Consider the following 140,124-nt stretch of genomic DNA (forward strand, 5'->3'; position numbering starts at 1 on the left):
GGAGGCCACAGGCAGGAACACTCCGTCCCCCATGTACTTGATGGGGTTTTGGGACAGCTTCAGCTCACTCAGGGCAGGCAGGCCCTGCAGGGCTGCCGTGGGCACCTCTGCCAGCTGGTTTCCCTCTAGGTGCAGCTTCTCCAGCATCACGGTGGGAGCCAGGGCGGTGGGAGTGATGTGCTTGATGGTGTTCCCAGCAAGGTAGAGCCAGCGCAGCCCCCCTGCCCCGGCCAGGTCACCCTCTGCCAGCTCCTCAATGGCGTTGTGCTGCAGATGGAGGGAGATGAGGTTGGGCAGGAGCTGGAAGGCCCCTGTGGGCAGGCGGGTGAAGGCGTTACGGTCCAGGTCCAGGTAGGCCAGCTGTGGGGCACCCTCGAAGGCGGTGGCTGCCAGGGTGGAGAGGCGGTTGTTGGTGAGGTAGAGGTAGACCAGGCTCTCCAGTCCCCGCAGCGCCCCAGGGTGCAGCACCCTGATGCTGCAGCTCTGTAGGTGGAGGGACACCAGCTCCTTCAGGCCAGGGAAGGCACCCGGTGGCACAATCCCAAAGGCGTTTCGGCGCAGGTCGAGCAGGCGGGTGTCCCTGGGGAAGCCCTGGGGGATCTCCTGCAGGCCCCTGTTCTCACAGGATCCGTGGTGGACATCGGGGGAGCAGGAGCACCCGCGGGGGCACTGCCTGCTGCCGCCTGCCCTCGGCTGCTCTGACGGCGTGGCAGGGGTGGGGGGCAGCTCGTGGTGGCCGCATCTCATCTCGGGGGGCCTCAGCGAGTCCAGGGTCCGGCCGCGGAGGGCAGCAGGTGCCGCACAGGTCCCCTCCACCTGTACCCGCTCCCTCACCAGCCAGTCGTGGAAGGGGCGCAGGAGGCAGGAGCAGAGCAGGGGGTTGCTGGCCAGGTTGACCCTCACCAGTGCCCCAGGCCCATCCAGGGCCGGCAGCCCCTGCAGCTGGTTAGCGTGCAGGTCCAGCGTGCGCAGCTGGGGGCTGCGGGTGAAGGCTTCGGCTGCCACGTCCTGCAGGGCTGCGTGGTCCAGGAAGAGGTGCTTCAGGGAGGCCATGGCCAGCGCCTCCTCGGCCAGGCAGGTGATGGGGTTATGGCCCATGTCCAGCCGGGTCACCCCGTCCAGCCTGGCCAGGGCCTCGCCGGGCAATGCCTGCAGCTCATTGTGGTCCAGGCTCAGCCTGTGCAGTGCGGGCAGGGCAGCGAAGGCCTCGCTGCCCAGCACGTGGAGGGTGTTGTGGGACAGCCGGAGCCACCTGAGGACCGCCAGGCCCTGGAAGACCATGTCTGGGAGGTAGACCAAGGCATTTGCCCTCAGGTCGAGCACAGTGAGGGACCCCAGATGGCCAAAAGCACCCGGCTGGATCTCCTCAATGCGATTCCCCTCCAGAATGAGCTGCTGGAGGGAGGACAGCCCATCTAGGGACTCCTGGTAGAGGATGGCTATGTCGTTGGAGGCCAGGTTGAGGTAGACCAGCCTCCCCAGCCCTCGGAAAGCCCCTTCCTCCAGCTTCTCCACCTTGCAGCGCTGCAGGTCCAAGTGCGTGAGGTAAGGGGTACCAAGGAAGGCTCCCGCTGGGAGGGCCGTGAAGCTGTTGCCCCGAAGGTCCAGTTTCTTGGTGAGCTGTCGGTCACACAAATAAAACATTGAGTTACCGCAGGGCTGCCACCACCCCCTGCTCCCTGTCCCCTTCCCACCTGCGGGATGGCAGTGGGGACGGCCGTCAGGCTCCCGTTGAGGCACAGGACATGGGCACGAAGGTTGTCGCAGACACAGGGTGTGGGGCAGCGGGCAGCAGCTGTCTCCCCCAGTGCCACCATGAGCAGGAAGAGCCCCCAGGACAGCCTCATGATGGAGGGCACCTGTGGCTGTGGAGACAGGGTGGTGAAACCAGGAGTGTCCCCAAACAGCCGTGTCTACCAGCACCGGCTGCCAAGGGGGCTGTTGCTGTGACCTAGTGGGGCAGGTCTCACTGCCTCTTGCTCTCACACAGTGATTTTACAGGTCATAAACAAGGAAGAGAGTGGAAGAAGGAGAAAAGAAACATTCAGAATGAAGAGTGAAGGGCACAAACAGCAGGGCTCCACTTGGAGACCTGAAGCCTAAATTCCTGAGGGACATTTGGGAGCACCTACAAGGGGCCTGGCAGGAGCATTGGTGTCACCTGTGGGGACCTGGCTTGGAGCAGATACACCCCTACCCCATTTTCTTTGTATAGCTCTAGCATAAAATGGTCTTGATCTGTACAAGGTAACAACATGCCCCCTATGAGAGGCTTGGGTTTTGTGTGAGGCAAGCAGGTATAGCCATTCACAGGATGTGATCACGCTGGCTTTCTGAGCTGCCACCTCTTGACTGCAAACGTCCCCTCTCTTGTCACCCTGGCCACTTCCCAGCCCACAGCTCTGTGCCTCCCCGAGCTGTTCATAGCAGGGTTTGCAATAAATCGCCACTGTTCAGCAGCCGGAAGGAGGGGTTGGGTTTGGCCAGACAGAGGTGAACCCCTGGGGTGGAGGTGCCAGAGAGAGGCCAAGGCTGGGGGGAACACAGAGGGGTGGTGGGGCTGCAGCTATGGTCAATGCACTCCCCCCCCCCCCAAGCTCTGGGGAGCAGAAGCAGTGGGGTCTGCAAGGCTGTAACTCATAGAGCCACATGGTGCCCATCCCCTCGCCCACCTTGGCTCCTCATCCCTCATGGTTCCACCCCCGGTCTGCCCTCCACCCGCCACCACAGCCAGACCCTCCTCAGCCACACACACACACTGGGGCCACCATGCCCCCCGTGCAGCCACCGGCCAGTGTCACCAACGCGATGTCCCCGTGTCAGCCCCCATCCACATGCCAGGCGTCACCTCCCACCCCGTCCCACACACCTTGGGGGTCAACCCACCTGGGGCCTGGGGGTACCTGGACCTCAAGGAGTGGTAAGGAAAGGGAGGAGAGCAGCCGGCTGCCCCGTGCAGCAGCAGCCGAGCGCCTGTGCCAGTGTTTGCTCTCCCTGCAGAAGCGAGAGCTGAAAGGGGCCCGTTGTGTTGCTTTCCCAGCAGCGCTCGCCGCACCGAGCCAGAAACGCAGGAGGAGGAGAAGGAGGAGGAGGGGGGGAAGAAGGGGAGGCCGATCTTGGAGAGAAGGCAGAGAGCCAGCCATCACCTCCCGCCCTGTATCACGGGGGTCCGGGAGCACCAGCACCGGGGAGCCCAAGCCCAGAGCGCTCCAGCACCAGCCCAGCCAGAGCCCACATGGGGTTTGCTCTTGCTGCTGCTCAGGCTTTGCCTTTTCTTTTCCTGCTGCCTAAGTCACAGGAGCTACAGAGCTGCAGGGCAGAAAGGTGACATCCAGCCAAAATGGCAACAGCAGCGGTAAGCCTGAGCTGGCAGGGCTGGCTACAGGGCTGTGTGTGCCTCGTTTACAGCCCTCCCGTCTCCTCATCTTGCTTCTCTGCCTGCTTCCAAGAGGCCAGGGGTGGCAGTGCCTGTGTGAAACACACGTTTGTTGCAGAAGGGCAGGGGGGCCTTCGTTCTCCTCCTTGACTCTCATTTCCCCTGTTTGGCTCTGGGCTTCGTTCCCCCAGGGAACACGAGCAGATCTGCAGCCTGGCAAAAATCTCATAAAAGGGAGAGAAACCTGAGTAAGCCCTTCCCTTGTTCACCAATCACCTCAGCTGCCAGAACCAGTACATCCCATCCTGGTGCCACCTGTGGGTGATGGACATGCTGGATGGCACCTGCCAACCTCCCCACTGCCAGATGGCCAAAGCCTTCCTAGCTGTGGCCTTGGGCTGGCATCCCCTTCATCCCTGCAGCTCCCAGGGTGCTTACTGCTCCCTTGACACAAGGTGACCCAACTGCATCTTTGTGGCACCGCTTTTGTGCTCATCTCCACTCTGCTCTGCAGGGAGGACCACTGGGGATGTAGATCTAGAGGGGATGAATCTGCCTCGGGCTGGCGGCAGTCACCCTGCGCAGCTCAGAGCTTGCACTGAACCACCAAGACCCATCCTGAAGTGGTGGTGGCCTTGGGGAGCGCCACCTGAAGGGAGCAGTGTCTGTTCTGGGTGCTCTGCCTGGTGTTCTTCACCCTGCGCCTACCTGCATGCATGGCTGGCCCTTATGCCCCTCTGAGCTGTTACTAATAAGTTCTGTGCCCTGTGCCCCAGCACTATCCCTGGCAGTGTTCAAGGTCAGGTTGGACGGGGCTTGGAGCAATCTGGTCTTGTGGAAGGTGTCCCTGCCCGTGGCAGGGGGTTGGAACTGAGTGAGATTTAAAGGCCATTTCAAACCTAACAATTCTATGATCCCAGTGCCACCACCTTGCAACACTGCCTCTTCCCCATGCTGGAGGCTGGTTTCTTCCCAGACCTGATGAGCATCACTACGCTCTGCCTAAGGGACAGCGGGGTGGAGCAGCTCTCGCTGGGCACTTGGAGGGGTCTGGGGAGCCTCAACCAGATCCTCTGCTGTGACCACCCTGCACCTCAGTGGAACACCATCTGCCAGCTGATGTGGAGCTACCTGCGCAGCCACCATCGCTGCCCAGCACACCCAGCTCCCCGCCCTGTGGCCCCTCCACCCGTTATCCTGGCCAGGTCCTCCCACCCCTGCATGGCTGACTGAAGGCACCAACACCTCCCTGGCTCTGCTGGAGGACCATGGGGAGGTCGAGGTGTGGAACCAAGTACCCTGGCAGCGAGAACCACGCCTGCCCTTTCCCTAGCCTCCCCCAGGGCTTTTAGGCTGTTCACTTACCCAGCAGTGATTGAAAGCAGAGCTTTAGCTTCTGCCAAGGCTGGAGGGAGGCAGCCAGCCTTTCCTCTCTCTGATGGGGCATGGCAGCAGGCTTGAACTTCCACTTGATGGGGCTTAACCCACCTTTACCAGGCCAGACACTTTTGCTTTCCATGAAAGAAAATGTTTTACCTTTGCTGGTAAGGAGCACAGTCCTATTGTTACCGGTACAGGGTTTCACTGCTCACGCATCATAGAATCAACTAGGATGGAAAAGACCTTTAGGATCATCAAGTTCGACACCCCAAGGTGCTCCATGCAGAGAGCTCTGCACCACCGCTGCCTGGCCGGGCTATGTTCAAATTAAAAATGCTACTGACAACAGCAGTGCTTTTGGGGTCAGATAGTTGCACAAGACAGGCTGAAGCAGTACTGGAATGACCCTGTCTTCCTTCACGGTACTGCTGGGAATCAGTCCTCCTCTGGGATCAACTTCTGCTGGAAATAACAGTTAACAATTCCCACCCTCTTTTTTCCTAATCTTGAGGCATAAACCAATTTTGAGGGACTTCTGAGTCCATGGGCTACCCAGAAGCTACCTGGTTTCTGCAGAGCCTGTAACTTCTATCCTCACACATCCCTTTTTCCTATAAACATCTGACCTTGACACTGAATACCAGGACCAGGAAAATCCTGCTATACTAAGTATTGCTTGCTTTTGAAAAACACTTCGGGATCAGCATCTCAAACTTGTTCTGCTACTATGGCTACTCAAAGCTTCCCGCACACATTCGCCCCACAACCTGGCCCACAGGTCTGTCTGGGAGCAGCAGCACCCCTCTGATCTTCTTTAGCAGGCTCTGTGTATGCACACACTGTGCTCCACCAGACCCACTGCAGATGACCTCCTGTACAGTGTAACACTTTGGCTTGGTCTCTGCATCATGTTCCTTTTCTCCATGACCCTCCTCTGGGGCAGAGGGACATGAAGAGCAGCAAGACACCAAGGAGCCTCAAGAAAAGCTGTGTTCAAGACTTACAGAAAACACAGATTCTTTTATGTCCCAGGTTTGCCCTGAAGCTGATGGCAAAACTTTACAGATTTGCTTGTGCATCAGGCAGGTGAAGGAACGAGCCAGGAATGAGGTGAAAGAGGCAGGGCTCGGCCTGCAGTGACTGAAGCTCCTTCTGTAGGCACAGGTACCTTCACTTCAGTTGGTTTTCACCCATTTGGACACAGAGGAGTTCCCAGCTTCTGTCACAGAAATGGCAAGAAGATGCATTTTGCTCTTACGGCAGCCCTGTTTTAACAAGGGACACTGCTCTCACATGAAGAGCAGCACCTCTTACACCTCAGACTAGACACTGCTTTCCTGAGCCCGATGGGATCACAGACACAAAAACCCTCCCACAGCCATCCCCGTTACATCAGTGGTTGCCCTGAACAGGCTCACAACCTGGAAGAGTTTAAGTAGTGCTTGCAAGCAGGTCTTGCACATACCACATACTGTATTTCAGTGCAGTACCCCAAGCCCTTGTTATTATCCATGCATACCCTAGAGTTGACATCAGCTTTTCCTGCATTTAGGGCAGCTGCAGAACGTATCTCTCACAAGGAAGGGGCACCTAACTCCATTTCCTTGCCTCCTTTCCTGGCACTGGCCCCATTTATACTGCACATTGACTGCAAGGCCAGTTAAGGGAGGTGAATAGTCTTCTCCAAATGAAAACAAGAGAGGGAAGGAACAAGAGGGACTGTAGCAAGAGGACAAGGGGTGATGGGCTTAAAATGAAGCCAAGGAAGTTCAGGTTAGCTAGAAGGAAGAAATTCTTCACTATGCATGTGTCGCGGTTTATACCCAGCCAGACAGCTTGTTCACTCACTCCCCCCTTCTTGCCCTCCCCCTACTCCTGGAGGGATGGAGAGGAGAACTGGAAAGAATGCAACTCCCACGAGTTGAGATAAGAACTAAGTCCAGTAACTAAGGTGTAACACAAATCACTACTGCTACCACCAATAATAATGACAAGGGAAACAACAAGGGAAGAGAATACAACATCTCACCACCTGCTGACCAATAACTTGCCCCCTCCGGCCTCACCAGGCACCAACCGATACCTCCTCCAACCCCACGGTCTTCCAGCCCTTCCAGGTAACTCCCAGTTACCTCCTGGGCATGACGTGCTGTGGTATGGAATACCTCTTTGGCTAGCTTGGGTCAGGTGTCCTGCCTCTGCTTCCTCCCGGCTTCCCTTCCTCCCTGGCAGGGCACGAGGCTTGCAAAGTCCTTGGCCGGAGCAAAACATCAGTGTTATCAGCTCTGTTCCCAGGCCAAAAGTCAAAACACTGCACTGCACCAGCTACCAAGAAGGAGAAAAATGACTGCTACTGCTGAACCCAGGACAGCATGTGGTGAGGCACTGGAATAGGCTGCCCAAGGAAATTGTGAATGTTCCATCCCTGGCAAGGTTCAAGGCCAGGTTGGACAGAGCCTTGGGTGACATGGTTTAGTGTGAGGTGTCCCTGCCCATGGCAGGGGGGTGGAACTGGATGATCTTAAGGTCCTTTCCAACCGAAACCATTCTAGGATTCTAACTCTTTGCTACCTGAAGCGAGAGCTGAGTTGATTCTCAGAGGCTTGAATGAAGAGGGAGCAGGATGAGCCTGGGTGCTCAGGAATTGTACAGGTAGATGCCACAAGACACGCGCAGACCCATGGACAACCCTCCACGCAGACTGAGGGGCATCTGCTGCTACTCCATTCCAAGAAGAACAGCCCAACCCAAGAATGATCAGCACAGCCCTAATTCTTCATACTCTTGCATGTGCTCCGTTTTCAAACACACATACAGAACACACAGTCCCACTGTTTTGTCAAAGGCAGGAGAAAGGGAACACGTATTCCACAAGGATTTTTGTATTAATTTCCAAGCCAAGCCTATCTAATTAGGAAGAGAAGGGAAAGGAACAGGGAAAGGGCAGGAAGAAGGAAGAACACAGGCAATAGCAAAAAAAATTTACAATAAAAATACACTTGCTCCCTAAGCAATGGCCACCAGGGTTAGCCACACCACACAGATACTCCAAGCCACAGCAGCAGGGGAGCAGTATATTAAAATACAAACCAGTCACACACTGCCGTCAACAAATGGGCTTGAAAGAAGTAGCAAAGGGGAGCACAGCTTACCCCTCTGACCTGGCAGCAGCAGAAGGGAGTCAAGCACTCCCCTGGCCTGAAGAAGCAGGAACATAATCGCCTCCCTCCTGCACCGTGCTGAATGCTACCACACAGTTTTCACAGTCCAATAAAATAAAATGCACAACTGGGTTGATCCTGACGAGAGCACTTCTGGGCCCTGTCTTAGTCTTGACAGACCCTTGCCAACACGAGCAAAGTGGAGAACTCCTCTTTTCAATTCATGCAGAGCTCAGAGCAGCACTGACATACTCTAGCATAAGCACCTGCCCTGCAGACCAGGGAGTCACTTCATGAAGAGTAGGAAGAAAAAAAAAAAAAAAAAAAAATCAGCATGATTTGTCCATGTTTATGAAAGCAGAAGGAAGGACAGAGCTACAGGGGGTGGGAGGAGGAGAAAAAGAAAGGGAAAAGAAAGAGGCATGGACAGTGTGTCTGTATGGGCTCTGGGATCCTCTCCCACCATGCAGCTCTTCGTTCTCTGCTGATGACAGTCCTACGAGGAGGGAAGGGCACAGCAGCATGTCTCTTTTCTCCTACAGCTGGTGGAGGGTTTGTAAGAGCATGTGGCGAGCAAACGAGCAGGAGTCAAGAGCACGGTTTGGTCTGTGGAAAGAGGAGAGACACAGATTTAAAATACTAAATTTAAGAACTGCTTTGTATTTGAGTATTTCAAATGCACTGGGCTTGCACATCCAAAAGCCTACATCTTTTCCCTTTGGTTCTCTCTTCTGAAACAATTCCCTCACTGCTGCACAGATCAGTGCTTCCCGCTCAGAGCTTGCTGCGGAAAACACTCTCCTGTTGCTGCATCCAAGTCATGAAGACAACAACCAAGAATCAGATCATTTATTTCCACAGGTAGACAAACCAGCAACAGACTGTTGGCTTCTGCATGCTAGTGTCACATTTTTGGTAGAACACAGCAGGTGAGGGTGGAAGCACTTCTGGCAATAGGTTTTTCATCTAGATCCACTGTTCAGGCCCCAGAACACAAGCCTGTTCCTACTCAAAACTTTACTCATCAAGTTATCTGCTATTTATGACCCAATTTTATCTCTCCCACCATAGCAAAATAACCTTTAATAAGTACTAGTAGTGAGGCCTATTCAATCTGAGAAAGAAGGGTGAGCTGAAATAAAGATTGAAATATCTAGGTAAAAACAAGAAGCAATAGCTGCAGTGCTTGGTTAGGATAGGGCTCCATGTCTGCTGCAATAAAAGCATTGGCAAGGAGAATTAACCCCTTTTATTTCAAGAGCCATTCAATGCCCCACACTGAACAGACACAATTACAACTCATAGTTTATCTTCAAAGTGGCTGGGCAAGGTATTTGAGTCATCATCTTCGGAAGATGCAGCCCTGTTTGCAATGGACAGGTTGATTCTGTCTGGGCAGCTCCCCATTTTTGGAAACAGGGAATCTAAACTGCTGCTGCTGATCACAGCCAAGCTCCCTCAACCTTCACTCCTAATCCCTCTTCTAACACCAAAAGCTTCCTCACTTGCTGTGAAGTTCAACTGCTGACACTCCATGCTACAGACTGTTGAAAGAGGCCAGTGATGGGATCCAATCCCACTGCAAAGAGCAGCAGAACAGCCCCCAAAACCCCTACCACCTCCTCCACTGGGCAGGCAGACATCCACACCCTTTCAGTGTTTCCACCTAAAAGATTATATAAAAGCACATGTGGATTCACAGCACCCTCTTGTGTCCAAAAAAATAGGAAATAAGGCTTGACAGCAGCAGAGTTAAGATGGATGCTGCTCACAATCCATAGCCGTAATTCTTCTTTTTGGATGGAAAACATAACCCACATTACCAAAAATTGTCACAAAAGAAAGGAGAATTACTCCTCCAGCACTAAGCCCTTTACAGCACAAGGCAGCAGAGCTCCAGTCTAGGCAGCTACAAAAAGTTTACAGCTCTAGAAGCCCAAAGGAACCACAATCCTGAAAGAAAAACCTAGGAAGTATATATTAAAAAAAAAAAAACCATCCCTGTTTGCTATAAATGAAGCATGGGATTGACAGTGGAGCAATTTAAGATTAGGATGTGGTTTTACTATGACTGAATTCCAAGGAAAGACAAGGGGTGTAGGTTAATTGAGAAGCTGTGTGCTGGTTTTGGCTGGGGGTAGTTCATTTTCTCCACAGTAGCTTGTAAAAAGCTACATTTTGCATTTGTGCTGAAACCAGTGTTGAGAATACAGGGACATTTTCCTTAGTTCTAGGCAGGCAGAGTCAAGGTTTTTTACTGCTCCGCACCCCACCAGGGAGTGGGCTGGGAGTGCACAAGGCTTTGGGAGGGAATACAGCTGGGACAGCTCATCCCAACTGCCCAAAGGGATATTCCATACCATAATGCAGTGTCATGCTCACCATATAAAGCTGGGGGAAGAGGAAAGGGGCTGGGGGGGGCATTCAGAGTTACAGCAGTCATCAGAGCAATGTGTGACTGAGCCCTGTTTTCCTGAAGATGGCTGAACACCTGCCCAGTGATGGGAACAAGTGAATGAATTCCTTATTTTGCTTTGCTTGCATACACAACTTCTCCATTACTTATTAAACTGCCTTTATCTCAGCCTACATTTTCTCACTTTTACTCTTCTGATTCTCTCTCCCATCCCACTATCAAGCAGCTGTATGGTGCTTAGTTGCTAGCTGGGGTAAAATTACAACATGCTGTTTTAACTGGACTTTATGTTTCTTGAACTGCTGTTGTTCTCTCCAGACAACTGTAAAGAACACAACAGCCACTCTCCTTGTTCCCTTAAGGAAAGGATTTTAAGAAATACATGTATTTATAAAACACAAGTATACTGCTTATATGCAGCACTGACTTCACTATGCTGCACAGGACCTACAGAAAGTTACGATATTACCAGACCATGCAGCAGAAGGGTTTGCAAATCAGAATGCTTCAGCTTCAAGAATTTCATAACACCAGGGACACTGCAGACTTGGTACTAGCACCCTTGCATACCAAAGGCAGGCAGACAGATCTGCTTTCTACTGTGAGAGGCTCTTGACTCACAGAGCTTTTACAGAAGCTTTGAACAATCTCACTTTTCCCTTCTTGTGCTTCCTTCTAGTGAAATACTGCTTCTACATTCAATGGAATCAACTCAACAAAAAATGAGGCCAGACTCCTACTCTTATTTTGTATGTACAGTACAATCTAGAGATAAACATTTACTGAAGCCTGAGAGAGGCCTACATATACACAGGGAAAGGGAGACAAGTCTCTTTTGTAAGCAAATTTATTTAGAAGGACATGTAAAGTTGAGTTATAAGGTTACTCTGGGAACTAGAACCCAACACAAGCAATTAGAATGGTTAAACACACTGAACCAAAGTCCCCTTTCTGTATTCTCAGCTTCAAGTGATTTAAATCCTGTTTGGAGGGCTGAGGTGTGATAAGTGGAACTTGTCATGATCAGTCTGGGTCTCCACATAAACTAACGCCTTATGAAGTCAGTCATTTTCTTCACCTTTTTATTTTAGGGCTGGTATTGGATCCTTATACTGCACATATTTACTTGATCAACACGCAAGTGCACAGGCAGCAGTGTAGGAAACAGCAGAAATAACTGCGATCCATCTGGACAACTTCACAGGGCAAGTTCTGATACTTCCTGCTTAAACCTACAGAGTTGGAGGTAGAGTTGTTCAGCTGGTAAAGCATATGATCCTTGGCCTGTAATTGCCTAATTCCTAGCCTAATGAAGCTAAAGAGATAGAGAGCAAAACTGTTCTACCAGAAGGGCCTCTAGGTTAGGATTCACACCACTAAACAAGCTAGTTACGTGGCTTTATTTTCCAAAACTGACCTTAGCACAGCTGGTTGCTGAACACATACCACCATTACACATCAGCTTTAACAGCTTCAGTCACATCAACACCTTATCACAACTGGCCTGCTTCCAATCCCAGCAGAACTAAGAAAAGACTACCAATATTTAACTGCATCCTTAATCACCCACAGTTCGTGCGGATCACAAGTATTCAATGCCTCTGCCTTTTATCAGCAAGAGATTCTAAGCATCTGCATGCTACCCATACCATGAAAATCAAGAAGGCTTAAGGCTCATCCTTTAACCAGTTAAAAAGCTCCTCTCACCCTACATGGCACAAGGTTCACATCAAAGCACTACTAAGCTCCAAATGGATCTGGGGCTTCAGCTGTTTTGTCTTAGGTAACAATCTCAGACTGTTTCTCCTGTTGACTTCTGAACAGTAATTTTTAATCCTTCCTCTCTTGAGGAAAGGCCTATTTGGTGTGTTTTTTCCAAGTCTCATCAATGCTGAAGTTCACACCAATTTAATCCAGAACAGATACAGCTTCCACAGCTATTGCACTTAATATGCATTAGTACATTAAAAACTCTAGAGCTAGTGGGACATTTATTCTACACCTATACTACAAAAAAACATTAGAGGCAGGCAGTAGAAGCAGCTTCTTCAGCACACATGCTCCCAATTTAGCTCTCAAAAATTGCTAACCTTGGTGCATCACAGCAGGAAGCTTAATTTAGGAACAAATTCAGCCTTTGTGTTTTGCAATGTTTTGATCTGCTGGCATTCAGTGTTACACAGCATGATGACCCAGGCAGAGCTCTGCTGACCCTCAAACTCAGAAGGATGATTTGGAGGGCACAGTTAGATCCAGTGTACTCATAGTTCACTCAAGATTAGTGGCTAGAAACCCAGCAGGTTTCCTTTAGCTCAAAACCAACTGTTCTGTGAATAGCATTAGTAGTCTCTGTTTCAGAGCCAGCTGGTTGCAAAGCCAGCTTTCCATTAGTTCTTCTTTAAGATCAAGAAGATTTTTTTTTTACTCTAAAGCTAGCATACTGCAGTAAACAAGATAAAAGTAGAGGCCTATTATACTATTAATCCTTAATTTCAGAACAGGTATTTCTTAGGCTTTAACAGAACATCTTGCATGTAACTATTAACCCTCAGTTTCACGAGCTCCTGTGGAGAAGATTGCATGGCAAGTACAATACTCACTTTGTCACAAAAGCAGAAAGAACTGGGGCCAGAGACTTCGGGAAATAATCTTGCTGGACCATATGATTCAGGGTCATAAGAATACCATAGAGGCTTGGGGCAACTTTGACCTTCTCTTCACTCTGAGAAAAGGACAAGAAGATGAAGTCAGACATCAGAAAAATCACTATTTTATCTAATCCACTGTAGTTCACAGAGGCAATAAATTTTGTTGAAAGTGCTTTTCTTTCTGCAGGAAAGAAAAGATTGTCACTAAATCGTGCAGTGTTTCTCAAGACAAAGAGAATTCCACAGCCTCCTAGCACCATCATCTGAAATAAAGCAGCATCAAGAACATTATATTACTTATCAAGGGGCAGCAGCCATAATTGCAAAAGGAAAGTAGTGACCTTGCAAGTGAAACTACAAAAACCTTCTGAGGCCCCGAGTGTTCGCTTAAGCAATTCCAGACTTAAAGAATTCAGCTGCCTTCACTAAAATAATTTCTTTTGTATTATTCTGTAGCTCCTTTTTATACCATCTACTGTTCTTTGTCAGGCTTCCTCCAGAACTCCATGCAGTATTCCCAGAACTGGTCTCACAGTCACATACAAGATAAAGCTAATCCCACTGTTTACATGATAGACAAGTTACTCCTGCTCCTAATGTGATGCTAACCTACATGTCCCATCTCTTACATTGTTTGCATTTATTTCTCCACTGCCATTTCAACTAAAGTCCTTCAATCTACAGACATTCTATAGGCCTAACTAAACCTGTATTCCTACATGTATGATCATGAGTTCATTCCAGAATAACCACTGCTCAAGTGCTTCCAGCTATATGGGACAAAATTATGGAAGATGCTTCCCCTCCACATATGCTTAATCCATGAGGAGTCTTCTATATTAGAAGGCAATCGGTTGGCTAACCCTCAAGGGCTTCATCAATGCCTCTTCCTGGCCTGAAAGCTCTTCAGGAGCACAAGTCTATGCTTTGTGCCTTATACATATTTGCTATTTTCTGTAAGAGGGAGTTGGTAGTCCCCAAGACAGGCACTGAGCAAAAAAAGCTCTCTGGTTCTATTTACCCCTCTGAGAAACGGGAAGCTTCAGCACTGATCCATTCTCAGCTTCTAGGTCTGAAGGCAGTGAGAAACACTAGCCCTTGCAGCACAAATAGGCAGAAGTGCTTAAGTTTGCAGACAGAACCTCTCCCCAGTCATCTCACTGAAAGTGAAGATGCAGGTATTCTAATTTCCATTAATTCAACTTTCCTGATGCCCATCTTTTCTCACAAGAAAGTTATTCCCTGTAATTACACATTTAACACTAGTATTTGGCAATATACTCCAAAGCATGAAGTTGAATGCTGCTGATCTAGCATGAGTAGTTGGGATACATGTTTTTGAGTCATGCTACTAAGAGATGTCCTAAAGTCACATTAGTAACATAATAGATTAACTCCTGGATATGGCTTTTTATAGACACTGTAGTCCACAACAGCACTATTTCCTTACCTGACCCTTCCTTCCTCTAAGGGAAGACTAAGGATGCACAGGACATTAAGCAGAAGAGGTACAAAGAGTTAGCATCATCATAATGTAACCTTGCAATCTGCAATTTCTGTTGGACCTGCAGACTTCCATTGTCCCTGGGCATCAGGCATGCATAGGTACCCAGCTGCTTCCACGGCAATGTAACTACCCAAAACCCAACCAGCCTGGTCTTCAACAGCCTAAACATATCATAACTTAACTCTTTGCTGCTTCCTCACCTTAAGTAATCCCATGTGGACCAAGAGGCTTGTGACAAATGCATCTGAATTAAATGTGACAGAAGTGAAGGCTTTTTTCATCAAGGCATCTAAAATGAAACAAGCATATTAAGCAATAGAAAAAGGGATGCTGTAACAGATTTTAAGATTGAGATTGATCATACAGGATCTCAGGGAGCATCATCTGTTTTGGGATGCAGTACCCATTAACATACAGTTGTCTCTCAGGGAGCAGGTATAATCTTTGAAACACTGAGATAAGTAAAACCCAGCCTTTTAAGTATAAGGTCCAATACAAAGGAAGAACAACCCAAACACCCCCCCAAAAAAAGCACAACAAAACCCCCAAAATTCCCACACTGCCAAGCTTCAAATGCTATTCGACCTCAGTCTTCTGCACCATAACATGCTCTCCTCAATGCATTTGAACATGCATGCTATGTGCAGGCATATAAATATGATCAGATGAAATAGAGCATCAAATTAGAAGTGTGACATTTTAAAGGCCAGCAAGAATTCACCTTTCATTTGAAACCAAAGGGAATGAGAACACAATGAGAAAAGTTTCTTTAGCTGTTCTCTGGGCTCCCTCAGGACCAATATTCTGCCACAAGCTATGGGCAAACCAGTGCTTTAGCCTCTCATGTCTACAAGGTAGGCAAGGCACTTCTTTTGACCTATGACTGTTCTGGTTTCTTGGAACAGGCAGAACCTATTAGAGCAGCTGTAGAACAGTGTCAGACATTAACCAGGGACCTCAAGGTCAGCTTATGCTTACTTTCCTGGAAGGAAAGTAATTCCCAGGTTCTACATTTCCCTAAGGGGTAAGAGTAGTAAGGAACAGCTATTGAAATAAATGCATTTACAAGCACAATTCAGACAACAGGAATATGCTGTGCTCCATTTTTTGGGACAACTCAATGAGCATGAGCCAAGGCCAGCACTGGCTTAATGACATGCCAACTGACTATTTCTGGCTGATTGGAACCATAGCCAACTGTAGAAAACACATTGTGACAGACAACAGCTAACAGTTTCACAATGACTATATACTCCAAATTAGAGAAGTGCACATTTGTTAGCATTAAATCACTAAATAGTCTTGAAAGTAGTTGATCCAGTTCTTTTGCACAGTATCATCACATAGCTCATGTATGAGAGAACTGCCAGGGGATTTGAAAAAGATGAAAGTCAATGGTCAGGTGCCTAGGAGCACTTGGAAATTCCCATTTCCAAGTGAAAACATAAAGGGGATACTGTTAGCATACGGGGAAATGACCTAAGCCAAATCACTGCTCCACAATATACAGTCCTTTGTCTGTACATTAGCTTCTGTGCCTTGTTTCATGTTGCAAGTATCTGCTTCCTGAAGAAACTAAAAATGTTTCAGACTGATAAAAAGACTTAAGAGGCCTCTCTTCACAGTCTCTTGATACTACATTGGTGAGGCTACTCTGTATAAAATACTCCAAGTAAGCAGCCTTGAAAAAGTAACTCCCTTTGGAACACAGAATGACTGTCTATTGACAGCCTAGCATCAAGGAGATGAAGGGCAACACAGGTACAATAACAGCAACTACAACAGACACTGATCAAGTTTTAGAAGCACAAGATATGCTAAGTTCAGAATTAACCTCTACTTTCACTCCACACAATGGCATGGCACAGCTTGGTACTTTGTTATCTGGGTTTCTTGCTGCCAGGGACAAAACAGCCCAATGGCCTGGCCCACAGGGCCCTGTTAATCACACTGGTGTCCTTGACACTGAAGCAGATCACACCATGAAATGAAGAAATGCCCAGTCACCTGTTGTTTCATGCACTGCTGTTTTCACTGGGGCTTCATCTTTGAAAACTGATGATATCCTTAGGAGAGTTGTAACTACTTTTTCTACATCAGATGTATCTGTCTGAAAGACAAAAAACCAGACCATTCAGTACACTGCTCACCAGCTACAGAAAACAGGTCTCCAATAAGGCTGTGACAAGAATTACAGCCTTCAGCTGATTGACATCAGTTTTGCCTTTGCCATATCACAAGGCATAAAACACAACAAAATTACTCTAGGTAGAAGCTCTGGTGCCATTATAAGCATTAACTGCATCCTGTGCTTCCATTAGCTTCCTTGGGATCACTGGGGAGAACATGCAAATCGCCTACCTGCTGAGCTATCAGCACAGAGCACTTTGGTCCTAGTCGCAGCAACTTCTCTGGTGATGGGAAAGCAAGGAATGTGGCAACATCCACAGGAGGAGATGGCACTGGAGTTGGATCCTGGAACAGGCAGAGTCCATCAATTTACTCTTCAAAGTAAATAAATTAGTTCAGCAGCAAAGGCACATAGGACAGGTCAGGACACAGGTACACCAGGTCAGGATTTGTTCTATTTGAAAATTATTCGAGGCTGGAATGAGCCCAGAGTTGAAAGAGCCAAAATATGCTAGACCAACTGCATGGCATTGCACATACAAGGTACCCACTGTTTTCTGAACATGGGAAGACTTCTTCTACCCATGTTTGTTATGACCACTACCCAGCCTTTCCCTCCATGCACGGGTGCACATGTTCACTTTAACAAAGCATGTTTCCAATTCACCTACTGCCTTTATGTTATCTCCCTGTTACTACATTGGCAGTCCACACAGGAACACTAACACCTCCCAGCACTCCAAGTTCAGATTCACTCCAGATCACATTTCCTCCTTTAATTTCCTCCAGCTGAAGAAACAGGAATGCATTTGGAAGCAAGCTTACCTGTGAATCAATTATCTTCTTAGGAGTGAGTGACTCCTGTTCTCCCTGTCCTCTCTCCTTCAGCTGTTGCTGTTCTTCTTCCTCTTCCTCTTCATCTTCCTCCTCCTCCTCCTCTTCATCATCTTCCTCCTCCCCTTCATCATCACTAAGGTTTGAGAGTTACATGTTACATTACACACTTGCAATTCCTGTACACTGGAACTCAAAGCATCTTTTCAAGAGCAAAAAAAAAAGCAGCCTCCCCTGCAAGATATACTGCAGGTGGTACATATCCAGCTACAGACTGAGAAGACTCGGGCTTCAGTCACCCAGTTGACAATGGCAAGCAAAGAGCAAGAAATGCAGTCAATACCAAGTCCATCAACTAAAACAAGACACAAGGTTTAGCCTACTTATGGAATCCCTTGATTGTGCTCCACACTTCATGCTCAGTCCAACATCCACCTGGAATGTTACAGTTTTTGTCTTAAAACTGATAGGTGAATGAAAGTGTTTATAGCAATTTACATAAAATTTCCAATTTAAACTCTGGTATCTTGCCTACCTCAAAGATCCCAGCACAGTTCCCATATTGAAGCCTTCAAGAATCTCATGGAGTTGCTCACATCCCTCTTCTCCCAGGCAGTTACCTAGGTTGATAGAAGAGAGTAGACTTAACAGACGCACATAAGTTTGTCCTTGAGGACTTGCTGTGTATTCTTGTCTCTCTCATTTCTGAAATTGAGCCATTATCCTACACAATACCTTACAGGCAGCAAGGCAGACTTCTGTTATGAGAATCAAAGATGTTAAACCCATTTCAGCAGCATTACACAACAGTTGGAGACAAGCCAAGCCCCTAATTTTTACTTCCTGTAAAGTCATCCAAGTTCAGCAACTCTCAGATTTCCATTTCTTAAATGCTGACAATTGTAAGGCTAGATTGTGTGATACTGTCAATATTCTTCCTAGTAGTGTCTCATTAGGATCAGACTAGACATACTTTGATCCAGCAAACTTGCATACCATTGAGATCCAATTTCTCCAACTCTGTCTTATCTTCAACAGCCTCAGCAACTGTCAGAGCAGCATCTCGTTTGATCTCACAGAAGGACAAATTCAGTTCCTATGAAGCAGAAGAACATTGATAAGAAAATTGATAAGAGAATCAGTAATAGCTTTAAACTGAAAGGGGTATATTTAGTTATTAGGAAGAAGCTTTGTACTATGAGGGTGATGAGACTGCAACAGGTTGCCCAGAGAAGCTGTGGCTGCTCTATCCCTGGACTTGTTTAAAGTCAGGCTGGATAGGGCTTTGTGTAACCTGGTCTAGTGGAAGGTGTCCCTGCCCATAAGCGGGGGCGGGGTGGAACTAGATGAGCTTTAAGGTCCCTTCCAACCCACTGTTTTATGATGTTTGCAGAATTCTTAACATCTATCATCCCCATAAGCTTCATGCACTCACAAGAGCTCTGGAAAGACTTATTTGAACACAATCTTAGTAAAAAAAGTATTTTTAATTGGAAATAATACGTGACATACCCCCTACTTCATATACCTAAAAGGGGCATTTTGATACAGACTATTGTTAAAAGTAGCACTACTGAAGGTAACTACTCCACTAAAATAGCCACAGAGACTACACTATTCTGACTGATCACCTAAAAGGTAGACATTTCAGTCCTTAGCAACTAGCTGACTGGCAATCTTCACTTATTCAAGGGCCATGAGAGCATTCCAAAACTCGCACATCAGTAAGTCTTACTGAAGAAAGGTAAATACCATACAAAGTGGAATGCACATTTGCTTTTGGACACAGGTTAAACTTCAAAAGAAACTGTAAGTGGTACTACTACTGATAAACACAGCCAGAAGAGAAACAGTATGCACAGACTAATAAGAATAAAGTTATCCAGCAGCTAGACACCATCCCCCACCATTCCACACTGCACTTGATCCTTCGCTGAGAGGGCATTTAATATTAACAGCAAAAGGAAGCAGTCCTTGAACAGAATGAATCAGCTATGATTGCTTCATGCTGCCCTCCCTTAACCACTTCTCCTCTGGAAAACATGATTTAACTTCTAGCAGTTCATCGCAATACTCCCAGTAGAATCCTTAGTTAAGTTTTCCTGGGAGATTCAGACCAGTTCCAGTATAACCAAGAGAAGCCTGCGCAAGTGATGTAACACAAAGTACCTACTTCTTTCTGTACCACATTCATATATGTAAATATTAGCACTGAGCTGAAATTTTGTCTTTGACTAAGCCTGCAAGATAAGGCATTGTGTGTTCAGCATCTGTCCTGGTGCAGTTGTGACCCATGGCAGGTGTTTCTAGAGATCCTGGCTTACTTACATTACTGAATGGATTTAGGCTTGTTTAGAATGTTGTCAAATGAAAATACTGATGTAGGAGGCTCTGGTATTGCCAAAAAAGCTAAAAAAATTTGGACCTTTGATACATGTCCTAACAAAGAAAAAGGATTAACTGTGTGAGCTTTGAAATGCTGAAGCTGTTCATGAAGAGTAACATCTCAATCCTCACTCAAGACCTTCTGAGAGGTTCTAAAAAAAGCAGATACTTCCTTATTAGATTTCTTGAACAGCAACTTTGAGTTGAATCAAGAGCTTTAAAAACATCAAGCCGAGTCACTGGTACAACTCCATGTAGAATAGGCTTATCTGGATGAGATGATGCCACTGATTTACACTACAGCTTATGGCTTTTGAGTTGTAAGCACAGAGCCTGCACTGAAGTAAATCTCACTTTAAAATAATCAGTAGTGGTAGGAAAATGGACAGTAAGACACAGAAAGAGGCATTTTCTGAAGAGATTCAAAGCTGAACAGCAAGACTATAATACCTTTAATTTATGAAGCCCTTCTTTAACAGCATCAGCAATAGCAACAGCACCCTTCGAACGCACCAGGCAGTCTCCAAAGTTGATCGCTTCAATCTGCCGAAGTAGCTTCAGAGTCTGCATGACAGCACAAATTTGAAAGTACAGACACGCAAGTAAGTAAATGTCCTATCACTCCTGGAAGGTCATCTTTCCCAACACAGCACAGCATCAGGCTCCACCACCCAGAGGTGCTAAGGCTAGCCATATTTGGAGAAACAAACCCAAAGCCACTGCTTAGGACAACTCACCTCTGCCATGGCCACAGCTCCTTTCTCTGTGAAGGTGTTGTCATTCAAGTTTATAACCTTAAGCAGTGGGTTGATGGCAAAGGCCTGGGCCAGTGCTGTGATGCCAGGATGGTTAATTCCATTCTGTGGCATATGGACCTCTTCTAGGGTCCCAATGATCTGGGAAAGGATTGTGCATGAAAAAACTTGTCAGGAGACATATTTCAACTCAGGAGTAGAGCTCCACTCTTTAGGATTTGCTGAAAATTGTTTTCTTCCAACTCAGAACTCAGTTCTTCTACACAGTATTATTTACCAGCAATTGTGTCACAAATTTAAGTGAAACTGCAAGCTCGTAACAAGTGTCATATTAACACAAAGCCTTGATTTTAAGATTCACAAGTGGCATCCTCCTGGCACGCCTGCTCTAGATACCTTAAGACAGGAGCTCTTCACCCTTTGTTCAATAATACTGAACAGACCAAGCAGCACCACTGGATACAGTATTTTTCTAATTAAGATCTACATTTTACCTTGACTGCAGAAGCAAACCCATAAAAAAAAAAATCAGTATGAACACTGTTCATGGTCTAAACAGCACGTCACAAAACACAATAATGAATTCCTTACAAATCACTTATGCATATGTATCTAGGTAATCTTCTTTTTGCCATGATTACTGGGTAGTCAGTCACATCCAGACAGCTCTTTACAAAAAAAAAAAAACCAACCTATAACTTGCAATATCATTAATATATCTGACAATATGCATTACAATTCAGAAATCACTTTTAGCACCAATGGAGGAAAGAAGGAATCAGGTGCCCACAACTACAATGACTTCTCTTCCCCCAATAACAGGCAAATTGGCCAGTGACACCTAGAAAAAGCTAAGGAAGCATTTAGAGCCCTTAAAGGAGGATGCTAGTGAAAATACTAGGTTAATTCTGCCAGATGATTGAGCAACTAGGCAAAAAAAGCACTCAAGAGGTCAGCTGGTTCACCTAACCCCAGATAAACTCCATTAGCACAGAGTGAGAAGGAATAGGGCTATTATTAAATTACTCAGGAGATACCTATTTCTCCCTCAAGTAACTGCTTTACACAGCCACTAATTGTGTGTTTGGAAACTTGGGTCACAGAAACATTCAGCCATCAATTCTACCAGCACTTGTTGAAGACTCCAGTTTCAGCAAGCAACATTGCTACTTTAGTGAAACAACCAGCCACTGCGTCAAAGCTGAAGCAAGCTTTGTGTACATTACCTTTAACATTAGCCCTTAAGCACACCTTGCTCCTATTTGCTGTTAAGAAGCTCTGGTTTGGTACTTACCCCAAAAGCTTCAGCCAGAGCAGTGGCACCATCATTCTCCAGACGATTTCTGCCAGCCACAAATATTTTCAAAGCAAGAGGCTTGCCCTGGGTACTTGATTTCCTGTGACACTCCTTCAGAGCACCTGCCAGTATCTAAAGGTAAAACAAGCAGTTTATACTACCTCAGCATCCCATTCTGAAGGAATCCAAACGTGTTTTGAGGACTCAGCTCTCAAGAAGCACTTTTGTCACCACTGATATGTACCTGATCTACATATAATAGGGTATACAATAAAACTGTCTAACTACAACACTTTCACAGTACAGTCTTCAGTAAGATGCAATAACTTTGCAAAACTAGAAGACAGTGACCCCACTAAGAACATTTGATTCTTAAACAGGTAAACATATAGATCTTAATGATAGCAGTCCCAGTTTTCTGGGTCTTCCAACAGGCATCCCTTCAGCGCTAGGGTTGGTAACACTGTATTCTCAAATCCAAGTCTACTAGCCCCCTTGACAGGGAAACTAATTTTTAGGATAAAAAAAACACAAACCACTTTTTCCTATGGTCGATAAAAATAGATGAGCTTTCCATAGTTCAGAAATTTATCCAGGAAAGCACAGAGAAGGAAGAGATCTGGAGACTGAAGAAAGGGGCAAACCACAATCTTGAGTTTAAAAGGAAATGGGAAGTCCTGCAAATGGGGAGGAATAACACCATAAACCAGCATAAGCTGGGGGTAAAACAACTTGACAGAGAAGAACTTAAGGGTCCTAGTAGATAAGAAGTTGACTGCAGGCTAGCAAGATACGCTTGCAGAGGAGAAAATCTACTGGGCCTTAAGGAAGAATATTGTCATCAGGTCAAGGGAAGTCTCTGCTCTGCCCTCTGAAATGCATCCAAGTACTCCTTGCATCAGGCTCCTACAGGAACATACTTGGGTGAGTGCAGCAAAGGGTCCTGAGGATGATTAAGAAATTGAAGAATTTTACATACTGGGAGAGTGCTGAGAGATGGAATTAAAACTGGAGAAGAGAAGGCTCTGGGGGAGATCTTATCCATGTGTAAGAACATGGCAGAGTAACAGGATGTTATTCACAAGATAAGGTGGCCTAAAGGGAAAGCCAGACAAATGTACACAAACTGATGCAGAGAAAATTCCATTCAAAACCCACAAAAAAGTGGTTTGGGGTTTTTTAAACCCTGGGATAGACTATCCACAGAGCTTATCAAAATTCTCCATCCTTTGAGATAATCAAAACCTGACTAGACATTCCTCAGCAACCTGGTCAAGTTGCCCTGAGCAGGGGAGTTGAACTAGACAATTACCAAAGATCCCTTCCAACCTCAAGCATTCTGTGATTCTGTGCAGGGCAGTATGAAGCCAAGTCCTGGCTCCAACCTCATTCCCAAAAAGTAGGGAATCCTTACCTTGCCACCACCAATGCCCATGCCACAGTTGTTGAGCTTGAGCTCCCGTAAGGTGTAGCATGCAGGGCTTTTCAGCAGTGCCTCAAAGCCACGCACTCCATCTGGCCCAAAGGCATTGTCACTCAGGTCCAGCTCCACCAGCTGGGCTCCAGCAGCAATGAGTGCATCCCCCAAAGCAATCTGCAAGGAAACAGATGGCAGTGGGTGGGAGTGGATCGACTCTTAGTGATAGCATCACTGCAGTGGCTAGGTATGACAGGGATGCTGCAAAAAATTTCCACTGTGACGTCTTTCGGCAAAACTGCACAGGGAAATAAAACTTTACAGCTAAAGCCAGAGAAGAAGTTGTGCAAATTAAGCTGAAGATAATCATAAGGAAGTTACCAAGAAGTTCTCCCACTCCTTTAGGTCAAACACATCTTTCAAAGTGATTTTCCCCCTCTACACTGCTAGAAGAAATACTGTTTCCATTCTGTTGAGTTTATCATTTTTTGTTTCACAGGACTCAAGGAGGCAGGGAGCTCCGTAATGCTCTTGGAAGAAATGGCCACATGCTTTAGAAAGCTTAACTCCTGTTCTATCACAAGGATATTTTCCCAAGTGACAAGCTCCTTCACCAGCATGGACTTGCATTTGACCTTTCATTAACACTTTTCCACCTTATACAGAGGGAGCAAAAAATAGGAATAATTCATCTAGTGAGACACTCAGTGTTATCAGCATAAAGATCAGCTCTGCTGAAAAAAATATACTCCCACAAAAAGCATTACAGGTGAAAAAAGTTATTAGGCAGCAGTCTCAGATCTAGTTTTTACTTACCAAAGCAGGAGGGATCTCAGACCTTAGTCTCCCTGTGAACATGTCACTCCAATGGCACCTCTAAAATAATAAACATACAGGTAGAAACGATTAAAATATTTAGGACAATCACTAGTTATACAGAGGTTTACACATACAAGCTGCATTACATCACTGGGACATCTTAACACTGTATATGCCTTCCCTTGGGCTTGTCATTTGTTTGTATTAAAGAGCTACAACAACCAATGTTACAATTACTTCACCTGTAAGGACATAAACCCACTGAAAAGCACATTATAAATTAACACTATATAAGAATTCTTGCTTTTAATTCAAGCTGGAATGCTTTTCTGCTGAGATGATTACCACAGGAAAAAAAAAAAGCAGCAGGAAACTGAAGGATACATTAAGAATGCAGATTTTGCTAAGGTATGAAGCTCAAAAATCTGAATTTGCTTGAAAAGCCACACTTGGATGATTAATGTGAATCAGTGCTTCCTACTCCTCTCCTGCAAAGGACAGTGCCTCTAGCAGCACAGCATTATAGAATCAGAATAGTAGGGGTTGGAAAGGACCTTAAGATCACCTAGTTCCAACCTCCCTGCCATAGGCAGGGACACTACACTCTAAGACTCAGTCCTACCTGGCTTTTAACACTGCCAGGGATGGAGCATTCAATGCTTTTTTGGACAAATTGTTCCAGCGCCTAGCATTAGGCTAGAACACAGCAGAGAAACTGTATCTTGAACACAAAAACCTCATGGCGCACTTCATTATATTTTCCCAATTCAGGCATTCCCTGAAGACTTATGTTTCAGACAATCTGATCATTCCTAAGATTATATGACCCAGCTTTTCCATTAGAACTTCAGTTTTGTTGTCAGTCATTTGTTCACAGATCCTGCCTCTGCAGTGAGGCTCTTCCTTGCACAGCCTTCCAGTTTTAAAATTGGAAGCCCACCGAATAGGAACAGTTAGGAATGCAGAAAGCGTTCCCATTATCCTGAAGTCCCCGTGTTCTGCCATATTTTCATCTGGTTGTTCTTCCTAATGGAAGAACCACCAAGCAAGTTCTGGGCCTTACTCAAGACAGGCTACTGGAGGGAAAGCATAGCTAGGCCTTCAGTATTTCTACATTACTTCCCCTTCAATTAGCCCCCACTTGAGGATCTCACCTTGAGCTCCGATTTCTTCTCCAAGGCTTTGGCAATGACCTTTGCTGCCTCCACACCCACTGTGTTGCCTTCCAGGCGCAACGCCTCGAGGCCATCAAACTCCTCAATTTGCTTGATAACTCCTTCAGCTGCAAAAAGCAGATAGTCTAGTAGGCCTTTCAGCTATCACCTTGGGTACCACAGTAACACTTTGATGCAGAAATACTCACTCAACTCTACCCTTATGGAAAACAGCTGAACAGTATTTAAAAGAATCCTGAAACAGCAATGGGAACAGACCTAAAGCATCAGGTCACTAAAGAGAACATTCTCCATTCCTCATCCTGCCTTTTCATACTTTATTTCTAGTTTTATTCTCAGACAGTCATCCTCCTATTTGCAAGAGTAAGTTTCCTGACTTCCTAAGAAAGATTCCTCTGCTGTTCAGTAGATGGTTTAGGAGGTAGAGTGCATGTGACTACAAGGATATAAGGACTAAGATAAAAGCTGATGGGAACTGGTGCCACATCACGGGGAAGAAGTTCCCACTGACTGGTAAAAGTAGATGCCTGTTTAGCAAACATGTCAGGGTGGAGCAATTTACCTTCACAGGAATCCTATGCAAGACACAGGAGCAGGCTACAGACCCTTTCTTGTCAGTTATTCTGACGTTCCAAAGCCTTTACCCATAGTTCAGTGGCTTTGCACTACTAAAATAGCATACAAAAAAAAGCATCACCTCTGGAATCAGTAGAAGTATGCACTACACAAAACTTTTCTGAAGAACATGCTGTTTCTTGGTGTGGCAGAAATGTTGATCTAAATATATACATATTCTCCAGGCATTTGCTACATTAGCAGCTACTGGAAGACATTTTTAATTGAGAAATATATACCAGCAAGACAGAATCCAGGAAAAAAGTGTCAGGAGTCTAACAAATTAATCACAATTTGGGAAGACACTGGACCATTGCAATAGACTGTCAGCCATTCCCTCTGTGCAGGTCTTTAAGGCATATACTTGTCAGTAAGTAAGCTGTCATTCACTTGCATATTGTTTTTGAAAGTAGTGACTTCTAATGCCCAGTGACTGCCAAAAGGACTTGGAGAGAACACCAAGGAAACAAGAATTATACACCAGGGAGGTAAAACCACAGTTCTACCATCTGTAGCACTACCAGGGCACAAGGGAAGGAAGCATCTCTATCAGAAGCAGCTGTAGCTGAATGACCCCTGCATCACAGCTAATACAACAACTTGTCCCTGCAGAATTAGCAGGCAGTTTCCCACAAGACTTTAGAATTTCAGGGAGACACTTCCCAGACACAAGGGTATTTTCTCTTACCATCTTCAGCTGTATTGAGTTTAAGGCTCTGGCCTTTGAAGCTCAACTGTCCACCACCCACTTTTGTTTTGGCAAGTGACTCCACAAGCTTAGTGATGTCTTCTGATGCCATTTTTCTGCTTTTCCAAGTGTTGAGCTGTCAATTCAAACAAACTGTCAACATCAGAAAGCAAACTACAATCCATAATCATTAGCATTTTCCCCATAGCTTGCTTATTACAGCTAGGTAGGCTAGATTAATATTCCAAAGCCAGTCAGATGGTGTTGATTCTTCCAGTACTGACAGGACTTGGTTTGTGATGGAGTTGTAATACTTCATAAATAATCAGTAGCTAAAACTATGAGTTAAGGCCACATTAAGACATTCCTCTGGGCAATACTTTTGCCATTATACTATTCCTCCCTCCCCAAATCCCAATCTTTAGTTACACCTGCTGCACATCTGCCCTGTCCTCCAAAGCAAGCCAGAGTAAAAACAACTGTTTGTACTGTCCAGTGACTTTCCAGTACTGCCCTTGTCAGCACAGTTCTAGAACTGCTGTGTTGCTGAAAGCATTATGTGTTGCATCCAAAACTCTTCCAGGTTTGTGGGCTCTCTTTCTTTGCCGATATCCCATACATGAATCATCACACATTAAGCAGAATGGTCTTACAATGATGAAGGATAAGCAAATATTTTGCCTTGAAGCAAGTTTTGCTAGCCTTGCCTAGTAGAATCTGCATACCATTATTTGATGAATATCAATCACTGCATAAAGTAACCAGCCTCCATTCATTCAGCAGGATAAACACAGCATGTTTCTTATCCCAGCACCTCTGCTGGGATAAAAGATTACACACTAGTGCTTAGAAGCAACACATTTATAAAACAGATTTCAGGCATCAGAAGGGATGCTCATTCCTACGACAGAAAACTGGTTCCTGTCCATTCTGTCTGACTTATAAATGGCCCCACACCCTTGCAGCTCTTTGAGCTCAACAGTGCTGATTTTAAAACACCCCCTAAACAGAAGCTGCATATTCATGCTCTCCTCCTGATACCTAGTTGTGAAGCCTTCAGCTTCACAGAGCACAACTTCCCTCCAGCTTTCATTAACTCCAGTTTTGCTTTTGAAGCTGGGAAAAAGATCTCTAAGGTTATCAACATCACTTTTCTAGGATGACTGTCACATCAGGTAAGTGCTGCCAGTAGAAAGATGCTCACACAACTTACTCCACTCTTACCACACAGACACCAGACTGATGGACATTTCCAACATCTGCCAATCCAACACCAAGAAGGAATAAAGAGGACATCCTGTCACCCATGAAGGCTTTACCAAACAGGAACAAAAGCTAGGATCCAAAGAATTCAGACTATTCACCTAGCTCAATTATTAACTTTACTTTTAAATACCTCATCACTCTACTGTTTAAAAAATTAGTTCTGTTCTACTTTGATGCTCTTCAATACTCTACAGGTGTACTCAAACCCTTCGCTTCTCTTTCTCTTAAATCCCCTTTTACTTTCTTCAACTTACACACAGGCTACTGCCCAATTTCAACATACAAATTCATCATCACATCCTGAAGCACGTTTTACTGCAAGCACACCAACCAAACCCAATTGTCAACCTACCAGAAGTCTCTTGAACTGCTACGTCTTCCAGAGAAAAAGCTTTAAAGAGATCATAATAAAAACTGAAGAGTTAGTACATTTAGCAACTACACCCACAGCCTGGAAACACCTGGAGAGAGGTTTTCTTGTTACTTAAAGAATCTATGAAACTGTATGTTGCCCGGTGATCTAAAAAAAATAAACCAAAACGGGAACTGCTTTAATTACAACGCTTTATCCACGCCATCAGACCACACAGCGGCAACCTGCTGCGCTACCCTAGGCGGAGGCCTGCCCTGCTCCCGGGCCACCCAGGAGCGCTAGGTGACAGCCCAAGGTTACCCTCCAGCCGGCCTTGGACCGGTCTCCAGCGCAGCGAGCCCCGGTGACGGCTGAGGGTTCCCCATTTCCGCCGAGAACGCTGCCGAGTGCCAGCCACGCTGCCCCACCCCGACACCCTCCATTAACGGGCCCCGCCGCCCCGGGCCGCGGCACCGATGCCCCCCATCCCCGCGGCGGCAGGCGGCTGCCGCCTCACCTAGCGATGCGGCTGCCGCCCAGCCGGGAAGGGCGGTAGAGTGTCGCCGGCACAAGCGCTCACGCCGCCGCTGCCGCCGGGGACGATGGGTGAGGGGCGGGTGGCGGAGCTGCTGGAGGAGCCCTCCCCCGGCCCCGCGCTGGGTGCTGACGGCCGGCGTGCCGCAGCCGGCTGGCCGGCTACGTGTGGGCGGGGCTACGCGGCCTGCGCGGCGGCGTCAGCCGTGGGGCACGCTCTCCGGCAGCTGCTGGATTGGCTGGGAGGATGTGGCTAGAGGAGCGCTGAGTTGCTCTGTAGGCTTACAAGATACCCACAGATGAGATACGAGTGCCTTTTCCTGTGAAGCCTTATTTAGATACTGTCTCTGCAGATCTCATACTTAGGTGTTACTGTCGAGCCTTTTCGCTAAGGAAAGCGTTTCATCCAGCAGTGCGCAGTCATTCCTACTTCAGGATGCAAAAAGCACCGGTTTGCTTGACCGCTTAGTGTGTATGTTGTGTGTGACATTTTCTTCTTGAGTGTAGAGATAAAAGTACATCTGGTGGGACAAGGTGAGCTGTGTATAAACCTTCCTACTGCAGTGTGATTGCACAGGTCCTCTTGATGCGCGGATTGACTCCACAACTCGTTAAAAGTTGTAAAGTAGGTATGCTTTTTATTCAGCGCTGAGACGCACGGGGATAATTCCTCAAAGTCATGCGTACCTCAGTGTTGTTTCCCTCTACATTTATTCTCTAAAGTTATATATATTCATAAGGTTGCACAATACGCCTATACATATTCATGTCCTATCCCCGCTTAGTATTATGATGAGCCAGAAGGTCCTCTGCGCCTGCGCAGTGCCCCCTCTGGTCATGGGCAGGGGTCTCAAGATGAAGTAAATGAGTCTTCCTTCTCTGGGTAGGGGTCTTCAAGATGAAGTAAATGAGTCTTCCTCTTCTTGCACTTTTCACCTTTTTAGTCTTTATGTGTGGCCTTAGAATTTGGTCAGTGTCCCAGCCGTAAATCCTCTACTTCTCCCCTTTATCAGTAGAGTTTGATCAGTGTCCCAGCCGTAAATCCTCTGCTTCTCCCCTTTATCAGTAGATTCAGGTGTCTGCTTATTAACAGGACCGGAGGTCTCTGTTCTGCTTAGCAGGCATTTACAACAGATAGTCCTTTTGTTTAAACAAATTCCTCTAACCCCCTTGTACAACCCCCCTGTACTACCCCCCTGTACAATGGTCAACCCTCTGTATCACTCTTGAGGCAATCCCTTCTCTGAGTTCCAATCTACAGGCACTGATACAGGTACATTTCATGTGACAAGTACAGATACCTGGTGAGATCGGTATTGAGGTCAGTAATAGCCTGGAATTATTCTGCCATTTAGTCCCAAGACATTACAAGAGGCATTTTTATTCTCTCACAATTCTCCAAACTGTAGTTTTAAGAAATGATATCAAATGCTTATATGGACCCAACACAAGATTGTCAGTAATTGGCAATGCTGAGTGATGTGGGAGACAGCATTAGGTTGAATGGCATGACAGACCACCTTTGTTCAAGGGGAATACAAAAAGCAATGAAGTTTCTTTATGGAGCATGACAGCTGAGAGAATAAAAGCCATAAGTTGGTACAGCAACCAGATGGAAAACCTGAACAAAATTTAGCTCAGAAATAATAAGAGGAGTTTCTCTTGCAACTGAAGAAAACCAAGAAGATGAGGACTAGATTATGACTGTATGTGAGAAGCATAAAGCTGCGAGAAAACTCAGAGCAGATGAGGGAATAAATGACTGTAACCTCAAGAAGGAGCTTGAACTTTGAAAATATAAGCAAGGAATTTGGCATTTGTTATTAGCTCTTCACAATATTTATCAATAAACAGAATCATATAAAATATATCTGATTCCCTTCTCTGTTGTCCTCCCAAATACTAATACTAGCATGGGCTGGAGGGGCGAGAATAAAGTCTTTAACTGTGGATGCAGTTGGAATTTGAATGAATTTGTGCTGTGCTAGTGTAGCATAGATCCATACATTTATTCTCCTTACAGGAATAGCTTTACAAATCGAAGTAATTTTTATGATAGAGTATTTTGTAGCAGGGATTGGTGGTGTTCTGGCTCTGCTGACTTCCCACACACAAGACCTCAATAACCACTCTTGCAAATGGTGAAAATCTTTGTGCTAACCACTGAGGAAAGATGTTTCATGAGAGGAGCTGTATGTGCTGGACCATGACCTTGCAGGACATCTCTCAGTCTTACAGGGCAAAGGATATAGGACTGGTGGGAAGCATAACATGACATTGAATTAGGAAATGCAGTCTTGTAAATGAATGCTCTTGAATTAAACACTACTGCTTTTTCCAGTATAACTCTTAATTGTGTGTAGACTTTTGGCTTGCTCCTCTTTTTCCCAGCAACTCCTAAGCCCTCTTCTTTCCCCCAGCTGTGATGTCTCACCTTTCAGAGGTGTGCAGAGTTGTAGGTGTCTTGGGCTCTGTGAATCATTTGGTACATAAGGGCTCTGTGAGGCTGCCCTCCCCATGTGGTCTGGGGTATATCAGGTCTCACCCATGTTTACCTGGTCCAAAGACACCCCTTGACAGGGCCCACCATTTCATGTATATTTTGCTCAGCAGCTTCTACAGCAGAGGCCCAGCTTGCTTAGACTCTACTCATTGTTCAGCTTGTTCAGCCTGGAGAAGGGAGGGCTCAGGGGAGACCTAACAGCAGCCTTCCAGTAGCTAAAGGGCACCTGCAAGAAATCTGGAGAGGGACTTTTTACAAGGGCAGGTAGTGACAGGACAAGTGGGAATGGCTTTTAGCTGAAACAGGGGAGACTGAGATTGAATATTAGGAAGAAATTCTTTACTATGAGGGTGGTGAGGCACTGGCACAGCTTGCCCCGAGAAGCTGTGGCTGCCCCATCCCTGGCAGTGTTCAAGGCCAGGTTGGATGGGGTTTGGAGCAACCTGGTCTAGAAGAAGGTGTCCCTGTCTGTGGCAGGGGGTGGAACTGGGTGAGCTTTAAGGTCCCTTCCAAACAAAGCCATTCTATGATTTTATTCATTATATATAATTCATGTCACAGGGTGTGTCTTGGTAGGCAGATCTTTATTGCCTAAATTGGAATTTAGCGCAATCTGAAAAACATGTACTGTCAGTTTTTAATGAACAAAAGTTTTCTGTGTTTTTTCTCATGTCAGAACAAGGTTATTGTAACACAACGGTTGCTTGTGTCAATCAATCTTTGGATCATAATATCTAAAAAATAAAAGCAATGTGATTATATATTGTGAAGAGCATAAGACAGTGCTCTCCAGTGTCATATGGTACATTATGCAATAATGTATATTCATAATTCATAAATTATCTTTTAATTGTGTTGACAGAGCTGACAGGAGCCAATCCTACTCAGTATAATAGCCTTCTCTTTTCTGATCAACTTTTAAAATATTAAACAAGTTTAGTACGCTTTCAGATGATATCTTCTACCTGCCTCTGAATCTTGTTGGCATTGCTTAGCTGCATAGCACAAAGCAACACTCTCTTGGGTCACTGTAAATACAAGAAGCAGGATGCCGAGGAGTAAACATGTCACTGATTACATTGGAAAAGGGGTAATAATTTAAACCAGTGTCAGTTTGGAGATGACAGACCTAACAGTAGACAGAACCCTTTAGGGAGAGAATAACCTATCCTACCAGGGAAGCTAAAACCCCCATGAAACTCGTTTCAGAGGTTTTTTTGAAGTTAATGGTAGTGCAGCTGGGCAGGGATGGATGAATCCTGGTCTAAGGCCATCAGTGGATGTCTGTCTTCACTACCATACCCCATGACACAACAATGTGCTGCTGGGTCCCCACTTCCCATCAGCAACTCATTCCTGGGGCTCTGCTGGCATGGGCTGCTGTGGGGATTCAGTGCACTTTCTGCAAATATTGAGGGATTTGGGATGAAAACAAGGTAAAAATCTGGTTCAAAGAAGTGCCTAAACTCATATATGTAAACATAGATATAAAAATCCATATGCATATACATATATATCATATACGTGTATTGTATAATACACAGTGGTATGTAATAAAAATGTTATATGCACACACACACGCTGCATATTCCTTTCCACCTAAAGATTTATGTTTGCAGAAGATCTTATTTACAGGGAACCCCTCAGCAGTGTGGGGTGGAATACATAAGGTCTGGCTGGAACAGATAATTGCTCTGCCATAAGTGATAGCTCTGGCCACCTTCCAGCAAACATATATGGGTGGGCAGCAGGGTCACTGCTTCACGTATGTTATAATCCCTTGGGGAGGGGGGTGTCTTGTAATTCAGTTCATTGCTGCGCTTCACATGCATGCAATCCCTCTGCAGAGGCAGCTTTGCTTTTTTCTGGGGTGTATATTGTACATCAGCAAAGACAACAGGAAGAAGAAAAATGTCGCATTAAAATTAAGAACGGAGCCTCGACTGCTTAAACACTTTCATTTTTGTATTTTTATTTTTTTTTAATATACCTTTTTAAAGCCTAATTCACCTTAAAGAATCTCAAAACCAACCACAAGGGCTGAATCTGTGAATTTTTGTAATGAAAGCGGGAGCCTCTAGGGCCCAGAGGATATGCAGGGAGGCATTTTCTCTTGCTGGTGCAGCTGAGAGCGAGCGAGCGAGAGCGAGACCTGGAAATGAAAGTAAAGAGATCAGGAGGCACATGGAGGGAGCTGCAGGGGCAGCCGATCCAGAAGCAGAATGCTGCCTTCTGTAATTAAATAGCACTTACTATTATTATTACTTCTAGTAATAATACATTAATAATATCTCTAGTAATACAATACCATTTATCACGGAAAGTTTATACATAGTGTGGGGGGGAAAACCCAAGGAGAGGTGAGTCCTTTATTATTATTTTGGGGGGATTATTTTTGTCTTAAACCAGTTCTCTTGTGTGTGGATGTGTTTGTGTATGTAGAAAGGGGTGGACTTGAGAAACGAGAAAATCTGGATGTTGCTTCATTGGAAAGTAAAGGTTTCAAATAGCTGCATGGATGAAACGTTGTGTAATTGCAAATTCGAAAAAAAAAAAAAAAAGAAAAATAATATGGGTGAGATTTTGAAGCAAACCCTCTCTTCCGCCAAAAATGTGGGGTTTGCAAAAAAATAACTGTCAGAGATCTTAATCTCACCCCCTGGAAAAAAATGTGGCACTAGTCTAAAAGTGGATAGCTGGGGGAAAAGCCCCTGGGTTTATATGAAAAACTTGGTATTAATTGCGTCTGTGCCTGTTTGTGGTTTGTAGGTTTGAGTGCTGTGTTCACGTCTTTATTTAGGCTGCAGTTTCCCCCTCTTGTTTGGTATAAACCCCATGAAGCAGCAGAGAAGCTCTTGTGAAATAGCTTTTCAGATGCAACCCTTCCTTTGGGGCTTGTAAAGTTTATCAAATAAGGTTGTGGGATATTTTATTTTCCTTCTCCCCCCCCAGTTCTTTAATGCTTTATTCAGTTTCCGGGTGGCATGGGAGGTTATCTTTGGATTTTTTTAATCTTAAAGCCACCTCCCAGGCTCCTGGAAATGTGTGATTTTTATTTAAGCGGATGGGGGGTGGGGAAGGAGGAAGAGTACGTTTCGGTTTGTTTTCCTTTTCCTGGGGAAGCCTGTGTATCTCCTGCCGCGGGAGACCCCTCCCAGCAGAGCCGGGGTGGTGGGGATGCCGGGGTGCCGGCGCCTGGCCGAGTCGCGGTGGGTGCGGGAGGGCGCCGCCGGACCCTCTCCGCCCCGGCCGGGCGAGGTGGTGCGTTTGGTGGCGGCGGCCGCTAGGCAAGGCCGGGGATCGGCGGCCTAGTGCTGGGGGTGGGGGGAGGAGGCGAGCGGGTTTTCCCGCTACACCCGTGTGGGAACCAGCGCCGGGATTTAATTTTCAAACGAGGTGGGCACGAAACCAAGATCAAGGGGCCGAGGGGTGGGCAGCGTCACTCCACCACGCTCTCCTCCTCACGCTGCAGGGCCCAGTGGGCTGGGGCAGGAGGAAGGGTGGCCTGCAGTACTTTCGGTATTATTTTCAGCTGGGGGTGAGGGGTTTGTCACCACCTCACCCTGCATTCACTGGAAGTATCGCTGGGTGAAGCTGGTGGCACCTGGATCAGCTGCCCTGAGAGTGCTGTGGAGCAGGAGTGGGGTGCTGCGGTGTGGGAGAGTGGCCACGGAGGTGCTTTGGGGTGGCCTGTGTGTGGCGGGCAGGGTTGTCGGACCCAGTGGGGACACTGTGGTGGTGGGGACTCAGAGCTGATGGCTGTGAGAAGTGTTCAAGGCCAGGCAGTGGGGCTTGGCAGAGAACAGCTGCAGGAGCAAGTAGAGCTCATGTTTGTAGTGGGCTGTGTGGTTTGTCCCCTGCTTGATGTGAGTCTGCAGACCCATTCTGCTGCACCGCTGAGGTGGCCGAACTGCAGCCAGTGAAAGACTCTCATGTTGTAGACTAGTACATCCTGGAGTCTTTTGCCTGGAGGAGAGCACACACAGCCTGGGGCTGAGCTCCTGTCTCAGCTCTACAACCTGCCACTTGCATCTTGGTGCGCTTATTTCTGGCTGAAATGTTATACTCAAAGCCTGGAAGAACATCAAGTGTGAACTCGTTGCCATCCCAGAAATAATAGTGTGAAAAACTTTGCACAAATTCAGCTCTGGCAGGGTTGGGAATAACACCCAGGTCCTTGATAAGGTAAATTCTAGACTTTCGGTTCATCTCATAGTGTCTCGTAGAGCGTATCAGTTTGTGCTTGAGTCACCCTATTTACTGGCTTGTGCTTCCTTCTCAAGGCAAGAAAGCCATTTTGCCTGTCTGCAGCACTTCTGTCTGGCAAGTAGTTTGTAACTCATTGACAAACTCTGAATAAAGTCCTTTCTAGATGCTGGACCAAAGAGGACAAACATCTCTGGACTGAAAGGATAGGAACTTTGTAGTGTGGATATAAATACTCTGGATTAAAACTCTGCTGGTGGTTTGAGCAGACAAGTCTGGACAGACAGATTTTGGGGGGGGGGTGGGGTGGAGGGCGCTTAGATGTACTGCTTCATTTAACGTTTTCCACTGTGTTTCTGAAAATATTCAGAAGACTGAGAAAACAAAAGCTAAACAGGCTCTGTGCTTAAAATTAATTATGCTGTACCTGTGGAATGGTGTGCAGCAGAAGTGTTGCATGTACGGGGGGTTGGCGGTGTGTTGGGTTTGCTGGTGTAACCAGTGTGTGGCTTGGTCTGCGGGTCAAATGAGACATAGTGAGGAGGCTGGAGCAATGAGGGGAGACAGAAGTTTGCTGGTGGGGTGGCAGGGAAGAGGTGTGAGGAGCAAATGGAGGGGTGCAAATGGTAGGCTCCAGCAGTGGTGGGGCAGGCAGAGCAGGGGACAGGTCTGCTGCTTGAGGAGAGGTGAAGGATGTTGTTAGGGCAGCAGCATGTGGTGTGCATTTTGAGGGTGTTGTCATGAAGAGATGAGCCTTATGTGCAAAGTCGTGACATAAGCTTGAAGGTGTGACAGAGCTTCAGCAGAGAAAGCTGGTCACCCGTTTGAAAGGGGAAGGGAATTCAGGGCCGTATCAGGGAGCAACAGTCTAGAGGGGTGATTAAGCTTCTGGTTTATGTTTAAAGAAGGCAGTGGAGGGTCTTCAGTTGCAGAATGCTCACTGTGGAAGATGAGGGTAGGACTGCAGAGAGTAAACGGCATGCATAGCACAGAGGGCTTTTTTAATGGGGGGTATTGTTGTGGGACTTAACAGAGATAGAGCAGCTTGGTCAGCCATCCACATGAAGCAAGGATAGAGATACGCATGTTGGTTGCGGTGGCAATGGTGGTGAGGAGAACAAAAGCAGAAGGGAGCTCCAGCAGGAAAGAAGAATTGGGTAACTCTAGGAAAGAGACATTCTGGAGCCTTTCCCTGTAGTCCTTTGGCTCCACTCCAGGTTTTAGTCAGTAAGGTTTGAATGCCCTTCTCCATGGGCAAGCAACAGTAACCAGCTCTGGTTGTAACCCATGCCCAGGTCCTGCTGTGTGTTAGCAGTGGGGTGAGGGTAGCATTGGGGTGAGAACAGGTACTGATCTCCCCTCCCTGCAGTAGTGTTTTAAAAGTTGAGCTCAGAAGCAGAGGTTGAGGTAGGCTGTGCATATGAGAAGCTTTTCAAGGTGATCTGTTGTGTGGACATACAGAATTGTGAAGGTGTGCCACAGGATTTTTGGAGTGCAGCCATCATCTTTGTGGTGACTAGCCAGTGTTAACTCTTGTCCCCACAGTCACCAACAGTCTTCCCATTTCAGCAGATCTGTGGGCTGCCGCTTTGCTTCCCTGACTTCTGTTCTCTCTGGCTTGGCTTATGTCAGGGAGCAGCAAGAGCAGGGCTGCTCCTCCAGGGAAGACAGGCTAGGAGCTGAAGGTGCTGATGGCCACCAGCAGTGCCCTCAGTAACTGGGGTACAGTCCTACCACATCTGAAGAGTGCAGGCAGAGCAAGATGCTGATAGCAGGGGTCCCTCAACATTCCCAAAGAAGATGAGATGGTGAATTGGGTCCACCCAGCGAATCCAGCAGTAGGAGATGATGTCAGAGACAGGACTGGAGGCGAGCTGCCTACAGTGTAGGTCCAAGGTTTGTCCAGGAGATAGGACTGAGGACATGTCCACGTACAGTATAGCTCAGACAAGGCAGTATGCCTGGACCAGAGCTGCAATGGAGCTCATGGACCATGGGCAGAGGGTATATGGATGGGGTTCAAGGGGAGGCTGTTTGAGATATTTCAAGCCTGTTAGTGCACCCAAGAACCAGACAGCTTTACTCTTTTGCCCTCTCCCCTTCCAACCCAGTTTATCTTTTGTAATTTCTTATGGTAGCTTTTTTCCCCACCATTGCCTCTGATAGCCCTCAGTTCTCCTGGAGTGCTTGTGGTTGCTCTGTCCTCTGTTGTGCCTTTCAGTGCTGTCTATGTGGAAATGATTCCTATTGCTCCTTTCACCTTGTCTGTTTTCTCTTACTTCTTCTGTCTTTGCAGAGTTTCATACAAGGAGAAATACCAAATGATTTATCTCTGTCTCTTTTTCTACCCCTCAAGCCTGTCTGCCTGTAGTGTTAGTGATCATATTAACCTCACAGTCTCCTTGCTAAATTTCCTTCTTTCTTCCTGATTGCTCATTATCCAGGCTATTTATAAATCATTCCAGGCCTTCTGTTGGTGTTGTACTGAAGTCTACCTGCTCTTCTCCATTGCTTCTGTTAAAAGCCCTTGTAGAGGTGCTGATCATCACTCACCTTGTCTGTTGGCTTTCACTTTCTTGCTGCACTGCCCATCCTGTTCCAAATGCAGCCGCTTAAAATGTTCTGCCTGCTGCTTGGACCAGATTGCTCTCAGATTTAATGTCTGATGACTTACAAACGGCACAGTGTCACTTTCAAGCTGTTGCTTCATTGTGCTACCACTTCTTTCTGGTCTTTTGCTTGCTCCTAACTTTCCCCCTTCCCCCAACTCTCCTTCTTGGTAAAGGTCAGGTAACAATTCTGCATTTTGCATGGCACAGAGCACGATCAATAAGGGCTTGCTGAGTTGTCAGGATTGATTTTCATGTACTTTAAAGGTCCCTTCACCCTATTCCAGACTGAATGTGCCATAGGTAACTGTAAGATACTTTAAAATGACAGGGATGGTCTTAATGTAAAAAGGAGCCAGGCCATAATGCTCTCAAAGCTGTTGTAGTATAGAGTTAGAGAAATTACTTTTGTTTTTCTCATGGTCTCTTCAGAGGTGGTCCCAGGCTGGGAAGGCACAGTGTTGTTAGCTCCATCTTATCTCAGTGCTTGTGTGCTTGCTACCTTTGTCCACAAGTTACCATCCCTCAAATGCTGAGTATTGCTTGTGATCACAGCTGGTTGGTGGCAAGACTGGGAAATTTGCTGTTGCCAGCGACTGTATTTTGCCTCAAAGTGCGATGCCATTTACCATTCTTTATCCTTTTCTTGTGTGGCAGGCCTGGGGGAGACGTCTAGGGGAGCCATTCCAAGATGTGCTTCCATACTGCAGGGGATGAAGCTCATGTATCTAGTGGTATAATTCAAACCCATTTTAGTTGAGAAAAGGGATATTATTCCAAAATGGCTCAATCATTCTACTTATTTGTCTGTGCTTACAGAGACCCAGACTGGATTTGGTCAAACGCAGACAAGTTATTATGCCCATTTGTGTCCCTGGCTAAGTGAGGATAACTATCTCTTGAGCCATCCTCAGGCACTGCCCACTCCAATTTCAAACACTGTAGGATGGGGCTGTGTTCCCTCTGGGTAGGAACATTCCCGAGTCTGTGCTGCTCTTGCCTGTTGATTTTCATCATGGAACTCCCATTACATAGATTCATGGCTGCCCTTTTATGTGGCCCACGGCAAGCAGTTCCATCTCCTTCCTTCACATGTTTCTTTGTGATATGTCTCTGTATACAGTATATAGATGACTTGTTTCATATGTCCTGCAGTAAACCAGTTTAAATCTGGCCCAGATAAATAGTGGTCAGAATTCCTTATCATGGGAGGGGCCTAGCACAAATTCCTGAAATGCCTGCCAGTGCAGAGGAAATGCTGATTTTTTTTCTTTCCCTTTTCCTAGAAGGCAGCCATGATAACAGTTGGTTCACATTGCTTTGTTTACTGACAGCCTAAGTAGAGAGCTCAATCTGAAGTAATTCCTCTTTGCCCATGTATCTTCATGGTGGCATGTGAGAAAAAGCAGACACTTGGTACTGAGCTGCTTGCTGTTCTGTATCTGCAGTGTGGATAAATCATGGACTTCGGTGTTCAGGGCATCTGGTCTGGAACATTTTGTTAGTAGTAAATTCAGGCACACACAAAATGCTGTGCTGCTTAATTGCCAGCAAGACCTAAAATGACTCATTTTGTGTTGTTTCTTTTTCTTCTTCCTCTGCAGCAACTATAATGGAGAGACAGAAGAGGAAGCAAGAAATAGAGAAAGGACTTCAGTTCATTCAGTAAGTGGACAACCTCATTGTTTCCTGTGGCTTTGCAAGCAGTTTTCTTTGTACCAAAGATTTCAGGGAGTGCATCCTATTTACTGATTTTGAGTCTGCTGCGTAGGAAAGAGATATTTTTCCTAAGGATTTTCACTGTCATTCTTCAGGGTGTTTCTTGTCCTGCCAGCTCTCTAAACTTGAAATTCTGTCATTTTAATTTCTTTTGGTTTTGCTCTTCACTGCAGTTCCAGGATGATCTTTATAGTCAGCATAGCACCAGTAGTACTCAGACCTTCATCTTCAGCATGAAGATCTCAAAGTGCTTTCAACAAGGTCATCCCACCTTTCTTGGGAAGGGAGATACTGTCTCTATTTTGTAGGTGGGGAAAGCAAGGTAAATGACTTGCCAGGTACCCCATATGGTGCCTATAGGAGAAATAGATGACCTGGGCTCTTTTGCAGTTGCCAGCCTGATAGGTGCTCAGGTCAGTCTTCCGTGAATATCTTATGGCCTTCTAGAGCTTGAAGTGATTGCTTAAGTAATAGTTGTAAGTCCACGTACTTCCTTATAAAGTACAATAGTTTTTTTCCCTCCAGTATTTGAGTTTGCAAAGGCCTCAGACTCAGGTCCAGGTTGCATGATGAGTAACAAACCAACAAGATTGTAATCAGATTGGTTTGGGATATTTTTTAAGGTCTGCTTTGAGTCTGCAGTTACTGTAGCTGAAATCTGTGCCTCAACAATATGGGAAAAAAAGAAAAATAGCCAACTCTTCCATGTTACATATTTATATCTTGTAGCATGGCAATGATATTTTCCCCCAGTCTGAGATTGAATGGGGCTGACAACCCAGTTTCAGAGAGGCATTTGTGAGGTTTATTTTGGTAACATTTATAAAAATGCTCAATATTCCTGGAAAGATGATAATTCAGAAATACAGGGTGTTGCTCATGCTTCTATAGTGTATGTTGAACTCTGAACCAGGGGCAGTGTCATTTGTTGGCTTGTTTTGATGTGAAAGAGGTAGTCCAATTTTATGAGCAGCGTGAATGTTTCTTGCAAAGCCATGGCATTTCCTGTACTTCATTTTAAGGAGTAGATGGTGATTAGATGAGATATATTTCAGAAGTGAGGAGGGCTATGAAAGGTGTGAAGGATTTCTCTAAAGCCTGTTGTTTTCTTCTTGAAGAGGAAAATTAAATATATGTGGACCAAGCCTGGATGACTTGTCTGGTCTAATCTGAAGAATGGTCCATTCTTCTGAGTCTCAGTGTTGTTGTGGGGTAGATGTTATCCACACAGCACTGCCAGTTCTGTGGTATAGCCTAGCAGCCTTGGCTAAGACAGTTGGAGTTAAGTGGCCTCCCTTCCTTTTGTGGTGTAAACCTAAAGGTATGTGGTTAAATTAACGTGGGGGAAAGTGATTGCATTTGTCACTGTATGTCTTTAGTCTCACAAAGTATTTGAGGAGGTCTTGGAGTGGCAGTCTGTCTCTCATTAGAGCCAGATGTACTTAAAATACTTTTGTATTCACAACAGTCTCTCATGGGACTTCCTCGAAGATGTTTTTTTTCAGTTGTCTCTCTGAAGGCATGTTACAGATGATCATGTGTGTGCAGGAAATAGCTGAGAATATGATTCCTCTAGTCCCAAATCCCTTTGGGACCTGACCATCTCTTGACACTACTGTGGCCATCACCGAGCGTAATACTCCCTAATTGCGTTCTCTTTGCTCCAGCTGTCTTTGAAGTGATGAAATGTTCAGTACCTCACTGACGTCAACAACACAGGACCAGAAAGATGATTTCATCACTAGACAAAAGCCCTTGTTTGCATGGATGCCTGTTTTATGAGCATTTCCTTTCTTTTTCAGGTCCACATTACCCCTAAGCCAAGAAGATTATGAGGTAATGAAGAACTTGTTTTCTAAAGTTGGTAACCCACTGGTTAGCAAGATTTGTTCTGTTGTACAGCTATTAGTTTACATACCAAAAGTGGAGAGTGTGGAATGGTCTTTCACAATTTGTCTGTAATGTAAAGTTCTAAGGTTCTGACAATGACAACTGTCAGGAAAAGGAGAAGACACTTGAATATTCAAGAAGAAAGGAGATTTGACTGCGTTATTCTCCTCTAACTAGGAGACTAATGTTTTAGAGGAGGATGGGGAGGCAGGATAATCTTAATGGAAAAGAAGTTTGCTAAAACATATGGAAACGAATGGTAAGCCTCTCCTGTCTCTGAATAGCCGCTCCACTTTCGTCTGTTTGCTCTCTCCCTGCTGCCCAGGCCTTTTTGCAGAAGCTGGTGAGAAACCTGTTTGCAGAGGGCAATGATTTGTTTAAAGAGAAGGATTTCAAGCTTTCGCTCGTGCAGTATGTAGAAGGTCTGACTGTGGCGGATTATGCAGCCTCCGACGAGGTGACCATCCCAAAGGAGCTCCTGTGCAAGCTGCATGTCAACAGAGCTGCCTGCTACTTTGCCATGGTGAGTGCCTTCCCAAAACAGGACAGGGAGAATGTTGTGATTGCATTGCCATGCAATTAGAAAAGATGTCAAGAGGGGTTTCAACTGGTTTTGTCTGCTCCGTGTTCCAACACTGGAGAAGATGGTGACAGAGAATCTTCCCAGTATTGCACTGTGTCTTATGAGACCTGAGGAAGGATGTGAAGGAGAGGGGGCCAGGCCTAAGGTATTGGTCCTTGTTGGTGATGAGTTAGTATGATCCAGTGCCTTCTGGTACTGCCTGAGTATTTCTCTGGAATACTGTTTGAGCATTGCTCTGGAAGCTCCTGCCTCCTCAGGTGAGGCACTGGAAGATGGTGAGAAGGCTTTGGGTCTCGCTGGAACTTTCGGCACACACACGGAGAAGCATTCTGAAATACTTTGGCTATAAACGGCTGTGAGCTTCCATTGTCTTAAGGAATATAACAGCTTTCCTTTATGCACAACCCCAGAGCAGGTCCATCCTGTTCATAATGAGGCTGAGTCCCATGAAAAAAAAAATTAACAAGCAGTCACATAATTAAAGACTGTCAAATGTGACATGCCTAAGGTGGAGGGGGAGTCAAGATAAAGTTGCTCAAGCAGCCTCAATTCTGGCATTTACTGACTTCGAAGTGTTTTTAGTCTTGCACAACTTAACAAAGGTTTTGTGTATTCGTATTCTGGTCTTGTATGAGGTAATACACCTCTTTCCAACTGCCTTTTATATTCCCATTTTCTGTTGAGAGATAAGACGTTAGCACTCACACAGAAGGAGGGTTTAGTCTGCTGTGCCTCAGCTGATTCAAGGTGGTCTCTTCCATGCAGGGCTTGTATGAGAAGGCACTGGAAGACAGTGAGAAGGCTTTAAGTCTTGACAAGGAGAACATCCGAGCACTCTTCCGGAAAGCCCGCTCCTTAAATGAACTTGGAAGACACAAAGAAGCATATGAGTGCAATAGCCGATGCTTGCTGTCCCTCCCACATGTAAGTTTCTGACATACAACTCATCTTGCTTTCTGTGGCTCACCACCTTCCTCCTTCATAACATGCTTAGAATGAGGCCAGAGGATAGTGAAAAAGGAAGCTTGGCTGTTCCTGGGAACATGTTATACCTAGAAATTTTGTCTCTCTGACTCGAAGAAGATATTTGACCTCTCTTGTTTTTTCAGTCCAAGTCACCCTCTATGGATAGTGCCAGCCAGAGATAAACAACAGGTTTGGTGACCTGTTTGTGAAGAGCAAAACCCTATGCTAACAAAATGTGAACTAAGGCCATGAAAATATTTTAATTAGCTGGGTTTATATGCCTAATGGGAGTGACTAGGAGCATGGGACAAATGGGAACTGGAGCACTGGAAGGAAAACATGCATACTTTTAATGTTTTTACTTGCTGATTGCTAAGGCAAGCTGATAAAGCTTTTAATTTCTGAGGGACACGCAAAGGTGTCCTTGAGATCACATGTCATACTTATTTTTGTACTCACAGGTGTGTAAACTTTTGCATTCAGAGGGGACTATCTGCATATATGAGGCTGTAATATTTTCCTGACAATGCTTTTGTTGCATGTCCTTTTAGGCCAAGTATTGAGCATGAAAACAGACTATGATTAGACAGATTCTAGTGAGCACTGGTTGCCTTTGCTAAATTTGGTTCTGATCAATCACAGTAATACAATAAAAATACATCTACTTCAGCAGGAGAAGTTAATTTGCCTTTACTATTGGTGTTACAGAAGCAGTCGTTGGAAGCCTTGTTAGCAACTAATTATTGTTTTTGTAAAGCTTGTAAATTCTGGTTTCTTTGACTTGGCAGAATAGGGTGACTGAAACATGTTAAAGGTGTCATGTTAGGAGAATTCAAAAAATTGTTTTTTTTTTTTTAAACAAACACTTTTAAAACCAAAACCATCTAGTATATGTGTTCATGTAAAGCCATGTCTGGCTATATTTCACATTGCAGTTGAGCCACTTAAAACTTCAGGTGATAAAGGACTTGCCACTCAGTTGACTCACTGTCTAGCAGAGTTAACTTAGTTTCCAGAGGCTTCCAGTGTGGTGAAGTTGATACTCCTTGGTAGTATGCTTTTTTTGGCATGGCACATTATTTTTCAGGGTGTTGGAGGAGAGCATATTGCACGCCCTTGTTGAGCATTCCCTCATTTAGGTGGGAGGTAGTAAGCACCCGAGGGTGGCATTTGTCTGAGGGAAGGGAAAGCTAAAGGAAGATCTTGGGGATGGCAAAGAGCAAATAAACCCCCTCCACAAATCTCAGGCATCCTGACAAAAAGGACAGTGATTAAGCATGTGTTTTTGGGAAGGGAAGTGGAGGCAGTCTAGAGAGAAATACATTCTTAATCTTGTCCAGGCATCTGAGAAGACATCTCAGAGTTATGTTAGCATCTGGGAGTTGGATAGGGTAAGCCTGGTAGGCATGAGTATGAGATCAATTTAAAGAAATTACATCGGAGGTCATTCTGGTGAGTTTTTCACAGGGAGCAAGAAAATGGTTGACTACAGAAGACGCCTGAGAGTGTTTGGAAAGGCAGAATAACCAAGGGCAACAGAGCAATGAAAGCATGATTGGTGTTAGAAAGATCTGAGAGGTGGAAGAAAGAGTGACCATGAGGTTTGACCAAGAAGTCTCTGGAGGGTGTGAGGACAGTTTCAGAAGGTGGTACAGTGCTGAAGGGGTGTCAGATGGGGAGAGGAGAAGAAATGGACAAGATTCTGTCTTCAGTGAGTTCAGAGAAGATGGTGACAAGACCAGTGTTGACAGTGTGTGGGAGCAAGTACAGTCAGAAAGTGGCACTCCAAATTGAAGTGACAAGTTCCTGATACTGTGGGCTAGAAGAACCAGAGGCTAGTGAGGGGTTGAAAGGCAAAGGATGATGAACCTGCAGGGAGAAGGAGGTTGGAAAGACCAGCACAGCAAGTAGAGAGAAGAGAGCAAGCTTCAATGTAGGAGATGTTGGGACATGAAGGAGGGATATCAGAAGAGGTTGGGCAGATATTTTATTCTGCTTTGAAGGAACTGTTAAGGTACTCTAGCATTTTTGCAAACAGGGAGAGAGAGAAAGCGGAAGGAAAGAGTTGCTGGTGGTAAATAAGTGAAGAAGGTTATGGCAGGTTGTTAGTCCAGACAGAACTGGAGAGGTGGAGAAGGGGAATGGAGCGTGGCCTAGAACTTTGTTTAAAGCCCGCAGTGGTGCACACACGATCTGTTGTGGCAATTTAACCAGAGCCAGAGCCAGTGCAAATGCCTTGTAGCTGGTAAGTTGGAAACTGAGACTTGATTTCAGCTTTAAAAACAAACAAACAAACAAGCAAAACAGGCTAGTGAATACTGTCTTCATGTCAGAACTGATTGTTAACTGTGGCTGGCAGAGAGGAAAGGCATGTAGGCTCCTTCCCAGACCTGGGAACCTTGTGGAAATTGTATCAGCCCCCAGCAGCCAGCCATGGCAGCCCCTCCATCTGTCTTGCCAGCAAGACTCAAGAACCCTGTTTGTGGAGAGTGGGTGCTTTCTTGGAAGCAGGCACTTGATTCTGATTTTCTGCAGCATTGAAAGAGTGTTGGGAGAGCTCCTGGTGCAACCTCAAAAACTCAGTGGGACTGAATGACAAGAACTCTTTAGGTCTGCATTTAACTCTCCTAGGGCTGCTCTGGCAATTGTCCACCTGCTTCTGCCTGCAAGTGAGGCTTCCTGGTGCAGCCCAGTGTGCATAACTGCATTCCTGTTTATTTCATTGTGAGTGCCACAGAGGCAAAACTGAAAGTGTCCTGCCAATGGTTTTGTCCCCAGGATGAAAGCGTCACGCAACTGGGGCAGGAGCTTGCCCAGAAGCTGGGACTGAGAGTTCGCAAAGCATACAAAAGACCTCAGGTATGACTTCTTTTTTCTCATAGGCTATTCTTTGGCTTTTTCAGATTTGCTTTTGGAAATGTGATAGGTACTGCTCTGCAGTTACAGACATATGTACCGTGCAGTCCCTCTAGCATGCTGCTGGCTACCCTACTTGTCCCGACCCTCTGACTCACTTTGCCTTGATCCTTTTCTAACCCCATTTCTGTCTATTGCTAGGATGTTCCCCAAGTCCCTAGCTAAACCAGGCAGAGCTGAGGTGGTGCTGCAGAAGAGGCCTCCAGTCTACTGGAAGCCTGTGTTTTTTTGGGGGAGAGGGACATATAGCCTAATCCCAAAGGAGGTTTTGCATCACAGTCCTTTTCCTGTTACGGGATGAGAAGGGTGGGAGCCTCTGCTGCGTTGTAGTGCCACGGGTCATGAAGGGTTCCCGCCCCATATCTAGGCATAAACATTTTTTATGGTGGGAGAAAGGCCTCCACTTTGGGAGAACAGGTGCGCATCTGGTCAGAAGGCAGGAAATACCAAGTCGTGGGTCCAATTAATTTATGCCAGTGGCTTTACCTGTAACTTGGCTCTGCCAGAAAGTGCTGCTGTAACTGGAGTGCTGTCGGTGTTTGAATATATACCCTGGAATGGAGCTAGAGGGCGTTAGGCCTCTTGGATATCCACTCATGGACAAGGCTGCCTTGGTCTCATAAAATCCCAGGATACGTTTTCAGGAGTAGGGAGTATTAAATAGTAGTCGAGGCTTATATTTGTGTTTGCATTTGCATCCTCAGCCACATGTGCAGTGGTGTGTTAAACAGGCAGCATGTTCCATCTCAAGAGGGGAAACTTTGCAGTATGTTGTGATCAATCACTTGGGCATCCAGTGTGCAGAGAGCTTTTGGATTAAATTTGGCTGTAGCATCTTATTTCTCTCCCTGACCGACCACACCTGTGGTTCACCAACCCCCAAAAATTCCTTGTCATTGTAGCAGCTCTCACACTTCAGAATGATTCTGTCTCACAGAAAGGGCAGTTTTATGCAGAAATACTTTTTGTAGCTGCTCACTGTGTTGGCCTTGCTACCTTTTTGCTGCTGTCATGTTACTCAGTTGTGATGGGCTTAAACCACCTGTATGTTAGAAAAATAAAAATTAAAAACTTAAAAATGTTTTTTGTTATTTGAAATGTAGTGATTGGTATTTTGATGACACCTTGCTGTCTCTTGTCTTGACTTCCAGCTTTCATTCCAGTGCTGTAATGCCTTCCCAAAGTAGTAATTTCTTGGTAAAAAGACAAAAACTTCTGTTTCTCAGGGAAGTTGTTTTGCCTCCTGATTGTGTGTTGGATATTGGGTGTTTTGCATTGAGGTGTCCAGAGCTAATATATGGCCCTTTCAGTGTTCAGAAAACTGTACCCTTGTGTCACAGTGGTATGCCTTTTGGGGTGGCTGTTATTTAAGGGCAGTGCCTGGAAGGAAAACCTTATTGTAACCCAGCTTTACCTCATTTATGAGCATTCATAGGCTGTCTCTGTTCTAAGATCTCTCTCTTCCTTGCAGCAGGAATTGGAAACATTCTCGTTACTCAGTAACGGCACGTCAATCAATTTACCAAACCAGGTAGAGTATGCATTGTGTGGTTGTCACCGTTCATGTCACTGTTACTAGAATGCTTCACAGATTTGTTTTACCTCCAAATTTATAACTGTCATTTAGGATTTAAATGTGTTAATTAGTGTGTTCCACTTTTAAGGAATATTGCAAAGGAAATTAATTTCTTTGAAAGTACTTCTCATGGCAACATTTTTTATGTTGGTAATTAGGTTGCTGAAGATGGTATTTTCCTTAGTTATTGTGAAGGTTTGCTTTCGCTTGCATTTTAAACAAGTTTTAGTTTTCAAGATTTTACGTAGTTAGGGCAATGCTAAGTATAAGTCAGAAAGCGCACGTGCACCATGTACCAAGCCAAGGTGCATACACGGTTTATGTAGTCTTTGTGTTGTACTTCACACTACTCTTTGAAGCAAACAAACTATAAAACTGTAAAAATTGTCAGTTTGTACAAGGTGGGATACTAAAGAATTAGCTTAGCTCCCACCGTTCAGTGACTTGCCTTCACATCTTTCTAGGAAGGACAGTCAGTTTGCTTTAATAGCTGAGCCAAGTTTTTAATTTGCAAATATTCCCTTTTGCAATAAATGAAAACAGTGCAAAAACTAGAAGTTGCAAAAACTATTGCAGTAGATGCAGCATCTCAAGATTAATGCTGTACTTGTGTCTTTTAAGCTTAAGTTGAAGGTACGCATACTTATCTCTGTTTATATTTCTGTAAAATATGGGCTCATTTTATTCCTTGCCTGGAGCTCCGAGTCAGCAGTTGTCTTGGCGGAAACCTTTTCCTGTTTTGAGTTTGCTATAAATTGCAAATTGTTAAATTGCAAAATATGTGAACTGAGAAAAGGAACGTTTTGTAAGATCAGGCTGTCAGATCTTACGCAGCATGGGGCTGACTGGTTGATGTGTCTTAGGACTCGGGGCACAGCATTCTCATCCACACATAAAAAACCTTATTCTGTGTACAGATTTGCTCACATGGTTGGGTATTGTGCAGGGCTGGTATTGCTTTGCAGCAACAGGGTTTGACCACTGCTGGAGGTAGAAATGAACAGGGTCCTAGGATTAATGGCCTCTTAAAGTTTGTTGGGTTTAATGCTCTTGCACTGAAAGAGGCCATAAAGGAAAAGAAGGGGCCAGATGCCTTTAGGAGTAGTAAAGAGTCTCATCTGTGAAGTGTAAACATTTTTTTAAAGATTAATATCTGGTAATATTTTTCTCTCTCCTTTCCTACACCCTTTTTGCAGACCACTTCCAATGGATTGGGTTCAATAGATGACATTGAAACAGGTAAAGACATCTCTCTCTGATTTTTGTGGCTTTGGTAAGGCACCTCACCAGGCTGGCAGGCCTGAGGGGTTCATTGCCATTATTTGTGTCTCTTCTGTGCACTCCTGACTTTAGTAACTAGGAGGAGGAAAAGGTGGTGTGAAGCAGGAGTGTTTTACCTGCAGAAAAGCTTTTTGTCCAGGCCGAGTGAGAGACACATCTGGGAATTAAAAAGGTCTGCTGAGGCACACAGCTCTCTCCAGCTGTGCTTTCTTAAAGCTGGGCTTGGCAAAGCTCCTGAAAGTCTGCTCCTAGGCAGAACAGTCCAGATAAAGTGAAGTTAAGGTTGCAGGCAGCTGTCAGTGCTCTGAGCACAAATCGTCCTCCAAGATGCTGGGGTGGAGGAGAACCAAGGGAGTTTGGAGAGACCCAGGAAGAGCTGTGTTCAAAGTTAGGCACTCAGAAGGAGAAGAAGGAGGGCTACAGGCTTGCTTTCCTCATGCTGGGAAACAAGTGACCTTAACTCTGCCCCTGTAGAAAGGCTTCTTATGTGCTTTGCCCTTTCTTACGTGCTGGAACATTGAACTCGTGCCTCTGAGCACATCAGTCTTTGCTTCTTTGAAAGACAGCTCTGTGTTGAAGGTAAGTGTGGAGACTTAATCACTGAAAGTAGCAATTGCTCTTATAGAACAAAAATAATTCCATTATTAGGATGCTTTGAAAAACATGTTAGTTCTCTGTTGAATATCAGCTCAGTAACTAAATGCTGTGTGCAATCATGAGTCCCAGTTCTGTGAATCAGGGAGAGTTTTTCACATTATCTTGTAGTGCTAAAATGACTGGACTCCTACTGCAGAGTTAAGAGAGACTGCATCCAGTAAGCTCTTTATGTAATCAGGATTTGGTGTAAGAGCAACATGCCACCTTTGTTCAGGCAGAGAGAGCCTTTACTGCTTGGAAATCTTTTCAAAAGCACTGAAATTATATGGTATTCCGTTGCCCTGAGAGCAGTGTGCCACCAGGAGGGCTGTGCGTGCTGAGTACCTTGAGAGTTTCATATTCAAAACTTTTTTAGCAAGGGCTTTTTGTGGTTGGTTTGGTGGTTTGTTTTTTAAGATTCAGACTCCTGAAGCCCTTTCCCCCATGCTCTGCTTGGAGTCATCTGATTAAGTTAGCCTGGCGCTGCACACAGATCATGGCTCAGATGGCCTTTGGCCAGATAACGCACTTAGGGAACCGCTGCTGGTTTGGGAAGCAGAGCTAGAAACAGGGCTTTTAAAAGTACTGTACTTGGCCCTCTGGGACAAACAGGTGTATGCCAGAGAAGCTACCAAGTGGGGGGCATGGAACGAGAGGTGGAGGAGCAGATGGGCAAGACTCTCATTGAGCTTATAATAATACATGGGGCTTAGTGTTATGGCAGTGGCAGAAATCAAGGGGACTCAGGTGCGTGCTTGTGATCTGCCCATCAAAGAAGGCTGGTGTATTTTTTTAAGATGGAGCAAACCTTAGGTGAATGCAGGAAGTGCATGAGCTTTCTGGAAGGAGAATACATGAGATGTGGGTATGGTGGCTGGTAAGGTCAGCAGATGGGGTATCCCAAGGAAAGCAGGAATGGGAAAGGAGGGAGAGGTGTAAAGATTGGACAGTGGGGAATGGGTGGAAGTGACTGAAGGAATGACAGCGTTTGTGGTCAGGGAGAAGGGAGCAGACATCTCCCCTCTGCTCCTTAGAAGTAGTGGAACCTGTTGGTCCCTGTTCTTCTCACCCTTCACATGCACTGAGCTGTGTGTGTGGGTCCCATATCATTCTTTGCCTTTTTGTTGTGCATTCAGCTTTTTCAGGATTTGGGGCCTCTTAGGGTTTGTAAGGGCCTCTTTCCTCTGCTCCCCAGTGTGAGTGGAACTGGAGGGCCTCTTTCATTCTTCAAAGAAGGTCTGAACTTCTGGATCCTTTAGGGCCCTGTCATTGTGAACCCTTTTGCTCCCCCGTGCACATGTCCCTGTCCTTTCCAGTGTGTTCGGAACTTCTTGTTTGCCCCTGGAGGGATCTTGACAGTACTGCAGGTTTAAACATCTGAAAAACGGAAAGGCACAAGCCATCCCGTTATACTGAGAGAAATCCGGCTGAGCTACCAGTGATGAGGCCATCACCAAGGAAAGCTCAATGGCTGGCTCCTGAGCACAAAGGGAGGTGAGCTGAGAGAAGCCAATGCAAAGAGGGCTTGGGGTTGGAGCTGAGCTTGGTCTGAGGGGCAGCTGCAAAACTAAGGACATTTACAGGCTTCCTTTGAACTGCTGCTGCCTGTGGGGAATGTTTCTAGCTGCAGCACTGAAAACCTGTGTTGGATCCCATAAGGTACAACACGCACTTTCCTTCAGTTGCATGCATGAGGTTGTGGGGAGGGCCCTGTGTCTATCCCTTGCTGCCTCCCCCTGCTTTCCCTGTCTTTTGTCATGTCTCTGCCTCCAGCGCCTTGCATAGCGACCTTGGCTGTGGTTCATCCATGTGGACCACTCACAACAAAAGGCAGAGGAAAGGTGCCAGGGGGTGGTGGTGTGTTCCTGGTGAGGTTAGAGATAAGGGGGCTGTATGTGTGTGTTGTCTCTGCTGTTGTTCTGTTCAGGACTTGGGGGGTTGCAGGAACTGCTGATCCTCTGAGCTAAGAAGGTCACCAACACACTCTGCACTTTGTGAACATGCAGTGTAGAGGACAGCAACACAGTGCACTCATCCAGTCCCAGTTAGAAAGGGATGGCTTGGTTCTTGTGGGGGCTGAGTGAGCAGATCTTATATAGACAGGATGCAGCATTTCTCTCTGGATCAGGATTTGTGTCTTGGAAGCTTGTCTAGTTTCTTTCCCATTCTTACCAGTCTTTCCAATAAAAGCTATTGTCTCTACTTCCAAACTTTGCCTTGCTTACAGCCTTAGACCATCATAGCTATGGTGCAGACACTGCTGTGTGGATTGAGAAAGCAGCATCTTTGTCTTACTTCTTTTCTTTTATTCCAGGACATCTGCACAGGGGCAGAATTAAGGTAGTTTGGGTGCTTGGTTTGAGAGCTGCAAGTGTAACACTGCATTTTCCGAATTTCTAACATTTGAACTTCTTTTGGTTTTTTAACCTTTATTTTATTTGAGAATAAAATGCTCTTCTATGGCGAATATGTGTTTTAACCTTAACTTCAGTTAACAGAGGTTTATATTGCATGGTGGGAACATCTTACCATTTCAGTAATGTATTGGAGAGGCAAGGAAGCCTTAGGGAAAATCACTGCCTCTCTCCTGCCCTGACCCTGGTTCACACAAGCTCCCAGGAGGATGTTTGTTGTTGAGGCGTTGCGAGGGAGTGTGGGCAGCACCCTTCCACCTGCAGACATCAGGAAGCACTCGAGCAGGGAATTTACTTGGGTAAAGACAGCTGAGTGAGTCTGATGGGTGTTTTGGGGGACCCACTGTTAGCACAACCTGGTCTGAGCACCTCATCTCTGACTCCTTCCCAGCAAGGCTTTGTGGTTTTTATCTTTTGCCATTTAGGATGCCTGAGGTTTTAGAGAGGGAACGAGTAAGCAAGCTTTCAGCTGGGGTATCGAAGCTTCAAGGAGTAGAGAAGGGAGTCATCTTTGCCAAATCCATTAGTGAGGAACATTAAAGAAAACACCAGGTGGTGGGTTATAGAGAAATTGGATTATATGCCCCTGGCCTTTAGTCCTAGACCCAGTGAACTCAGTAGCTGATCAACCACGGGTTTTGTGTTCTTCCTAGATACTGTACAAGCTTTTGGTCATGTTTGCCAAATCCTGATAGTCAGTCTGGGCACTGCCCTTAGAGTGTGTTTCAGCTATCAGTGAGCTATGAGAGACTGGGAACAAAAATGAAAAGGCAAGAACTCTTCAGACCAGAGCTTCTCCTCTCAGAAAACTGTCATACTTGTTTTTTTGTGATTTGAGGGAATTGTACAATATTATTTTTGTCAGGCTGTGTTCTGCTTGCCCCCTGCAAGAGGCTCTCCTGGGTGACTGGCTCTGTTTCTCCCTCATCATAGACTGCTCTATGGACCTGCAGTGCCTCCCAGCTCCTGTGGCCACCTCCATCCCTGTGAGTGAGGGGCTGGCCTCTTTGCCCTCTGACTCAGATGCAAAGGGCTTGCCTACCTCGCTCCCTGCTGCCAGCCTGCTCCCATCTCCAGACTGCATGTCCTTGCCAGCGCCTGAGAGCATGGAGGACTTCACAGATGGGGACATCATTGGGGAAGAACTGGACTCCCTCCTGGACTCCCTCGCCGAAGGGTCACCATACCCTCTAGTAAGAGTGGGTGCTGTGTGGGTCCCCTGCTTCTTGTTCCAAATAGGTCCTTGGAGCATGTGAATATGTGTGCTGCTGTTCTCTCTCTCTTTCCATCACTCTCCCCTCCTTGCTTTTCCTCTGGTAAAACTCATTCATTCCTTCCTTCTGTAATTGGCTTGGAGTATCTAAAGAGCCTGCCTTTAAGCCTGCTTTTCTGTGTGCAACATCATGGAGCTGTCCCTCAAAAGGTACCCAAGATAGCCATCCCACCCCATCACCTCTCTCCTGGACTCTGGTGGTCATGGAGTTGAAGCAGGCCTGAGCGTAGAAATGAGTGGGCTGAAGCAGGAATGATGGGTGTATTTTATACAGTGGGCATGCTCTAATGTCCTTGTATTTTGTGCAGGCTGCATTCAGCCTAAGATATTTGAGCATGTCTGAGAGCTGTAGAGATAATCTGTATTCATACTTATGTTGGATTTTGGTTGCTGGTGTTGCTGATGTTATGTGAGTGAGCTTGAGCCTAGAAGCAATATACTCATATTCATGCAGGACACCTCTTGAGCCAAAAAGCTCAGATGAGAGGTGCCATGAATAGCATACTCATATTCATGCAGGACACCTCTTGAGCCAGAAAGCTCAGATGAGAGGTGCCATGAATAGCAGTTGTCAACCTGGCCTCAGCACTGCGTGTGCTCAGCTGCACTGTTTCTTGACCCGAGCTGGTTTAAATGCCCAGCACATGGCTCTGCCTTGCAGACTGATGAGCTCAGGTAGCCCAACACCTCCACAGGGACCTCTGTCCAGTCCATGTGCAGTGTAGATTGGAAGGTCTGCAGGCAGATGGAGCTGCTGGGTGTCCTTTTGTTTCACGCACTTGAGTGGGAGCCTGTTGCTGTCTGTGTTCACTCATTCTCTACTCCTTGTTCCTAATTTCTGTTTATCCTCTCCCTTCCTGATTCCCCAAAGTCTCTGGTCCAGGGCACCATTCCTACCAACCTGCCAACAGAGATGCCCCAGCTCATCCCTGTGTTTCCCGGGGGAACTCCGCTGCTGCCCCCAGTTGTGACAGCCAGCATTCCTGTCTCCACCCCGCTGCCACCTGCTTCCTTCGGGCTGGTGATGGATCCCACTAAGCAGCTTTCCTCCTCCTCTGTCCTGGATGCCTTTGAGGCTCCACCAGGAGGAAGTGGCGGCTCCACCTTAGATTCGCTGGATTCCCTGGATCTGCTCCCCTATACAGACTCACGGCTTGATGCCCTAGACTCCTTTGGGACAAGCAGAGGGTCACTGGATGCCTTGGATTCCTTTGCCATTGGTAAGTGCGGGACTGATGGGGTTTTATGCTGCTTTAGCTGTGAATGCGTGCCAAAATTATTTCCTTCAGCGATGAGGATATCTGTCTATAGCTTTGTCTGCTGGTGCTGCAGAACGGGAGTGTAAATGTAAGGCAGGAAGTTGTCTTGGACAGAGCAACTGAGTATGTCTAGCTCAGGAGTAATGAGAAAGGCTATAGGTGTGTAATCCCAGATAAACAGCATGTCCATGGTGTGAAATCTCAAGAGGAGAAAGGAACGCAAAGGTGCATAATGATGAGTGATGAGGTTTAAACTCGGCTTGGTGTCCAGGACACCTCCCTTGGTACAGTTTGCTAGACTATAACATGATCCCTCCAACAACTCTGACATTTTGGACCAAATGAGCAAACACCTGGTGACTGTTCTAGATGATACAGGACCTTGTAGCACTGGGCAGAATGGTAGAGGCTAAGGTGGGTCTCTCACATCTCTTTTTTTCAGGGCAGTGAGTGTCCTGTTGCTTGTGTCACTGCACTCTCATGCCGCAGGGAGCAAAGTTTTGGAGGGCTGTGGCCAAAAAGTTTGTCCCCTCCTGTCCCAAGAGGGAAGGCAGGCTTCTTGACCTACTTGACCCCAGTATTGCAGTATGTTGTCAGCAGAAGTATTTTGAGAAGAGTAGACATTGGCCAGTCAGCACTTCAATATTTAGATTTGCCTCAGCACTGGGCTACCTTGGAGTTGCAGCATTGGGAATGCCAATGCTCAGCAGTCTAGAATTGGGTTCAGTAGGGTTTGGGGAACAAGAAGGCCTTTCCTGGAGTTTTTCAGACTTAGACTGGTTGTTTTGGAAAAAAAATACTAAAATGTTATAAAAGACATAAAGCAGATGGCTTTAATAAGCTTTTTTTGTGTGTGTCTTTTTGTGAGCAAAACTGCCTCTCAAAGTGAAATGATTGTTTTGTGGAGCTTTTTCTCCCTTCTTTTTTCCAGAAGAAACTAGTCCTCAGGAACTGCGACACCCACCTGGCAGCCAAAAACCATCCCCCGTGGTGAGTGAGCCGCTCCCTCGTGCTGATGTCCCAAGGTGCTCTGGAGCCAAGGTAGTAGTGACTTGAGTGATGTAGGTAATTTGGGCCCCTCCTCTTAACCTGCCCCAGTGAGTGTTGTCTCCCATGTTATGGCAAGGAAGGTAAAGATTTCCCTAGCGTCAGTAGGAAGACATCAGTTCCATCTTCATTTTCATCTGCTACTTTGCCTGTTGCCAAGGTAAACATGGTGTGACCTAGGTTGTAGGGTCGACAGGGGATCATGGAGGCCAGTGCCTCACTCTGTCTGGCAGCCACATAACACTGAAGGATGAGGCAGAGTAAGCCAACTTTGTCTTCAGGCTACTGAGGTTCTTTGCACCTCTCAGGAGGCTCTTCCATACACACTTTTCTGTCTCTCTCCCATGTCTTCAGTCTTGGAGAAAAGGGGGAGGGATATCTATGGCTGGCAAGCTTGAAACAAGAATTATATTCATAAGTTCCTGTGATCTGCTAGTCCTGTTAACATCAATGTGAAGCAAAGTCTCTGTCCTCAAATTAATCTGCTCCCTGAAGACTCACTGATAAGAGGTTTGGCTTTTTCCCAGCTTGGGATAGGGTTGATACGAGAGTCTTCCAATGTGGAGCTGGTTGTGACGGAAGGTATGAGAGGGAGTGAATGGGATGTTTTGTTGTGTGACTCACAATAGAAAACTGAGGTCCCTTACCAAAAGAGAAAGATCTTTGAAGTGAACATACCACACTGTTTATCGTCTTTAAAAGAGTTGCATGCTGCTCTTTTGAAAATGCTACTTCAGATAGAAACATTTTGATAAGAGAGAAAACAAGAAGGGTTTTTGAGAGACTGGCATGGGGCAGGGGGTTGGAGAGATTTCTTCCATGTGGTTGCAAAGCTGAAAACAGAGGTATGTGTGCTTTTGCTCAGGTCAGCCTTGGTGGAGTGAGTCACCCAGCCGTGCCCAAAGTCACTGAGCACTTACTGTCCCAGCCAGAACCAGTAATGCCCAACACAGCCCTCCTGGTGAAGAACCCTCTGGCATCTACTCATGTCTTCAAACAAGCCTGTCATATCTGCTACCCCAAAACAGGTGATATGTGTGCTCTGCCAGAGCACTGCCCCAAGCTAGGGTTTGCCTTTGCCTGGGCTGATAGGGTTATTCTGCCCTGCAGGACCCAAGGCTGGTGATTACACCTACCGGGAAGGCTTGGAGCACAAGTGCAAGCGGGACATTCTGCTGGGCAGGCTGAAGAGCTCAGAAGATAAGACCTGGAAGAGGATCCGTCCTCGCCCAACCAAAACCAACTTTGTAGGATCCTATTACCTGTGCAAAGGTGATCTGGAGGGGATAGGGCACTCAGTGGCTGGGAAGGGACTGTTTGGCATGTGCCAGGGGAGGTTGGGAGGGGACTTCAGTTGGTATCATGTGCTTTCTTTGGGGTCTTCCTGCCCCATCAGTAGCTCATGGACCAGGAGGCTGAGTACAATGAAAGGCAATGAGCTCCCATGCTGTGGAGAACGAGCAGCTTTTAAAGTGGTGGAGCAGAAATGTTGCAAAGGCATAGTGAGGTGCTGTGCAGAGCCAGGCACTCAGAGCTGCACTGTTGACATGGGCTTTGCTGAGAACCTGCCTCCTGTACATGTGCCTGCATTAGTCCTGCTCCACCCAGCAGCCCCATGGCAGAGCTGTGGTTCTGCCTAGGTAAAAGTTTGCTCTGCTTGCTGCTTTGCTCCAGCCTATCACTCTGTATGGGTGGGCAATGTGACCAGATTGGTCACTAAGGCAGTGTCTTTACAAAGTACCTAATGAAGTAGGGAGATTGCAAGAGCCAAGATAACAGAGCTCCTCCGTGCTGGGCCGCTAGGAGAGCTTAATCTGAATTGGCTTTAAAAGGGGTTGGTTAAACTCTGGTCTGTCCCTGGCCAGGCACTGCATTAAAGCAGGCCTCCAACTTGAGACAGTTTCTACAGCAGATGTCATTACTTGAGATTGTCACCATTCAGTAGTTTGCATTAACATTCCTGAATGTCCTGGGTATAGGCAAACTCAGGGGGAGATGTCTCTTCTTTTTTCTTTAACTCTGTGTTTTCTTGCTTTCAGCTCCTTGTGAGGTGTGGGCAGTGGGAGGAGACAAGAGAGAGTTTAGTTTCTGACTGGGCCGCCCTCCCTGTGTGGTGGTGTGTGCTGTTTGTTGCTTTGTAGATATGCTAAACAAGCAGGACTGTAAGTACGGGGATAACTGCACCTTCGCGTACCACCAGGAAGAGATCGACGTGTGGACGGAGGAGAGGAAGGGGACCCTCAACCGTGACCTCCTCTTTGACCCACTAGGTGGGATCAAGCAAAGCAGCCTCACCATTGCCAAGCTCCTCAAGGAACATCAAGGAATCTTCACCTTCCTCTGTGAGGTACAGAGCTGGCAGGAGGGAGCTGGCACCTTTCAGCATCTCCTCAGTATGTGTCTGAACCATTGATACGTTGATAGTTGCCATCGCAGAAATATAGTGGGATGACTTGCACAACTGGAGTGCTGCAGTGAATGGCTATAAACCCTTCAGAAGAGATAGGCAAGGAAGAAGAGGTGGTGGGGTAGCCCTGTATGTTAGGGAGTATTTTGACTGTCTAGACCTAATGATGGTGATGATAGGGTTGAGTGTTTATGGCTAAGAGTCAGGGGAAAGGCCAACAAGGCAGGAATCATGGTGGGAGGCTGTTATAGACTACCCAACCAGGATGAAGAGGCAGATGAAACATTTTGTAAGCAGCTGGGAGAAGTCCTTGTTCTCATGGGGGACTTCAACATACCAGATGTCCACTGGAAATACAATGCAGAAGAGAGGAAACAGCCTAGGAGGTTCCTGGAGTGTATGGCAGGTAACTTCCTGGCACAGCTGGTGAGACACAGCTAGGGAAGGTGCCTGCTGGACCTGTTGTTCCTGAACAGAGAAGGACTTGTAGGTGATGTGGTGGTTGGAGCCTGTCTTGGGCACAGCAATCACAGAATGACAGAGAAGTAAGGAGAGGACAGAACTGCCACCTTGGGCTTCTGGAGGGCAGACTTTGGCCTGTACAGGAGCCTGGATGAGAGAGTCCCTTGGGAAGCAGTCCTGAAGGGAAAAGGAGTCCAGGAAGGCTGGGCCTTCCTCAACAAGAAAATCTTTAAGGTGCAGGAGCAGGACATCCCCGTGTGCCAAAAGCTGAGCTGGTGGGGAAGAAACCAGTCTGACTGAACAGAACTCTGGCTGGAACTTGGGTAAATAAGGAGAGTTTATGACCTTTGGAAGAATCTCCATCGTTTATTGAGGGCGGGAGGAAACATAGTGACAAAGAATGAGGTACTTAATGCCCCAGTCTTTTAATAGCAAGACCAGTTGTTCTTTGGGTACCCAGAACTCTGAGCTGGAAGACAGGGATGGGAAGCAGAACAAAGCCCATTTAATCCAAGGGGAAATGATCGACAACCTGCTACACCACGTAGACACACACAGGTCTATGGGGCCAGGTGGGATCCAAACCCAGGAGTTCTGAAGGAGCTGGTGAAAGTGCTCATTGAGCCACTTTCCATTATTTCTCAGCAGTCCTGGCTAACCTGGCAGGTCCCAGTTGACTGAAGGTTAGCAAATGGGATGCCCATCTACAAGAAAGGCTGGATGGAGGATCTGGGGAACTACAGGCCTGTCAACCTGACCTCGTGCCAGGGAAGGTTACGGAGCAGATCATCTTGGGTGCCATCATGTGGCACATGGCACAACCAGGCTGTCGGGTCCAGTCAGCATGGGTTTATGAAAGTCAGGTCCTGCTTGACCAACCTGGTCTCTTCCTGTGACAAAGTGACCCACTGAGTGGATGAGGGAAAGGCTGTGGTTGTTGTCTGCTGAGACTTGGGTAAAAGCTTTGACACCACTTTCCCCAGGATTGTCCTGGAGAAGCCACTCGTGGCTTGGCTGGGTGCAGTCTTTGCTGGGTAAAAAACCGGCTGGATGGCCAGGCCCAAAGAGTGGTGCTGAATGGAGTTAACTCCAGTTGGTGGCTGGTCACAAGTGGTGGTCCCTGGGCTCGGTACTGGGGCCAGCTCTGTTTGATATCTTGACCAATGGTCTGGATGAGAGGATCAAGAGCACCCTCAGTAAATTTGCAGACAGCACCAATTTGGCATCTGAACAGGCTGTACCACTGGGCCAAGGCCAATTGTATGAGATTCAGAAAGGCCAAGTGTTGAGTCGTGCACTTCAGTCACAACAACCCCATGCAATGCTACTTGGAGAAGAGTGTCTGGAAAGCTGCCCATCAGAAAAAGATGGGGGGGATGTGGGGTGTGTTTCTCAACAGGCAGCTTAACATAAGCAGCTTGGGCCCATGCAGCTGAGGACAACAGCATCCTGGCCTGTATCAGCACCAGTGTGGCCAGCAGGGCCAGAGCAGTGACCATCCCACTGTGCTTGGCACTGGTGAGGCCACACCTCAAATCCTGTGTTCAGTTCTGGGCCCTTCATTATAAGAGAGACTCTGAGGTGCTGGAGCAGGTCCAGAAAAGGGGAATGAAGCTGGTGAAGGGTCTGGAGCACAAGTGTGATGAGGAGCAGCTGTGGGAACTAGAGGTGTTTAGTCTGGAGCAGAGGAGGCTCAGGGGGTACCTTATCGCTTTCTACAGCTACTTGAAAGGAGGTTGTAGTGAGGTGGGGTCCATCTCTTCTGAAAGTAGCATGCAATAAGACAAGAGAAAGTGGCCTCAGGTTGTGCCAGGGTAGGTTTAGACTGGATATTAGGGAACAATTTCTTCACCTAAAGGATTATTAAGCATTGGAACAGGCTGCCTAGGGAAGTGGTTGAGTCACCATCCATGGAGGTGTTTAGAAGGTGTAGATGCATTTAGAAGTTGTAGATGCGGTGGTTAGGGACATGGTTTAGTGGTTGACTTGGCAGTGCTAGGGTAGCAGTTGGACTCAATGATCTTAAAGGCCTTTTTCAACCTAATAAATTCTATGATTTTATATGTCCCAGCCATTGTCCTGCTCCCAGAAGGGCAGTGAGTAATGGGTACAGCTGTGTAGAAGAAAGGAGAGGTAGTTTTCCTCCTGCAGCTGAACCAGGTGCACACAGCCTCATGGGATCACCCGTCTCTTTCTCTGTCTTGAGATATTGCTTTGAATGGTAATTTATCCCCATCTACTTTAGAAACCAGAACTCTGTGAATCAACAAATTCCAATTTGATGTCTGTGCTGAGCCACCAAGACAGGCAGTTAAGGATTGGCTTGTACCATCTTGATGTTCTGCAGCAGAAAGTGCCCCACATTAGCAATGGTACATGTAGAGACACGTTCTTTGCTGTGAACTGGCTGTTCTTTTATTCCTCCCCATCGTTTCCCCCTTGTTCTTGCTGTGTTGGCTAACAGGGAAAGAATATGTGGCTCTGACCAAAAGTTTTCCAACCACAATGGAAAATACTGTTGAGAATAAGCCAAAAAATGTTGCCTGGAAGCTCTTCCAAAAGTTTGCTTGCTTTATTTTAAAGCCCCACCACAAAGTTTTCACCAGGCTGCTTCTGACTTTGAACATTAGAATAGGCTGGTTCTGGCTCTTCTTCTCCTTCCAAGTGAAGTGGCTCTGGTTCACTGCTCTCTAAGATTTTCCCAGCATGCTATTTCTTCTCTTCTCAGATTTGCTTTGACAGCAAACCCCGGATTATCAGCAAAGGGACCAAGGACACACCATCTGTCTGCTCCAACCTTTCTGCCAAACACAGTTTCCATGACAACAAGTGAGTGAATGTTTTTGTGTTGATGGGAGTAATCTCTCACAAGTCCAGCCAGTTTAACTCCAGGGCACTGGTCTCTTTCTTTATTTCCTCCCCATGGGTTCCAATCATAGGGCAGCTCAAAGCATGATAAATAGCACTGTGTGCTTCACCCTCCCTGTTTCTTCCTGGTACTAAGGGATTTCAGGCATTGGCAATGCCCTTTGAAGTCAGCCTTTGACTTTCAATTTGCCTTTCAGTTTGGCCTTTACATAAAGGTCAAACCAAAGATCCTCTAGCTCAGGATCCTGCCTCTGGCTAGTGATGAATGTTTAGGAAAACAAGTGTAAGAAACACATCAAGTACACAGTAATACAACCTTCTGGTTCCTGGCAACCTGAGACTTAGGGACTTGCTGAGCCAGAGGTGTTGGTATCTTTGCTGCATACTTTGAAATGTGTCTGATCTGCGAACTTAAGCAGAGCATCACCCATGGGCTGAGAAGATCGGAAGTACTTACCTAGGGTAGATAGGGTAGCAGGGCAGGGATTTGGTTTTCCCAGTGGAGTCTGTCTCACCCAGAGGATCTTTGTCTGCCCAGTCAAGTGTCTGAAAGTCACATGCAAGGAGGAGGGAGTGAAGAGTTTTTTCCTCAGGTGCTTCATATTTCTCTGGCATGGGCAGGTGTCTGGTCCACATCGTACGTTCCACCTCCCTGAAGTACTCCAAAATCCGACAGTTCCAGGAGCACTTCCAGTTTGATGTGTGCCGGCATGAGGTGCGGTACGGCTGCCTGCGCGAGGACAGCTGCCACTTCGCTCATAGTTTCATCGAGCTCAAGGTCTGGCTGCTGCAGCAGTATTCAGGTGAGTGTGACTTGGTGCAGGGCTGGTGATGTGTGCATTTGAGTTTCCTCCAGTGTGTACCCCACGCCATTTGAGAGGGGAAAAGAGTGATTTGGGAGTACTGAGAAGTCGTCACTCAACTTGTGCATGTACTTTTTATCCTCGGGAGCACAGAAAAGAGAACCAAGGTGTTCTGTGAGATGTTTTGGAGAGGGGCTTTTTACAAGGTCATGTAATGATAGGACAAGGAGAATGGCTTTAAACTAGAAGAGGGTAGATTTAGATTATATATTAGGGTTAATTCTTCATTATGAGGGTGGCGAGGCCCTAGCACCAGAAGCTGTGCCTGAGAAGTTGTGGCTGCCCCATCCATGAAGTGTTCAAGGTCAGGTTGGACAGGGCTTTGAGCAACCTGGTCTAGTGGAAGGTGTCCCTGCTGATGGCAGGGGAATTGTAAGTAGATGATCTTTAAGGTCCCTTCCAAACCATTTTGTGATTCTCATCTGGCCCTTTGTCCCTTTACGTGTGCTGTTGTAGTTTGCAGACCAGGAAGCCTTTCCCTTGGGACCAGCTGCATAAGTTGAAACGATTATTAGGTAGGGCTGAATCCCCAGAGGTGTTTTGGTGTGTAAATCCTGTGCAAGACCCTAAATAGCAGTTGAATCCCTGAGTGGGCATCTGGTGCAGTGAAAATGGCAGCATGCATAGGTTACAAAGCAGTTATACAAACAAAGACTGTGCATCTCCAGTTTCAAATTCACCACCAGTGGAAAATGAGAGGATACTCGGTGTTTCCCAGAGAGGCTTTGATGATGTGGCTCTGAAGAGGTTATTGCAGAAATTATATTCCGGTCACTCATATGATGACAATCCCACATCTGGCACTTTCAGTCCTTTCTCTCTTTTTTCTCTCTCTCTTTCTGACATGTTGGAGGGTTTCATTTGCTGCTCTCCTGTTAACTGGGTAGATGCTGGTCCACCCACAATGCTGCCTACATCTTTTTTAACCACAGGGTCCTGTTTAGTGCAGGACCCAGCCCAGAGTATTTCAGAGAGGAAACATGTTATGGATGTTTCTCACCACTCTTTGATACAGTTGAGGGCAACTTCTTCAGTTTATTGTGAAGTGCCTGTCACTGTTGTTCAGCGCAGTCATTGTCCTTGGCTTGACTCACTGGGGGATACAGATGAACAAATAGCACGCTGTGGCAAATGCTGTCTTCTGTTCTTCTTGCTTGTGGCCACAAGAAATTAAAAATGACACCACCAGAGTTTCTAAGACTCTTGCCTGTGAGCCATAAGCCACCATTGCTGCCCTACGTGCTTACGATACTGCCTGTAGTAATCTGGGCACTAACATTCAAGCACCTTGCTCTTTTCCTCACCCCATGTTTGGTTTATTTTTGTAATATTTTGCTTATTTTTTTTTTTTTAGAAAAAGTGTTTTTGCTCCCTACTCCCCTGTTCCTTCCCTATCAGACTGTGGAAGAAATTGGTTAGATTGATTTTTGCTTCTTGCCTTCTTTGCTTGAAGAATGCTTTCCCGACAGGAGGCTGAAGAGATGAAATAAGCCATGAGTTTAGCTGCAGAGGTGGTCAGTAAGCCTTGTACTTATTCCCACCTTTTCCAACAATGGGCGAGCCATCATATTTTTTGTTTTGTTTGTTGTATGAATTTGTTTGTGTGTTCGTGCAGGGCTGTATATATGAACCTGCTTTCCTTGTGAGTTTTACTTCTTGGAGTGGTAGTTTATTACTTCTCTTAAGTGTATCCCTCATGATGGAAACAGAGATGAAAGGTAGTTGTTACTATTTTCTGTGAATGCTTTAGCTTTGGAGCAGAGAGTTTGATTTGGGCTCCATTGCTTGGTAAGATTAGGAAGGAGGCGTCATTCATTGCAGCTTGAATTTAAAACCTCTGGTCTGTTGTATTTCACAGCCATTTGAGTTTTTACAGAGCTTGTGGCTTTGTTCATGGGGATAAAGAATTGTATTAGTGGAATAAAGGTTCCCAAGATATGAAAATGTGGGCAGGCAGGACTGTTTTCTTGTTCACTGTGGCTTTTCACAGACATATCTTACTATCTTCTTCCATCAGTGGAAATCACAGGGTCTTTGTCCTCACTAATGGTGTTGCAAAAGAAGCTGAAATATAAGTAATCACCGCATGGGTCTTTTGGTTCCCAGATCTCTCTTCAGGGACAGTTCATGCTATTGAGAGCTGGTATATTGAAAAACATCCTTTCATATTTGGGAGGGTTGTTTTTTTCCCCAGCCACCACATTTCTAGACTGTATTGTTGAGTTAATTCAGATTTCTGGGACTGGAAGAAGGCAGTCACTTGCTAAGAACTTGACCTAAAATTCAGTCTTCTGACAAGGGCTGTATATGCTTCTCCTGTTGGTTCTGCACCCCTGGGGTCACAGTGCAGGTGTATGGAATGGAGAAGATGGCAGCTGCTTTGGCCCTTTCTGTGCCAGGTCCAGCGCAGTTAACATTTTACTGTGCCTTTTCTCAGCTTTATAGTTTTTGTCACCAAAAAATGTACAGATAAGTGTTGTGTCCAGCTCTGGAATATTTGGACACAAAAGAGGGATTTGCAGTTTTCCTAACTTTGCACAGTTTCTTCTGGGATTAATGGTTAAGAAGAAGAAAATCCACAAACAGCTCTGATCTGGGAGTAGTACTGGCTCTGCAGCAGCTGCCATTTTGGAGGCCAGAGCAAATGTTCTTGAAGAATGGTAAAGTTCCCTGAATGCTTTTCATTCTGTCCAAGCCCTGTACAAACAGCAGTATTGTTGCCTGGCAGGGACCTGGACAGCTGAAATCACAGGTGAGGAAACTGAGGTCAGGAATGCTGTGACTTACCCAAGTTACACACAGCCTAAGCTGAGATGAAAACTTGTGTTTGCTGGCCTTTAAGTTCTGGAACGTGCTGCCTCTCAGATCAAAGATCGTGTCCATGTGGCATTTCTGGGGAACACTTCAATAATAAAAGCTACAGGCAAAAGCAAAACAAGCAATTTTGCAACCTCTCTGTGCTGGGGATGCTGCATCAAGGTCACCCTCAGCACCCCACTTGTTGCAGTCAGCTGGCTGTTCTAAGATACCTGCTTCAGTTTATTTTGGCAGCTACCTCAGGTCTTTATAGCACTTAAATAACATGGCTTTTTTGTAACAGAGACCTCACATTGACCAGACAGTTCCTACTCTTACATACTTTTCTCTTGCTGTTTAGCACTGTGAGATTCATACTGCCCATCTAGCTGGTTGGTGCTGACAGGGGCTTTTCCCTCACCACTTGAGTTGGTCAGGAGCTAATTCCTTAGCTAAGGTCTGAACAACCCTTTTTCTTGCTGTCTGATACTGCATTTCTGATTTCTGAAACATTGCAGATCTTTACTTGCTGACTATGTACTCGTAGCTGTTCCTTGGTTGGTTTTGTGCTGTTGGTCTTTCCTTGCTACCTTGGTTGCACTTGGTGTTTGTCTGTGTTGAATTTCAACTTTCCTCTTCACCTATTGATTAAAGAAGTAACAGGTTAATTAACGCCAGCAGGGATTAGGTGAGACTTCTGGGGTCTTGGAGATGCTAGATGTCTCGGTGGAATATCTGTGGTCTTCCAAGCTAGTGCCCAAAACTCCAATATACAGTAGGTCAGCAGTAATAAAGCATTGTTTTGAAGGTCTTGGGAGGATCTGTTGATACAGTGTTGAGGGATGGCCTCTTGACCCTGTGCCAAAAATCATCATTTTGGAGGCAACATCTGGGTCCTTTGCTGACAGTGTGTGCAGAACATCAGGTCTGAGTGAGCCCAGGAGACCTTTTTTTTTATTTGCCTTGTGTGGAGAGAGGAGCTTCCTTAGCCTGTGCTTAAACACATTCTGTGGTAGGTCCTCTTACAACCCTGACATTACCAGTAGGTACATTGGGAGCTGTCAGTCACACAGGGGTTAGTAAGCCTCAACATAGGAAGTCCTGAAACCTCTCCCTCCCTCTCTTGACCAAGACAGGGTAGCTCAGTTCTGTCCCATTTTGTTCCCAGGAATGACCCACGAAGATATCGTGCAAGAATCAAAGAAGTACTGGCAGCAGATGGAGGCGCATGCCAGCAAACCAGCCAACAGCATGGTAAGTAAGGTGCATCTATTGCTTGCAGCCTAGTTTTACTCCCAACTGTTCCAGCACTTTCTCTTTTTAACTTCCAGTGAAGTGCGTGACAGGTCCCAGGCAGACCAGGCTGGCCATTGAGGAGCAGGACACCTGAGAGCTTTCCTGGTTGCAGTGCTAGTGATGTGCTTTGTGGCTTGTCTTGCAGCGCTGTTATCTGGTCTGTTCAGTGGTGGGGTGAAGCCTCCAGAGGATGGAGGGCAATGTGCAGAGCACGGTGTTTCCTGTGACACCTTGCTACTGAAATCAAGAGACTTTGGAGACTGTGGCCACACAGAGAGGGCACCAAAGGTGTCCTGCTGCCCTTCAGTGGCCAAGGGATGATACGACAGTTTGAAGGGTTCTAAGAAATGACCCTCAGGACTGCTCTGAATGCAGGAGTGGATGGAACTTCCAGCTCAAGTGCTGTTGGGGCTGGGCAGAGATCTTAGCAGCGCCTTGCCAGGATGAGGCTGTGAGCTTTGCCTCTCTTTGTGCTGCCAGTCTCTCAGTGTGGGAGAAGGTGCCTCTGCCTGTACCCGCCAGCACTGCCAACAGCTTTCTCTGGGGAGGTGTGTGACAAGCAAAGGGCACCTCTTTGTTTGCTTTCTTCCAGCCTGTTGGCTGTGGGTGGCACTGCCTTATCCCTCTTTTTTTACAGAAGGTGTTCTGTAGTTTAGGAACAGAGCCCACCTAGTGAGGATGATTTCCAACCCAGCCCTGAGATTGAGCTAAAGCAGTTCTGCCATTAGAGCAGGAAGTTTGTTGTTCTTTCATTACTTTCAGAAAATCTGTCTGATGAGATGAGAAAGTTCATGCCTCCCAGCAAGCTCTCAGGCATAGGAGCAATTCTGTCCCCTGCAAAATGTTGGGGAGGATGTTGCGAATCCTTTTTGTTCCCACCTGACAGCTTTCTTTCCCCCTGTGGATGCTTGATCTGCCACCCCTTGGCCTGTGCCTCGCTGTCAGAGCAAGGGTGCATCACCTTTGTCTGGGACCCCTCACCCAGGAGTCCCTCTGCAGAGACCAGCACTGAATGCAGCCTGTGAGCACCCTGCAGAGGAGGTGTTTTATAGGAAAGGTATATGAGTCACTCAGCGTGGCAGGTAGCAACTTTTTTTTTTGCTGGTTATGGACCAGCAGAAGTGTTCAGAAGGCTCCAGGGCACTGATGCTGAGGAAAAGCAGATCTGATGGGCATGGGCAAGTGCAGCAGGAAAAGTTTGGGTGACTGCACTGATGCTTGCAGTGGGCTTTGTGTCTGCATCATGCTGAATGGAGTCATCTTTGAGGAGATGCTCAGCAACGTACCTGTGCATCTTGTTCTGCTGTTGTGGTCTGACATGGTTGGAGGAGAGGAATGTGAAGCAGCAGTCCAGAGTAACCAAGGTTTCTAGTTCTCAAAGTTGTCCGACTTGCTGGAGGAATATGTTCTAGCCTCTCAGGAAGCTGAGAGGATGAGTTTCTGCAGCCTGTATTGTATGAGAAGTGAGCCTGGATGACCTGAATGGCCCCTGAAGACAGAGCTGGCTATGATCTCTTTCTGCCTAATGTGAATACAGAGGCAGCTGCCTGCATCCTCATAGTGGAGGAAACAAAGTGTGAATTTGCAGCAGCTTGTGACAGTAGTTGGATATATATTGGCAATCCCTGCCGCATGGAGAGAGAAGTCTAGAGACTGGTTCTGTCCTGCCTGCTGTGGATCTGCATTTTCCAGAGAGCTCTGTCTTGCCATTCTCTGTGTATAATCAGGGGATAAAAGAAGATGGGTGAGCAGCTGTTGTCCTGCAACCCTTGCAGCTTCAAATTCACCTTTGTCTGGAGGTGCTGCTGTTGGAAGAACAGGTTGTTCAGCAGCCACAGTCAGAGCATATCCTCTGAAGCACTTGGGATCTGGATGCTGAGCAAGGGTTTAGTTTTGGCTTTTGGGACTTCCAGGGGGCAGTGGATCAGGAAAAGAAATGCCAGTGCCTGCTACATCAGCTGTCGGGGATGAGCAATGAGCTACAGCTTCTGAACCCTGTGGGCAGTAGTAAGGCTGATGGCCAGTGACGAAGTCTAGTTGTGCCTGTCACAGACCCGGACTGCACCCTCCATCCCTTCCAGGTTGTTATGTTGTGTGGAGGCAAAGCAGCAGCCTTGTTGCTACAGTCAGAAATTGCCTACCAGCAGCACCATCAATGGTCTGTAGGGGCTGGCAGCCTGGCACTGACACTGTGCAGGGAGACAGAATCAGATTGGTCAGATGCATGCATCTGCAATAGCAAACAAGCTTTGGCATCAGCACGTACTCAGCTAGAGGGCTGTGCTATGGGATGAGACATTGGCTTGCTGCCACAGACCTCAGGGGTAGGACTAACATATCTGCTGAGAGAAGTTTACTTTTGCCATTATTTTCTCCCATCCAAGCAGGCTGATGTGACTCAGAGTTTTCTCAGCGTCCTCCCAGCTTTCGAAGTTGGCTGCCTGGCAAAGACAACTTCCCAGGAGTGCTGTAAAAGCAGACCCCTCCTTCCCACCATCCCGTGTGATCTATGCTCACCCCAGCGCCCTCTGGTCACCGGAAGCAAAGTCGCTCCCAGGGATTTTGCTGCACTTTTGTCACAGCTGCCAGTTGGACTCAGTTATCGGCTGGGGCTATCCAGTTCTGGAAAAAAGAGGCAGGCAGCATGCAGGGACCCAGCAGCTGTGATGCGGCAGGTCAGGAGAGTGGAAGTTAGCAAGAAGTGGGAAACGAGCACTGCTGCTAAAGACCTGTCAGGGATCTTGCATTTGGCCCCATAAAGGCTGCTGCTGGAGTAAAACCAGTGGCTGCAGATTGAAGAGGCAGTGAGCAGAAGAGACTGTTGCAAGTAGCTGGGTGTCCTCCCATCACCTCCTTAGGAATTGAGGGGACTTAGTGCTCATTTTTCTCTGATTTCTGAGGACTGTCCTGGTTTTACTCCTCTTGTTGGAGTAAAAAAAAGGCGGCCTCAAAATTAGCAATTTCAGCATGGAGCAGAAAGTGTCTAGTAAGGGGTGTTTGCACCTAAGTACTGCTCAGTGGGTCAGGTGGCTGAGTAACCTGGGCCCCTCTTGTAGTCCCCTCGAGACATGCGGCTCCTCCAGAGAGCATTTCAAGTATTGCTGAGTGGGGTTCCTGAAGCTAGGAGACACGAGTGGCCACGCTGGGGCTGTTGCTTTCTGCAAAGCCTGAAGTGGAGAGCTGTCGTGCTAAAGACCTTTATTTATTTGGTTGCCATGGTGCATAGCTAACACTATATTGTCTGGCTCCATAGCAAGGGGTGGTGCCACAGCCTGAGGCAGTTTTGCCTGGCTTCCTCTGCTAGAGCCTCATGTGATATAGTTTCCACACTGTTGGTTATCAGCAGCCTGCCAGGTATGTGTCTTGCCTTTACAAAACAGTCATGTAACAGCAACAGCAGCAGCAGCTTTGATTTTTCACTTGTCTCTTAATCCCCTGGGAGCATACATGCCCACTGGATTGACCAGCAATTTGCATGACTGATGAAGAAATGCACACAGAAAGGCTTCTTTTGGTTAAGAATTTGTGGGAAAAGCAGCCAGGATCACCAGAATTACCTGGGAAACGTTCTCTTTATCTCTGATCTATTGTGCCTTCTGGAGCCACTCAGTTTCTGGTTTTGTTGTGTCAGTAGGTTTGAGCCAAGCTTCCTGACTGTGCTGAGAGATCTGTTGCCTGGAGGAGTACATGGCAGATAGCATGGGGCTGATAAAAGGGAATATGACAGCAGTGCCATTTTATTACCTTAAGCCTATCTATAAGTTTGGTGGGTGAGAGGCAAGCTGTAGTGTAATTTCCTTTGGACACCAAGTGGAGATTAAAACTAGTGTTCAGAGGCCATGCATCTGGGAGGGAGGTACCCTGCTGCCTTCTTGATACCCCAGGTCTCAACCCTGCTCATCCCACAGCCAGACAGTTTGATGTGTTCTTTGTGGTCACCAGCACTGGTGAAAGCTGACAGATGCACAAGTCATGTGGCAGATGCCACCGGAAAGGCCATCTTGGAGGCAGGTAGGACAGAATTGCTGCTGCTTTTTGTGAGAGATGATGGTTCTCTGGAAAGGTCCTTTTCCTGGGACATCCCAGGCAGTGATGGCCTCCTGTAGTCAGCATAGCTCTCTAGTCAGCTTTTCACAGCAGTTGAGTACCTTTCAGGCATCAGGTCTGGAGCAATGCAGAGTGGTAGTCAATAGCTTATGTGGCATTTCCTGGGAGATGCTTTGATTCTGCACTGCCTGTGCTTGTTTTCCCTGTGCCAAAGGAATGCACATAGGGTGCATGCTGCAGCTAATCAATTGCTGACAGAAGCCTGCTCCTGGGAGATGTGATTTTCCTGTCATCTCCTTGTTAGATGCTCAGGGTTAGAAGTCAAGGCATGGCAGCTGGGATGGGCAGTGTTAGCAATCAGAGAGCTGTTTCATCCATACACAACTTCTGTACTTTATGGTCAGCCTGATGACTGGGGTTTTCTCTTGTACCCTCACATATTCTCATGCCCAGGACCACTGGCGTCCATCCAGGTCTGCTCTTTGGTTTGGAAATGAACTGGAGGCACCAGTCACGTGTTTTCCAGTGGGGATACAGAATGCAAACAGCTTTCCAGAGATTGGTTCAGAAAACATGAGGCAGCAGTGATATGGGGTGGGCAGACTGGCTCCTTTTTAATCCTCAGCCAGTTAGTTGTAATCCCAAACCAGCTTTTTCATGGGGACAAGTAGAAGGCCAATCAAATGGCTGAGAGGATTTGGAATATGTGCATTGTATATTTCTGCCCAGTGATCACAATTAACTGCCTGTGAAACCTGGTGCAAAGGGACTGTGAGAGATGGAAACCTGCCCAGAAATTGATTGGAAGGGGATCCAGTTCTGACTTCATGGTGTCAAATGTGCCCCTTAGTTCAGCAGCAGGAGTGGTGGGTCCTCTGCTGTGGCACGGCCTGATTGTCTCCTGAGGGAGCTCTCTGAGCTGTGTGATTGAGCTCTGGCCACGGTAGCAGTAGCAAGGGGGTGTGGATTGCCCTTCCCGCACAGAGCTGGGGATTAGGCGCTGGTGCAGGTCTCACAGAGTTTATCTGTACATGGAGATGTGCTGCAGGGGTTTAAACAGGCCTGGCTGTGAGTGCTTGAATCTGCCAGGGTGGCCGTGTTTTGGCCATTTGTAAAAGCTCAAGAAATGCTGAAGCAAGCAGTGGTTTTGCTCCTGTCCAGTATATCAGTGGGCCAGCAGCTAACACTGGCAGAGGAGAACTGGGCTGTCTCTGATTTAACCTGAGTTGTTGCTGACATGCAGCTTGAGGGGTGCATTTTGGATCAGGTTGCCTGAGGTTGTGGTTCTCTTCCTCAGGCTTCTCCCCGGGCTCCTGCATCAAGCACCTTCGACCTCCAGATGAAATTTGTGTGTGGCCAGTGCTGGAGGAACGGGCAGCTGGTGGAGCCAGACAAAGACCTCAAGTACTGTAGTGCCAAAGCCCGCCACTGGTGAGCAATGCTGCCTTCTCTTCCCCCACCCCTCCCCAGGGGCAGAAATTTCTCCTCTTACCCTCTCCAGGGCTTCATTTGGCCTCTGGAAGAGGCTGCTAGGAAACCTTGCAGCCTCTCTGCTCAGGGTGTTTGTCACTACAGCAAGCGTTGCAGACAGCTGTTTTCCAGTTTCCAGCTCTCTTACTGTTTGTATTTGCTTCCAGCATTGTGCAGGCTATTACTCCTGGTGCATGCAGTCCAGCTCCCACAGATCCCTTTTCTCCCAGTTGCTATCATTTCTTCTTAGAAAATTCACTAATATAGTTCTCCTCTGCACTTGTTTATACTCCTACCTGTTTGCAGATGTCTGTCATGTCACTGTTAACAATGATTCAAAGTATTCTGCTTCCTTTTACATTGATTTCCTTGGCTCTTTCATTGCTTTGATTGCTCTTTTCTGAGGCATGTCTTGTCCTTTTGCAGCTCCTAGCTCCCTGGGGCCCGTGAGGATGATTGGTGTGATAGTATCATAGAATCATAGAATAGTTTGGGTTGGAAGGGACCTTTAAAGGTCATCTTGTCCAAACCCCACACTGCAATGAGCAGGGACATCTTCAACTAGATCAGGTTGCTCAGAGCCCCATCCAGCCTCACCTTGAATGTTTCCAGGGATGGAGTGTTACAACCTCTGTTGGTTGTTCCAGTGTTTCAACACCCTTATTGTAAAAAGTTTCTTCCTTATCTAGTCTGGAACTCCCTTCTTTTAGTTACCCCTTGTTCTCCTGCTACAGGCTCTTTAGAAAAGACAGGCCCAGCAGACGGGGAGGGGGGGTTGCCCTTTATGTTAGCGATAGGCTAGAGAGTATGGAACTCTGACTGGGGACAGGTGATCAGTTAACAGAGACTTTGTGGGTCAGAGTTAAAGGGAGAACAGCTTTGGGGGCCATTACTGTGGGGATCTGTTACAGACCGCCTGATCAAGGAGAACCTGCGGATGAAGCGCTTTATAGACAGATAGCAACAGCCTCATGCTTACAGGCCCTTGTTCTCATGGGGGACTTCAACCACCCTGATATCTGTTGGAGGGACGGCACAAGCAATCCAGGAGGTTCCTCAGTTATGTGGAAGACAGCTTCCTTCTGCAAGTAATAGGAGCCGACAAGGAGAGGTGCCATGCTTGACCTCGTGCTCACCAACAGGGAAGGGCTCGTTGGAAATGTGATGCTCCAGGGCAGCCTTGGATGCAGCGATCATGAGATGGTCTTGTTTGAGATTCTCAGGACAGTGAGAAGAGTGTGCAGCAAGCTCACTGCCCTGGACTTCAAGAGAGCAGACTTTGGCCTCTTCAGGAACCTGCTTAGTAAAGTTCCATGGGATATAGCCCTAGAGGGCAGGGGGGCCCAAGACTCTTGGTTGATATTCAAGGATCACCTGCTATAAGCTCAGGAGTGTTGCATCCCAACTAGAAGGAAGTGCAGCAGGAGGGCCAGGAGACCTCCTTGGATGGATAAGGAGCTTCTGAGGAAAATTCAAATGAAAAAAGAGGCTTATAAAAGGGGGAAGCAAGGACAGGTGGCCTGGGAAGAGTACAGGGATGTTGTCTGGGAAGCTAGGGACCAGGTTAGGAAAGCTAAGGCCCAGTTAGAATTAAACTTGGCTAGGGATGTGAAAGATAACAGGAAGGTAGGGGACCACGCAGGTGCTCTCTGGAAGCTATCAAGAGACCTGGCTACCCTGGATTTGGAGAAGGCTGAGGTTCTTAATGACTTCTTTGTCTCAGTCTTCACTGGCAAGTGCTCTGACCACACCACCCAAGGCTTGGAAGGCAGATGCAGGGACTGTGAGAATGAAGACCTTGGGCCCACTGTAGGCCCACTGTGATGGTTTGAGACCATTTTAAGAACCTGAACATGCACAAGTCCATGGGACCTGATGAAATCCATCCGCGAGTCCTGAAGGAGCTGGCAAATGAAGTTGCTAAGCCACTGGCCACCATATTTGAGAAATCGTGGCAGTCAGTTGGAGTTCCCAACAACTGGAAAAAGGGAAATATAACCCCCATTTTCAATAAGGGGAAAATGGATGACCCGGGGAACTACAGACCAGTCAGTCTCACCTCTGTGCCTGGCAAAATCTTGGAGCAGATTCTCCTGGAAGGCATGCTAAGGCACATGAAAATCAACAAGTTGCTTGGTGACAGCCAGCATGGCTTCACTAAGGGGAAATCCTGCCTGACCAATTTGGTGGCCTTCTATGATGGGGCTACAGAACTGATGGACAGGGCTAGAGCAGTTGACGTCATCTACCTGGACTTGAGCAAAGTGTTTGACATTGTCCCACACGACATCCTTGTCTCTAAATTGGAGAGACATCAATTTGATGGATGGACCACTTGGTGGATAAAGAACTGGCTGGATGGCCGCACACAAAGAGATGTGGTCAATGGCTCAGTGTCCAGCTGGAGACCAGTAACGAGTGGTGTCCCTCAGGGATCGGTGTTGGGACCGGTCTTGTTCAACATCTTCATCGCTGACATGGACAGTGGGATTGAGCGTGCCCTCAGCAAGTTTGCCGATGACACCAAGCTGTGTGGTTCGGTTGATACGCTGGAGGGAAGGAATGCCATCCAGAGGGACCTCAACACGCTTGTGAGGTGGGCTGATGCCAACCTCATGAAGTTTAACCATGCCAAGTGCAAGGTCCTACACCTGGGTGGGAGCAATCCCAGGCACAGCTACAGGTTGGGCAGAGAAGAGATTCAGAGCAGCCCTGTGGAGAAGGACTTGGAGGTGTTGGTTGATGAGAAACTGAACATGAGCCGGCTGCAGTGTGCGCTCACAGTCCAGAAAGCCAACTGTATCCTGGGCTGCATCAAAAGGAGTGTGACCAGCAGGTTGAATAAGGGGGTGATCCTGCCCCTCTACTCTGCTCTTGTGAGACCTCACTTGGAGTATTGTGTGCAGTTCTGGTGTCCTCAACATAAAAAGGACATGGAACTGTTGGAACAAGTCCAGAGAAGGGCCACGAGGATGATCAGGGGACTGGAGCACCTCCCGTATGAAGACAGGCTGAGAGAGTTGGGGCTGTTCAGCCTGGAGAAGAGAAGGCTGTGTGGAGACCTCATAGCAGCCTTCCAGTATCTGAAGGGGGCCTATAAGGATGCTGGGGAGGGACTCTTCATTAGGGACTGTAGTGATAGGACAAGGGGTAACAGGTTAAAACTTAAACAGGGGAAGTTTAGATTGGATATAAGGAGGAAGCTCTTTACTGTAAGGGTGGTGAGGCACTGGAATGTGTTGCCCAAGGAAGTTGTGAATGCTCAATCCCTGGAGGTGTTCAAGGCCAGGTTGGACAGAGCCTTGGGTGACATGGTTTAGTGTGAGGTGTCCCTGCCCATGGCAGGGGGGCTGGAACTGGGTGATCTTGAGGTCCTTTCCAACCCTAACTATTCTATGATTCTATGCCCTACTACAAAGTTTGTCCCCATCTATCTTACAAGCTGCCTAGAAGAGGAATATCACCTGGGAAATCACCACTGGGTCATGGGAACTGTGGCCCATCTCACCTAGGCAGCCTGGCATGATAGGATAGAAGGGTTTATAGGACTTCACATGCCATAACACAAGCCACACAGTCCAGCATCCTGTTGCAAATGTAAGCGCTTTGTTGAACAAGAGACAGAAGCAGCAGTTGCTGGAAGAGGTGAGCAGGTGAGGATCGCTTCCTGGAATGGGAAGGACAACATCTCTTTGTGCAGCTGCTGAGTTGAGCTTGAAGTTTTGCCCAGGGTATCTCCTGGTGATCATGTGCTGGAGCTGCAGGAGAATTAGTACTTCCTGGCACCTGTTCATAAAACAGTGCTTGTAATGACTTGCATTTCTGCTACACCTTTCAAGCATAAAATACTCCTAATTTTTTTTCATGGATCTGATTGCACAAGAATTGGCTGTGTAGAAGGGTGGAAAGCAGCTGTTTAGTAGTCCTTGGAGATTCCCTGTGAGACTTGGGGGAGACTTCAGTGACTTCAAGAGAAGAGATACCCCAGGAAATATGTGGCATGTACAAGGCGAAATCCTCCTAAACACCCTTCTTGAGGCTTCTCTATCACAGATGTGCATGTCTAGGAATAGCTCCGTTGTGCAGGGGCGACCTGGACAGGAGGATCTGGTCATCTCTCAGTATTTAAGAGTCCCTGAGGAAAACAAAACTTTGTTCTGCTCTTCCTTTGCCTCTCTTGATTTATTCTCTGGTTTTCAGTTGGACAAAGGAACGTCGCGTCCTGCTGGTGATGTCCAAAGCAAAGAAGAAGTGGGTGTCTGTCCGACCACTGCCTTCCATCCGCAACTTCCCACAGCAGTATGATGTAAGCCCCATGCCTGGCACAGCCAGGTGCCCCTTCCTCTTCCCTCGCACCATGGTGCAGTGCTTTGGGGGCTGGTCCCTTGGAGACCTGGTAGGGATGCAAGCACGTGTTGGCTGAGGTGGAAAGCAAGGACAGACTGATGGCATCAAGATTTCAAACACATCCAGAAAAAGGGTGGAGCAGAAAGGGGAGCAGCACCTGTTTAAACCACTCTACACACACACGGGAGTTTCTGACATTGCTATTAACACAGTCACCATCTCAAGAAGTGGATGGCATGGGGTTTGGGAATGAGACTTGATTCTCGCTTTAGGTCAGGGTTTCCCAGTGTGGGTGAGAGGCGAAACGGAGCACTTGAGAGGGCTTGTCCCTATGGCTGTGCTGCTGTAGACTGTGAAACTGCCTCATAATGTGTTTTGACAGCAGAACTAAGAAGTCGGCCAAAAAGCCACGTTCTCTGAGAACTACAGATATTCAACCTCCAACCCCAGCCCCAAATACAGCAATTGATAGTTCTCTCTTCCTCTCGTTTCCTTTCTCCCTGAAAGTAGAAGGCATCTCTCCCCCTGTCCTATGGGACCTGCTGCTCCCTAGTCCATGGGCAGGCATAAAGCTTTGAGCACTCTCCAGTTGCAGGGCAGTTGCTAGAAGCTGGTGTGGGGGAACAGGAGTTATTTATAGCTGCTACAGTAGGCAACAAGCCAGCAGGTGAGTCACAGATCATGCAGCAAAGCAGTTCGAGTGTGCGTTGCCTGAGCTCCCACTCAGCCCCAGCCAGAGAGAAGCAGTGTTGTCTCTTTTTCCCCAGTTTGAATGGGCAAGCTGGTGTCCACACTGGTGACAGGACTGGGGGAGAAGGAACCATCAGTAAACATGATGCTCAGAAAGCTGCTAATTTTCCCTGTCAATGATGCTGTTGGTAGCTGTGAGGTAGAGTTGTGTGCGCCATAGTGTGGTCTAAGCAACCCGTAAGGCCACATTTCATCCACTTGGAAGCTGGTGGAGAATGGAGCACCTTTTGGGAACAGCAGCTTGACCAGCAGGAGACAACATTGGGTCCATCCAGGTTGTTCCCTGCTGCCTCACCCAGGGCCAGCACTAGGTGTACCTGCACCCGGTCACCTGTGGAAATGGCAACAAGAGAGAGGCCAGGGGCTGAACTGAGCTGCCCTCATGTTTATAGGGAAAACTTACCGTTCATGTCATCACTGAGGAAAAGAAGCATGAGTTAACGACATATGGAGGGTCCAGTTTGCAACCTCTCCTATGTGCAGTTTAATGCCCCAACTGTTTTTGTGAGCCCACTTTCCCCTTTAGCAAGGAGTGTTTATGCAGATGCTAACTTTTGCTCTCTTTCACCAGTTGTGTATCCATGCACAAAATGGCAGGAAATGCCAATACGTGGGCAACTGCTCCTTCGCCCACAGCCCCGAGGAGAGAGACATGTGGACCTTCATGAAGGAAAATAAAAGTGAGTGGGGGAAACATGGACAAGAGAGTCTGGGGAGAGGGAAGAGGGCATTTGGGCAATGGATGCAGGGTTTGTTAAGATGTACTCTTGACAGCAGAGACAGAGCTGGTACCATGAGCTTTGGTGGGATTATGGGTCGGGTCTGTCTATAGTAATTTAGAGCTTCTCTTAAACATACATGCATATCTTGAGTCCCTCACTCTGGGACTAGTGCACACTGGTCCTATGTCTTGCACTGCTCCATTGCTGCCCTCCCTTTCTGCAGCTTGTTGAATCCATGCTGTGCTGACCCTCCAGTTGCCTGTACCGCCCCAGGCCTGGCTCCGTATGGAGCTCTGCCAAAGCACCAGTCCTGACCTGTAGCTGCTCCTGTATCTTTCTCATCTGTCTTGTATCTGCCTTAGCTTTCTTGCTCATTTCTGCCCCTATCCCTTGCTCCTGGGCTGTGTCACTCCCTGCTCATGGTATTGTATTCATTGGAGTGGATTTGAGATCCCAAATGAGAGCGTCGTTGGGTGGTGCCTTTGTGGAGTGGATTGTCTGGAATTAATTACGGAGACTCCCAGCTTACCTTCTGTGGGATAGCTGGGGGGGGTTACCCATGTTCTGGACAGCCAGCTCCCTTGCAGCAATCCTTGTTTATTCAGACCAACAGTGGGGTGGGAAAAGAGACTCTGTGCAAGGCCCAGTTGTCCAGGTACTCACCTGTTTCTGTTGGGAGATGCTGGAAAGCTTGGAGGGTTTCAGGCATGCTCTGAGTTTCTTCAGTCTTCACATTTGGATGGAGAGTCTTTGCCAGCCAGATGCTGTTACTTGTTGCAGTCCAAGTTAGTTTTGTTGTTGAGGCCTTTAGAGCACATCAGACTAGTCTGGGTGTGTTTGCTCAAGCAGGAAGGTGAATCTTCAAATGACAAGAGTTGTTTCAGTTTGGGGGAATTTGCATTCATTATCCCAAATTGCCACGAGTTCCTCAATTACCCATTTAGAGAGGACTAAATCACTACCAACACGCTTACAGCATCACTTTGGTACTGCAAACATTTGGTTCCATAGCCTCTCTCAGGAGAAAATAGGAGAAAAAGGAGATGTGCACTCAAAGCTTCCACCCAAAATTTCCCTTCCCACTAGTGTGCTGAGTGGGTTTTAAAACAAAAGCAGCAAGAGACATCTACTGCCGTCCTCTGGGCAGGTTTTGAACTTGGGGCAAGCTGTCATTAGGTCTTCTTCCCCTCCCCAGTCCTTCCTGTGGCCAGCTGGCTTAAGGGCTCTCCTCCGTCTTGAGTGCTGAGGATGAAGGACTTAGAGGGAAGGGACCAGTCTGAATCCAGCCCCTGCCTTTGGTCCCTGGCTGGAGTGAGATGTCTGCTGAGTCAAGCAGAATCAGGCTTGATGGAGAACCACCTGGTGGGGGAAATCCATGGAGATCTTGGGACACTTCCCCTCCTTCCTGAACACTCTGGGTAGCTGCTGTCAAGGTTGCCACTTGACTCACAGAAGACACCTACCCCACGTGGTCGTGGTGTGAACTTGGTTCTTTTCCCCAGGGGTCTGATTTGAGGAGGTGACATGGGGCCTCCCAAACCTTCAGTGTGGTGGCTGGTGCTGCTGCAGAGGACAGGGGAGGGGAGGGAAGGGAAGGGAAGGGCTGCCCCAACGTTTGTCCTGTAGTTTGTGCATGGTGCGGGATGTTGAGTGACCTCATGGGTCGCCTTTGTGCAGTACTGGATATGCAGCAGACCTACGACATGTGGCTGAAGAAACACAATCCTGGGAAGCCTGGAGAGGGGACACCACTCACCTCGAGAGAAGGGGAGAAACAGATCCAGATGCCCACCGACTATGCTGACATCATGGTAATCAGCTCATCTCTTGTCTTTTATCCCTCCTCCTCCGTGCTGACAGCCTGCCCCTCTCCTGTACTCCAGGTGTGAGCCAGCAGGGACTGCACTGCTTTTGTGGGAAAGAGCTTGTGCTAATGTAGGTTAGATGGGCAGCTTGGAGCAGCACAGCAAGGGCAGCATAGATGAGATGGAAAGAGATTGACCTGTCATCAGTAAGGCTCTGCAATGGCTTTTCTGTTAATCCTCCAGTCAGTCGGAGTCTACCTTAGGTTCCCTTTTGTGTGGGCTCAGCCTCTCCACAAGGTTCCTACTGGCTCCTGGGAAAGCTGGCAAAGTCATTGCTGGCCTGCTGGAAAAGGTGTAGAAGCTTGAAGAAGAACTGGGTTGGGAGCGTAAAGGCCTGGGAAAACTAGAGGCAGATGTATCTCCTCAGGCCAGGAGTTGTGAATGGTGTATGAAGAGTCCTGCATTGTCTGTGCTCCTGGGTGCCATCAGCAGAGGCATGGGGACCATGTCAGTGAACTGTTCTCTAAGCCTGTTTGAGGTGTAGGGTAGATGTTGACAGAGCATCTCCTCTGCTCCCCCTTAGCAGCAGCATGATGTCCTAAAGATGGCATGGAAGGGAAGTGTGGGAGGTCTTAGACTGAGTGGAGCTTCCAGGATGCTCTGGAAAGAGAGGAGGAGAGGCAGTGCCAGCATGGGGAAGGCTGATGGGTGTGACTGTTCATGCACTGACTGGCCCTTTGCCCTGTCTGCACCGGTTAGATGGGCTACCACTGCTGGCTCTGTGGGAAGAACAGCAACAGCAAAAAGCAATGGCAGCAGCACATCCAGTCAGAGAAGCACAAGGAGAAGGTCTTCACCTCAGACAGTGACTCCAGCTGCTGGAACTACCGCTTCCCCATGGGTGAATTCCGGCTCTGTGAAAGGTACCGTTGTCTCATCTCCCCTCTGTGCTGCTGCTGCAGGGATGGGGCAACAGGCCCAGGGACCTTCACTCCCTCCTCCTCCTCTCACAGAGTCCCCAGGGAATTCTGCTTGGAGGAGGAGTGAGACTGGCAGGTTTGGGTGACAGTGAGGCTGCAGTTGGATCCCAGGGATGCTCAGCCACACTGCTGAGTGTAAAAATACATTCCCAAGGACATGTCTTTAGAAAAGGAGAAGGGGTTTCACATCTGCACCTGTGCCCTCCATAGCCAGGATGCTCTTGGCTCTGGCTGCTGAACAGTCTGCTTGGCCTGATGCTTGGGGGAATCCCAGGTGCTTTATTAAGTGGTTTGAATGCTTTGCATCCTCCAAATCAGTGCCTTGAGGTGACTTCAGAAGGCTTGTGATGGTTAGAAGTGCCATTTTGATTCAAGGGAAGGCTCTGTCTCTCATGGCTACCACGTGGCATTGTGTGGTGGTTTCTCCTCATCCCTGCTGGTCCAGTTCCAGCTCACACTGTTTTGTTCTGTTGACTAAATCCTCTCGTAGACATTGCTCTGTTTGCTGCTCTGTTGCTCTGCACAGCCTCCCTGTTGCCTTCACTGGCTGCGCATGGGAAGGATCTAGGAGGATCACTTCACCCTTAGAAAGCAGAGTTGGCAGCATGTTTCAGTGGGCTCCAAGCGGGTATTCCAGATGGGGAGCAAAAACCCCTGTCCCAGGGATGCCCTCTTGATCGTGCTCTTTGTGCCGGCAGGTTCCAGAAGAGCAAGACCTGCCCTGAAGGAGAGGAATGCCGCTTTGCCCACGGCCAGGATGAGCTGACAGAATGGCTAGACCGGAGAGAGGTGCTCAAGCAGAAACTGGCCAAAGCCCGCAAGGACATGCTGCTGTGCCCCAGGGATGACGACTTTGGGAAATACAACTTCCTATTGCGGGATGGCGTATAGTAAGGGATGAGAGGGGAGCCTGTCAGCTGGAGAAACACAGGGCGGGTTTTCCATGGGTGGCAGTAGCAGGGAGAGCGAGGCCTGTGTCTCGCAAAGAGAACTTTTTCTTTTCTTTTGTTTTAAGATTATGAGATGATGATTTATTAGTGGTGAATGAAATCGTGAATTTGATTCTCCTTGGCCAGCGAACACCATGCTCACCGAGTTTGTGATCCATTTCCTCTTTCTTCTTTCCCTCCAAATTCTCCTTCCTCTTCATCTTCTTGTTTTCACTGTCCTTCATTCAAAGGAATGAATCCAGTCTGGACTGGGCTGTGGATTGGGGAGCTTCTCCTTGTATCATTCTTCTGCCCCTCAGCTCAGAATGTGGCTGTGGAGGTCTGGAGGACAAAGCTGAGAGGAAGGGCCAGACATCTGGTGAAAAGGTGACCCTGAAGTTCATGTGCTCCTTTTCTCAGTGCTGCAGAGCAAGCCCCGCTTAACACTGCTGCGGCTGGCCTGCTCTCCTGGGAGTTCTGTACCAGAAAAATTAGGAATTGAGATGCAAAGAGGGAAAACCACTAGATCTGGCTTAAAACATGTAGGCTTAAGCTTCTGCTGTCTGTATTGCCCTGAGGCATCAACTGGTGCTGAAGTAACAGCCATGTTGTATAACAACTATAGCTAAGAGCAGCAAAGTAATAAAACTACTTGCAGCAGCAGGAACTGGATTGTAGGTGACTTAAGACTGTTTCAGCTGACTGTACTCGGAAAGCAAATTGGTGACTTCTCATTAGGTATCTTTCTCAGTGTGCAGCAGGTTTTGGTTTGTTTTTTTGGCTGTGACTGGTGGCAGTAAGACTGAAGGCATCTATAAGATGTAGTGGCGGCTGTGGCACACCCTGTGTCACTGCAGTCTGTGAGCAGTATTAGTGAGGAGGAAGGCTGTAACCAAAAGGAGCTTGTGTTTCTGTGTTGCCTTGTCTCCTGAAGGGAGGTAGGGAGGTAATGGGGTTCCCTTCTTGCTCTTGGTGACTTAGAGCTGCATTTTAACCTGCACTGCCAGAAGAACTGGGGACCTGTTCAAAAGGACAGCACTGAGCAGCGCAGGCAGAGCTTTGCTGATGGGAATCCAGCTGGAAGGATGCTTACCAGCACCAGAGGTCTATCCCCCTCCTCCTCGGAGCTGAGGCAGGGAGCTTGCAGACACACAGTGCAGGCAGGGTGTGACCCAGGGCAGGGGCTGTGGTGGAGTGCAAGTGGCACAATGGGATCCAGCCATGCACCCACTCCTGTCCCACCTGGTGTGTGCCACCATGGAAAACAGTGATGCTGAGATCTGGGACAGGAGTTTTGGCTTTTATAGTGGCAGCAGTAAGAGGCAGCACTGCTTTGCGTGCCAGCCTTGTCCTTTCTGGTGGTCTCACCCCATAGGGTAAAAAGCGTGTCCTGTCCTGAGCTTCCCTCTCCTCTCTTCCGCAGCCCAGCTGCACTCTGCAGTTTTGCATGCATGGATGGCACCATCCACTCAAACACAAACACGTCTCCTTCCCAGCATTTGTAGGGGATGTATTTTTCATACAGAGTCTCCCAGGACAGCAGGCTCAAAGCCCTTGGGGCTGGCAGTGCTGTATCCATGGTAAATACAATCTGGCCATGAACTGCTTTGTGCTTTGGCATTGCTGGGTCCCCCTTTTCCCTTGCTGCTCCCATATCCCTGGGGCTCCCAGCTTCAGGAGAGATGTGGAAATGCAGGAGGTGCTGTGGGGGCAGCTGCAAGTTTTTAGACCAGCCTCCAGGTGGGCGCATCAGCTCCACTGGGATAGTTACGACCCAGGAGCAGAGTGCGCTGCATGCTGATTTTGGGTCTTTTCAGAGATACTCCATGCTCTAAGTAAGCTGAATGTGCCCCTGGGCTTAGAACTGTGTAGATTAGAAAAGACCTTGAAGATCATCAAGTCCAGTTGTTTACCCTAGGACTGCCAAGTCCACCACTAAACCGTGTCACTAAGCACATCTGCATGTCTTTAAAATACCTCCAGGGATGGCAACTCGACCACTGCCCTGCAGAGCTTATTTCCTCGCCTTTAAAATGTGGATGGTGGTTGCTGGTTTGGTGTGAGCTTCCTTTCCCAGCTGTTCAGCACCTTGAGATCTGGTTTGGAAGGGGCCAGGACCATAACATCTGATGATAAGCAGGCAGCTCACTGGGAGAGGTGGGGAGGGAAGTGGCTATTTCCACCTCTGCCCACATGTGGGGAGGACAAGATGGGGAAGGATCTGTAGTGCTATGAGGAGAGAGAGTGGCGCAGCACCAAACATGGCAGTTTGAGTGGTCAGGCGGTGTATTTTCTCCTCTGCCCTTCCCTGTAGCTGTCTGGGTCATACCTTCTCCTGGTGCTCCTTGTGCTTAAGTGGTCAGCTTCATAGACAGAGACAGGGGAGGAGGTTGGCATCAGCTCCCAGGTTGTCTTGTTCTGCTCTTCTCAGGCAGAGAGGCCAAGGAATCTGATCTGGATCGTGGAACATTGGGATGTGTTTTTATTTTAAACCAAACCTGCATCTCTTAGTGTGACTCTAGTGTTCACTGCGCCATGAATTCTCATACAGTAACTTTGTAGGGTACAAAGTGGGTTGCTGTCCCCTCTCCCTGTCGCTCTGGGGCTGAGGCAGGGAGAGGTGTGTGAGGTGAGGTGATGTGAGGGAGGCCCACAGTCATGGGGGTTGCGTCCAGTATCTCTTTATGTTTTCCCTGGTATGATAACCTGGTCTGTGGTGTTGCAGTACTTTGTCACCAGACTTGTTTTAGTGTGTATATATGTGACCCCTCCCATGAAGCATATATACACAGGTATTAAATATATCGCTCTATATAATATTATATGTGTGTGGTATCGAAGGAATCTTTTAAATGATGGTAAAGGAAAAGGACTCGGGCCAGGAAACGCAGCATCTCCATTTTAAATATGAAGACTTTTATTTTGGTTAGGGAAAGGGAAATAACAAAGAGGGGAGGGTTTATATAGATAGGTATAAACGTTGAGATGGGACAGGTTTCCCTGTTCACATTCTGAAACCCCCTAGGATGTCCTCGCAGTCATATCTCGATGGCAGAGGATTATACTGCTAACTAGCAAGTAAAGTTTTAATGGTAAAGGCTTTGCTTATATTTAATTTAAAGGGCAGGAAGCTTCACACTTGACTTCCCAGGCTGGCTTTACCAAGCCCAGACAGTTTTCTTCAGCACATTATGTACTCTTAGCAGAGCTGCAGACAAACCACGTGTGGTAGGGCTGCTGAACCTGTGACACCTCTCTCTTTTCTTCATTCACGTGAGAGAAGATGATTTTGCAGCACAGAACCAAAGTTGAGGGTTATTAACAAAACAAGCTATGGTTTAATTTTATAACATTAGAAGAAAATCTCATATCCTGTAAAATAACCCCAGACGCACACACTTGCACAGAGCAGGGGCTTGTCAAATGCTGAAGGACTTAGTGAAAATCTTTTCCCAAATCCTTTGGTAGGGGCAGGGATTTCAGTGACACTGGTGTTGGAGCTGACCTGACCTTTACAGGGGGAAGTATAAAACCAAAAAATACCCTACTTAGCTTGTATGAAACTGTATGTCAAAAATGGAAGGGTTTTAGCAAGTGAGAGGAAAAGACAGCAAGGGGATGCTGCAGTTCTGAGCTGGGTAGTAATGACTTCGAGTCCTTTAATATGTCTTTGTATTAATATAATTTAAGAATACCACGCTTTACTATTAAAAAAGAACTTAGTATCTTTCATAAGGTCTAGTATCAAGATAATAATGTAGATGTTTTAACAACATTTTTGGTTTTGTTCTTAAATAAATAAATAAATAAAACCCAACAACCAAACTTGCTTCTTTTAGCCTTTGTAATAGAAAATAAAAGTGTGCACTTTAAACCCTCTCCTGATCCAGTGTGTGTTTGCGTTTTTCAAATGCCCTGCAAAGGCTTTTTGTCCTGGTTTCAGGTTTCCCTGCTGTAAGGAGGGAAGCAAAAGGAGCACTTCAGGCACTGGATCGCTTTTGCTTTCTCCCATCTTTTAAGTATAAGCTACTGCTGTTTCTTGCCGAGTGGAAAATTGCCTCTGTGTGTATTAAGAGATTCGGCAGTTCTCCATCAGGTGCACAGTTCTTGTGAACTTTAGGTGTATTTAAGACTTTTTCTGTTTTTCATTCCCCCAAGGATCAAGAATCTACACGCTCTGCATTAACACACAGTTTCAGGTGTTTGGGTAACCCGTGTTTTGAAACCTCCAGTAATCGTGTGTTGTCATCACCTTCACTTAGAGGTTGTTCCACTGTGTAGGCTGCTCTGTTTGACTGGGTCAGCCGGTTCTTTTGCCCACCAGTGTGCTCCCTGCTTTGCCCTACCCACCGAGTCGCGGGCAGTGTCTGTGCAGACCCCCTGCAGAGGATGCTGTGCAGTGATGGTCACATCTGGGGGGAACAGGTTAAGGTGGAAACATTTATTAATAAAACTATTTTCTTAATTTTTCACATCCATCTTGATACAGATTGATCTGGATTCCCAATGAAGCCAAAACTGGAAATGTGGCAAAGACAAGGGGGTCCCATGGAGACACCCTGCTACCACTGCATAAACTGATGATGTGACCAGAAAGTGATCTGCAGCCAGACCTGAGGAGAGGAGATTTATGATGCATCTCCCCCATGTGCCTAGCTACAGATCCGAGGACTGGTGTCCTGGTCGAAAGAGGAGAGGCCTGAATACAAGCTTGTAGTGCAGAGGGAATGAGGACCCAGTGCACTTCTAAGGTGCATCTCCACAATGTGAGAGGCATTAGTTCTACACTCCAAAGATGATTGAGGTCATGCTGGCAAGAGCAAGGGTAGTTTTCCAGTACAATAGAGAGCAAACTGAGAGGCAGACAAAGCATGAAGAGAAAAACGACAGTGTTTTCCTTGCAGGTTTGATGTAAACCCTTCCTCACTGGTGGTTCTTCATTGAAGAAAATAAACTTGTATTTTGGAGAGGCAGGGAAAGGAGTGGTGATTTCAGTACTCAGATCCTCACAGGAATTTCAGCAGATACAAAGTCAAGGGGACGAGCTCCAGCTCGCCCTGGAAGGAACCAGGTGCAGTGGGGCATTGGGAGGAGCAGGGTAAAGACTCATGAGAGATAGGAGGATGGCTTTATCCTAAAGACCTTTAATGGCATCACACAGCAGTGTGGCAGAGGGTTTGCCTTGCCAAGCATGCAAGCTGCAGATAAGATTCCCAAGCATTTCTGTGACTGAGTCTGTCTGCCCACATTGCAGGGAAACGTTTCTGGGCAGTGACAGCAGGTGGTGCAAATGCTGTCATCACTTTTAATTGTGTTGCTGCAGCTGTTGCAACCAACAACAGCATCATGATGTGTTGTGTCTTGTGCATGGAGAGCAGCAGAGCTCCTGTCCTGCGGGAGCTGTAACCTGGGGAGCAGCACTGGCCACTGGCTGGGGTGGAGGGCACAGAGGAGGTAACAGTGTGGAGCACTTTGGGCTCCCTGGAAAGCCATGGGCACTGCTGAGAGCTCTGCACCATGTGTCATCCAGCCTCAACCCTTTCTCCTCAGGATGGAAGAGGATGGGGCCCATCCATTCCCAATAACCTCCTTCTCTCCCCAGCTTGATTGTCTCTTCCTGCTTCTCTGCGGGTCCCTCTCCAGGCAGGAGCAGGAGGTTCTGGTGTTTCCTGAAAGCAAATCCAGACGCAGCAAGGAGTAGAGATCAGGAGAGATGACAGCTCTGTCTGACTCCTTCCCCACTGTAACAGTCCTGGTGCTGGCAGCTCCCAAGACTGCCCCTTTCAGGGGTTCTCCTCTCTGCAGTTTAGCCTATGGATGGCAGCACCCCATGAAATTCTTACTTTCTCCTGAGAGCCTCGGGAGGCACAGAAACTGGACAGAGTCCCAGGAAATAGATTTATTCATTACCAGCTGGATTAATCCTTCCAAAAATGACACTTACCCAGGGCTAGAATGGAAATCTCTAAACCCAGATGCCAGAGTAGATTTGGCTTGCTTGGAACTGGAGAAATACTGGAGGTGCTCTTTGGTGTATTTCCCTTGTTCTCTGGATTTCCTCTGTCTGCCTTAGCTGTGGGCTTTGGGTAGTGCTGGGGCCCTCCAGCAGACGTTTGGGAAGGGTGAAGAGCTGCATAGCTTCTCTAATTGAATACCAACACATGCTCCCCCGTCTGTACCTCAGCAAAGCTCAGAGGCAGTGAGGGAGAGTCCTGCTTCCACGGGAGTGAGATGGCCTCAGCTTTCCTCAGCCAAATGGCTCGAGTATAACTGCAGCACAATCGGAAGTTGCTGTGGTGGCGGTTCAGTAGAAGCAGTGTTTCAAAAGAAGCTCTTGGCAGCCTGGATCTTCTCTTGTTTGAGACCATTCATATCTTGGCTTTGGGGGATCAGCAGCAGCCAAACTGCCCATGCTTCTTGGAGGGCAGGTTGTTTTCTTCCATCCTACATGTATTCCCCAGGCTCAGCTGATTCCCTGTATCAATCCATCAAGCTCTGACCTCTTGGACTGTGATGCTGCAGGATCCCTGCTCCTGCCGGGAGCCACGTCATTCCCTGGGGAGGTGAGTGAGCCTGGGAAGGGAGAGCCGAGGGACAGCCGAGGTCTTTACATCCAACTTCTCCGTTTTGAGAAGGAAGCAGCCAAAGGAACATGTATCTTCCTTGGTGTCCCACCCAACAGTCTCCCACAAGCCCTGGCAGAGGCCCAGCAATCACTGTCCTTGGATTTCCCCATCCTGCTTTAAACACCCTGGTTTATTGCCACTCTTGGCACCTCCTGGGCCCTGCTTCCTGCCAAGGCTTGTTCAGAGATCTCCCAAAGCCAGCTCTGCCCAGGCTTTCAGTGTTTCCAGAGCAGGGAAATGCACACAGGCAGCTCTAGGTATCCTTCCTGCCGAGGGCAGCACAACTCCTGGTGATCCCAAGAGCCTTTCTCACTTTTCTCCCAGCCTAGCACCTAGTTTTCCAGAAAATGGCACCTCACAAGGGAAGGCCACGTGCAGAGAAGCAGAGCTGCCACATGAGCATTCTTGAGAAGGGGGAGATGTCTTGGCAGGGGGTGGGGAAGCAAAGCTCATTAGCTTTTTGGCACTCCTTTGGGGGAATTAGTTTTTAGAAATCCTTTCACCTCAGGTGGGAGGTGCAGGTGCCTCCATCCACCCAACTGCGCCGCACACTCGGGAGTCCAAGTACTGCTGCTCCATGTAGGGAGAAGGGCACAGACAGACACATACACAGGTGTATGCATGTGGTACCTTGCCTTGGGAAGGGGCAGCTCCTTCAGAGGTGGGGCCTGCTGCTGCCATTCTGGGTATTCTTGCTGCTCTGTAGATGTCTGTTGCCACCAGCAGCAGCATCTCAACCCTGTAGAAGACAAAGTGGTGGGATGCAGGGCAAGCGTCCTTTGAGAAAGGCCATGGTGAAACTCAGCCTGCTGGGCCCTGCACAGGTGAAAAAAATCCCTATCAAACCAAACGCACTACACAAACAAAGAGTTAAACCTGGAAGCTGTCAGTGGAGTGTGCATTTGTCCTCAGACCTAGTACAAGAACAAAAACCAGTGACGGACGTCTGCAAAGAGGCAGAGAAGGAGGGATAATATTGTTGTGTAAGCTTTGTGTCCTTAGAAAAGCAGACAAAAAATGGGTTTTTCTTTCCATTAGATAATCAAGCCAAGCTTTCATCGCATTGGAGGAAGCTAACAGCAATTAGTAACAGTAACCAGTAATGTCTTTCTTTGGTCAAGTGTCACTGCTGCTGGTGGATTCCCCACGGGCTGTGCTTTCCGAAACAACCAAGTTCCCTTCTGTAATGGTGGTCTCAGAAGCTGGTGTGCAGCCAAGTGCCACCACCAAGTACAAGATCCACAGCAACAACCTGCAGGAGTTCTGACCAAGGAGGCACCCGGGTGTGCCACCGTCTCTTGTTTTGGGTCTGAGGGTCCTGCCAAGACACCAGTAGGGGAGGAGGTAGTGCAAAGACAGCTCCAGAAACTTCGGGTGTGGCTCTGTGAAGGAGTTGAGGGAGCACTCCTGAGGCTGAGGGAAAGATGGCAACTTGGATTGACGCACAGGCTAATAATCCAAAATGCTAAGTGACTGGGTGATCTGTAAGGTCCCTTCTAACACATTCCATGATTCTGTAAATTTCCACTCAGTGAACTTAATCTTCTGAAGCCATGTGTCAGTCAATTGCTGCAGCAGCTGCTGTGAAGCCCTTGGGTTCCTCCAGACATGTAGTCATATGTTTTTCCAGCTCTCAGGAGAAGTTTGAGCCTGGGACAAAACCAGGAGGTCCAGCTGCACCTGGCGTTGGGCAGCTACCACATCCCAATCACTTTACCTAGGCATATATAATGGTAGCTGTCCCAAATGTTAGTGATACCAGCCAGTATGGACCAGAAGATTACAGGAGAGGACGTGGACCTCCAGGCTGCAGGCAGTTCTTTCAGGAGGGAGACATGCAATGATTTCTCTTGCTGCCAGCAGCCAGGATGCACTGACTGTCTGCTGGCTCCAGCTTTGGGTGGCTGGAGAACCCCTAGAGTTAGTAGGGGACTATTCTCTCTGAATGGCCTCACCACTGATGATTATCACTGGCTGTATTCTTATGTTCTCCCTGGGGAACAGGGAGGAGCAAACAACAAGGAAAATCCCAAGAGTTTGTACTATGGTTCTATCATAATTAAGAATTCTGCCAAAGCATCTACTGTGTGATTTCTGAGCCTGATTAGATTGGGATCTAGATCATGAAACTACCCCAGCTAATCTGAAATTCCCAACACCCAACCTGGCTAGGTAATTCTTTCTTTTTGTTTTCTGTTGGATTGAATCGAATGCATTCCTGAGTGAGCAAAACCCTATCACTTTTTAAAACCTCAAATGCTGGGCCAGTGAAATGCTTCACTTCAAGCACAAGAAAATACCTAATGACTTTGCTCAGGCCACTTCCATGCTTAGAGCCATGCAAGGTTTTGCTGGGCTGTCCCCAGTAGCTGGGGCTCACAGAGTGATGTAGGAGTACCTGGTTGCTATTGACTCACACTGGTGCTGTAAGGCTGAGCCTGGCAAAATGGACAGGAGCAGACTGAGAAATAAAGGCACTTTCTTCTAATTACCACACCCAGCAAAAGAGAACTCACACCCCCCACACCCCCCCCCCCCAGCATGTGTAAGATGCTTCTTCCCAAGCCAGACACTGATAAAGAAGACCAGGCCTTTATTCTCCTATTTCCAATCCCTCCCTCCATACTAAAAGTGACACTAATGGGAGAGGAGGAGCTTTGCATGCTCAAGATCTTATTTAACCAGGTGTTAGAATATCTGCAGGGTGCATGAACTATCTTGCCTTACATCACTGCTCTGAGAGGAGTCTGTTGGCTTTCGGATGAAACTCTGTGCCATTTACAGAAAGAAATTCTGCATTTTGCAGATGATCCACACTGATGAGAAAAATGCCTTATGCTGTTATCAATGTTGTCTTAGGAAGGACACACACTAACTGTTGCACGATGTACAAATACTGTCACTATCTGCATCTCAGATGAAGTTAGCAGACAGATGCAGACAGCATATGCATTTCCACAGGGGCAGCCTGCACAGCTCAGAGCTCCTCAGAGCTTTCCAAGAGCCACGCTGAGGATCCTTTGCTGTTGCGTTTGCAGCTGACGTGTGTACTGACAGTGCTTGCTTGCTTCCTTCCCCCACCCCATCGTGTACATTTGTTATAACACCTTAGGAAGGAAAAGGGTGCTGCCTTCGCAAAGTTAGATAACTGGCCCAGTTCTTCGCTGCCGGATTGGCTGGGAGAGGCCCAGTAAAACCAGCTGGCCAGCAGCCCGGCCCAGCCCTGTGAGCCTGGAGCCATTTCCACAATTGGCCACTTCAGACTGGGAGAGGGGAAGGTGGAGACAGCTGGGCACACTGCTGCTTCCTTTCCTCCTCGCTTGCTCTCAGAGTAGTTTGGGAAGCCTGCTCGCGGTGCCCCCCAGCCCTCCTTGCCACACTCAGGGTTGGCAGCCAGGCGTCTGGCCCTGCTTCAGCAGTGCTGGCACAGCCTCAGCACAGGACATGTCAAGCTGCAACAGCACCGGGGGCCCTGCTGCCCTGGACTTCCCGGAAGTCCTGAAGTCCCTGCTGGAGTACTCCTTACCCTGGACCAACAAGATGACAGGTAGGGTTGAGGGAATGCATTGCAGGGTTTCTGGTTGATTTCTCTTTCTCCTCCTTAAGTTGCAAAGAAGGGGGTAGATGATCTTGTCTGCTGCAAGCCCTTCAAGGGTGTGTTTCTCCCAAGTGTCCAAGTCAGACATGGGATTCTGGCTTGGAGTGTGTTGTGCAACTAGGAGTAAAAACAGCAGCAATGGATTGATTAGAAAATCAATCAAGAGTGCTGAGCTCCTGATCCCTTTAATCTCCAGGTTCAGCTAGTTCTTGGAAACACTCAAAGCTTTGTGCGCAGAGGCAGCTTGGGCACAAATCTCCATGCTCACAATAGGAGTGACTTCCAAGCTTGCCATTCGGGTTGTCCCATGGTTAATAACTGCTGAGCCTCCAGACATTGCCTCTTCCCAGACGCAGAATGTCCAGGGAGCCCAGCCTACAGACTCTGTGCAAACTTTGTGTTTGATGCTGCAGTTGTTTATCAGTGAGAAGCTGGAGTAGGGAACATAGCAAACGTGGTGTTTTCTTTGCAAGAGCACTTTTGTACTCCGGGGCTGTCCTGCTTTCCGTGCAGCATCCTAGAAAACAAATGGAAAGGAGCCATGAGGTTATTTAGTCTGGGCTTCTGCTGTGCTGAACATTTCACCCTTGCTGAACTGACCACTTCTCCATTGCTGGGTGTGCTCCAAGTGCCCATCACACAAGTCTGGTTTTGGATAAGATGCCACAAGCCCTTGGCAAGCTGCTTTTTGTTTGTTGTGTTTTAATGTTGGCTGCTGAGTGCCGGGGAGGTGTGTGGGAACACCTTAGTTCAACAAGCTCATGTCTAGGCATGAGTGAGTTGAACTCACAGAAACAAACATGCTTGGACCTCGCTCTTCCACAGGGAATTGCAACCAGGGCATGCAGACAGCTTTGTCGTCTTGAGGGGCAGCATGACCCAGGAGCAGAAGAGACAGATACAACATGTGGAGAGGGACCCTGCTCATGTCCTGGGAGAAAAGGCTGCTGCTGTGGCAGGAAAGGCAGCTGCATATAGTGAACCCTATGGCACCTGCACAGCTCCCTGTGGGAAGGAGAAGGAGGGCAAGGGTAGCTACTATACCCCCTAAGGGTTCATTTTGTCACATCGCTCTGCTGCTGCCACCTGTGAGCTGGCTCTCTTCTTTGCTGAGGCTTTGCCCAATGACGGGGGTGTTTACACATCACACAGTATGAAGCTGCATGTGGGGAACAGGGCATGTTTTCTGAGCCGACTGATACCCAGATAGAAGGTGGACCTGGCTGGCAGGAGGCAGTAACAGCCAAGGGAGGCTCATGTGGTACAGAGCCTTCCTGTGGCTAAGCTGAAGTTTGGCTGCCTCTCTGGGCTCCACAGCCAAGTGGATTGAATTAATCCAAGGGAAGAGTGCTGGCAAGATACATTAGTTTGGCAAGAACTGGAGCGGGGGTTTAGAGGGGACATCAGTGATTTGTAGAGGGAATAATTTAGCCTAAACTCACTGTGGCTTATTTGGCTGCTGAGGGTACTGTTTTGTGGCACTTTCTTCCTTAGCCCCAGGACCACCCTGCCTCTCAGCATCACCTCCTGTAATCTTTAGAATTGTCCCTACAATGCTGCCTCCTTCCCCACACCAGCATTCCTGTCATGGCCCTCTTCCCACAGAGCTGAGTTCACCCCTTCTGGGTCTCCAGACCCATGCACCACTCTTCTGGATTTGCTGGGTCTCAGGCCTCTGAAATGTGTTCTGAGATTCAAACCTCCCAGAGAGGCTGGTGTGTGTGTGTGTCCCTCCCCCCATGCCTAGTGCTGGGCTGCTTCTCGCCTCCCTGCTGCATTAGAGCTGGGCTGTTCTGCATCATCTGGCCCTGACAAGGCTCCCAGCAGTAACGGCTGCATTCCTCTCCTTACATCTCATTGTCTTCCTCTCTTCCTTCTGAGCTGCAGAGCAAAAGAGAAGTTGTAAAAATCCAGGCAGATTTCAGCTTAACCAACAAGGTAGAGCTGATGGTGCAGTGCCCACTTTCTGCTGGCAGTGGTTTGAGCCCCTAAACCCCAGAGGCAGCAAAGAAAAGCTCTCGGAGTAGCCTCCCCCCTAGCTGACAGGGCAGAGCTGGTGCCCAAGCAGGGTGATGTGAGAGGGAACCCACAGGAATGCTCCCCAGCATTCAGGCCAAGCATCTAACACTGTACGGGCTAAAATGTCTCTCCAGGCAAAGTCACAACCCAGTGGTGGTGCAGAATAAACCTTAGCAGAGTGGAGTGTGGGTGCAAATGGGCTGGAGGAAGAATGTGGTTGATCTAAAGGGAAAAGCCTTGAAGTAGAGGCTGCTGAGTGGTTTTAATAACCTCCATTCATATGGACGTTACCCAGCAAAGCAGTTTCCATTGAGTTCGGGGGAGGATACATGCAGAGCCTGTTCCTTGAAGGAGCACTGTACAGTACTGAGACACAGCATCATCCCAAGGGGCCTCCAGCATCAACAATAACGGGACAAAGCAACCATGAAAGCCATAACTGAAGCCTGCTCTGCTTTGGCTACATCCCCTCTCCCTGTTCCTAGAAATTGTTCTTTCATGACTTCAGTTGGTTGTGTTCTCTATCTACCACCTACCACTAGCTGTTTCCCAGGGAAAATCGTTGCTGCAAGCTGCGTGTTCCACCTCTCATGTGTGGTCTGACATCTGTGTTTCATTGCCCCGTGTGAAGTGGCATCTCCCTTTCACGCATGTGCTTTTTTCTTCCGCCAGCTGAGCTTGGCAAGGCAGAGGGAGTCTGTGGAGGGCAAGCAGCAGCCCTGGAGCATGCTGGGCAGTGGAGCATGAGCTATTTTGCCTGCTTCTTGCAGCTGCATTTATCAGTCTTGACATATGATTCATTAACCTGCACTGTTCCAAGCCTGTATTCACAAGATGGCCTTTTCCCAAGCTCCCTGTCAGGCAGCGCATGCACAGGAGTTGCACCAGAGTTTCACTCTGGTCCTCTGTGAAGGAGGCAGCAAGCGAAGTAGCTGGCAGGTAGGGAAGCTCTGTCTGCCCAGGTTGCATGAAGACATCCCCTGGTTCTCATTGAAGCGAGGCAACGGGGGAAAGCACCTACCCCATGTGCCTTCCAATACGTTCCTTTTCCTGGGGTGCATGGGGAGGATTCCAGACCCAATTTTGTGTCAGAAAGACCATCGGGGTTTATTGGCAAGAGTCAGGTCAACCTGTGCCTTGCCACCAGAATGAAATGCCTGAGATTTGTGTAGGGGCAACAGAACCAAGCAGGTGCCTGAGTGTCTATCTGGGAGGAAGAGAAGGACCCTTTTCTGCTGGCACTCAGGAAGACATCCCCACCCTGGCACCTATGGCTCAGCTGGGCACAGAAGAGACCATGCCAGAGAGGTTGCACGCTGTTTCCTCTCCTTTCCCTTCTCATAGCTCTAGACGTAGCAGGTTTGCTGCGGCCGGCCCTTCTGTGTCAAGAGGCAGCAGCTGCTGACAGGAGAAGCCTGTGGCTGTAGCTTCTGTCACTTCATCAAGCTTACTTGTTCTGCAGGAGAAGCTCCCCAGCCTGTGCTCTTTCGGGATGGATTTGGCAACACTTGCTCCCTTTGTATGTTCAGAACCTTAAATCCCAGCACAGCATCCCTGCTGCTGGAACAGGGGAGTCTGGCTGGAGAATCACAAGGGTTGCCTGTGATCATTAAAACTTGGACAGTCTGTCCCCCCGCCGCCCCCAGCAGCCAGGCCATGCCAGCAGCCGCAGTGAATCCCTTCTCCCCGCTCACATTATATAGGGCACGGCGCGGCGGGCATCACGTAGGGCAGAGGGAGATTACCTCTGTGTCACATGGGAAGGTGACGTGGGGACAAAGGCGGGTACTGAGGGGCCGGACGGAGCGCTGGCACCGGCGGCGACCGCCCCCCGCGCGGCCCCCTCAGCGGTAACGGTCGCCTGACTGCGCAGGGGGGCTCGGCGCGCGCGACGCGCAGGCGCAGGGAGCAGCCGGCGGTGACGCAGCTCGCGCGGAGGCGGGGAGGCGGGGCACGGCATGCAAACGAGCCGCCGGCGCCTGCCCCTGCACGTGCCCCGGCGGGCGGGGGGCGCGTGCCCGCGCCGGCCGGGAGGGCGGGGCCTGCCCGCGGGACTCCGCCCCCCTAGCGGCGCGGGCCAATCGGCGGTGGGAGGAGCGTGAGGGGGGCGGCTCGGCGCTCATGAATACTGCAGCACGCGCCAGGCGTCAGCCGGACGCGCGTGCGCCGTAGCGCCCTTCCCGCGCGCCGTCCGCGGTCCGAGCCCGTCGGTTGCCGGCCTCTGAGGTCCCGGGGAGCTGTCGCAGCCCCGCGCCGCGGCCCGCCGGTGACCGTTGACAGCGCGCGCGCCCGCCCGCCGGCTCGCGGGGAGCATGCCCGGCCGCACCGCGCACCAGGAGGCGGCGGCGGCGGCGGCAGGACCCGAGCCCACTGCAGCCGGGGGCAGCGCGGGGGGTGCCGCGCAGCAGGAGCAGCGGGGCCTGGCGGGCGCCTTCCCGCTGGTGCTGAAGAAGCTGATGGAGAACCCCCCGCGGGAGGCGCGCCTGGGTGAGCGCGGGACCGCGCGAGGGAACCGCGGGAGCGCGCTGCGCTCTCCCCCCGCTTCTCTCTCCTTCTCCCTTCCCCCCCCCCCCCCAGTCTTCCCGCTCCGTGCCGCGGAGGGCGGGACCCGCCGGGTAACGGTGGGTGTCCCTGTGGGAGAGCCCGCACGCCCGCGCCTGGCGCTCTACCCCCGTACGGCCCGCGCCCCTTTTCTCTCCTCTTCCCCGGGCCGGCCGTGCCAAGCGCCGGCAGCACGGGATACCGGCCCGCCGGGCTTGGCAGGAAGCGCTCGGCCTCATTTGCCCTCTCCCTGCCTCAGAGGCTCAGGACAGCGGTGGCCGCCCCGCGGGCTGGGACTCCCTGGTGAGCCGGTGCGACTGGAAAATTCAGATGCTGCCATCGTCCTCTCGGGTGTATTTGGGTGCCGGCGTTGGGCGAAATGAAATGCTTCAGGTGCGGGGTTAGGCAGGAATCGGGTGGTGACACGCTGGTTTCCTTCCTTTAGCAGCCTCCCCTACCTTTAGACCCGGAGTTGGGAGCAGCAACGAAAAGATTTGGAGACTTCCTTGACCTTAAAATTGCTGAAAAGTTGTACGAGGACCCGCATAAACGGCAAATCCCTTCAGATTAGGTTTGGTGATAATCCGTGAGGGGATGACCAGCTGCCTCTGCACATGCAGTCCTGTATAGGCTGGAGCTGTCTCCCTCCCACTCCTTATGCAGACAGCAGCTGTATAAATAATAGGGCTGGTGCTTGTATTCATCAGTGCTCATGGCACTGGTCGTTTTTGTTGACTTGGTTTCTTTTCACCTTCCACCTGGGAGTGTTTTTGGCTGAGTATGTCTGGTTTTAAGCAAGCCTCACGTTTATCTACACTGCTGTAGTGCCCAGTGTACCAGTGTATATTAAATTAGCCCTTGCATTTGAGCGTTTAGAGGTTGAGAATAATTTTTGGAACATCAGATAATATCCAGGGTAGACACAGTGCCAGCAGGGTTGGCAAGATTGTTTCCAATGAGGATCCTAGTTCAGATCCATTTACTTTTGTATGTGTAACATTGCGCAATGCTGTGTAAATGTATCCCTCTTGTGATAATGGCAAACATTTTTTCTCTTTTCTGTTTAAAAAAAAAAGAAAAAAGTGAGCCTCTGATAAAGGTTTTGGCTGTGTTGCTATGGTGCAGCATGCTGCAGTATGTAGAATCTTGACTCTGCAACATTATGGGATTTCTTAGGGTATTTCTGCACCCAATCCTCTTCAAAGGTTCTGTTAGCCAGCAGAAACAATTCAAGTTCATGTGTGGAAACTATGATGGTAGGTGACTTGGATGGGGTGACTTTTTGTTGGGGCTGGTTTTCTTGTCCAGAATCATGTGATCTGGGCTATGGAGTTGTACAATTTTAAGATTAATGCCATTTTGAGGTACTGCATTTTCTAAAATTAGAAACATTTGCTACTTTTACTAGATGATCCCATTCTAACTTGGGAAGGTGTTCAGCTTGATTCTCTAAAGCTTGCCAGCGAGTCCCTTTCCTCTTGATTGCCCCTCTCCTTTCATGGTGTGATGAAGTTCAGGAGGTTCTCATTCTTAAATTTCTCCATGGGTTTCCTTACTCCACCTTGTACTGTTTCAGTTCACACTTTGTGGAACTTGTTGCTTTCTGTTTATTTTGATCTCTGATGCATTTCTTGCTTGCATATTTGCAAGACAAAAAGAATGCCTTCTGTGTTAGCAGGTAGTTACTCCTCATTTTACAAAAGACTTGTCAGTAGAATTGTGACTCAGCTCACTTCAGAGGTTCCTTGTTTATCTTCTGTTCCATTATAGTGACAGCCAAAATGTTAAATAATTGCTAACTCACTTAATACAGTGGCGTGTTCAGCAAGTTTTCTGAGAAAAGACCCTATTCTTTTTGCCTGTAATGCCTGTCGACGAAAATACAGTGTTCTGTCGTATTCTGCAAGAAGAAATTGTATCAACTAGCTGCAGTGTCCATTTATAGTCTCCATGAGCTACCTGTGGGTTTTCCAACTGCTGTAGGTAATTTGACTACCCACTAAGCAAGTAGGCTTTCTAATCCTAAGCAACAGAGGAGGACATCCAGTTCCAGCTGAACACCGTCATCTTGAAATGCCCTGCAATGTACCAAGTGTGTCAGACCGGCCTCGCAGTAAGTTGTTGTCGCATACATTGTAGGGGTTAAATAAAATAATCTCTTAATAAAAAAAGCCCTGTGGGGTAAAGGAAGAGAATTAGTATTCTAGAGCAGAAGCATAGGTCTCTCCTAGTAATAATGAGCTGCTGCATACTCTCCAAAGGGTGTTTTAATCACCAGTTGCGTGCTGCTGTGGCTGGAGAAATGCCTCGGCAAGCATTACAGTAATGGACATCAGGAATACAGAACCCTATGACCTGTCTTGTTGCATTGTCACCGGTGGGACTGAAGATCTCTGGAGCAATCAGCCTTAGTCTATCTAGTGTGCTCAGTACAATTTGACAATGTTTTTTGATGAGCGAGGGGAACTTCGTCATAAAAGTGTTTGTTCTGTTTGTGGCTGGGATAGAATTTGACAGTTGTGGCAAGAATGTCTTTTCGTCTGGGGTTGGTTGGCTGGGTTTTTTTGTTGGGTTTTTTGTTGTTTTTTTTTTTGAGGAAAAAACACAATGTGGGCTAAAGCTTTTTACAGGCTGCTGCTTTTGGCTTAAACAGCAATATTTCTAACAGTACAAGAACTGGAATGCTCTGCCTAAATTACTTAGCATAAATTAGTGACCTCTCTTAACAGCATATGTACAGACTAGCTAATAGGTCACAGGAGCAGAATGAGGGGGCTAAATCAGACATCCAGCTATCAGCTGCAAAAGTGCAGGCCAGATTTATCAGGGTGACCTTGAATCACTGCAAATGGAGCCTCTTAGGATACTGCAGCTCTGCTGTCAGGTAATACCTGTTTACACTATAAATATCTTAAGAGAATTAATGTTTCAGGTCCCTGAGCTGGGGTGGATGGAAACTTCCCCCTCAAGATGAAAGAGGTTAATTAGTGTTTCATTAGATATTGCACACCCAGCAGGATGTTGTGCTGCAGAAATAAAGATTAAATGAATTGAAAGGAAGCCAGTGGGAAAATGTCAGTGCAAAAATGATCATACAAAGGTTGTATCTTATGTATCACATTTGAAATACATGGGCACCCAATATTGAATCATAGAATAGTTAGGGTTGGAAAGGACCTTAAGATCATCTAGTTCCAACCCCCCTGCCATGGGCAGGGACACCTCACACTAAACCATGTCACCCAAGGCTCTGTCCAACCTGGCCTTGAACACCTCCAGGGACTGAGTATTCACAACTTCCTTGGGCAACCCATTCCAGTGCCTCACCACCCTTACAGTAAAGAGCTTCCTCCTTATATCCAATCTAAACTTCCCCTCTTTAAGTTTTAACCTGTTACCCCTTGTCCTGTCACTACAGTCCCTAATGAAGAGTCCCTCCCCAGCATCCTTATAGGCCCCCTTCAGATACTGGAAGGCTGCTATGAGGTCTCCACGCAGCCTTCTCTTCTCCAGGCTGAACAGCCCCAACTCTCTCAGCCTGTCTTCATATGGGAGGTGCTCCAGTCCCCTGATCATACTCGTGGCCCTCCTCTGGACTTGTTCCAACAGTTCCATGTCTTTCTTTATGTTGCGGACACCAGAACTGCATGCAAGACTCCCAAGTGAGGTCTCACAAGAGGAGGGTAGAGGGGCAGGATCACCTCCTTTGACCTGCTGGTCACGCTCCTTTTGATGCAGCCCAGGATACAGTTGGCTTTCTGGGCTGTGAGCACGCACTGCAGCCTGCTCATGTTCATTTTCTCATCAGCCAACACCCCCAAGTCCTTCTCTGCAGGGCTGCTCTGAATCTCTTCTCTGCCCAACCTGTAGCTGTGCCTGGGATTGCTCTGACCCAGGTGTAGGACCTTGCACTTGGCATGGTTAAACTTCATGAGGTTGGCATCAGCCCACCTCACAAGCGTGTCGAGGTCCCTCTGGATGGCATTCCTTCCCTCCAGCGTATCAACTGAACCACACAGCTTGGTGTCATCGGCAAACTTGCTGAGGGCACACTCCATCCCACTGTCCATGTCAGCGACGAAGGTGTTAAACAAGAGCAATCCCAACACCGATCCCTCAGGGGCCCCACTCGTTACTGGTCTCCAACCAGACACTGAGCCATTGACCACAACTCTTTGTGTGCAGCCATCCAGCCAGTTCTTTATCCACCGAGTGGCCCACCTATCAAATTGATGTCTCTCCAATTTAGAGACAAGGATGTCGTGTGGGACAGTGTCGAATGCTTTACACAAGTCCAGGTAGATGACATCAACTGCTCTACCCCTGTCCATCAGTTCTGTAGCCCCATCACAGAAGGCCACCAAATTGGTCAGGCAGGATTTCCCCTTAGTGAAGCCATGCTGGCTGTCACCAAGCACCTTGTTGATTTTCATGTGCCTTAGCATGCCTTCCAGGAGAATCTGCTCCAAGATTTTGCCAGGCACAGAGGTGATACTGACTGGTCTGTAGTTCCCTGAGTCACCCATTTTCCCCTTCTTGTAAATGGGGGTTATATTTCCCTTTTTCCAGTTGTTGGGAACTCCAAGTGCCATGATTTCTCAAATATGATGGGACAGTGGCTTAGCAACCTTGTTTGCCAGCTCCTTCAGGACCCGTGGATGGATTTCATCAGGTTCCATAGACTTGTTAACTTCTTAATGTGTGCATGTTAACTTCTGCTATTTTAATTTGTTTCAGATATTAGATGTTAGAAGTGAGGGAGAGAGGGAGGCACACGGTGAAGCAAAGACAGCACTGTCAGTCCAGTGCTTGTCAGTTGTCAACTTACAGCAAAAGGACAGAAAAATTCAGATGTGCTTCTCGTGTGAAGGAAGGATTTAACTGGGTGTGAGCCAGGAAGAATGGCAAGAGGAAGTTGGAGGGGCCACAGTACAGCAGGATGATGGTGTGCATCTAAAAGGCATTAAAAGATATGAGAAGGTCCACATACACCAGTAGTATAGTCTTTTTGGCACTGCCTTCTGACAAGTATTTTTAAGCCTCATGTTTACTCTGTTAATCACTTAAGGTTTCTTTTTTCCTCCTGGAGGTGTTGTATTAGATGTTGCAAAACAAAAGCCTTGCTGGCTTGCATTAAACTTGGCATAACTTAAAATGGAATACTTTTTTTTTTTTCAAGAATGAAGACTTTTTTTTTAAATTCAACATTTTGATGCACCATTCACAATTTAAAAAATAGTGATCTGTCAAGAATTCGTTGTTGTTACTAGCATTTGTTTTGGTGATGTCTTTGCTAGGATATCACCCACAATTCCCAGTATCAGTCTGGGGTCGATTGTGCTGGGCACTGTGCAAACCTTGGGAACATACACAATCCCTGATTCAGAAGTCACATGTGAAATGGTGGTTCTAATTTGGTGGGGTGTGTTTCAATTGTAACCAGAATCATTCATGTATGTGAAGTAGAGTGGATGCTCTTTGTTTCCTAGCTTCAAGTAGGAGCTGTTTAGGAACATTCAGGTTATTTGGGTCATGACTGTTAGCCTGTACTTTTGCTTTGCCTAAGCAAGGGGTAGGAAATTTGCAGAACTCCCTGCAAAAAGGAGTTTATAGCAGGGATTGGAGTTGGAAGATGGCAGTTCAGAGGCAGCAGTGTGGAGTAGCAAAGAGGAAGGCCAAAAGCTGCAAGATGTTAACAAAGCTCAGGTTCGGGAGCTGCTGGTCTGAATTTAACATGTGCTCTTAGTCCCAAGTTGGTGACTGGTTAATGTTGTCCCCATTGTTTAGTATAAAATTAGTATCTTTTGTATGAGATGTTCAGGGTATGGTAGATTAAAATGATAATTTACTTTGTATGGCAGCACTGTTCTTTAAGCCATAAAAAGCTCTTTCAGTCTCAGTTCCACACCAGCCAAGGCAACAGCGGAAGGAATGCCAGTTCTATTGGAATAGGTTTTATATAAATAGACTTTTCTGATTTAGAGCAGAGTTTCACTCCCACTCCCACCCCCGATAAAGAAAAATACTCCTTTAGCATGTTTTAGCCAGTCTAGAAAACTAATGCCAAAGTTTTGTGCATTTTGTTGTGTTGACCTGTGTGGATACTGGATCCAGTTAGATCTGAACTAGTCCAGTGTATGTCCCTGAAGTCTTTGGTCTGTTGAACTGAATATTTGTCAGCTTCCATGGTAAGACCCAATTTGTAGTTGGTTGGGGTAGGATTGTGAACATTCCTTTTGATGGCAGTGCTAGTACTGGTTCTGCAATGCCTTCTTCAGCCCTGGTAGAACTGCATGGCTACATGGAGAACTGGATCAGGAAAATTACTTGGATTTTCTTTTCTTTTTTTTTTTTCTGGCAGCTTATTTTTGTCTCCTAAATTATGTAATTATTCCATAACTTGAGTTTTCTGCTTGGATTCTGTCCCAGACAATTGTTAAGATTCAGTAGCTATGAGGAACATAGAAACAGCCATTTTCCTGTAATATGTGCACTGTAGCACGGTAAATGGAGAAAATCTCATCAGTCTTTCATGGCTTGGGGGTGGGATGTGGGAGTATGCCTTATTAGACATCTCCCCAAAGAGTGAAAATTGTATGTAGGTACTCTGAGCTATCTGTAGTGAACAGCATTTGGAGCTATTGCTTTGTGTGGACATGCTGAGTCATTTCAGAAAGAAAAGCTTCTGAAATACTGAACAGTAGACATCCAGGTCTCTGGTGTCCTGTGGCCCTTTTGACTAATTTGCAAACATAATCTGAAACCCATCTTCTTTTCTTGTTTGTATTTAGATTATTCTTCTGCACATTCTTTGTGCATAGTATAAACTACTTCTGCTTCCTTGGAGCTTTCTTAGTGGCTTCCCATGTAATCCTAATTATGGACATTCCCTTGTAATGTCTTCCAAGATGAGCCTGTGAAAAACAGGCTATTTTGCAGTGACTAGTTAATAAGCTAGATGCAGTATTGTATCAAACTTCAGTAAGTTTCCACAGCAAGGATGCTGGTCTTCAAGGATACTCAAATGCCTGTGGTCCAGCCATCACAGGGAGTCAGAGCATTCCATACTGAGTTACATATGAACATTGCCTTTCAACGTCTGATTTTTCAGATCGTGTCATGAGGCAGAACTATAGCTTACTGAATTTCCTTTCATGGGGATTTTGTTAGGCTCTTAAAGCGTGAGTCTCTCCTGTGTTGCAGCTTGTACAGTGACCTACTTGTATCTTTCAGATAAAGAGAAGGAGAAGATAAAGCTTGAGGAAGATGAGGCAGCAGCTGCCAGCACTATGGCAGTCTCAGCTTCCCTTATGCCGCCCATTTGGGACAAAACTATTCCTTACGATGGCGAGTCTTTCCACCTGGAGTACATGGATCTGGATGAGTTCCTGCTGGAGAATGGAATTCCTTCCAGCCCTACTCACCTGGATTTGAACCAGAATCCACTCTTGCCTGTGGCTGAGCTGGAAGGAAAGGAGTCTGCCAGTGCTTCCACTGGTTCTCCTGCATCATCCTCTTCCACTGCAGTTTACCAGCAGTCTGAAGCAGCCTCCAGCACAGGTAGATGGGATAATATGGGGTTGTGAGGGACTTTTGTTGTTCTTCTGTTGAAAGGTGCCTCTTTAGATCAAAGAGGAGACGTGCTAACCTGTCAGGGGTAGCTGTGGCAGGTTAATTAGTACAAACATACTCAATCTAGAGCCTTAGTCTGTGTGTCAGTTTGTGAAGATGCTGCCTGTCCTCTTCTTCCCCTTTCCCTTTCCTGAAAAAAATGACTTGAGTGTCTCAGTGTGCGGTTTGTCTCTCTCTTTAAATTAGAAGAGCTGAACCACCAACACAAAGTATTTGCTTTCTTGGTATTGCTGGTGTAGTGAGAAGTTAGACATGTTGAGAAAATAGTTTCTTGGGTTATTTTACAACAGGTTTGGTAGTTTTTGCCAAGTCGTTTGGGCTACCTTGGTGATTTGTTCTGCTTCTTTGGTGAACTAACTTAATGTACTTCAAATAACAATGCTTAACAGAAAAACAATGAAGCAGTGTTTCACGCTAGCCTGTGAAGTGTGAGAAGAGACACTTGGAAAAGGTGTTAATGATGCAGTCTGATGTTCCCTAGTGCTTTGAAGGAGGAACTGAGGAATAAGAAACAAAACTGTTCTTAAATGGTACTAGGGAACTTCTTCATTTGCAACATGAAGATCTTCTCTATTAAGGAGCTCAGCAGCACATTTTGCCCTGGATTTGGAGTTTAAACTTGATAGCTACTGAACTTTGACAGTGCTATTTTATGAGCAGACTTTACAGAATGCATTTTGATCAGGGCCTCTTTGAGTAATCTGCAAGAGAAAGGTCAATGTGGGACTCCTTCAATAAGGGATAGGGTGTGGCTTTTTTCTAGGTGGTATATAGAAAAACTTACTTGTCGATCACTACTTCAGAATGGACTGATACTTGCAATTCACGTGTATGAAGTTTATAAAGAAGAGATAAATACTACAAAGTTCATATGAACACTGTCAGTGTCAGACAGTTTGTTGGAACATTTCTCTCCATGTGGTAAAGTAGAACACTATTGCATTTGTAACAAACCCACCTTTATTTAGTCATTTGTTTGGAAATAAAATTGTCTGACCTTTGAGTGTCCCAGGGATGGAGGTCATTGGGCAGGCTTGTTTCTGTAAGGCTTTCTGTGGTACAAAACTCGGGCTGGTACAAGTTTTGTGCTTCTTCCTGCTGTGGGAGGTGCTGCTTAAGTGTGCAAAGCATGTAGTTTTTGCTAAGGAAGTATTAACTCTTGTCCTGCATCTGTCTGCTCATGTCTGTTAGTCTGGCATATGTTCCTAGAGTTTGTGTTACAAACTGGACTGTGTAGCTTTTCTCTGTGCCAGCAGTGGTACAGCACCAAACACACCTTAAGGAAATAACGAGTAATACTGTTAAATATTGCTCACAGTATGGCAATAAATAGATACCCAAGTTGGCTTCTTAGTTAATTCTCTTAATCTTGATGAATGTATTGTAACTTCTCCTGTTGTTGCCAGAGTCCCCACCACAAAATGAGAGAAATACTCCCAGCCCCATTGATCCTGACTGCGTAGAAGTTGAGGTGAATTTTAATCCTGACCCTGCTGATTTAGTGCTGTCCAGTGTGCCTGGTGGTGAGCTCTTCAATCCTCGCAAACACAAGTTTACTGAAGAGGACCTGAAACCACAACCAATGATTAAAAAAGCCAAGAAGGTTTTTGTCCCAGATGAGCAAAAGGTAACAGATTTATTGCTGTAAACTTCTCTAGGCCTTGGTCAAAGTTCCTGATTCTTTGTCCACACATTCTGACGTATAAAGCTAATGCACTTATACCTATGTGATTGGGCAGAAGTACCACGAAGAATAGAATTGGCAAGTCAGCTGCTGTTCTTGCTGGTTTGGTATCATGAGATAATTACTGGGCAGGAGCAACTTACGATATATACGGAAATGAGAAGAACTATCAAGTCACATCCTCAATAACTGCACTTTCAAAGGCCCTTATATGTATTTGCCCAGCATTAGGTCCGATCTGGCTTTAAACAGCCCAGGCAACAGAACAAGTTGTTTTCTGTGAAAAATCATTCCTGAATTGAAAATAAGTAAAGGGAGCATTTCAGTTGGACTGCTTCTTAGTAGCCAAGTCTCTTGATCTCCCTCGTTCTAGCAGTGCACTTGGTTTATGCTACAGTGAGACTTGTGTAAGGATGAAATCTTATACTACTGTTGCCTGCATTTTGGTGTGAGATCCCTGCAAACCAACGAAGGAGGTTCTTCAATACAGCAGTCAGTGTGAATGTCATTATACAGTAAAGAGGCATTTGCTTGATAAGAGTTGTCAGCTTGGCTCTTTTTTTCTTTTTCCCTCTCCTTTTTTTGCTGCAGGATGAGAAATATTGGACAAGGCGAAAGAAGAACAATGTGGCAGCAAAGCGCTCCCGTGATGCTCGGCGATTAAAGGAGAATCAGATCACGATTCGGGCAGCCTTTCTTGAGAAGGAGAACACAGCCCTGAGGACGGAGGTTGCGGAGCTGCGCAAGGAAGTGGGACGATGCAAGAACATTGTTTCTAAATACGAGACCAGATACGGACCCTTGTAAGCACACCCCTTTTCCTTGTCAGGGCTCCTTGGTTTAGCCTCTTAGACTTCTCTGCTTTCCGTAGAGACTTCCAGAAATAAAGTTTGTGGAGGCTTTGCTATTTTGCATCTACACAAAAGAAAAAATACACCACCAAACCCTGTTTCTGTTGGCGCAACTTGTTCAGGCCCTTTCCTGATCATTGTGTTGCCCAAAATCTTAGTGTCCATATTTGCAACTTTGTTTTTAAGACTGATAGAGCATTTTCTGATGTCATACAATAGAACAGATTTACCTGTCTGAAGGAATAGATGTGGATCCCTCCTGACTGGACAGGGCTTTTGCTATCTGTTCTAATCTCTATTTCATGTGGAGGAAGAGCTTAGGAGACTCTTCTTGCCTTTTTTTTTTTTTTTAACTGCTCTTTTCTCCCTGCCCACCCTTCCCAGTCAAATTGTAAAACATAATTTTAAGATGTAAGTAGATGTTGCTGGGCAGCGTCGTGAAATTGTTTCCCCTCCCATTCAGAGGCACTAGGAAGTACTTGTTGTATAGAGCTCTGTTCCTGTGGAAGAGGAATAGGGGAATGTTTAAGGCGGGAAGACAGGCAAATACTCACTCTCTTGTAAAAATTGAGGTATCTCAAGGTTAATGCACAGTGTTATTTGCACCAGAGTCAGTGCAGTGTTGATTAAAATACTGCTCAAACATTTTGGTAGGTTCTAATCCTGGATAGCTTCCAGAAATCAAGGAGAGAGAACAGTAGGGACAGATATGGACAAAAAAATCTGTGGGGTTCAGAATTTCTGGCACCACCCCTCCTATTTTTTCTCTAGAGGGACTTCTCTCTTTAACTGCTGATAAAGCAACCCGTTACACTTAACTGAGAAGTAAGGAAGATTTAGAAAAAGAGGTCTGGCATATTAGGCTGAACCTTGAGTCCCATCTGTTAAGGAATTGTTAGTACATTATGCTTTGGAAGAAGTTGATTTGGGTTTTTTAAGAAGCAAACAAGCCACTTTCACTTTACTATACCTTACTTGTACAAGAGCTTGAGAAAAGAGTTCTGGTCCTTTGCCTCATGACCAGTCTATCAAACAAACAACACCCACTCTAAACATGAACGTTTTACCTCTATCTCCTGTGTAGCAGCATATCTGGCCTTCCTATGCCTGCTGGTTCTCTTTCCAGCATGCTTCCTGTTATAAAATTAGCACACAAGACTTGCCCTCTTGGAAGTAATCCATTCTCAGCACCAAGCATTTCTTCAACACTGTATGGTGTTAAAAGAAAAATATGTTGTGTGATGTTGGGACCTTCTTCGTGACCTACAACTGCAAGAACCAGAAGCTTTAACACAAGTATATGTCTAGAAGTCCTCTTAACAAGAGACGCTATCTAAAGATAGTGGCTTTGTCAGAACTCTCAAGCTATACTTCCTGGGCAAATACTTATATTAGGGACTGAATGTGGGATAGATGATGCTTAGGCTAGTTTCCAGTTCCCCATTGAAATCTGAAAAGTATATTAAAAAGCATTGGCGTTTCTATACTAAAGACTTGCCTAGCTTGTCTTTTAAACATGATGTGGAAATTGGTATGAGTGTAGACCAATCGTGTGTTGACTTTTTAAGGAAGTGGAGAAGCAGGCTAATATACAATGCTTAAAGTAAATGTATGCTTTGACCTATCTCCCCCTCTGTTATGCTCTTAATTTGATTAGAGTGGCTCTTGATGCAATGTTGGTCTAATTTCTTTCAAGCATACTAAAAATTGTCACCCTTTCAGCAGGGGTTTTTCTTTCACAGGGTGGTGTGTGGTGGTGATGGTGGGAAGTATGTTATAAATAAATTGTCACACTTAACGCTTTGCTTTGTTTAAAGTGACTTATCTGATTCCGAGTGATGCAACTTTAAAGACTTTTAAAAACAAAGAAACTAAAAAGCACACATGAGTCGCCAGTCTTCAGAGTGAGCAGTGAAATCTATGAGGTGTCCCAACTCAAACAACTGACGATGACCCTGCCTGCCTGCTTGCCTGCAAGTACCCCATCTGAACTACCCAGGGCTGGGCATGATGAAAAGTGCAAAGTCTCCTTAATTCTGTAAATGGCTTTCTTATCTGTCTTTCTCACTGTAACTATGAGCTACAATAAGCTTACTTACTGGGGTTTTGTCAAGACACTCAAAGTTCATGTCTCAAGGTTTGTTGACAGCCTGTGTGAACAGAGACTCTTGGCACTTGAAGTGGAAGAAAATAGGAAGCTTTAAATGAGAGTGTCTGTATATATTAAGAACTGCTATACTTTAAGACTCTTTTTCCCTGCAGTAGTATGGATTTTATTTAATACTGCAGCTCACTTCTAGTACAGTGTAGCATCTTGTGGAGTACTGTGAGTGCAGAATTAAAGCAGCAGTTTGTGATGTGTGAGACTTCCAGTGCAGAAAAGTACAGCAGATGTACTGAAACAATCCAGAAAGCATCGCAGTGTGCCACACAAAGAGTAGTAATAAACCTCTATTGCCCGTGTAATAGCAAAACACTTCAGTTGCTTTTCTGCTCCACTGCTGTTAACCTGCTTTTCCCTTTGTTTCTTTCATAAGGCTCACTTACTTCCATGGTATCTTGCTGAAACCAGATCTACTCTCCTGTTAGTGATTCAGCAATCACAGAAAAGGTGCTAGTCTGAGCTGCTGATGCCTTTGTCTTTTGGCAGTCTGCAACTACCAAATGAGTATTAGCTCCAGCAAAACAATGGCTATTTGGTGCCATATTAGAATTTTCTGTCTCTTGACTACATGAGAACTGCAGTGGTGAAAGAGTACTTTGTTCATCTGTTTTATGAAACTGAAACAGCCAATGATTTTCCACAGTTACAACAGGCAGCTTAAGTATCAAGACCCTAGTGCTGGTGTGGGAGAGTAGATGAAAGCTTGGACAGATTTGTGGGGATGTTCACTGTGTGCAGAAGATGGAGGAAGTAGGTGGAAGTTCCTTTATAAGAGTATCATCAGCATAACAAGAATGTACTCTTATGTTAAGGAACCTTAGGAGCTAAATTTGTGTGGGAAGAAAAAGCGTATGTAATTTCTGGGCAAGTAGTAGAGGGCCAAGCTTATAGCCAAAATGGAGCTTGTAAGACAGGAGCGTATTCGTGTCTGGAGTTTTATAAGCAGCATACACCTCAAGAAAAACAATCTTGAAAGCTTTCAGAAGCACAAGTGCTGAAATTGAGGCACAACTTGTTACCAGCAAAGCTCAATGCTATCATGTTGAACAAGTATTTTGACTTTGCATTTACCCAAGAGATTCCACCTCTAATTTCAGAGCAGAAAGGAAAGAGAGAAAAAGTGCAAAGCAGCAGCTGATGTTGTAAACTTCATGTAAAATATAAGGAAAAAAATCTCAAACCCCAGATTTCGTAACCAGTTTTCTGACTACAGCCTTTGTAAAAAGTGTATACATTAAATGTACTTATTGAGCTATTATTTTTAATGGACCATGTTCTGAAGTCAAGAAAGTGCTTTCAACTTTTTTGCTGGTTACAAAAGTATGCTTACGAGTGTATTAATATAGTTTGGGATTCTAAAGCTCTGAGATAATCTTGGGGTATTCTTTTCAAATAGATGAATAGTTTAGCTCCGTGTTGCTGAAATGTCAGCATATATCTCTATCAACTATTGCTGATTTGGACTGATATTTTTGATATGTACTGTTTTGTTGTTGTTTTTATTTTGGTGATAAATGCTAAAACATAGACTTAAAAAAAAGAAAAAAAAAAGACCCTGACAGCATGTAAATGTAGCAACTGTTCTGCATTTTATCATTTCTAAATTTTCAGTTAACTTTGAATGTCTTCCTGTTTAAATCACAAAGCTAAAGGGTATTGTAATTGGCAAAGGAGTTGCTGGGCCTTCATTTGGGTCTTGCTGTCTTACTCCTTTAGGAATATCTTATAAATACTTACATATTGTATACAGGATTTGGGTTTGCAGTATATCATGCTATTTTAACAGCAAAATAGTGAGATTAGTATGTGCAATTCTATTAGCTTTTTCTGTTGTATTAAAAGCTTCCACGATGGAAATGAACAGTGAATGTTCATCAGACCTTTCCTTCAGAGAAGACTGTTACCAATCTCTTGTGCTTCCCTGTAGCGCAGATTTGCACATTCTGTGATTTGTGTGTTTGGGTTGCAAAACTGGAAATTAGCACTTTAGGGTGAGTGTGGCTTAACTTTTGTAGTTGGAGATTTATTTTTGTGTGAAGATGCAACATCTTTAAAGATAGATGAGAAGGTAGCAACTATTTAAAGGAGTATAGGTATTGCCAGACAAAAAATAATGTGCAATGCTGAATTCCTTTCTCAGTTTTTGCAGTCTCAGGAAGTTAAGCTTACTGCTTCAGAGCTCTCTGCTCCTTTCAGAAAGATTAACTATATAATCTCGTTTCTTTGACTAGGATGACAATCCTATCCTTAAGTCGTTAACTTGTGTACATTTTCATAGTGGTCATAAGACAACTGATAATTCTTTTAGCTCAGTTTGAACATTAAAAGATGCTGAATTGACACTGCTAGAGTCTGAAGTTCTCTAGGCTTGGAACATGCTCTGCAGAGGCCATAAATGTGCCTGATGCCAGTGTACCCCCATTCCAGCCATAAAGGGACCATCTCCAAGCGGAAAGAATAAAGGGAGTCCGCCTCTCAGCATCACTGCAGGGATTGCCAGTAAAGGGAGGGAGCAGTTTTTGACAGAGCTGTACATTCATTAGGAAGTGGATTGACACCAAATGGCCATTTCACAGTACTAGCTTTGAAAATATAAACTGTTGATGAGATTTGTGGGGAATGAGCATTGTCTTACTCTGCAAAAGAAACCTTGAATAAATGATGTACAACATTTAATACAGGATTGCTTTTGTGCATGGTCTTCTAGTCTACACATAGTTGTATTTCCTTACAATAATGTGGGCTTGTATTTAAAAATTCCCTAGAAGCTTAATCTTTCACCAATTGCCAAGATCTGCACCCACTGACACCAGTAACAAAGACCTCATTAACTCCTGCAGGAAAGTCTGTACTCTCACGTGGTTATTGTAAAGTTTTATTAAGCTCTGGAGTCATGGGTGTCTTTGCTTTACTCTGAAGTGTTCTGTGCTGGGATCAGGTGGATATATTGCAGACTGCCCAAGTAATGTTAGTAAACTGCTCCTATCCCTTTCTCATTTACACAGTTAGTGATGGTTTTGATATTCGGATAATCTCAGTTTCTTTTTTTCCACCCTGCATAGACAGGGTGAAAAAGTAGTGCACCATAAGCTTGCACTGAGAGAAGAATTATTTGGGGGGTTTTAAGTTAAATGTGGCTTTCTGCAGTTCATCTAGTAACATTTTGTCTGGTCTGACAATTCTTTATTTCCCTGCTGTGCTGTTGGAAAGCCCAAGGTGCCCTAGCTGTAAAAATCGCTTTCAGCATTACCTCCAGGACTGCTACTAATTGTACAAAATTCATTTCAAGAATGAGAGGAGCGGTGGAAGGCCAGCAGCTTTGGGAATATTGTAATGAAACCACTTGTGTGGAAAAATATTTTTGTGTAGACAGCAGAAATAATGGACTTGCACAGAAGAGAATATTGCTGCTTCAGCCTTGTAAGCCTCCTCAGCATAAGAGGGTTCCTTGTGATCAGATGCCCTAACTAAGAGTGAAGGTATCTTGGACCTTTCTAAAATCCACACAGGCTTTTGTTCATCCTTATGGTTTTAGCTGCTAAGCACAAGATGAAGAAATGCATAAATCTCATAATTTTGGCAGCCTACATCTAAATCCATAAATAGCAAAATCATTTGTTAAGGCTAGTCTTTTGCCTTTGTAGTACTGCAGGACACTGAGCAGCTTTCTAGATGTTCAGATAATTACTCTGATCTGTATATCTGCCACTGTAACATGATGAGGATAGATAAACTCACAGTGAAAGACTGGGGAAGCAGCAGAAAGAATAGGCTTAACATTTGTGGAGATGCTAACAAAATGCTAATTGAGAAATTACAGTAACTCATGATAATGTATATTTGTCATGCAAAATGTAATTTGTCAGTTTTATAGTATGCTATCCCCTCGTTAGTCACTTTAAGAATGCAAACTTCTTAGAAGTCAAGCAGCTACGGGGGAAAAGGAATCCTCTTGAGGAAGATACATGTATAGACAGACATAGATACTGGGCAAGGAGAATAAGGAATGAAAGCAGGAAGAGAAGAATAATGCAAGAGTCCGATCTGAGCACGATCGCTAAAACTAAAGCCTCACTGTTTATTTTAGGCCAGTTTGGATCCCCTCAGGTTAGCATCATACACAAGACAAGTATTTGTTGAGGTTTTGGGAATCTCCTTTTCTTGATCTCACTTCCACAGTCCAGAAGAAGGTGAAAGGAGTATACAGATAGGGAGGAGAGTCACTGCAGAAAGGCATGGAAAAATAGCAGTTGCTTTAAGTAACTGTGCTGCCGCACTGAGGGTTGACCTGCTGATGTGAACTGATAGTGCTGTGTTGTGAGGAAATGACTCTCTGAGGCCCCAGTATTTCAGGGCCTTAATTCTGCTGTCATTTCTGTGTGGGATGAGCCCTGTATCTATGGAGAACCATGTGGACTTCACAGGATCTGTTCTTGAATGTGAAGCTCTGCCCAGGGGGTCCACTGCAGAATTGTGTCCTTAACACGTGATCAGTTGTAGTTACAAGGCTATTGATAATAAGTGTAATTTGGGTGCCTGTTACATAGCCAAAACCCTTGTTACTTCACGTTCCCAACTAAGGCATGAGCAGAAGCCCTTTGCTGTGTAACTTGTGTATTAAAAAAAAGTACTTCACATATGTCTAGTAAATTAAGGCATGTGATTTTGGTCTGTGGGTCTCAAACTTTTCTCGTGTACCTGCCTGAATGTTTTCTTAGATCTGCAGCTATGTCTAGGTGAGAAGGTCTGGTGGGATTTGTTTTCCTGAGGGGGCACAATAGCAGCTCTCATCTGTCACGCTGTGGCTGACTGCTTGCTACTGGCCAGGATCATGGATGGATGCATCCTCTGCACTTTCATGTGAAGTTGTCTGAAATATGGTGATTAACATGATTATTGGAATACTGTATTTTGTATAACCTAGAACATGTAAATACACTTTTAAAACTGTTCTATGAAGTAATAAATAAGTGCTTCCATTGTAATATCTGAATATTGTTAATGCTTCATGTAGCTTGATTTGGGATTATTTTTTTCCTACAGAACTACAAAAATCAAAACAAAGATTGATGTTGTGGAATTCTAGTCTAGTTGTGATGCTTTCTATCAACAAAAAATGTTTTGAAAATAATGACGACCTACTTAAGCAGAGAAACTGAGAATTTGAGGGAATTGATTCTCTCCAGTCTTTCTTTAACAGTAGTTACTGATTACATTCATAACTGTACTCTTCTCGTCCCATTAGCTGGACAGTGGATTTGTTTGTGAGGAGTATTTGGAAAGTGGTGATATTAAATCATTTGTGAAGATTAGTGGTTGAGGAAAACTAAAGTTGTTTGGTTTTGTTTTATTTTGTTAAACTATTCTTTTTGGCTCAAACAGATCTGTCTCCACCCTTCAGCCAGACTGCAGCAAGTTGCAATGAAACAGTGAGTGACTGTTACTGAAGCGCATTTGTAACCTAGATAGTCTACATCTTCATTAGTTCTGTTATACACATAGATGAGGCAGGTATCCTGCTGTGGTGTGGAGAGACAGAAAGTGATTAATGGCTTGAGGTTTTGCTGAGTACATGTTCACTGGATGCTGCACAGCTGGAACTTTCATCAGCTTTCATGGCCTTTTCTATCTCGTGTTAAAAGGGAAAAAAAAACCCAAAACAGTGGAGTGAGAATCATGAGCAGTCTGCTAGGAAATACAGTCACTTGGGGTTTGAGGGAGAGGTAAGATTGATCCATCAGCCTTCATCTAAAGAGATTAGGCTGTGATGATGCTTTATCCAGCCATAATATAACTTCTTTTTCTTTAATGCTGTACTGGAGTAGTCTCCTCTATAGCAACAGCTGTGTCTGCAGTGTTCCATAAATGACAAAAGCCACAACATCCTTTGCAGGTGGCAGAGATGGTGGCATCTCTGGTTTTGTTTTTATTTTCTCCTTTATTTTTTTTTATCCCCTCTCAGTGTTTCTTGGCTGTAAAATGGCTATAAAACAGCTCAGCATATGTGCAAGTTATTCAGAAAACTCTGATCCTGTAAAGCTTTCTGAGAAACATACAGTTTTTAACTAAATAGTTTGAGGGAACTCCTGTCTGCTATATTTGGCCTGAAATTCTGATGTCTCTTGGATAAAAGTATTTTCTTGGCTTCAGATGTGACACTGATCTGTCCCATTCATTCAATGGGATGGGTGATAAATCTGCACAGTTTTTATATTTAAAGATATATATCTGATCTTAGTTTTACTGCATGTTAAGTTTAATCTCTTGGATGTGTGTTCCTTGAGGTTGTCTATATAATTCCTGTAAATGTAGCTGCTTTTTGAGGCAGTCCATCAAGTGCATTTGAGATTATCTTGACTGGGAGATTCTATAGATGTGAAAGAGATAATAAAGATTATAAAGCAGCTGAGTAAAACTGTATTGCCATAAATGGTTTTAATTTATATATGAATCTTTTATCCCAAACTGCTTATTTTGTACATAAACCTACACACTCCTGGCAGCTGATGGGTGAAAATAAAGGTGCTTAAATAGCAATCAAATGAGAAAAGGGCATTTCACTGTTTCAGAGTTGGTATTATTTTATATTTCCATTTATTACACTTTTTTAAATGTATAAACCACAGATTTGAATTCTCAAAGTCTTCAGCTTGGATTTTGTGAGTAGTTTAAATCCTCTCACCTCTCTGCTCGTAACTGGTTTTTAAGAAAAAGAAAAGCTTTGTTTAAAATGTAAAATTTTGACTGTATTAAATTCTGTTAGTACCCTTCCTTTTTAAGAAATAAAATGTATATTCCACTATGCTGAGATCCAGTAATTTTGTTCTTTAGATGGCAGACTGTTTGCTGTACACCTCAACTGCCAGCATCGCACCTGCGATCTGCACAAAGCTGATAGATGCTAAAGCAGCTGATCACATTTTAGGATTAGGTTCTTGCTGTGCATTTCCCATGTGTTAACTCTTAGGTGTGCTGGCAACAGGTATATGATCCCCCATTTCTAATTTCTGGATTAACTGATTTCAAAAGCTTTGCAAGGTTTTGCATTTGTCCTGTAGTGACGCCAGGTTGAACTCTTTCGGGTAGGAGGAAAAATGCTGAGAACTAGTAGTCAGCCACAGTCACTTGGACCTCACATTGTCTGTTACTTTGGGGCTGACAACGAAATAATCAGAATTTAAGTTCTTTCATATGAAGAATAAAGTTTAAATAAGTTTTGACCATGAGGGCAGCTTTCTCCATGCCTTTCCATTTTCTTACTAAACCTTGGTTAGGTGGTTGGTTGTGGTGTTTTCAAGAGGTGACAGCTGAAGACCAACCTAGAAAGAAATGTATGTCTTCTATATATTCATTGCATGTTAGTGGAAAAGACAGCTTCCAGAGAAGGCTGTGTTCACTTTCTTTTGCTCCTTACAGTTTGTGATACTTCTGAACCACATGCTCTCAAGGAAAACGAGGTCACTGGTGTTTCAGTTTCTCTGAAGTATTTTAGCATATCTAGAAATTGTAGTAAGACAGATTTTGTTGTGGTTACTTGCTTTTGTAAAAGGTATCTTGTATAATTAGTGATGCAGGTGCAAGGAAATAAAACTCTGAACAGGAAGAAAGGGGGAAGATGGGATTTCTCATCTGACTCTGCAGGTTGGGCTTTCCTACAGGGACAGTGACCATTTTATGACACTTGAGGAAGAAGTATCTAGGCCAGGTGGTAGAAGATCTATGAAGACGAAGTTGGCATCTCACCTGGTCATTCAGCAGTATAATTCTGAAACATATGTATAAAGACGAGTACCTGCAACCTACCGTAGCAGATAAAGAAAGAAATCATATGGTTTTGCAGAAGGAAGAAATTAAGTGTCAATTAGTTGGGTGTTTTTCCTCTGGCTACTTTCCAAAGCCATGGCATGATGAATGTCCCAGGCAATCCGTATGAAAGCTAAAAACCTACTTCTTTAGAGGCCTGACTTATACCATGTACTGAAGATCAAGAGCTTGACACAGCTAAAACAAGGAACTGCAGTAGCAACAGAGGGGATACAAGGATGTGTTGGATGTATTATTCTGGTGTTATGCGGCCTTAAAGCAGAATGACTGGAGGGTATTTGGTATCTTTTCCCTGTTGTGGTGGCATCTGGTAGCAGCACCAACGTTCATTACACAGTGCCTTGTTTTCAGGGAGCTTGTGTATTCTCTTGGGTGGGTGTTGAGCGAATGTATAAATGTGCTAACTGTGCACATTGTATTGCAGGAAAATCTGCAGCCGTTGGTGATCTGGGAGATGGCAATGGAAAAAATGGCAACCTCTTACTCAGCCTCCTTCCTGTTGTGTGCGGGGGGGATCTGCTGACCTCAGAACTTCAAATGCATTTCTAATTTTTTTCTCCTCTTGGCTACACCGGATCCACAGAAGAGCGGGGAAGGGATCTGTCTGCTGTTTGATTTGTAGCACTGTAGCAGCAACTGGAATGCCTTGGTTTGAGAAATGAGCAAGAGGTGCTCTTCTGGGTTTTTGCTTGCTGTTGGTTGTGGTGGTTGGTTAGACATGGCCACTGAGAAGACACTTCCAAGTGTCTTACGTGTCTTTCAAGTGATACAATTCCCTTACAGTTGGGAAGATGGTTGGGCTTTGAAAGGCTAAATCTGTGAGGTGACCAGGCTGGAAAAGTGGTTTCACCTTCCACTTGCCCCTGAATTCCTCTTCAGGCATCACATGGCATCGTATCCTTGTGTGACTGTTCAAGCAAGAAGGAACGGAGACAAGTGGAGAGCAGGCTAACGCCTTCTCTGCTGACGTGCAAGGCTGGGAGGCAGCGGGACCTGCAAAAGGGTGGGAGTCCCGGCTTGTGGATGTGGGTGAAATATGGCCAGAGATCCTGTATACAAAGCAGACCCCCCATCCAGCATGACACTAGAGCCCCTCTCCTGCCTGGGAAGTGGGGGACACAGAGGAGCTAGAGATGCCATTGTGTACAGGTCTCGGAGCAACAGGCTGTCTTCTGCCCTGCCTCAGTTGCTCAGCCTGTGATGCTGGGAGGGGTGTGCTGTGCACATCAGACCTGAGCAGGCTGCTGAGGAGGGCGGGCAATGGAAAGAAAGTGTGAGCAAATTGACTGGAAGGGAACTGAGCCAGAAGTTGGCAGTGTAGGTATGACAGGCTTGCGGGTGGGTATGTGGGGTGTCCCTGGGGAATAATGGCAAAAGGCCAATGTGGGACCAGCCTTCCTCCCCTCGGGAAAGGGGAAGAGGCAGACAAGGCAGGCTCATGAGGTAGCTAGTGGAGTACAGCAGAAAGGTGGTGGCAGTATTCCAGCAGTGGCAGGAGGTGAGTTCACGTGCCTTACTGCTTCTTGTACTCGCTCAAACCTAGCTCTTGAATGCTTTAATCCTGAAATGTGCTTCCAGCTTGTGAGAGCAGGCTCTGCACCTCACTCCTGCTTCAACCATGGCACAGCAAGCCTTGGAGCCTGATCCCTGCGCGTGTTCCATGGTGGTAGTGCAGTGTCAGTGGGTACTGCCCTGCTCCAGCCTTTGTACTGTGAACACACCCTGGGCTGCAGTGCTTCTTCACCCACTCATGCTTGTGAAGGTTGCCTGTGGCTCCCAAACAGCAGCTTCTGTAGCCAGTTTCAGTCTCTGTCATCAGTCAGCAGTGCCTTCATTTTACCCTGCTGGCTGCTTATTTGCTCCTAAGGCTCCTAATGCTACCTATAAACATAAAATACATAATCTGAGGAGAAGAAGCTTCCTCAGATTGTCCTAGATTCACACACTGCCTCAGTCCAGCAGCAGTGGTTTCTTCTGCTGGGAACACTGCTGCAGCCCAGGAAAAGGTGCCATTTTCTAAGTCCTTCTCATCCTAAAGATGCTGTCACGTCTGCTCACTGCCTCATGTAGCACAAGCTCCAGAATCCATGAGATGGGGACATTTGCAAAAGCACATTCCTTTGAGTGAAGAAATTTCTCATAGTATCCAATCTAAATTTCCCCTTGAGGCCATTTCCTCTTAACCTGTCACTTATTACTTGGAAAATGAGACCAGACACCTCTCTCCATCCTCTTTGCAGGCAGTTGTAGAGAGCGATAAGGTCCCCCCTGAGCCTTCTCTTCTCCAGACTAAACACCCTCAGGTTCCTCAGCCGTTCCCCATCAGACTTGTGCTCCAGACCCTTCACCAGCTTTACTGGACCTGCTCCAGCACCTCAATGTCTCTCTTGTAGTGAGGGGCCCAGAACTGAACACAGTGTTTGAGGTGCAGCCTCACCAGTGCCCAGTACAGGGGGATGATCGATGCCCTGGTCCTGCTGTCACACTATTGCTGATACAGGCCAGGATGCTGTTGTCCTTCTAGGCTGCCTGGGCACAAGCTGGCTCATGTTCAGCTCCGTCACGCAGCTCCCCCAGATCCTTTTCCACGAGCAGCTTCCCAGCCTGGAGCATCGCATGGGGTTGCTGTGACAGGGACTCTGCCCCAGCCCGCAGTGCCCCAAATGGCGGCCGGGCCGCGCCGCTTCAACGTCCGCCGCGAGGTGGCGCTACGGCAGCGCGTACGGCAGCACCGCCGGGCGCTCAGCCGGGCAGGGCGCACCGGGGCCGGGCGCGGGGACCTCCGCGTCCCGAGCGCTCCCGCAGAGGGTCCCCGGGAGCCGCAGGGACCCGCAGACGCCGAAGGGCTTGGGTGCGACGCAGGCGCCGGCTGGGAGTAACCTCGAACTGACCTGGAGGAGGCAGCCTTACCCTCCTGTTAGACCTGCTGCCCTGTGGCTGCCCTCCACAGCCTCCTGAACTGAGCCCACCGGAGCGCTAATCCAGGCTCCCGCTCCAGGACAGCGCTGCCCAGCTGCCCCCGGCACGGGGGAGGACTTGGAGCAGGCAAAAATAGCTGGTCACGCGGCTAGGAGCTTGTCATGGTGATGTGGTAACGCGGGCTCCGTGCCACGTGGAAACACGGCCCTGGGTCTTTTGACTCCTGTCCTGACCTGCACGCAGGGCAGCATACGGGACGTGTAGGGACCATCCAGAGAGCGTCCTGACAGCCTCAGCCTGAAGAGACCCTGTCACTGCCCGTGATGAAGCTCCACAGAAGCCTAAAGGTGGGAACACAGCAAGGGAGCAAGTGGAAGAGAGCGGAAGCGCCTCTAGCTCCTGCACCAAGGAGAATGAAGCTGAGGAACCCCGGAAGAGCGCTGCTTCCCACAGTGAACAGGAGCTCATGCTCCCCAGGCTGCCCCAGCACACCAAGCCCAAGGGAAATGCCTTCCTGGCCCTAGAGACAGCTTTGTCTTGAGCCTGTGAGCAAAGCAAACTAGCACACAAAAGCATGACTAAGAGCAGCAGGGCTTGCCCTGTACCTCCTCGCTGCCTCAGCCAACCCTGTGGCTAGCCCTGGCCACAGAGGTTACAGAGATGAAGGAAATGAAAGAGTTTCCTGGAAGTCCAGAAGGAAAAGAGGTGACCTCTTCCTTTCCCCTTCAAAGATCCCAGAGGACCCTGAAGCAGATTAATAACGTGTAACCTAAAGAGGATGCAACACACTGAGGTTTCAGCTCTGTACCAATCCTCCTGGGGACCAGCTTGGCGGTAGGATTGCAAGCTTTATTTCAGGCATGTGTATGGCTCTTTATGGGCACCCTCCTCTCCTGCCATGCAGTGACTACCAGCCGGCTGGATCTCTCACCAAATTAGGCTGCTTCTGCCCACCTTCCAGCCCAACAGGCTATAGCACAAGGTTATACCATGGCTGGCTGGGAACTTCTTTCTCATTTCAAGTCTAAATATATTTCTGATCCAGATGAGCTTCTAGGAGAACAAACTGGACTTTTGCCCCAGCGCATGTTTATGATGTATGGATTCTGTCTCTCCTCACCCTCTCCTGGTTCAGCTCAAACAAGTTGCATGCTCACAATGGCCACTCAGGAGCCTGCTCTGTACCTGCTGCAGGTCAGCTCTGTCCTTCCTGAGGGAAGACTGCTGTCTAGAGCAGCGCTTACAGTGCTGGGTGAAGCTGAACCTCGAACTTGCTGGTCTCTCCGGACAATTCTTTGATGGGCATGTCCTTGAACTGAGTGTCTTTTTTCAGACCCAAAGTGGCAGCACATGGGCAGCATCCATCCACTGCCTGTCTTCTTCCATTGCTCAAGCCTGAGGGGCGCCTGTCTTACAGCATTCTGGGGCAAAACACTGCCAGTTTTGACAACTCTTCCTGTGACCAACACCACCTCTCTCTCCTTCTCACCCTCCTTGCCTGTCCCCTGCCAGTCCCTGTGCAGCAGTGTTCAATGGGAAATGAGACGTCATGCAGTCCCCCTGCTCCGGACCGTGTGTCTCTTGTGTTCGCTCTGAGGGACAGGGTGATGCTGGGGTATTGCATTTCCACAGAAGGTAGGGTTTTTTTCCCTTCCACTCTGCTCCGAGGAATTGTGATAACCCTGTGGCTCAGGGAGGAAGGAATGACCTTTCTAAAGTTACAGGGAGAGGCTGCGGGGCGGAAAGTGCAAGCAGGGCCATGAGAGGTGAAGGAGAGACTGTGAGGGGACTGTTAACAGGTAAGGAGAGCTGGAAGAGGACGTGTCCTCCAGGTACCCCGGCCCCATTCCAAGGTGCTGCGTGTCCCTCTGTGGCAGTACAAAGCATTGCTCAGCACCAGTTTAGCACAGCCCAGCAGTACCAGTTGCCCCACAGGGTGGACATCTGCACAGTGGGGGAGAAGGAAGGAGGGGTGAGGTTTAAAAATAGTCCCCTTCTCATTTCTGTAGCTGTCATTCGTGGTGCGTAAGTGAGCCTGAGGCCTCCCTGCTCCCATCCACGCTGCGCCTTACATAATGGGAGATAGACATCGCTTCGGGGTGGGAACAGCCAGGGACATGACATTCACGCTGCCCTGCCAAAGCCCATGGGCAGCTCCTGGGTGCCCAGGCCCTGGAAACAGCCTGTGGGCTGGGGAGAAGGAGACGGCAGCAGGGGCAGCCCGAGGGCACAGGCTGGCCCTGTGGCATTAAAGCAGGCAGGAGCTGCGGAGTGCTGCGGTGCAAAGGGCTGTGAGAAGGGGCCATAGGCTGTGGGGAGGGCTGCGAAATGCCACAGTAGGTCATCTGGAGTTTGTCAGAGGGGAAGATGTGGCCACGGGCAGAGGAGGAGGGGGGCTGCAGAGATGGCACTGGTTGGTGGAGAGCAGGGGCTGCAGAGCAGCTCCCAGGGGGTTAGAAACTGGGAAGGGGAGAGCATGGGAGGATGGGTCTGGTGAGCAAGGGGAGTGAGAAGCAGTGCAGGGAAGGACAGTACTGAGGAGAGCTGGTGTGAGGAGGGGGCTGAGTGGATAGGGAGGGTTTGGGGAGGGTGGCAGGGTGAGAAGGGCAGTGCTGGGGTTGGTGAGGGCTGGGGAAATGGAGGATGATTCAGGTGCCTGAGGGAAAGGTGAAGGTCCATTGGAGCCATCGCACTGCTTATCCTTGCCTGCCTCCTGCGTGCTACAGGCCAAACATTGCAAAGGGCAAAAGAGCGCTCCACATCCCCTCATGTCAGCCATGCTGGGCTCAGGCACTGCTCCCACATGCCTCTTCCCTACTGCCCCAAGCTCCAGCTCCGAAATCTGCTGACTCAGGAAAATTCCAGAGGTGAGGGGCTGTGTGTGTGGCGGCAGGTCAGAAGGACAGAGCTGGGCAATGGTAGGGACGCCAGCCTCAGCCTATCTCATCTAGGATCAGTTCCACCCCTCCCACCTTCTGGCCAGGAACTGAGCCATATGCCTGCTCGCTGTAGGATCCTCTCTTCTTCCAAAGATCACTGGCTTTCACGCTTTATGTGCCAGCAGCCAGACTGCCTTGGGATAGGCATGAGTCACTGCGGTTATTTAAAGTGTGCCTTCTGAGCGCTACCCACGTGCCTGTGCTGCACAGGCTGACAAGGGAAGCACAGTCGGACCCCAGAGCTCACACACAGAAGGCTGGACACTGAAATAAATACTGGTACCTCATCAGCCTCTCCCAGAGCAATGGGAAACCTTGGCATTTGTCAGCACACACCCCCCCAAAGAGGGGAGAGCAATGCAGCTCATCCCAAGCTCAAACAGTGTTGAGCTATTTCCATAACCACAAACCAGCTGTGCTTCACAAGAGGTGACTGTGTTGGTCCCCTGGGGCTCAGCAGGCCTGGGGCTGGTTTGGCAGCCATGCAGCCATCCGCTGCACAGGAGGCATGACCCGGAGCTGCTGGGATGGTGCTTGGGTTCTCCTGGTGCTGGAGCAGGGACCAGAGTCCAACTTTCAGGCAGATATGGGCTTCTAAATGTTGGGGGAATGGATAGTAAATAGCTAGTAAATATTTATGTCATATTCTAACTACTCCCTGCTGTTTTCCATTAGGACTGACATCCCAGAGTAATGAGTAAGTCCCGGTGCATGTCCTCCCTGGCTCCGCATCGCTCAACCAGACCCGCTGTGAAGCCACTGGCCTATGAATGAGTCCAGGCTTGGGGAAGCTCATTCTCCCCCTGCATCCCGCTGGCACCAGCTGAGGTCCTAGGCACACATCGTGCTTAGGCTGAGTGTCACCACAGCCACCCCATCCTGCCCTGCCCTGCTGAGGAGAGGCAGTAACAATCACCAGCCCTTTGCCTTGTTCCGTGGCAGAGGTTTGAGGAGCTGCTGCTGGCCAAGCTGAGACAAGACAGGGCGTATGGAAAAGGAGGCATCACTGGTGAGCGTGACATCTGCATTGGCAGTCAGCGTGAGGAGCTGAATGAGCAGAGCAGTTCTGTGGGGCCACCACGTGCAGGCCAGCTAGAAGGAAGATCTCAGCTCTGCTTCCTCACCAAAGTGATTTTTTCTGGCTCAGAGCAGGGGAAGTGCTTGTGATCTCCCAACCTGAGGCAGCAAAAGCACAGGGCCATTTTCACTGGTTGCAGGGCACCGAGCTGCAAGGATGCATCCAAACTTCCCCTTTCTTTGGGCCGAGGCAGCCCTTCTCCAGATCCTGGCTGCTTTTGCTGCTTCTTGTGCATTAACCTCTCAGGGAGGGTCTTTACACAGGGGCGCGATGCCTCCTTGAGCTTGCACAAGATCACTTTTCTCTCCTGTCACAATACGTCATTCAGCTTCAAAGCATCACAAAAGGTATTAAGGAAGGTATTTGTGCTAAGTGCTCATTAAGTATTTGCAGCTACAGCCAGGCTCATCTTTTCCAAGACAGCAACAGCAACTATGGGAACTGTTGTCCTCTCCATGCCCAGCTCCTTCATGCCTCCCTTCTCTGGCCTGTTGGAGGGCTGCTGTTCCTCTTCCATCTCTCCCACTGTGTTACTCCTTGATTTCTCCTCCCTCCATCTTATTTGCTTTCTACACTTAAATTTTCTCTTGGCTAGACGTTGATCTTTACTTTTATTTTGCTCCTTTTCCCTCTCCCCCTACTGCCTCTTCTCTTCCCCTTCATTCACCAGTCAGCAGTGGCCACTGTCCAAAGCAGTGTCGGAGCTGTCAATAAAAGAGCCCTCCAGCTCCTACAAACTGTATTACAGCCCCAAACACCATTCCTACCCGAGACCGTGGGCTCCAGGCCCATCTGCAGCTCACACCTCTCTCAGCTAAGCCCTTCTCCTACGCAGCTCCACTACATTAGACCTCCGTGCCTTGTTGCTACAGCTGTAAAAGCAGGGACTGACACAGCAGGGGAGGGATCGTAGCTGCTAAAACACGTGCTTCATGCGCCAGCTCCCCTGTTAATCTATATCAAGCCTGCAGAGGTTGATGTTTATTGCCTGTCTTCTCTCTGCTGCATGAAGCCCGTGTGCAGTAGGACCCTGCACAACTTGAGACCCTCGCTGCGGTGATGGGACACGCTCAGTGGCTTTGTAGGGTCCACTGTGTGCCTGGCCTGACCCCCAGCTAACAAGCATCAAACTGTTCTTTCAGGTCTCTCCCTTCACTATGAAGTAATTTCTTCATCATCTGCATTAGAGGATTTGGAGAGGGCTTAGGGCAGAGATCAACAGTTGCAGAATTACATAGGGCACAAAGTATTTATGTGAGGGCTTTGGGATTCTGCTTCCCATTGATGATGATAGTGTCACCCAGAGCTATAAGCCTGTTTGCAAGCTGAGACATCTTGGGCCTGCCTGGTATTAGGCCAGAGAAATGCTGATTGCTGGAAATGGCACCAAGCACTTTGAAGCTGGGTCTGCTCTTGGCGGATGGCTCTGAGCCGATGCCTGGGATGGGTGGTGGGTAGCCTGGAGCTGCTTTCAGGTGGGATGATAGCCTGATACCTTGACAACAATGTCTGGTGAATTAAGTCCTGTGGTATTTCTGTAATAGCACTGCTGTGAACTGCAGATTCCCAGCTAAATTGCACTTGAGTAATGCTCTCATGACTTTACTATCTCCCCAACATTTTAATTAGTCATTTCTGTCTTCCCTCCTGTGACACAGTATTAGCACAAAATTATTGTTATTAGTACTAAATGGCTGCCCTGTCACACAGCTCCTTGCACGATGGGGCTGTATTGCAGCAGCAGCGGGTGGGCTTGAAGGTGTTTTTGGAGTCACTGGGGGAAAAAAGCATCAATATAGAGGACACAGATGCAAGGGCAGATCTTTTGACCCCTTTTCTTTACAGTTAAGGCCTCACACCCAAGGGCTGTAATGCTCCCACTGAAGTCACGTCTGAGATTGAGAACAACAGAATCAGAAGTAGGCCTGGGGGAAGAATGGTAACAAAAAGAGCTAGAGATGGAAAAGATTCCAAGGGTCCATGTATCCGTGAGCCCTGTGCATGCATAAGCAAGCCAGAGCTGCATCTGTACTCTTGCTTTGTACAGAGCACCACAGGAGCAGTTTGTACTCGTAGATAACACAGCATGGTGATCACAAAAACCTGCCTCCCTTTTGGCTTGAGCAATTAGCCCGTACTCAATGTTTCCATTAGTAAGTGAACTGAATGATGGCATTGGGTAGTTTGACATAATCCTGTTTGCCTACAAAGAACGTACAAACTCCTGCTTCTGTAAGCACAGCAGGAGTCAAACTGCATCAACAGCTTCTTTGCTTGTAGCTCTAAGCCTCTTTTTAACCAGTTCTTCAACCTGCTTGGGAAAACCTCCTCGAGCTCTTGCTGTGTGTCACACTGCACATTCTTTGCTGCACTGCCTGTACACTTCCATAAAGCTTCCATTGCCACTCTGCAGCCTCTCCTGTCCCAGCTTCCCTCCATAGCTTTGCTTTGGGGTCAGTAGTTACCAAGTGCCTCAGGCCATTTGTGGTCGACGCACAGCAGAGGTATTTGGTAAGACGAGCCTGTCTTCCATCAGACAATTACATTCATGCCCTCGTACCACCATATTACTTCAACATGCGTGGTGTGTCAAAGCCACATTGCCACTTTGTTTCTGATTAAACACCCCTGGGGTTTAATGAGTTTTCCTCTGGCTGTAAAGCAGCGGTCATGGGGACGGTCACTCCGGTAGTCCTAACATAATTCTGGACAACCTGGGAGGGGCGGCAGAGCCCCATGTGGCTGCAGCACAGCTCCAAAGGCTGAAGGGGTTTGGAGACTTCTGCAAAGTAAGAAGTAAGAAATCCACCTTGCAAAACCCATTGTCCCAGCTGGTCAGCAGAGACTGGCGTCAACAAGCTGTTCAGAACAAGCTCCCGTCATCTCCATCCGTGCTTCTGCAACTCTCACATCTGCCACCTCCTCTGCCATTAGCTCCTGGGCCCTAGCCAAAGGCTGTGGCAACACCTGAAGTGCTAATTGTGCTATGGCAGCAGTGCTGGGACACCTCTGCCAGCTGAGCTGACTGCTCCAAGATACACCAACATGCAGCTGGTACCTGCTGCGCTTGAGGCCCCTGCACTACAGTGCAGCAATGGGCTCCCACAGCCATGTGTCCTGCAGGTCTGTTTGCCAGTGCTGTTCCTCTGCATGGAGGGCAGCTGTTTCCATGGCAGGGAAATGTGTGGGAAGTGGAGAAGACCAGGAAGCGCTGCAGAGGGAGGAAAAAGGAATCAAACGATCACAGGTGAATGGCACAGGGCAGATGGGTCCAGCAGGAGGAAAAGGTACTATGGGAAGAGATGTGTGCAGGATTCTCCCTTCACCCTACTACTGGCTGCCAGGATCAGGACATAGCATTTAGGGAAAATACTGTTTCGGAGCAAGGAAGATAGAGAGGTGAGGGAGAAGAGGCTGGGGCTCTAGAGAAGGATGCTACCCAAGTTTTGTAGGTGGGTGGATGAGCTCCCACCCGGGGAATATCAGCACCCATGGTAACATAAGCTGGTATCATAGCCAAAAAGCTGGGAAATGCTTCCACGCTCTTGGGGTCTTCGTATAGGCTCTGGCAGGAGGTGTCTATAATGGCAAACATTCTGGAGATGCAGGTGCATCTGTTCATCTTCCTTTCTAGTCTGCTTGCTGAAGAGCACCCAGAAGGGAGAGCAGGCAAACTCAGCTGCAGGCCAGCATGAGCGTTAACTCCTGGAGTCCAACCAGTTTGCGTGGCAAGGTGTGAAGAGGCCAGCATTCACCCAGCACCAGCAAATTCTGCACAGCAGCAAATCCAGCTGTGCCCCTGGGCGGGAAGCGGAGAACCATGGCCCCGCAGCCAGCTCTGCCGGTGGCAGAGCCTGGAGAGCCAGCCACTGCCACCACAAGGTGAGTAACATCCTGCCAAGTGACAATTACCTTCTGGAGGAAACGTGGCTCCCTCCAGGAGCAGCAGCTCCTAATTCCCCCACCAATATCTTCAGCTGAAGAAGAGGGCAGCCAATAGCCTTGCCATGCATAGGAGGAGAAGAAGAGTTCTGTGCATTTGGCACAGACTCCCTTTTCTGCCTGCAGACCTCCTAGGGAGAGGGGGTAAATTCAAAGGCAGTGAAGTAAATGGGGTCCCTTGGTAATTGTACCTTCCTCAACAGAGCTGTAGCACCAAAAAATACCTGGGGAGGGGTTGGTATTTTGGTGAAATCATAGCCAGCTCCCCGTACCCAATTCTGTTGCGGTCAATGAGACTGGATGTAATTGATGGGGTTTTTCAACCAGGCCAACACAGTGACTTCCCCGCATTTACCTCCCTGGCTGTGGAAGCCAGAAGACACCTCCAGCCATTTGCAGGAAGCTTTTCCACACCATTGAGGCCACATGGGCTTCTCCAGTGGGGTGCCATGGTCTTACTTTTGTGGCTGCCTCATGGCCATGGGCAGCTCCCAGCAGCTCCTGCAGCCCTACTTGGGCAGAGCAGCTCTGGGGAAGGCACTTGCACAACTTTGCAGGATGCTCCAGGTATGTTAAAGGCAGATGTCCAGCCCCAACCAGTTCTGGACTATGAAGCTCTACTGGCCAGGCAAGGGAAGGGTCAGCACACAGTTACTGACACAGACCTCCACTTCCTAGTGATGCTTTTTGGATTACTCTTGCGGTCCCCAGGCAACCTGTTCAACCAGTTCATCCCGCTCCCAGGAACACTTCCTCACAGGGGGCAGAGATCAGGCCTGTGCTGCTCAAAGACCGATGGGTCCCCACAGCAGCACTTAGCATCTCAGAGGAGTCATGCGCTCAGAGGAGTCAACGCTTCAGTCTCAGGCACCCTATGATGTAAAACACTGGGGCCAGGGTTGGACGGACTTGAGTCATTTTGGAGCATTTTGTGGTGCACATTGGGAAAGCTGCAGTTTTCTCTTAAAAATACAAAGTCAAAAAACCTCAGCTGTGATCTTGTCTGTGTGCTGAATGTCTGAATGACAAAGAGATGTGGTCACTGGCTTCCTCCTGTGGTAGATAATGGTCTAATATGACTTTGATGGAGTACATGCTGCTTAGATACTGTATTATTCCCTACTAATGTGCACTGGCTGGTCAAAAAGTTCCTAAAACAAATATCTCCATGGAGGAAAATGATGTATTTCAAAGAGCACTGTGTCTTGCAGAAAAGAGTATCTCCAAGATTAAAAATAAAAGCTCATCAGAATAAAATAAGCATTCTTAGCTGGCTTGGTATCAACCGTTTAGTCTCAATGGACAAGTTTGTAGTTTGAAGAACCAAGTAAGGTCTCTTTTGCAAGGTTTTATACACTTGATCTGTGCTGTGATTTATAATCTGCAATATAGGATGGTTTCTTCAGTTTTCCTTCTGAAATCAGCCATTTGTGGTTCCTTCCCTGCGCTGATGTGTTAGGTGGTGGATTGTAGAGTTCAACATCCTGTCCAACAGCAACTGTTTGCGCAGTGAGACTGCTCCCCTTGGCAGCACTGGCTACCTTCAGCTCTGCCTCAGAGTGTCACAGCCCACCTGCGCCCTTTCTGGGTTTATTTTGTTGGATCCTATTTTTGTCCGAGTCTGTCAAGCTCTTTCCCTTCCTTGGTGGAGGCCGGCAATGGCGTGGCTGCGAGGGATAAGCCGTCCTCCCTGGTGTGTCTCCATCCCATCCCTCTGCACCATCTCCTGCCCCACTGGGAGCAGCTGCTGGTGCTGGTGGGATCAGTGGAGGCAGCAGGGGAGCGCCATGGGTGCCAGCCCGGCACTCGTGCTCCCCATGAGCAGGAGGAGCTGCGGCACCTCCCCAGGGCTCGGCGCCTCCACGTCTGTGCTGTCGGCAGTGACAGCTCGGTGACTCATGGGCACCCTGCGGGAGCTGGCAATATCCCCAGAGGGGAACCACCTCGTTGGGAGCAGCCCAGAAGCAGCATGAGGACGATCCCACGTGCGAGGGTGGCCAGCAGGGAAGCAGGCGGGTTAGGAGGGAGCCGGTGTGGCTGCTGCCCATGCTGGCTCACCAGGAACACACACTGTCCCACCGGTGGTGAAGGCAGGAGTTCCACCCGCCCTCGCCTCCCCAAGGAGTGTAAACACCTCGATGTCCCCAGGTGCTGGCCTACTTCCCTCTGCTCCTCAGTCCTTCCCTGGCTCATGTTTGTGTCTTCCAGGCACCTCTGCTACTCCTTTCATAGAGCCACAGAACGGTTTGTGTTGGAAGGGACCTTAAAGCTCACCCAGTTCCAACCCCCTGCCACAGGCAGGGACACCTTCCACTAGAGCAGGTTGCTCCAAGCCCTGTCCAACCTGGCCTTGAACACTGCCAGGGATGGGGCAGCCACAGCTTCTCTGGGAAACCTGTGCCAGGGCCTCAGCACCCTCACAGGGAAGAGCTTCTACCTCAGAGCTCATCTCAATCTCCCCCCTTTCATGTTATGCAGGGACAGGACGTGACCTGGGTAATTTTGTAAAGGTGCCTGAGGCCTGCTGAGACATTGCTCAGGCCTCTGTGGGAGCCCAGGGCAGCATGTGTTGACACTGAACCTACCCACAGGAACATCAGGAAGCACAGAGTGCCTGTTGCTGAGGAAAGCATTACTTGGTCCTTGCATGAGTTTGCCAAGCTCTGCAACTGACGCCCATGAAAGAAGCATTTCCTGCTGCAGCCATGTCACCCATTGCCCTCCATGCACATCACCTTATGTGGGTCATTTTGAGCTTGGTGTTCCTGTTTTTCCCTGATGCAAGCTCCAGCTGCACCTTTTGCGAGCAGCTTCTGGCTGATTCACTTGAAGGAAAACTTTGTCCTTGGTGGAAACACCCTGCCAAGGGGGAGGGACACGCTCCCTCCTGCGGATCTGCTTCCTTCAGCACTCAGCCTGCCCCAGGCAAACAGAAGTAAGCAAAAACCCCTCCTCAACCAGGTCATGGTAACTGTGGGATAACACGGGGACCACACTTGCCTCCTTGGCATCTGGGGAAGAGAGTCTGGTCCCCCTTGCTACACCTGCACCATCCCTCCTCAAGCAAAGAACCTTGAATCTTCTTGGCAGAGATCTCTTCCTAACCCGCTGACCTGCCTCTGAGGGCTTCTTGGCAGTGGTGAACATGTATCCCTCCCCGGCGCATGCGCTTGCCGTGCTAGAGTCACTTTTGCCACTAGCAATGGCCACACACAAACTGGTCCTTCATGGCTTCAAAAGCACCCTGCATGCCGGCCAGGGCTTGTCCTTCACCTAGGGCTGGGGGCGAGAGCTCTGTTCTTCAGCAGCTTTGTTAAAAGCAGACCAGGTTTCTGGAGGTGACGATGCAGGCGGCAGCAGGGGGGACAGTGGAAGAACAGCTCTTACAAGCATGTTCCCGGCTGTGCTGGAATTGGAGCCCAGCCATAGAAACTGAAGGGAAAAGCACCAGGTTTGGGAGGCAGCAAACCAACCTTGGCCTCTGCGCTGCTGCCTGCACCCTGGCTGGGGACATACATGGGGTGGAACCACACACACGGTGTGACCGTGGCACCAGCCTCGACCCTCGCACCCACCGGGGCCGTGGGGAGCACAGGGGCCGCAGCCACGTGAGCGGGAGCAGGTGGCATTGGCAGGAACACTCCTCGGGGACGCCAAGGACTCAGCAGGTCCCAGCCATGTTCTTGCACCTCTCGGTGCTGGCACGTCGGCAAGTGCCGGCACAGGGGAGGCACCCGCTGTCAGCGGTGCCTGTGCCATGTGTTGTTCAATCCCAACAACCCCAAGCCTGCAGTGGGCTCTGAGGCGGTGGGAGATGCTCTCCTGCCGGAACAATCTTGGGCTGTTTGGCTGGGCCCATATTGAAAACGCAGTGCAGGGCACGGCTGCCTTACAGCCAGCTTTTCCTGCTTGCATAAGGCTTTCCCCCGGGGTGCCAGCCCCCTCCCTCTCCCAGAACAGCCCGAAGCATGTCAGAAATTGCTGCTGTCACAGGCTGAAAAGCCCAAGGCTGAAGCATGGCATTTTCTAGCAGAGCTGTCTCCTTTCAGATGGGAGCCCGCCTGCTCGGTGACTCAAGCTGCACGTTTCCTTCTAACAACGGAGTCCCCTGTGACAAGTGTCTAAACACCACCCGCACGCCCCTCGCTTTGGAGGTTCCAGGAGACAAGCCCCATCTTGTCACTGTGCTTTGCTGCAGCACCCAACCTGGGGACCGACTCAGCCACTGACTGAGCACCCAGCAAATACTCCCACACCCAGGCACCACCCGACACGGGGCTCCAGCATCTCCTTCCCTCCCTGGAGGCTGATGGAGGCCAGATCCCCATCCCAACACACTGCTTCCAGGCGGGTGTTTCACCTCCCCACACCCTTCAGGCTCCAGGGGCAAATACCTTGGACAGGATTGAGGCTACACTAAGGCTTTGCCCTAAACCCTGCCCAGGCTGCACAGCTATGAGCTGTAAACCAACCCCAGGCCCTATCACCCGGCCGTACCTGTGTCCAAAAAGGGAAAGGCTCTGTGCCTCCCTGCGTCACAGCTGAGCAAATGCAGGGCAAGGATCAGGAAGGCACATACTCGCCCTCGGTTTTCCATTCCCAGAAGCATGTGTAAGGGCAAGCGCTGGTGCACACTCGAGATAAATGATTGCAAGGGGTTTGAGGCACAAAGGGGAAAAAATAGTTTTGTTGCTTAGCAGAGGGTGACAGTCATGTGGCACGCAGCAAGCGCGAACAGCAGCTTGCAAAGCCAAGGGCAGAGCAACATGAGCTCTTCCAGGAACACATTCCAGCCCAGGGGGCTGAGGCGGCACAGGTGAGGATGCTGGTGCGAGCTGCCCATGGGTACTGGCTCCACGCTTGGTTGCCTCAAGTACATCCAGAGCTGCAAGGGCCCCCTGGAGCAGGAGCAGTTGGGTTCCACAGCCATGGGGCACCCTTGGGTTGGGACAGGCACCTCTGCATCCTCCTCAGCACAGAGGGGCCATCTCACCTCCTGTCACCATGGAGAAGTGCCCTTTGCCAGAAATTACAACTAAAGGTAAGCAAGGAGGTGAGAAAGAGGAACAAGATCAGACCTGCATCATTGCCTATTCTGTCCAACCTCAAACCCGCTCTGCTATGAGGAGTCACCGTACCTCCGGTGACAGGCATACACAGCAGGGAGGACAGGGCCTGCACACACACCTTCAGGCTTTCTCCGCTTCCTGAGTCTCCCCAGATAAACCCCAAACTGTTTTGCAGAGGAGAGAGATGCCACAACCAGCAGGCCCTCTGCAGAAACCACTGCTGAGAAAGGCTTCAGCTACCCTGTACAGCGACCAGTGGAACCCCAGCTCAGGCCTGGCCTCCCCTGCTCAAGGAGCTGAATCATGGCAGGACCAGGCACACAGACACTTTTTCCTATGCTGCTGCTATTCCTGGCAGCACAAGGTCAGGGAGGCAGCTGCCCTTGAGGTCTTGCACAAGCCTGGCCATCACCAGGCTATTCCTGACCTCCATCACTCACTCTGCCTGCGGCAGGACACAACCAAGCACCACTCCACCCAAGGGCAGCACGGAGCAGAAGTGTTCCCTGCCCGCCAAGCACACACACCACAAAACAAGCATTTATTATACCATGCTTTTAATACAAACTTAAAAAAATCTGGAACAATAGAAACTGTACAGATTTGATCAACCTTTTTTTTTTTCCTGTTTTGTTGTTTTTAACTAAATCTCTAGACACACCAATGTCCCCTTCCAAAATATTGCACAACATTCTGAATACAAAACTCTGATTGTATTCCTCCTTCTAAAGAAAAGAATAAAAATAAAATAAAGAGAAAAATAAAACCCAAAAGACAGCAACCCCCTGGGTGCCCCCTCGCAGCAGCCCCCTTCGGGGAACAGAACCCCAAAAGCAGAGCACACACAGAAACCCTCTGCTCAGACACAGAGAGACTTCTGGCCTCTCCCACAAGGCAACTCTGGATTCACTCCTCGGAGAGGGGCGGGAGGGAGAGGAGGGAGGCTGCGGGAGTGGGGAGAAAGGAATCTTCACCACTTCTTTTTTTTTTTAAAGTTTTTTTCCTGAAAAAATATTTTTTTCTCTCCTCTTTTTAAGAAAAAATCTTGAAAAGAAAAAAATTACAGTTTTTTTCTCTTACGTTAGAAATATACATATATTATATATACCTCTGACATTTTACAAATGTAGCAAATTATTCAATACAAACAGACAGCAACAAAAAAAAAAAACAAAACACAAACCCATAAAAAATAAAAGTTAAAAAAAAAAAATGTTTTTCCTCTCTTCTCTTCCTAAGAAACCAGGGAAATTAGTGCAGGTTTTTAAAAAATAAACTCGAAGCTGAACGCCTACATCCAAGACTAGAAAAGACCCGAAAAGGCCGTTAAGTTTCCATCGCTGCCTGACGCTGGAGGAACACTTCTGAAGCACGCTTTTTTCCTTTTAAGATATAAAGAGGTTGGTCCCTCCTCTTCTTCCTCCTTCCACTCACTCACACCACTGTGTTTTCAAGCAGGTAGAATACGCGTGGCAGGGCAAAGCAGCATCAAAGCTTCACACACATAAGCAGGTGGACAGAGCAGGGGGGGCTATCCCAACCTTTCCTTCCTCCTTTCCTTTCTCCTCCTGTGCTGGAGGAGAGCACGCTGTCCGGATGCAGGGACAGCGGGAGGAGGATGCAGTAGCAGTGGTGATGCTCGTCAGTGGGGGGTGGGGGGTATAGTGTGTCAAAAAACACCAAGGAAACAAAAGGGAAACCCAACTGCTCGGCCATTCCTCAGCAACGTGTCCTGGTGTGGAAGCCCGCAGAGGCTGGTTCTGGGGAAGCCACCCTCCCTGCCCACCCACATGTTGGTCATAGCTCAATGGCAAGCTGTCTGCTCGGGAAGAGAGGGAGGGACTGTGCCGCCCCCCAGTACCCAGCGAGGGGCAGGGTGCTAGGAACTGTCCCTGCAGAGCTCTGGGCAGTGGAAGCCTCCCTGGGGCTCACTGGCAGCATTAACTATAAGAGGGCTGGAGCGCCTTTGTCTCAGCTCGAGGGGAGGAAGCTGAAGCCTGGGTTCAAGCCCACGTCCCCTGAAACAGGGATGTCTTGAAAGAGCACACGGGTTTGACAGATACAGGAGAAGTGGGCTTTAGTGCGTGCTCCAGAGACACCACTGAAAGAAAACCAAACCTCAAGTTTGGGAGGCAGCAAAAAAAAAAAAAAGCAGCTTATTTTTCTTCTTAAGTGAGAACTTCAAAAACTGGAGTCTCATCATCTCCATCTCTCTCCTCTCTGCACACTTCCATACTCACACAACAGCCTCCAAGGCAGTCTTCTTCCCACCTAGAGAGCCTCCACCCTGCCAATGAAAGCAGCAGCCCTCCTTTGGCTTCCTGTGAAGGTGGCTTTTGGAGTCCCTGACACAGACCCAACCTAGCTGTAAAGCCACTGTGGCTCAATTGCAGCACATCACCCTGGGGAAAGCTGCAGGAGCATTCCTGGATCCTGGCCCTGTGGCAGGGAGGCACCATACATTGACCCAGCAGGATGACTGCTCACCTTTGAAGTGCCTGTCTCCGCTCTAAGCCTGCTGCCATCTGCACTGACGAGGTCTGGCTGCAATGAGTTTGGGCTAGGTGCTTCCCCTCCATGCTGGATCAGCTGCCTCTTCCCGCTTCTCTAGAGGAGGAGGGGAGGGGATTTAGTCAGGTGGGTATCTCACTGAAAGCATAAACCCTTATGCCACCACTCAAGAGAGCAGCTTTGACAACACAGCCCTTCTTCCTCTAAAGTTGTGCTGCCTTGCTAAGGAAAAAGGAAGGAATCCCCTCTTTGAGACAAGATGATGAATTCACAGCAGGGAATGAGAACTCAGACCCAGCCCAGACTGCCTGGCCAGCCCTGGGGGGCGTAGCAAGGCCCCCTCACTCAGAAGGGGGCAATAACAGCCACTCAGTTCAAGGCTGTCCTCCTGCAGCTGCAGCTGGAAGTGCAGGTGAGGAAGGGAGCAGGAAGAAGCCATTTCACAGTAATGCTCTGCCCTCCCTGCTTCGTGCCGGGAAGTGGTCAAGAAGAGTTAGTGCTTTGCAGCACACAGAGCAGCTGACACCAGCCTGGGCTGAGCAACAAACAGCACAATGGTCTACGCCCATGGGCACAGTAGATGCTCTCCAGTCTACATGCAGACCCGTAACAGAACAAGCAAGCTCACCCACCCATTTCTGGCTAGCACGCAACAGGAGCGTGTGTATCTCCACTGACTCATCCTCTCTCCGTCCCTCCTCCAGCTTCCAGCAAGTTGGTACAAGGAAGACATCCCTACACCCAGGTGGAAGGACCCTGTGTCCAGTGCTGGGGGATGGTGCAGGGAATCAGCAGTATCGTGACCTATGGTTGCACCAGCCCTGGGCTGGGAGAAGGGGAAACATGAACCAAAAAAATCCCAAGGCTCATTTAAGGAGTAAAAAAATGAGTAGGAAAAAAGCATAGGGACTGAGTTAAAAAACAAATCAGTGCTTCAGGAGCATTACCAGCACAGCGCAACAACACTGGGCTCTCTCTTTTCCCAAGAAGCTATATTTATAAGATTTGAATATTTTCTGTATATTTCTAGTTTTCTTTTTCTCTCCCTCTTGTTTGTTTTGTTCTCGTTTCTCCCCCCTCCCTCCCTGCCCCAAAATACTCTCTTTCCTTGTGTTCAGTTGGCCAAGACGACAGGCTGGAATGACTGGCTGGGATACTGCATGGCATTCAGGTTGTAGCTGAGTCCTTCCACGAAGGGAGACTTCTCCAAGAAGAGGCTGTTGGTGCTGCCACCAAAGACCTGAGCCATATCAAAGGTACCACCCGTGCCAGTGTTGAACTGCGATGCTGGCGGGATGCTGCTGGCCTGGCTCTCACTGGCAACGCCATCGAAGAAGAGGCTGCTGGCTGCCGGTGACCCGCCGCTGTATACGAACTCCTTGGCGTTGGGGGAGAGCTGTGACTGTGGGGCTTGGCTCCCGGCGCTGCCGACGAAGTTCAGAGAGTGCATAGACAGGGAGAGACCCTTGTGCTTCAGCAGGTTGGTGGTGGGAGACCTGACCATCCTCAGCTGCTGCCCAGCCCCTGCTCCGCCACCACCTCCTCCGGCTCCTCCGCCCTTCTTCATCTTGGTGGAGCCGAACTTTGTGGCAGCAAAGGTGGCAGTGGTGAAAGTGATGGGTTGGGCAGAGCGAGGGATGAAGGTGGGGCTGGGCGACTGACCGAAGGAGGGAGATGGAGAGCTGGACAGAGAGTTGTCCTGGCTGCCGATCGGGACAAATACCTGGGCGTCGGGGTTGAAGCTGCTCTTGATTTCCTTGTCTAGCTCCATGGCGCTGCAGCCCTCACTATCATCCAGGTAAAGGACCTTAACAGAGCCCTTCTCACCTATCTGATAGGAAACTTCAAAAGGATCGATCCAGACGCTCAGCTCTTCTGGCACATTGGCACGTACATCCTCCACAGCCAGCCCGCTCCGCTTGGCTGCCAGCTCCACCACCGGATCCACTGTCTCCCCGATGTGAATGCAGCGATAGCCAGATCCCTTCAGAGGCTTCTCTGGGTACCAGTGACCCTCATATTTCTTCTTCAGCAGGCGCTCTAGCTCCTCACCAAACAGGTCTGCCCGCCTCCGAGGAAGCTTGTTGTACAGGTATGAGATGATGAAGTTAAGAGCAACTTTGATCTCCAGATGCATACTCCCTTTGCAGCAAGCAAGTCAGGGCAGTGTATTAAAAGAGACAAAGTGACACACACATAGACAAGATGTGGCTCCAAACAGACCTAGGGAAAGAGAGAAAAGGACAGATGAAGATGGGAGAACACAACAACTCGTCACCTGTCGAGATGAACAGCTGCACTTTGTCATTAACAGAAGCAGAATGAGCAGTTCACAGGCATGCTGAAGAGCAGGGATGCTCTCCAGGAGATTCACTCCAAATCTACTGGCCCTCCAGAGAGATGCTGCTAGGGAGGAGTCTCCCCGCTCCTCTACAGGAGAAATAAGGGGGTAGCTACACAGGTACACACATCATACTCACCTCACTGCCACATCCCACTGCTGAAACCCAGCAGGCCAACTGCCTACCCTGGCAGAGCTATTTCAGCACATCTAACGCACCTCTCCCTGCCCTGGCACCCAGCTGTTTCCAGCACAGCTCCCCTGCACTAGACTCTCCAGAACACACGCACACCACTCCAGCAGTATTGTGCCTCACTCAGTGGTTTGTGCAGAGACCCCCACTTGCGCTCAGGGCAGCAGAACCAGCCTCTCCTCCTGAAGGATGGGTGGTCATGCCGGGTGCTGGCACAGAAGATATGAGAAGGAGCTAGAGAGGGTGCTGAGGCACCAGCTGCCAGCCCGTGTTTACCATCCCCTTGACTGGCAGGCATAGATCTTATGAAGTGTACCCAGTGGAGGCTCTCTGCCTAGATACAAGCCTAAAATCCCAACTTAATTCAGTGGGGGGGGGGGGGGGGGCGGGGAAGAAGAGCGGGACAGGAAACACGCATGGTGTCACAAAACACGCATACCAACAGCCTGTCTGACACAGTTCACATCGCTTATCCCTGTGCAGAGGGAAGCTAAGCTCTGCCAGGATCAGGTACCTACTTAATAAAAATTGAAATTGCTTGCCAAAGACTGAAGTAATCCTCCTTCCCTCCTTGTGAGGAAGTCTCTGAAATGGAGAGAGCCCACAAAAGCCCAGTGCAAAACCACAACACTCAACTCTCCCATTATACACAGATTTGCAAACAATGTCTGCCTGGGTACAAAATAAAAGCCCCGGGTAGGTCAGCACCATACGCTGTCACCCATCCCAAGAAAACAAAACCCACAGATATTTTAAGAGGAAGCACACTTCCAGTAGCCTCCACGCCTCTCCAGAGGGAAGCAGAATATCCAGTTTTTAATTGGCAGCTTAGTCAGAGGCCGCGCTGTCTCTTCAGCTGCCCTCACCTTGCTCAGACAGACATGTCGTATTCAACCATCTTCCTAAAATGGGCTTTGGGGATGCTCTTACGAAGCTCTCACGAAGCTCTCAAGCCAATGTTTACACAATGTGCCAATTATTTGGGGGTGGGGATGGAGTACAAACATACAGTGTCAGCATTCCTCAGAAAGCTGGGAATCCCAGCAGCACAACAAGGTATTCACGCTGGCCTAAGTCAGGAGTAAGAACAAACTGACCAGACTCGTTTGCTTGGTCTAGTTTAGTGGACAAGAAGCATTCGATGGATTTGAAAGCAACCTTCAAGTATTTTGAGGCTTTACTACAAAAAAAAACAAGGGGTGTGGATTCTGTGCTTTTTCTGTACTAGTCTGAGGTCAGAGAACTTTGGCTTTAGGATGATGGTGACCAGAAACAGACACTGCACCTCAAGTCTGCCAGCAAGGAGGTCAGTTCTGGAAGCAATCCCCTCTGGGTTTGACTCAGCAACATGAAAAAACACAGGAATGAAGGGATGAAAAAGACAGAAAGAAGTCTTGCCTTTAAAAAACGCTTCAAGGAATTACTGTAGTGTGTCAACTTTTGGTAGGTCACCGAGACCTAACCAATTTCTACTAAGAACAGATGCACACCAAAGAAGTAAGCAACCAGAGTGTTTCAGAGAAGAGCAAGGAGAAGCCATTTTCAGAAAGTCTCAGCGCAGAGACAGAGCCTCTTCCAGAGAAAATAGCACAAAGCAAACCCCCGGCAGAGCACAAGTAAATGTTATAACAAGAGCTTACACAGCCCACACTACCTCAAGAGGGGATTACATGGAGCCTTCTCAACCCTTTGGCTTTCAGGCATCCGAGGGAGAGGACACTTTGAAATCTCAGCAAAGTAAGCAGGAAGAGAACAGCCAGTTTGTAAATCTTTTAATCTCATGTGGTAAATTCTAATCCAGATCCAAAAATCTATTAAGAAATCAGAAATTACGGATTGGCAAAGGAGCAAAGGCCAAAATTTACTACCACCCTATTTGCAACACGAATGCCTCAATATACTCTGAGGCATTCACGTTGCCCACATTCCCATCAACGTTCTTCAGAAGACAGTGAGGAGACACAATTATAAATCACTGCCTCCCTTTTCTCTTCTCTTTAAGAGGTACTCCCCCTTCCTAAAAGGGGAATGCTCTGTACTTTAACTACAAAAATCATGAGTTGATCAGCCTAATAATACCAACAGCTGCCAAGGTAGCTGCATATAGCTGATACTCGCAGCAGAGATTGCACTGACTCTTCAGGTTGCTGACAGTCAGATGTGCTCCAGCAGCCCCCCCACCATCTCTTGCTACTGCACTAAAATGTGATAACATAGTAATAAAATAATTAAAACTAGATGATACTGCACGGCACCAAGATACGAAACAACTCAACATCAATTGTTGAAGGTAATATGACAGGTCTCCCATAAGGAGAGGCTTGCCCACGCTGCCAGCATTGCCAAAGCAAAGGCTGATGGTGCCATGGGCAGAATACCGAGGTGCAGGCAGGGAACAAAGGGCCGCTCCTCTGTTCTGCACAGGGAACACGCTCGGAGCCCCTGTTTTTCAGCACACCGACGTGCTGGAGGCCAGAGGCCCGATGACCACTTGCATCAGAGGACAACAAACACGGGCACCATGCCCTCTCCTACTCCCTACGCAAACACGGCAGGTGACCTTGCGAGTATCCCTCCAAGCTCCTGAGCACGCCTGGCCCTCGGGAACCGGCTCCTGCTGCCGCCTCACCCCACCAGCCCAGCTCCAGTGACTGTACAAGGCGGCTGCCACCACGACTTGTGCTCCCACAGCCAGCCGGCCGGAACAAGGGACCCCTTCCCAACCTCACCCTCGGTGCCCCTCCTCCCCCATACACCCTCACGGGCGGAAGAGGGGCTCCCCACACTCGAGGCGAGCGGCCCGCAGCCGGCCGAGCCC

At 47.7% G+C, this 140,124-nt stretch overlaps 5 protein-coding genes and 1 long non-coding RNA gene across 15 annotated transcripts in view; 2 read left to right on the forward strand and 4 right to left on the reverse strand.

The window, feature by feature from the left end:
• CHADL (chondroadherin like) overlaps positions 1–4,268 on the reverse strand; it is a 6,861-nt gene extending 2,593 nt beyond the window's left edge. The window contains exons 1-3 of the mRNA XM_062631025.1: positions 2,904–4,268; positions 1,695–1,865; positions 1–1,620 (exon numbers count right to left, since the gene is read on the reverse strand). The exon at positions 1–1,620 is cut by the window's left edge and continues 42 nt beyond it. Of these exons, the coding sequence (XP_062487009.1) occupies positions 1–1,620; positions 1,695–1,865; positions 2,904–3,143 (2,031 nt within the window). The 5' untranslated portion in view covers positions 3,144–4,268. The remainder of the gene's footprint in view (positions 1,621–1,694; positions 1,866–2,903) is intronic.
• Positions 4,269–7,622: 3,354 nt separating this feature from the next.
• RANGAP1 (Ran GTPase activating protein 1) lies at positions 7,623–28,349 on the reverse strand. The gene is made up of 16 exons (XM_062631030.1): positions 28,222–28,349; positions 26,604–26,739; positions 25,280–25,407; positions 24,123–24,182; positions 23,304–23,483; positions 21,887–22,021; positions 20,575–20,733; positions 20,288–20,401; positions 18,449–18,548; positions 17,988–18,072; positions 17,444–17,588; positions 16,850–16,963; positions 16,496–16,598; positions 14,689–14,777; positions 12,934–13,055; positions 7,623–8,523 (listed from the first exon to the last, which is right to left on the reverse strand). Exons 2-16 carry the CDS (start codon positions 26,713–26,715, stop codon positions 8,454–8,456), a joined length of 1,716 nt encoding a protein of 571 aa, XP_062487014.1. The 5' UTR covers positions 26,716–26,739; positions 28,222–28,349; the 3' UTR covers positions 7,623–8,453.
• A 5,025-nt stretch (positions 28,350–33,374) lies between these two features.
• Positions 33,375–85,254, forward strand: ZC3H7B (zinc finger CCCH-type containing 7B). Of its 8 annotated transcripts, none has more exons than XM_062631031.1 (23): positions 33,375–33,618; positions 39,678–39,738; positions 41,595–41,628; positions 42,008–42,205; positions 43,031–43,189; positions 46,010–46,090; positions 47,619–47,678; positions 48,920–48,962; positions 52,988–53,253; positions 54,199–54,547; positions 55,518–55,630; positions 56,499–56,661; positions 56,744–56,905; positions 57,775–57,980; positions 61,231–61,331; positions 61,992–62,173; positions 66,198–66,283; positions 71,670–71,803; positions 76,043–76,148; positions 77,511–77,619; positions 79,339–79,472; positions 80,226–80,389; positions 81,145–85,254. In XM_062631031.1, exons 2-23 carry the CDS (start codon positions 39,686–39,688, stop codon positions 81,335–81,337), a joined length of 3,096 nt encoding a protein of 1,031 aa, XP_062487015.1. In that variant the 5' UTR covers positions 33,375–33,618; positions 39,678–39,685; the 3' UTR covers positions 81,338–85,254. The 8 variants fall into 8 exon arrangements, with proteins under 8 accessions (XP_062487015.1, XP_062487017.1, XP_062487021.1 ...); XM_062631033.1 differs by having other exon boundaries at positions 55,518–55,627; XM_062631037.1 differs by having other exon boundaries at positions 55,518–55,576.
• A 5,416-nt stretch (positions 85,255–90,670) lies between these two features.
• On the forward strand, positions 90,671–115,292 carry TEF (TEF transcription factor, PAR bZIP family member). Of its 2 annotated transcripts, none has more exons than XM_062631041.1 (5): positions 90,671–91,548; positions 103,393–103,719; positions 105,198–105,418; positions 106,067–106,278; positions 108,144–115,292. In XM_062631041.1, exons 1-5 carry the CDS (start codon positions 91,446–91,448, stop codon positions 108,163–108,165), a joined length of 885 nt encoding a protein of 294 aa, XP_062487025.1. In that variant the 5' UTR covers positions 90,671–91,445; the 3' UTR covers positions 108,166–115,292. The 2 variants fall into 2 exon arrangements, with proteins under 2 accessions (XP_062487025.1, XP_062487024.1); XM_062631040.1 differs by lacking the exon at positions 90,671–91,548 and adding an exon at positions 95,894–96,105.
• Positions 91,743–95,500, reverse strand: LOC134170005 (uncharacterized). The gene is made up of 2 exons (XR_009967090.1): positions 95,313–95,500; positions 91,743–92,116 (listed from the first exon to the last, which is right to left on the reverse strand). It is a non-coding gene; the product is annotated as an uncharacterized LOC134170005 (long non-coding RNA).
• A 17,509-nt stretch (positions 115,293–132,801) lies between the features above and the next one.
• TOB2 (transducer of ERBB2, 2) overlaps positions 132,802–140,124 on the reverse strand; it is a 7,568-nt gene continuing 245 nt past the window's right edge. The window contains exons 1-2 of one of the 2 annotated variants that reach the window (XM_062631042.1): positions 138,961–139,199; positions 132,802–136,995 (exon numbers count right to left, since the gene is read on the reverse strand). In XM_062631042.1, coding sequence (XP_062487026.1) covers positions 135,887–136,909 — 1,023 coding nt within the window. In that variant the 5' untranslated portion in view covers positions 136,910–136,995; positions 138,961–139,199 and the 3' untranslated portion in view covers positions 132,802–135,886. Of the gene's footprint in view, positions 136,996–138,960; positions 139,200–140,124 lie in introns of those variants that run through there. The other variant, XM_062631043.1, reaches the window with a different exon arrangement.

Source organism: Pezoporus occidentalis, unplaced genomic scaffold, assembly GCF_034315485.1.
Source record: "Pezoporus occidentalis ecotype Australia unplaced genomic scaffold, CSIRO_AGI_Poc_V1 ctg364, whole genome shotgun sequence".
Lineage (NCBI taxonomy): Eukaryota > Metazoa > Chordata > Aves > Psittaciformes > Psittacidae > Pezoporus > Pezoporus occidentalis.

Bases quoted from the DNA above. Each gene is read 5' to 3' on its own strand.
- RANGAP1 (XM_062631030.1), bottom strand. From the start codon at position 26,715: ATGGCATCAGAAGACATCACTAAGCTTGTGGAGTCACTTGCCAAAACA. The intron at 24,183-25,279 runs GTGAGATCCTCA...TTATTATTTTAG, and splicing joins AGAAGAAATCGGAGCTCAAG to AGGTGCCATTGGAGTGACAT. The intron at 20,402-20,574 runs GTGAGTTGTCCT...GCTGTCATGCAG, and splicing joins GAGCTGTGGCCATGGCAGAG to ACTCTGAAGCTACTTCGGCA.
- ZC3H7B (XM_062631031.1), top strand. From the start codon at position 39,686: ATGGAGAGACAGAAGAGGAAGCAAGAAATAGAGAAAGGACTTCAGTTC. The intron at 41,629-42,007 runs GTAATGAAGAAC...CCTGCTGCCCAG, and splicing joins TAAGCCAAGAAGATTATGAG to GCCTTTTTGCAGAAGCTGGT. The intron at 79,473-80,225 runs GTAATCAGCTCA...TGCACCGGTTAG, and splicing joins CCGACTATGCTGACATCATG to ATGGGCTACCACTGCTGGCT.
- TEF (XM_062631040.1), top strand. From the start codon at position 95,931: ATGCCCGGCCGCACCGCGCACCAGGAGGCGGCGGCGGCGGCGGCAGGA. The intron at 105,419-106,066 runs GTAACAGATTTA...TTTTTGCTGCAG, and splicing joins TTGTCCCAGATGAGCAAAAG to GATGAGAAATATTGGACAAG. The intron at 106,279-108,143 runs GTAAGCACACCC...CTTTGTTTAAAG, and splicing joins GAGACCAGATACGGACCCTT to TGACTTATCTGATTCCGAGT.